General features: G+C 40.4%; 4 protein-coding genes across 4 annotated transcripts in view; all 4 read right to left on the reverse strand.

The window, feature by feature from the left end:
• Positions 1 to 27,550: 27,550 nt before the first annotated feature.
• LOC139469692 (acrosin-like) lies at positions 27,551 to 61,552 on the reverse strand. Its single transcript, XM_071251936.1, has 4 exons — positions 60,919 to 61,552; positions 53,059 to 53,650; positions 35,658 to 35,782; positions 27,551 to 29,569 (listed from the first exon to the last, which is right to left on the reverse strand). Exons 1-4 carry the CDS (start codon positions 60,988 to 60,990, stop codon positions 28,892 to 28,894), a joined length of 1,467 nt encoding a protein of 488 aa, XP_071108037.1. The 5' UTR covers positions 60,991 to 61,552; the 3' UTR covers positions 27,551 to 28,891.
• Positions 61,553 to 63,125: 1,573 nt separating this feature from the next.
• Positions 63,126 to 64,591, reverse strand: LOC139469590 (acidic phosphoprotein-like). Its single transcript, XM_071251797.1, has 3 exons — positions 64,442 to 64,591; positions 63,554 to 63,670; positions 63,126 to 63,248 (listed from the first exon to the last, which is right to left on the reverse strand). Exons 1-3 carry the CDS (start codon positions 64,589 to 64,591, stop codon positions 63,126 to 63,128), a joined length of 390 nt encoding a protein of 129 aa, XP_071107898.1.
• LOC139469592 (pinopsin-like) lies at positions 64,588 to 114,911 on the reverse strand. The gene is made up of 4 exons (XM_071251801.1): positions 114,315 to 114,911; positions 101,728 to 101,833; positions 100,063 to 100,509; positions 64,588 to 64,796 (listed from the first exon to the last, which is right to left on the reverse strand). Exons 1-4 carry the CDS (start codon positions 114,909 to 114,911, stop codon positions 64,588 to 64,590), a joined length of 1,359 nt encoding a protein of 452 aa, XP_071107902.1.
• A 26,696-nt stretch (positions 114,912 to 141,607) lies between these two features.
• The window catches only part of LOC139469017 (visual pigment-like receptor peropsin), a 9,710-nt gene continuing 7,138 nt past the window's right edge, over positions 141,608 to 144,179 (reverse strand). Inside the window, exons 3-4 of the mRNA XM_071251154.1 lie at positions 143,706 to 144,001; positions 141,608 to 141,766 (exon numbers count right to left, since the gene is read on the reverse strand). Of these exons, the coding sequence (XP_071107255.1) occupies positions 141,608 to 141,766; positions 143,706 to 144,001 (455 nt within the window). The remainder of the gene's footprint in view (positions 141,767 to 143,705; positions 144,002 to 144,179) is intronic.

Here is a 144,179-nt window from a genome sequence, read left to right on the forward strand (position 1 = left end):
TTCAAGGGCCGTAGCCTTGTGGTTGATGCGTTACACTAGACTGGGTTCCGAATAGGGTAAAATAAGCGCAAAGCCCACGTCTACCAGTGTCCCCATTCACGATATTACTGGTTTATTGCAAAAAACGGCACATGAATCGTATGAATCATACTCACTCACTTAATGTAAAATGAATGATGTAAAAGGAATATCGACATGACAAGTTTTACATGCTTGCCGCGTCGTTCAAACCCACTACATGTAAGAGCAATATAAAACGCCAATGTCAGAGAATAATTTATCTCGTTCATCTGTCCAAACAGATTGCTGTAGGCGTAAAAAGCAAAATAGTGACGAAAATCATATGAATGGATCGCTGAAAATCAGTGATGACACCAGGTGAAACCAATTCTTATCAACAGGACGAATCTTGGAATTGAACCAATGACTAGCGGATCCTCACATGCAAGTGAATACATCATTCCAATACTACATATGTTATTCTCCGCATAAGACCGTAGTACAATCAGCGATCAAAACTTGATTCAACACGGCAGTATCAAACTGTGTATGAGTTTAACTGAACGTGAAAATTGAAAATTCTGAACCACGTTACCATCATAAATGGGATCGTAACCTTGACAACAAGGAGAATCTAATCTAAATTTAAGTTATTATCCTTGGCAAGTCAACCACGTGGTACGACCATTTAAATTTTCTTAATTCAACGGAAGAAGGACGAAACACCTCTTATCTCAAGAAGCCATTAAATATCTTCCGTTAGGTTGCTCAGTTCACTTAGTGCTTTCAAATATCTGCACAATTATTTCTTTATTGTTTGCCCATTTTGTCGGGCGGGTGTTATTCCCGAAATGGTCACCGCCGACCCGCCCGCCGTGACTGCTGGACTATGGCCAAAGAAGCCTTATGTCCAACTGACACACTCACAACTTCATGACAACTATGTGGGAATGTAGCCAGGTATCTCTTGGTCCCGAGTCCCGATTGCTGAAATAAATGACACACAAACAATTTCCTTTAATATCCCAACGTATGTTCACGGTGTGGCTGAATGTAATGCTCTTTTCGCCCTGTTTTAGTGAGGTCTGATATAATTTAAATAATATGTGGTTCAATGTTGGTTTGTTTGGTTGGTTGGTTGTTTAACGCCTCACTCAGCAGTATTCCAGCTATATGACGGCGGTCTGTAAATAATCGAGTCTGGACCAGACAATCCAGGGATTAATATCATGAACATCGATCCACCCAATTGGGATCGATGACCTGCATCAACCAAGTCAGCGAGCCTAACCACCCGATCCCGATAGTCGCCTTTTACGACAAGCTAAGTCGCATTTTTCGGCAAGCATGGGTTGCTGAAGACCACGGATATCTTCACGGGACTGGTTCGATGTACGCGTATGTAAGTCAATAGGCACAGCTAAGTAGTGAAAGGTTTGTCTGTCGAAGTCTATCTACATAAAGCATACTATGTTTTTTTGTTTGTTGTTCAACGCCACTCTCAGCAATGTTCCATCTGTATGACGGCTGACTGTAAATTATCGAGTCTGGACCAGACAATTGACATCATGAGCATCGATCCACGCAATTGGGATACGGTGACATGCATCAACCAAGTCAGTGAGCCTGACCATCCGATCCCGTTAGTCGCTTCTTACCACAAGCATAGTCGCCTTTTACGGCGAGCATAGGTTGCTGAAGACTTATTCTACCCCGGATCTCCACGGGTCGCACACTATGTAAATATATATGTAAGACTGTGTATTTCTGTGTAAGACTGAGTATGTACCTGTAAGAAGATACATCCCTTTGTAATCCCACGCTAACATGCATACATTATGTCTTTGTAAGTCTAATAGTATGTAATATAAAACGTCGACGCTAAAGAATAACCATCGAAACATATTCCATCAGCAAAACAGCGGTGAAAACCCCATGCATGAATCACAGAAAATAAGTGATGCCACCAGGTGTCTGTGGATAGGGCAAGGTATGTGAAAGTGTATGTAAATGCATGTTGGCCTAACTAAATCCACGTGTCCCTTCGACAGCCTCCGTGGTCTAGTGGTAGTGCGTCCACCCGAAGAGCGGAAGGTCCGGGGTTCGTAGAAAATGCGAAAAATGTGACAAGCACGTGTCGCTCAGGCAGCCCTAACCTCCACGTGCAATAAGGGTATATAAACGATACGGACGGCATGTCAGACACTGATAAAAAGTCACCACGCAAATGCCACGACTGACACATGAACAACGCGAGCGGGACCTGGGTATGATACAGATGGGAGCCACCCATGCCCACATTGCTAGGACTTTTGTTGGCCCCGTGTTGGTGGAACTAACCTGATGCAACGTTACAGACATACCGGGCAGACTCAGGGTCTAAAATAGACAGACGGTTTATTCAGTATTTTAGGCATCAAGGCCCATAGCACAATGCAGATTGGCTATTAACATTTGTCACGTGATGTACATGATTAGATTTTAAATCTAGTTACACATTCCCCATTTTATAGACATTTTTTTAAGAATACAGAAACAGCATGGATCATATCAGGATTTTCAGAGTTTAGCAGATTTATTTATTAACTGCCGGTCTTTAAAAATACCTTGCAAAATGGGGAGAAATTTATACCTTAAATGGGAATACCTTTCACATATAAGTAAGACATGGTATTCATCTTCTACTTCTCCGGATGAACAGTTTGTACAAATAGAGCTCACAATATCACTGGGTCTAAAACTACACCCAGTAAAGACAGGTACTTGCGTACTTTGCATCTCCGGAATCATTTCCCATGATGACATTCGCGACGAATACCTTAGGGCATATGGTTAGTCATCAGACAGTGGAAGGCGACTCAAGGCTCAAGGGATTAGGGGTTACAGACCTTACAGAGGGCAGTTATTGACAGCGCAACATCGTCGTCAGAGATTGAAATACACCCCGACCGTACGTCGTTGGCAGCGATGTGACTGGCAGAAGATCGTCTTCACTGATGAAAGCCGGTTCTGTCTGTTCAGAGTGGCGGCATGTTGAGGAGGTCTTGCCGTCTGGTGGAGGGGGAGGGCGTCTTAAGGTTGAGGAATTGGTGGGCAGGAGAATACCATTGGTCATCGTTGAAGGAAATTTGACAGCTCAGGGTTACCTAGATGACACTCTTTGTCCGATTGTCCTACCATTTCTACAACAGCTGCCACGAGGTGTCCTTTTTCAGCATGACAACTCCAGACCCCTTACAGCCCGAATCGTACAGAACTTCCTTGCAGCCAACAACGTCAACGTGTTGCCGTGGCCTGCACGCTCCCTAGACGTGTCCCCCATAGAACACCTCTGGAATGTCATGTATCGTCGTGTTCGACAACGACCACATCCTCCAACCAGCCGACAAGAACTGATCCAGGCCCTCCAAGAAGAATGGTGACGTATCCCACGTGACGTCATCAAACGACTGACTTTCTGCGTGTTTTTTTAGCAGGGGGTGGTCATGCACGCTATTAATGTGACGTGTTATTGAACTTCTGCGATTTTAGATGTGTGTGCCCTTTGTCCAATACGTTGTAAGTTTGTTTTTGCTACCCAACCTAAATTCGAGCAACTGTCATACCAATATCGGATGCTGTATGACCGTCATGTTAAATTTTGATTTAGTTGAGACTTTGATCTTTTTTAAGCATATTACTCTTCATCTTTTGTGGGTTTTAAACTAGAGTGATTTAAAACTATGGTAAAGTTCCTTTTGGCCGTCACTTCATGTGCACATCACAATGAAATCTAGCAAATGTAAGTCTTCAGAACGTATATAAGAGATTCTATGTGAGTCTGCATAAGAATATCTGGGGTTAATTATACCCGTAAATGACATTGAAATACGAATCTGTCCTTTTGAAGGAACAATGTCCATTGAGTAAAGGGATGGAAGATTACGTTTTAAAACGCAGTGTTCCTGTTCCTAGGAGGGGACCGAACCCGTGTCTTCAGCGTGGCGAACACATAACTATCCCACCCTGTCTCACTACACACTGTACACAAATGTGTATAGAATATCTCACCCATGTCTTAAGCGTGGCGATCGAAACAAACTGTCCCACCCTGTCACACTACAAACTGCACACATATGTGTTTGAAAATTTCTCACCCGCGTCTTCAGCGCGGCGATCGAAACACAAATTGTCCCACCCTGTCACACTACAAACTGTACACAAATGTGTATAGACTATCTCATCCGTGTCTTCAGCGTGGCGATCGAAACACATAACTGTCACACCCTATCTCACTACACACTGTACACAAATGTGTATAGAATATCTCACCCATGTCTTCAGCGTGGCGATCGAAACACATAACTGTCCCACCCTATCTCACTACAAACTGTACACATATGTGTATAGAATATCTCACCCATGTCTTCAGCGTGGTGATCGAAACACATAACTGTCCCACCCCATCTCATTTCAAACTACACAAATGTGTTTAGAATATCTCACCCATGTCTTCAGCGTGGCGATCGAAACACATAACTGTCCCATCCCGTCTCATTTCAAACTACACAAATGTGTTTAGACTATCTCACCCGTGTCTTCAGCGTGGCGATCGAAACATATAACTGTCCCACCCTGTCTCACTACACACTGTACACAAATGTGTATAAAATATCTCACCCGTGTCTTCAGCATGGCGATCGAAACACATAACTGTCACACCCTGTCTCACTACACACTGTACACATATGTGTATAAAATATCTCACCCGTGTCTTCAGCATGGCGATCGAAACACATAACTGTCACACCCTGTCTCACTACGCACCGTACACAAATGTGTATAAAATATCTCACCCGTGTCTTCAGCATGGCGATCGAAACATATAACTGTCACACCCTGTCTCACTACACACTGTACACAAATGTGTATAGACTATCTCACCCGTGTCTTCAGCGTGGCGATCGAAACACATAACTGTCACACCCTGTCTCACTACACACTGTACACAAATGTGTTTAGAATCTCATCCTAAACACCACGCACACACAGCATCCCTATATATAAGCTGTGTTTAGAATTTTAAATGTATAAATCGTAAACATGTTCCGAATTGACATTTAGTACGACAACAGTCTCCGAAGCACAGGTGGTAGAGTGAAGGGAAGCTGACAATGAAAGTACATGTATATCTGATTACTGCGATAGACCCTGAACGTTTTAAAATAACCACCTTCCACACACAAGCACCTCTGTTTCCCCATTAAACGCTAAAAAAACCCACAGAAAGCGCACGTTTTGTAAATTAGCTACAATGAATTCAAGGTGGGTATGCGGGTCTTTTCCACATTTAGACCCTAAAAACGTTTGGCTGTTAAACACAACCTTAAACAAGTCAAAAGTATGAAGCAAGGAACGTGTTTGTTTGTGTCAGTAACCAACCCATTTTCTACAGTATATGGTGGGACCTTCACAAACACATACTTATTTTTTACGTTTGATTTTTATTAACCGTTATACCAGTAAATTCATACAAACTATGAAATAACAATCACACATTACTGACAACTAAACAGCAGTCAAAGCATACTGCTGGCACATAAGGATCTTTTTATATACATCGAACGGTAAATATCAGCTTGAAGCGTGCTCCTTTAAAGGAAACGAATTTTATTTGAGTTAATGAGTTCAGCAGACTAAGAACCGCACACCAGGAAGCAGCCATTTAAACATCTTAGCCTGTGGTCAAATCGTCTTCAGATTAGATATATCTGAAAGGCCCCAGTTTCCTATCGACATCTTGTTCTGCCGACCGCATGTTGCAACGCCGGGTCTCACTCAACAGAAAATATTGCAGCGTAAAGTGACACCTGGGCTTAAATAATAGCAGGAAGGGAAACCTCCCCTCGGGGCCTAGTCTAGACTGTTCCAGATGGGGTTCGAATCCAGAATCACGGAAGCTGAAACGTGAATTGGGGATGGAGGGGAGGGGAAGGGAGGGGTGGAGAGGAGGGGAGGGGAGAGGAGGGGAGGAGGGGGGGGGGGGGGGGTGTTAGCGATCTGGGAGGCTATTCAGGAGCTGACGACTGATGGTGGGATTGGATTTGTCGAGGGATTTGGAGTGGAAGTCGCAACGGCATTGAGTTTAGCTTGGCAGAAACATGAGCTATGCCTTTGCATACTATATGACATGTCCAAGAAGCAATCTGTCATCGTGTGGGCCTTCCATTTCAAAGCTGACTTCAGGGGAACAGTATCATAGTCCTCATTTTAGATTTTATGTGTTCTAATCATTCGTGCATCTTCCCGAGGCAAGGGAGTTAACTGTCTTTAAAAGTCCAGTTTCTTCAAACAAATGGTAGTGCCCAGTAAGGACGATCTCATCGATAATCAAGATCTATATTGTAATAAAACGGGTCTACCTTCGCAAAGTGCATCATCAAATCACGCGAGCACCTTGATTAAAAACACGAACGGATTTGGAAAATATCTGCTGACGCCAAGTTGGCGGTACACATGTTTTGCAAATCCTGCAATCGACCGAAATCTGCACAGTTTTTTGCGAACCGGATGTCGATTTCGTTACGCTATTTTGATGGGACTGAGCGTAGTCTTGTTAGTCCAGCCAAAATATAACTCCATAATTCCAGCCTAGTTCGGAGATGGTGGAAAACGGACTTTTACTGTCAGCCCCGGGAAGATGTAGCGCGTTACACTTTTAATCTTTGAGCTGAAAAAGTAACAATATTTCAAGAAGGGTCTGTCTACATTTGGAAGTAAGCGCAAATAGACGTTTGATGAACCCGGGTCTGGTGCGGCAAAATATGGGATTCAAACCCGCGATCTGCGGATACTGACACAACTAATGGAGGCAACTCTCGAATTATTCAATTAGAAACAAATACATGAACAGTTACTTCAGTGGATTCCAACTGTCCTTGGAAAATTTCGCGCTTTAATAAACCATTGTAAGAGGCTGTTTAGACTATCAAATGTGTGCATTTAGTTGTCATCCACAGCATACATGGAGGTCACAAGTCGAAAATCACGACCCTGAATGCCGAAATGAAATGTGCATAATCACCACGTGACTCCTAAAATGCAAATGTACGTTTGCTGGCGTTGAATTATGTTCACTCACTCACTCTGCACTGTCTGACCTGTCTGATCACGAGATAAGCTGATGTTAAAGAGGTGTTTCTGAAATGCAATATTTTGGATGAAAACTAAGATAGATTTGTTAAGGTCACACTCTGAAAGACTGAGTGATCCTTGATAAAAAATTCCTGTGTTCAAAGCCACGAACTGTTAAAAACATTGACGCTTTTGTTCAATTTTCTATTCTTATTGAATACAGGCGAATATAGAAAACTTGAAAGACACCTTTTAGCTTTAAAAACTGATTGTAAAAAGAGTTTAATGCATCATTTATGAATTTTAGAACATAGTTTATAAACTTTTTCTTTGGCTAGATGCCTTCTTTAGATACATGTTTTTGTCCTTTTATCGAGCAACTTGTTGCCGAAGGCTGGTAATGTTGTGTCGTTCTTTGCGTCTATATTTGGTCATTTTCAAGAGCATTGAAGAGATGTTATCTGTCCTGAAGTGTTTGATCGATTGTATCTGCATAGATGACATAGACGGAGATGTCCGTCGGAGGTACTGCATCCTGTCAGTGGTTCTTCATCTTTGTCACTTCCACGCGCGCTCTTGGTGTTGTGTTTGTGCGATTCGCTCGTAATTTCCAGGAGTTGGTTTAAATAACATCAATATGTATGTAGATTGGTGAGGTGAAATGGGGTTTAGCGTCGCGTCCAAGAGATACTGAGATACCATGCCGCAGTTTAACATGAATACCCCACTCAGACACAGTATGCTGACTCCGAGCCGACCAGTCCTTGTTTTATTCCCTTAATGCCAAGTACGATCTCTTCACATCTTTTGGCATGACAAGGCCGGCGATCGAACCCACGACCGTCCGCTCTCCGGGCGGACGCTCTACCAACTACACCACGGAGGCGGTCGACACCAATATGAATGATTGAGGTGTCTCATACATTGGATATAACATGTACAAGGTTGTTTGATATGCTAAGGTTATTAGTAGATTATATATATAATTGCAGTTTAATGTGAAGTTTTTTTCTATATACATGGTACTTTCGTGACGTTTGAGGTTTCAATTAAACAACAAATGCATAACACACTTTATCATATAATGGGTAGGTTTCTCGGCAGGATAGGGCCAACGGATAAAAACGATATCCGTTGGGGTCACATGCGGATAGAGATGCAAATATCAAAGGTCAAGTAGGGACTACTTCCACTGTTTATAAACAAACATGGCGTCGCCCTCGTCATTCGGCGATCGAGTCAGAATTAACCCTCGGGAATCTGGAGAAACTACAGGGATAATGCCATCATCATCAAAAGAACAGTATAATATACTGAAAATCATAGTCTAAATGTGACGTAGCTAAGGCATTTTATAAGTTTTGGCAACTTTGGCAATATAAAGCGGTATTAGTAGCCATATCTGTGCTTGTAGACCTATGCGGCTTGAAACCTTCTCCACAAATTAAAATAGTTGGATTTGGCCGAAATATGTTTGAATTGTTACCTTGTTCGTTTTGTCGCTGTGTGTACATCTGACTACACTTCTTAACGTTAGGACAGGACAGACCGACTATCAACAACGTCTGACCGTGGCCGTGACGTCTCATAGACTAGGGTTAGAGTAGCTTCCCCTTGACAAAGGGCAGTTACTCTAGCGGGCAGACCGATGGATTGCCGCGAAAGGCAATCAATAACAATTGTTGTTTTGCGTATATGTTGCTTCGACACTGTATAAGAAACAAAACATATTTCAGTTGGAACTATATTGGCTACTGTCACTGTCCGACTGACACCTCACTCACCCCGTGACGTAATAAATATTAATGCGCGCATTCCAGGAAAACTCGCAATGTTTCGGTAATGTTTGTTAGAGAGGGAAAGCGATTTTGAAGCACAGAATTAAAGAATGACATTATATGATAAAGAGGTAATCACGCTTGTGTGTTTGGGGATGGTAAATATCCTTTATTAGGAATAAACACTAATAAAAGTATGTATTTAGCTCGCCAAGGCTCGCTAAATACAATGTTTATTCCTAATGCAGGATATTTACCATCCCCAAACACACTCGCGTGATAACCTCTATTTCTTGATACATTCGAAGTTATATTTTTTTTCTCCAAAATATGCATGATGCATTTCCATGACCAACGAAGTACAAATACAGTGAAGCTTCGTGTTCTCAAAATACGATGTTTAAAATGATGACTGTATAGTCCAGGAGAATTCTTTTGTTAATATACTCTTAAAAAAAGAAACGCAAAGCCAGATTTGTGTGAGGTAGGAAATACATTTATACAAGGAATCGTACAAGTATTGAGCGAAAAAGTTGTGGAGAGAGCACTTGGTGATTATGTTCATCTCAGTTATCGGGACATAGGTAATGTCCAAGGTGAAGGTCAGCTACCATCAATAACGCTTATGTCCCCCGTTGTAATCGATAGCGGCCTGACATCTCCTGCCCATGGTAGAGACGAGGATGCGAATCACATCTTGAGGAAATTGTAGCCGCTTCGGCCTGCAAAAGCCAACTGCTGCAACGTCGGGGTTGTGGCTGACGTCGGCGTAGCCGTCTATCCAGTTCATCCCAAGGGTGCTCTATCGGGTTCAAATCCGGGGATCTGGGGGGGGGGGGGGGGGGGGGGGGGCAGGGGAGAACAGCAACATTGTTGTTGTGTCGACAGGCTCTTGTGATCCGTGCTGTATGCGGAAGAGCGTTGTCCTGTTGGAATACATCGTTGCCGTTGGCTGCAATTGGGAGGGAGCGTGGAGGGAAAATTTCGTTGATGGATCTTTGAGCCGTAAAATTGCCCTGCATATGGACCAAACCTGTGTTATGACAGATAGCCACCCACATCATAACGCTAACCGCACCAAACCTGTCCACTTCCTGTACGCATCTGTCGGCGTAACGTTCTCCCGGACGTCTGTAGACCCGTGCTCTTCCATCCCCTCGACGGAAGTTGAAGCCATACACTGTGTTGACGACATCAATGCAGTCGTTGTTTACGATGTTGTCGACTCAATATGACGCGTCGTACAGGACGTCTTGCTCGTATACCTGCTGCGTACGGTTTCGTACGGTCTGGTCGGTGATTCTGCGTAGTCCGGGTATTTGGGATGCGGTTGAGGTGGCTGTGGTCGACCTTTCACGTTGGTGGCGCAGTCGGATGTAGCGATCTTGGGCGGGGGTGGTTACTCTAGGTTGTCCGATCTTGGCCGATCACGTGTTGAGCCATGCTGTTGAAACCGATCCCATAACCCTGTGATGGTGCTTGGCGCTACATTGAAAACCCTGGCTACAGCAGATCGGGATTCCCCTGCCCGTAAGCGGGCTATGACATTATTTCTTTGACATGTTGTTGAACTGTCACTGTTCGATTGACGCAGATGCCAATCAAAACGTTGCACTTTAATACCGTTCATAGTGCTGCTGCGCGTGCAGTACATGCAGCTCCATGGCCCTTTTGTTAATGCATTGGGTGTGTTTATCTGAATCGTACGTGTTTCCCGACTAATGGTTTGCATGTCCTTGTTGGGATCATTTTGATCCGGGAAATTTGTCACTGACACTATAACACATTAAACCTCTCTATTTTGCACCTCTTGATCCGTTAATTTATCGTAAAAAATATCCGTATTACGTTTCTTTTTTTGAAGAGTATAACATGACGTACTATAACAGTTCCACTTGTCTCAAACCATGATTATCTGGTTATATTTTCGATGCTCACCATGATCCACAAAAAACATGGAAAATATATTTATTTTTGAATTTTGGTTACGGTCTTCAATTTTGACAAACAAATACTATAATCTAAGTTAACTCATGTTATTTTGTATTTCAAGTCCATAAACTTTCATATGTGTACGCTCGTTATTTAGTCTTTGCAGATGGTCGAAAATATCCGCCCACAGCTGAGTAATGGAATACGGATCTGACAGAAAGATTCCAGCAGGCTGTTAAACATTTGCCAATGTGCCACAGAGAGGAAACGCAAACAATGGATTTGGATCGCCGAAACGCAGCCAATCAGTTGATCAGTTCCAGCGTTCAGTATATAACTCGCCGCTCTCGTCAGACAAATATTGATATCCTTATAATGGAAAACGTATCCATCAAGAGATGTAAACGTCTACAAATATCTTTTATAGAAATATCGATTAGTTGTTAGCGTGGGAGTGTTTGCTCTATGGGTTTTAATGGAGATCAACAATGTAGAAAGAAATTTGCTGACATTAACTTGCTCTTTCATCATTACCCGATTAGTGAAGCTTTTAGAGCTGCGCTGATTCTTAGAGAGTTGATCTAACTTCGTTGGGGACGTTTATGCTCGGTATAAAATAAAGTTGTAAAGGAAACCACTGACATAAACCTACAGATGCACATGATGCATAGGATCGTTTACACAAGAATCTAAGACGTAGTTATAGAAGGGACTAGCCCTTGAAGAATAAAAACGTGTTGAAAGAAGTATTGTCTGATTAAAGTATTTTTATATCCGCAGTTAACCACAAGTATTAGTGGTTTAATGAGTTTATAGACATTCAGTGGTGATATTCAAACTTATTTTGGCGCCTTGTTTATATGTTGTTTAACGCCGCAATATTATGACCGCGGTCTGTAAATATTTGAGTCAGGACTAGACAATTCAGTGGCTGACATCATGAGTATCGATCTACACAATAGGGATACAATAATTAGTGAGTGAGTGAGTTGGGTTCTCACGCTGCTTTTAACAGTATTCCAGTTACATCATGTTGTGTCACCTTCATGTGGGAGGAAAGCCCGAAGTGATGCAAGTCGCGGACGTTTATCACTTTGGTGAAACCTATGAGCACGGTACGGACACAACTAGAAACATAATTGAGTGTCATGGGTTTCTGGCGCGCTTAAGGGACGCAACTCAACACAACGAATTGCAGTGCCTCAGACGAGGTGACACCCCCCCCAACACACACACTCTTACACCTCCACACCTATACCTTACCCTCACTAACGCACTCACGCAGACAAAATGGTACATACATTTAGAACTGAGACTTAATGGAAGCGTCTCCCCAGATATGTAACCATCCGAAACGACTGTCAAATATACCCGTATCTATGATTATCATGAAAAATATTCTTTTTATGTATAAACAAAATAACCTCAGGTGTGAAGAAACATAGTCAATGATGTTGTGAAGGAACATAGTCAATGATGTTGTGAAGGGACATAGTCAATGATGTTGTGAAGGGACATAGTCAATGATGTTGTGAAGGAACATAGTCAATGATGTTGTGAAGGAACATAGTCAATGATGTTGGGAAGGAACATAGACAATGATGTTGTGAAGGAACATAGTCAATGATGTTGTGAAGGAACATAGTCAATGATGCTGTGAAGGAACATAGTCAATGATGTTGTGAAGGGACATATACCCGTATCTATGATTATCATGAAAAATATTCTTTTTATGTATAAACAAAATAACCTCAGTTGTGAAGAAACATAGTCAATGATGTTGTGAAGGAACATAGTCAATGATGCTGTGAAGGAACATAGTCAATGATGCTGTGAAGGAACATAGTCAATGATGCTGTGAAGGAACATAGTCAATGATGTTGTGAAGGGACATATACCCGTATCTATGATTATCATGAAAAATATTCTTTTTATGTATAAACAAAATAACCTCAGTTGTGAAGAAACATAGTCAATGATGTTGTGAACGAACATAGTCAATGATGTTGTGAAGGGACATAGTCAATGATGTTGTGAAGGAACATAGTCAATGATGCTGTGAAGGAACACAGTCAATGATGCTGTGAAGGGACATAGTCAATGATGTTGTGAGGGAACATAGTCAATGATGTTGTGAAGGGACATATACCCGTATCTATGATTATCATGAAAAATATTCTTTTTATGTATAAACAAAATAACCTCAGTTGTGAAGAAACATAGTCAATGATGTTGTGAAGGAACATAGTCAATGATGTTGGGAAGGGACATAGTCAATGATGTTGTGAAGGAACATAGTCAATGATGCTGTGAAGGAACATAGTCAATGATGCTGTGAAGGAACATAGTCAATGATGCTGTGAAGGGACATAGTCAATGATGTTGTGAGGGAACATAGTCAATGATGTTGTGAGGGAACATAGACAATGATGTTGTGAAGGAACATAGTCAATGATGCTGTGAAGGAACATAGTCAATGATGTTGTGAAGGAACATAGTCAATGATGTTGTGAAGGAACATAGTCAATGATGTTGTGAAGGAACATAGTCAATGATGTTGTGAAGGAACATAGTCAATGATGTTGTGAAGGAACATAGTCAATGATGCTGTGAAGGAACATAGTCAATGATGTTGTGAAGGAACATAGTCAATGATGTTGGGAAGGGACATAGTCAATGATGCTGTGAAGGGACATAGTCAATGATGTTGTGAAGGAACATAGTCAATGATGTTGTGAAGGAACATAGTCAATGATGTTGTGAAGGAACATAGTCAATGATGTTGTGAAGGAACATAGTCAATGCTGTAACGGGCATCACATGAAGGAGCGTTTTAGCGTTGGCGGATATTGAGGAGCAGATGAATTCAACGAGGTCACTGACATAAAGGTTTTGCACAATAAACTTTGTTGTCTTTTAACACATGCTGATGCATTTCTTACACACCTGATACGTTTCTCGTGCTTCAGGCGATTTCACGTACAGCTGTGCGAAACACTATAGCGTTAGAGTGTTTAATAAATGTTCTTTGATCTTATCTAGTTTGCATTATCGCATTGAAAATCCACACACACGGCTTAATTGTTTTTGCGCAGGGTCACACTAGGTATCAGAAGGAAGCAGTAAGCCGGATGACGTCGCTCACAGCCGTTGTATTAATGCGCCAATGCGATCAAGACAATAGACAAACTATGCAACGATTCGATGCTAAGGGTTCAATGTTTTTTTCCCTCGTTCCTGTTATATACTGTATCGTTTTACAAATCATTGATTCAAAATCTAGCAACTCGCTTTGGTTCGTTCGATAGGTTTCGCAATGTATTCGAGCGCGGTGCTGCTATTGTTAGACTGGTATAAACTATTCAGGAACATGTATCCCCCGATGTGAACTCGAAAACGAACCAGCTCAAAGTTGCAATATACATCATTTCACATGCAGTACACAATATATCACATGCAGCTCACATTAAAGTCCATGCAGTATACAGTATATCTCATGCAGTATTCAGTATATCCCATGCAGTATACAGTATAGTTCAGGCAGTATACAGTACAGTCCAGTCGGTATTAAGTATAGTCCAGGCAGTATACAGTATAGTCCATACAGTACACAGTATAGTCCATGCAGTATACAGTATAGTCCATGCAGTATAGAGTATACTAGTATTTCATGCAGTATACAGTATAGCCCATGCAGTATACAGTATAGTCCAGGCAGTCTACAGTATAGTCCATGCAGTATACAGTATAGCTCATGCAGTATACAATATAGCCCATGCAGTAAACAGTATACGCCATGCACTATACAATACAGCTCATGCAGGGTACATTATAGCTCATGCAGTATGCAGTATAGTCCATGCAGTATACAGTATATCCCATGCAGTATACAGTATGGTCTCTGCAGCATACAGTATAGCCCATGCAGTATACAATATAGCCCATGCAGTAAACAGTATAGTCCAGGCAGTATACATTATAGTACAGGCAGTATACAGTATATCCCATGCAGTATACAATATAGCCAAAGCAGCATACAGCATAGTCCATGCAGTATACAATATAGCCCATGCAGTGTACAGCATAGCCCATGCAGTATACAGTGTAGTCCAGGCAGTATCCAGTATAGTCTAGGCAGTATACAGTACAATTCAGGCTGTACACAGTATAGCCCATACAGTATTCAGAATATCCCATGCAGTATACAGTATAGTTCAGGCAGTATACAGTATATCCCATGCAGTATACAGTATAGTCCATGCAGTATACAGTATAGACCATGCAGTATACAATATAGCCCATGCAGTATACAGTATAATCCAGGCAGTATACGGTTTAGTCCAGGCAGTATACAGTACAGTTCATGCAGTATACAGTGTAGTCCAGGCAGTATCCAGTATAGTCCAGGCAGTACACAGTGCAGTTCAGGCAGTACACAGTATAGCCCATGCAGTATTTAGAATAACCCATGCAGTATACAGTATAGTTCAGGCAGTATACAGTATATCCCATTCAGTATACAGTATAGTCCAGGCAGTCAACAGGATAGTCAATGCAGTATCCAGTATAGTCCATGTTTTATACAGTACAGTCCAAGCAGTATACAGTACAGTCCAGGCAGTATACAGTGTAGTCCAGGCAGTATACAGTGTAGTCCAGGCAGTATACAGTGTAGTCCAGGCAGTATCCAGTATAGTCCATGCTATATACAGTACAGTCCAGGCAGTATACAGTGTAGTCCAGGCAGCATACAGTATATCCCATGCAGTATACAGTGTAGTCCAAGCAGTATACAGTGTAGTCCAGGCATTATACAGTACAGTCCAAGCAGTATACAGTGTAGTCCAGGCATTATACAGTATACCCCATGCAGTATACATTATAATCGAGGCAGTATACAGTATAGTCCAGGCAGTATCCAGTATAGTCCATGTTATATACAGTACAGTCCAGGCAGTATACAGTATACCCCATGCAGTATGCATTATAATCCAGGCAGTATACAGTATAGTCCAGGCAGTATACAGTATAGTCCAGGCAGTATACAGTATATCCCGTGCAGTATGCAGTATAGTCCAGGCAGTATACAGTGTAGTCCAGACAGTATCCAGTATAGTCCATGCTATATACAGTACAGTCCAGGCAGTATACAGTGTAGTCCAGGCAGTATCCAGTATAGTCCATGCTATATACAGTACAGTCCAGGCAGTATACAGTGTAGTCAAGGCATTATACAGTATACCCCATGCAGTATACATTATAATCGAGGCAGTATACAGTATAGTCCAGGCAGTATCCAGTATAGTCCATGTTATATACAGTACAGTCCAGGCAGTATACAGTATACCCCATGCAGTATGCATTATAATCCAGGCAGTATACAGTATAGTCCAGGCAGTATACAGTATATCCCGTGCAGTATGCAGTATAGTCCAGGCAGTATACAGTGTAGTCCAGACAGTATCCAGTATAGTCCATGCTATATACAGTACAGTCCAGGCAGTATACAGTACAGTCCAGGCAGTATACAGTGTAGTCCAGGCAGTATACAGTATACCCCATGCAGTATGCATTATAATCCAGGCAGTATACAGTATAGTCCAGGCATTATACAGTATAGTCCAGGCAGTTGCCAGTATAGTCCAGGCAGTATACAGTGTAGTCCAGGCATTATACAGTGTAGTCCAGGCATTATACAGTATATCCCGTGCAGTATGCAGTATAGTCCAGGCAGTATACAGTGTAGTCCAGACAGTATCCAGTATAGTCCATGCTATATACAGTACAGTCCATGCAGTATACAGTGTAGTCCAGGCAGTATACAGTGTAGTCCATGCAGTATACAGTGTAGTCCATGCTGTAGACAGTACAGTCCAGGCAGTATACAGTGTAATCCAGGCAGTATCCAGTATAGTCCAAGCTATATACAGTACAGTCCAGACAGTATACAGTGTAGTCCAGGCAGTATACAGTATATATCATGCAGTATAGTCCAGACAGTATACAGTGTAGTCCAGGCAGTATACAGTATATATCATGCAGTATATAGTCCAGGCAGTATACAGTGTAGTCCAGGCAGTATACAGTATATCCCATGCAGTATGCAGTACAGTTCAGGCAGTATACAGTATAGTCCATGCAGTATAGAGTATAGTCCAGGCAGTATACAGTATAGTCCAGACAGTAGCCAGTATAGTCCAGACTGTATACAGTATAGCCCAGGCAGTAGCCAGTATAGTCCAGGATGTATACAGTGTAGTCCAGGCAGTATCCAGTATAGTCCATGCAGTATCCAGTATAGCCCATGCAGTATACAGTGTAGTCCATGCAGTATACAGTGTAGCCCATGCAGTATAAAGTGTAGTCCATGCAGTATACAGTGTAGTCCAGGCAGTATAAAGTGTAGTCCATGCAGTATACAGTGTAGCCCATGCAGTATAAAGTGTAGTCCATGCAGTATACAGTGTAGTCCAGGCAGTATAAAGTGTAGTCCATGCAGTATACAGTGTAGCCCATGCAGTATACAGTGTAGTCCATGCAGTATACAGTGTAGCCCATGCAGTATAAAGTGTAGTCCAGGCAGTATCCAGTACAGTCCAAGCAGTATACAGTGTAGTCCATGCAGTATACAATGTAGTCCATGCAGTATAAAGTGTAGTCCAAGCAGTATAAAGTGTAGTCCAAGCAGTATACAGTGTAGTCCATGCAGTATAAAGTGTAGTCCATGCAGTATAAAGTGTAGTCCAGGCAGTATACAGTATAGTCCATGCTATATACAGTATAACATGAACACCCCATGCAATGTACAGTGCATCCCGTGCGTTATTAAATGAAATGCTTGTTTTTTAAAAAATGTTTGTGCAACAAGTATGTTTGTGACAATTCAATACTAACAGGCTAGTCACGGAACTAACATTAGAGGTAATTTTACACTTTCCATCGTCGATAAGAAACCATGGTGTCCGGAATATACAACGTCAGACAGTCCAGTAGACACAGGAGTGCTGAATCAAATCACCACAATTACATGGTAGATTTGAGGACAAGATCCATTTACCACACCGACAACGTTACAGTTAATAACAGAAATACGCATGGTTATTAAATCATTATGCTTGCTATTGCAATATGCAGGTCACAACAACCCTTTGCCCATCGTGAAATGTATCGCGATTTTCCATCTCTTTAGCTCTCCTTCATCAATAACTCCTCCCTTCGTTGTGATAAAACCAGAGCCTGAAGCATATTTACACGTGAACGTGTGGTTTGTAAATCAAATACTCATATCTCTATTTTAAGAAGGAAACAATAAAACCGTTACCCCGTTTCAAAGTCGTAGCAAGGCGTTTATTATCTTGCTCAAATACATTTGATGTAAACGCATGTTTTAAGTACATGTGCACCTCATACTGCATTTCTTTGCACGAGCTCAGATGACTGATAAATGCTCATCTCTATCTTTATATTTAAAACAAACGCCCAAATTACGCAAACGACTAAGTGCTTAAATGTCGGTCTTTCTAAAAATTGAATTGTTTAAGCCGGTAAGATACTTGATTCATTGGTTGTTTACAGTTGTTAAACAGAGATATGTCTAGCGAGCTGTTGTCAGCTGTTATTATCTTTCAACCCGCACTAAACGCGTCAATAGATAGAGTCCACTGTCTCGTCAATCATCACTGGTCTGCACCGTTTTGACAGCCGTCTTGACAGGTTTTCTGAAGCAAATTTAGATATGATCTCAATGAGACATTTCGAGCTATGTTTTTGAGGAAGCAGTCAGCCCGTCCATGAACGTCTCTGAAACAGAGATGTGGTTACACTGCATTTGTTGACAAGAAGGGATTTGATGTTTTACATTTGGTTGGGAAGGGTCCGTTCTATCACTCAGTGTTTAGAGTTGGGTGGGGGTTGGGTTGCTGTTGGTGCTGATGATGGGAGGTGAGTGAGTGCAGCTGCAATTTGGAGTGAAATCGTAAAGGGACTTAGAGGAGAGATCGTTGGGTGTGTTAGATGTGGGAGTATGGGGATCGCTGGTTGTTAACGGTGGGGTTAGATGGGTGAATGCAGGTCACAGGTCACAGGTCATAATTAAAGTGTAGGCTGATGGGTGATCGTGCTCCACCCCCCCGTGTGTCCTCTATCCCATATCAAGCCTAGTTTCCACTATGCCATTATTAGCCTACTGTACGGTACTAAAATATGAAAGGACTATTATCCAATAAGAGAACGCTTTACAAAATCAACATCCGGGTTCAGAAAAAGAGGACGCTGCTTTAGCCATAGATACGTCGAACTTTCGATAAATTTATTTCAAAATTAAGCGAAGACACCTAATTTTGAAGTAGTTCAGATTTTCTAATCATCTTGCCCAAGTACTTTCATATACTCAACCCCTAAAGAAACGCAAGTCAAGTTTTTTGTTTGTGAAATTCACAAAATGGTAATTTGTTAAAAGAAATGTACACAAACGTAAAGAGACGCATTGCAGAAACACTATTCACTATTTACATCATTCATTTTGAGCACATCGTAGGAACGAAGTTGTTTCGTCTCGGACGTTTGTTGTACGTGCAGCGCAAATCACAAACAAAAATGCATGCAAACACACCAAACATTTCACAGTCGACTTTGAAAAAGGACAGGAAACATGGTTCGATGAACTGAACTCCAGAGAGGCTTTGTCTTTGGGAGGCTACAGGCCGGATGAACGTCAACTGCAGTAGCGAGGCACTTTGGATGTCATGTGTCTACCATCACCAGATTGGTCGCAAGGAATCAACAGACGGGAAGGGTCCAAGACCGGCCTCGTTCTGGACGGCCGAGGGTCACTACTCCTGCGCACGACCGTTACATCCGGGTGAGACATCGGCGTGACCGACAGCGACGAGTAACACAGTTCGTCGTCGTCTAACAGCGGCGGGAATCAGATGTCGTCGTCCTTACGTCGGGCCCACAGTGACTCCACGTCACCGCCAACAACGTTTGCAGTGGCTCAACAGCACCTGCGTTGGCCACGTCAGCAGTGACAACAAGTTGTCTTCTCAGGCGAATCAAGGTCCAACCGATGGCCGCATCAGAGTGTGGAGATGACGTTACACTAACTGCTGGGTCTTAGAGGCCGACCGGTGGGAGGAGGAAGCATAATGATATGGAGACGACGTAATGAGCGTTACACTAACTGCTGTGTCTTACAGGCCGACCGGTGGGAGAAGGAAGCATCATGATATGGAGACGACGTAATGAGCGTTACACTAACTGCTGTGTCTTACAGGCCGACCGGTGGGAGGAGAAAGCATCATGAAATGGAGACGACGTAATGAGCGTTACGCTAACTGCTGGGTCTGACAGGCCGACCGGTGGGAGAAGGAAGTATCATGATATGGAGACGACGTAATGAGCGTTACGCTAACTCTTGTGTCTTACAGGCCGACCGGTGGGAGGAGAAAGCATCATGAAATGGAGACGACGTAATGAGCGTTACACTAACTGCTGTGTCTTACAGGCCGACCGGTGGGAGGAGAAAGCATCATGAAATGGAGACGACGTAATGAGCGTTACGCTAACTGCTGGGTCTTACAGGCCGACCGGTGGGAGGAGAAAGCATCATGAAATGGAGACGACGTAATGAGCGTTACACTAACTGCTGTGTCTTACAAGCCGACCGGTGGGAGGAGAAAGCATCATGATATGGAGACGACGTAATGAGCGTTACGCTAACTGCTGGGTCTGACAGGCCGACCGGTGGGAGAAGGAAGTATCATGATATGGAGACGACGTAATGAGCGTTACGCTAACTCTTGTGTCTTACAGGCCGACCGGTGGGAGGAGAAAGCATCATGAAATGGAGACGACGTAATGAGCGTTACACTAACTGCTGTGTCTTACAGGCCGACCGGTGGGAGGAGAAAGCATCATGAAATGGAGACGACGTAATGAGCGTTACGCTAACTGCTGGGTCTTACAGGCCGACCGGTGGGAGGAGAAAGCATCATGAAATGGAGACGACGTAATGAGCGTTACACTAACTGCTGTGTCTTACAAGCCGACCGGTGGGAGGAGAAAGCATCATGATATGGAGACGACGTAATGAGCGTTACGCTAACTGCTGGGTCTTACAGGCCGACCCATGGGAGGAGAAAGCATCATGAAATGGAGACGACGTAATGAGCGTTACACTAACTGCTGTGTCTTACAGGACAACCGGTGGGAGTGAGTGAGTGAGTTTGGTTTTACGCCGCTTTTAGCAATATTCCAGCAATATCACGGCGGGGGACACCAGAAATGGGCTTCACACATTGTACCCATGTCGGGAATCGAACCCGGGTCTTCGGCGTGACGAGCAAACGCTTTAACCACTAGGCTACCCGACCGCCCCTCACAACCGGTGGGAGAAGGAAGCATCATGATATGGAGACGTCGTAATGAGCGTTACACTAACTGCTGTGTCTTACAGGCCGACCGGTGGAAGGAGAAAGCATCATGAAATGGAGACGACGTAATGAGCGTTACGCTAACTGCTGGGTCTGACAGGCCGACCGGTGGGAGAAGGAAGTATCATGATATGGAGACGACGTAATGAGCGTTACGCTAACTGTTGTGTCTCACAGGCCGACCGGTGGGAGGAGAAAGCATCATGAAATGGAGACGACGTAATGAGCGTTACGCTAACTGTTGTGTCTTACAGGCCGACCGGTGGGAGGAGGAAGCATCAGGGTGTGGGGAGGCTCCAGTTATCGTCACAGGACCCCTCGACACGTGTTCCGTCAGCGTGTGACTGCTGTCGTGTACAGGGATCATGTTCTTCGTAATCCCATCAGATCTCTCTTCACTGGATTGTCTGGTCCAGACTGTTATTTACAGACCGCCGTCATATAGCTGGAATATTGCTGAGTGTGGCGTTAAACAACAACAAACAAACAGTTCTTCCTGGGTGAACCTCAACTCCTGGTCTTTCGGCCGGACAACGTTCGTCCCCATGCAGCACGTGTCTCTATGGACCTCCTCAGAGTGAATAACACTCCTCTGATGCCCAGGCTGTCTTTGTCACCGGACGTGGCGCCAGTTGAGCATGTCTGGGACGAGATTGGGAGACGTCTTCAGGCTGCAAGGCAACCACATACACTTCAGGAACTCGAAGCCTTTTTGGTGCGGGAATGGAACCGGATTTCTCAAGGACTTGTCGACTCAATGAGACGGTGATGTGCGGCTTGCTTCGCAGCTAACGGGATCCACACACGCTACTGATAGACACGACTGACACTTTTCTATTTAGGGGTACCCTGTTTTCGGGGGATTTTTAAATAAACATGGATTGTTGTCATCAAACAACCAACGCCCATTTGTTATCAAATGTGTTCTTTGTTATAATTTCTTAATATCATCTACATGTATTTCATGGTCTTAACGTTATCCGCATTTTATGTACATCTTGCGTTTCTCTTGCGGTTGAGTATATTTGAGTGCAAACGTAATTGTTATACTACGGAACGCTTATGGCAGTGACTATTTTTAGACAACACCTGCTGAGCGTTTCTTGTTAGTGTTGTTATGTTGTCTGTATTCCTCTACGGTCGGGTAGCCTATTGGTTAAAGTGTTCGTTCGTCAGGCCGAAGACCCGGGTTCGATTCCCGACATGAGTACAATGTGTGAAGCCCATTGGGGGTGTCCCCCGCCGTGATATTGCTGGAATATTGTTAAAAGCGTCATAAAACCATACTCACTCAATCACTCTATTATTGTAAGAGCGAAATGTGGCAGTAATAATCATCTTTAAGGTGTTATTCTATTATTTTGTTTGTCTGATAGGTGTGAAATATCGAACATTTTCGTCATCTGCTTGCCGTCTTTGTGAATCAATTCGAAATAAGAACAGAATCCTGATTGGGTTTTCGCGTTTTCATCACAAGGGACACAACTCGTGTTCTATACGGGATGGCGCCACGATCGGGCCCAGAAAAGTAGGCTTGAAAAGGCAGGGGTGAAAATGGACTTTCATTTTGGCTATACAATCTTGCCTCGGGAAGATAGTGCTCGACAAGCTGCTCAGACTCTATGGCTTTGGCCCTGTCCCACTGAGTTACGAGTGTGAAATCGGCTTCACCGGAAGCACTCGTTTAATCCCCATGATCACCATGGTCATCATGATCATCATGATCATCATGATCATCATCATCATCATCATCATCATCATCATCATCATCGGTGTCAATCACTGGATTGTCTGGTCCCGAGTTGATTATTTACAGATCGCCGTCATATAGCTGGAATATTGCTGAGCGCGGCGTTAAACAATAAACAAACCATCATAAACCCACAGTGAGTGAGTGAGTTGGGTATAACGCCGTTACGAACAGCATGGATATGGTGCTGACAAGCCTAGAAACATAATCAAAGCGAACCGGTATTGAAGCCGCGACCACAGGTTTATGGTTTGCTCAAGGGTCGCAAATTGCGGCACCTTAGACGACTGGACCACCCTTGAACTACCAACAGAGAAACAAAGGAAATAAACCATCTTTGTTCGAGATTTGCCTCTGTTCAGCTGTGAATAAATAATTAAATTGAAATGTGACATTAAACTTAGCGTCTTACAGTTAGCTCGGGTTGTACACTCACCTGTGACCTGAGAATCGATTTTGAATAAGAATTTATTCTAGACAAGGACAATATAGGTGGTATCTTTGACCAGAGGGAAACGGTTGGTGACTTCAGCGCTGGGCATTTGCATTAAGGAAGAGCGGGCGATGTAGCGGGTGTTGACGTTTAGGTTACACGAAGAAGTTTGCCACGAGTACATGCGTTGCGTACGAGTGTTCTTGTAAGGTAGCTGACAATCAACTGTACATGATGATAAGGGGGGTTTAAGTGGCCTGTAAAAGTTAAATGGGATCAAGCTGACTTTCAAGTACATTTACACACTCAACACGGGTCCTCTTCCCCGGGACAGCAGTAAGGTCTCACAACCGTTACCTATTCACTCCCTTTGTCTTGTTTCCCCTTCCTAAGGGCAGGATGCTCGGTGTAGGGTGTGCATACAGGATGGTGCGTAAATGGTATTGAACTGAGTATGTTTAATTAATCAGATAAAGCGACGAAACCCTTTCCATATTCATAAGAAGCCTGTGCAAAATTCGGTTTATGAATCCGACTATATCATGATCATGTGTTTCAGCTTAGATTAATTATTCATAAAGATGATTATTAATAACGCACACAGCAGCTGAACCTCGTTAGTACGTACCCCGTGGAAGCAATAACCGCACCTTCCGGCCGATTACTGCTCCGAATGCTTACACCGATATGCACCGATATATAATTATGTTTAGTGGTCTGCAAGACTCATTTACCATGTTTGTTTGTTTGTTTGTTATCTAACGCCACACTCAGGAATATTCAATCTATATATCGGTGGTCTGTAAATAAACGAGTCAGGACCAAACAACCAAGTGTATGACATCATGAGCATCGATCTACGCAAGAGGGATACGATGGCATGCATAAACCACGTCCCGTTGGTCGACAAACATAGTCGCCTTTTAAGGCAAGTATAGGTTGCTGAGGGCCTATTCTACGAGGTGATCAGACTTTATATAAGCAACAATTAGTGTATATTGAATCTTATGTAGGAGTGATCAGACTTTATATGGTGCAGCAATGTGTGTATATTGCATCTTGTGTAGAAGTGATCGGACTTTATATGGTGCAGCAATGTGTATATTGTATCTTGTGTAGAAGTGATCAGACTTTATATGGTGCAGCAATGTGAATAGTGCATCTTGTGTAGAAGTGATCAGACTTTAAATGCTGTAGCAATGTGTATATTGCATCTTGTGTAGAAGTGATCAGACTTTATATGCTGCAGCAATGTGAATAGTGCATCTTGTGTAGAAGTGATCAGACTTTATATGCTGCAGCAATGTGTATATTGAATCTTGTGTAGAAGTGATCAGACTTTATATGGTGCAGCAATGTGTGTATATTGCATCTTGTGTAGAGGTGATCAGACTTCATATGCTGCAGCAATGTGTATATTGCATGTTGTGTAGAAGTGATCAGACTTTATATGGTGCAGCAATGTGTATATTGCATCTTGTGTAGAGGTGATCAGACTTCATATGCTGCAGCAATGTGTGTATATTGCATCTTGTGTAGAAGTGATCGGACTTTATATGCTGCAACAATGTGTATATTGCATCTTGTGTAGAAGTGATCAGACTTTATATAAACAACAATTAGTATATATTGAATCTTATGTAGGAGTGATCAGACTTTATATGGTGCAGCAATGTGTGTATATTGCATCTTGTGTAGAAGTGATCGGACTTTATATGCTGCAACAATGTGTATATTGCATCTTGTGTAGAAGTGATCAGACTTTATATGGTGCAGCAATGTGTATATTGCATCTTGTGTAGAGGTGATCAGACTTCATATGCTGCAGCAATGTGTGTATATTGCATCTTGTGTAGAAGTGATCGGACTTTATATGCTGCAACAATGTGTATATTGCATCTTGTGTAGAAGTGATCAGACTTTATATGGTGCAGCAATGTGTATATTGCATCTTGTGTAGGAGTGATCAGACTTTATATGGTGCAGCAATGTGTATATTGCATCTTGTGTAGAAGTGATCAGACTTTATATGGTGCAACAATGTGTATATTGCATCTTGTGTAGGAGTGATCAGACTTGATATGCTGCAGCAATGTGTATATTGCATCTTATGTAGAAGTGATCAGACTTTATATGGTGCAGCAATGTGAATAGTGCATCACGTGTAGAAGTGATCAGACTTTATATGGTGCAGCAATGTGTATATTGAATCTTGTGTAGAAGTGATCAGACTTTATATACTGCAGCAATGTGTATATTGAATCTTGTGTAGAAGTGATCAGACTTTATATGATGCAGCAATGTGTATATTGCATCTTGTGTAGAAGTGATCAGACTTTATATGGTGCAGCAATGTGAATAGTGCATCTTGTGTAGAGGTGATCAGACTTTATATGGTGCAGCAATGTGTATATTGAATCTTGTGTAGAAGTGATCAGACTTTATATGCTGCAGCAATGTGTATATTGAATCTTGTGTAGAAGTGATCAGACTTTATATGGTGCAGCAATGTGTATATTGAATCTTGTGTAGAGGTGATCAGACTTTATATGGTGCAGCAATGTGAATAGTGCATCACGTGTAGAAGTGATCAGACTTTATATGGTGCAGCAATGTGTATATTGAATCTTGTGTAGAAGTGATCAGACTTTATATGCTGCATCAATGTGTATATTGAATCTTGTGTAGAAGTGATCAGACTTTATATGGTGCAGCAATGTGAATAGTGCATCTTGTGTAGAAGTGATCAGACTTCACTTGTTGCCATTGCACAAAATAATAATTAATAGTATGCAAACAACAAGACATAATAGTAGTGCAGATCTGGTGCGGCTGTGGTTTGTGTATCAGCGCTCGGGCGTATTGGAGCGCAACTAGATATGAATTATATGATTCACGTTGCACATATCATACTACGCCGCTTTGAACAATATTTCAGTTATATCAGATGATGTGATACAGGTCTCAGACGTTTACCAAAAAAATTGTCAGGACGAACCGTGACTCGAACCAACGATTATTGGTTTCCGCGACATAGACTATATAAAGCCAGAGAATATAATGCGATAAATATAACTGAGGGAATATGGTTTTACACCGCTTGTAGCAATATTGCACACCAGAAATGTTTGAGCATGGGTGAGTGGGTGAGTGTGTTTGGTTTTACGCCGCTTTTAGCAATATTCCAGGAATATCACGGCGGGGGACACCAGAAATGGGCTTCACACAAAGTACCATGTTGGGAAAAGAACCTCAGGCTTCGGCGTGAATCACGCTTTAACCACCAGGCTACCCCACCGCCTGAACATATTATTACGGTTGTAATATATCATATAACATTATACTATCTCGCTTTAGATTGGGTTATTTGTATCGTTTCATGATACATTAATAAGAGTCAATCCCATATGTTACTGTATTTTTAAACAGACGGACATATCTGATTATCTCTCTCAAAAGTTGAGTAGTATACATAACGGTGTATCTATCAGACACACGGTTACCAAGAAATCTAGACTACATATTAAACCGCTCAGAGTATTTATATCAGATATAAAAACGGTACCCCAGGTGTATGTCCTTGTTGAGCAAACAGTGGTTATAACCACACCCCAGGTTTGATAAGGTAATAGGACCGCCTCCGTGGTCTAGTGGTAGAGCGTCCGCCCGGAGAGCGGAAGGTCCGGGTATCGATCCCCGACCGCGTCATACCAAAAGACGTTAAAAGAAGGTACTTGTTGTTACCCTGTCTGGCGCTCGGCATTAAGGGGCTAAAACAAGGACTGGTCGACTCGGAGTCAGTATACTGTGTCTGAGTGGGGTATTCATGTTAAAACTGCGGCATGGTATCTCAGTGTGCTAGCACTATAAATGGGCATCAGTCCGGACTAGTACAGGCAGCCACACACGCACACACGTGCATGCACGTTGCTATATAAGTGCAATAATCTTGGACGCGACGTTAAACCCCATTTCACCTCACCTCAGCTGATAAGGTAATACCTCAGAATGACGTTCGAAACAACACAGCCTGATTGTATATCGCATCTACATACACTGCATGAAATAACGCAGGCTGAATAATCGTTCAACAAAATAACAGTACATCATGTAGATTGGTATCATTTATTTCATTTTAAGCACTGGACCCGCCTTAAGTCTCTGCCAAATCATACACAGAGTAAATGCCACGGGCCATAAATATCACATAAAACACATGATAAACATGGTATGATGTACGTTTAAACACAAAATATGAACATAAATTAAACTTAACATATCGTCTTTAATCGCACAGTTGCGAACTTAAACCCTAGGCATTGGTCGCACAAAGAATTTCTCCAATTAGCTGGGAAATTGTGAAGAGAAATTGGTACAACAAATGTGTGAATGAATAGGCTAGTATTTCATTGAGACGTTTAGACTTTTGATCAACTGAGGTGTGCGGAAATAGTGATGAAATACAATGTATAATAATCAAAGCAAATCTTGAATTCGCAACCACGATCAGAGGACCCTCTCGGTGTAATAAGTATGATATTTAAATTAGAGTAAACTGATCATTAAACACAATGATTTAGCGAATAGACACAATCTCTCTCATTCAATTGAAGAAAACCCGTAGAATTAAATGCAGACAAAAATCAATGTTATCTTGATTTTAAGCTAGACATAACAATTAGAGCATTTCCCTCATATATTTGAGTCTCTCAAATAACCATGTACAACTATGGGACGTTCAGTATGTTTAGGGAAAATTGTATACAAATAATATGACATAATAGTGGATAACTGATGGATGTTATATGAGAAATAAATAACACAACTTCAACCAAACGTTAATTTGTAATCGTAAAAAAAATGAAATGTAAAAATGTCAGAGAATTCAATGGTATTCTGTTAAATTAAGAATCCACGCCAAAGTCGCTTGATCGCCATGTTGACGTGACGTCGCAGAAATGAACTTTCAGAATTGACTGCCCGTGTTATGGCCGAGATCCTGACTATACACAGCGCAAATGGCATGGATGGTCCAACGTTATCATATATTTGACGTCACGTTGGAAACATCGTCGTTAATGGTCCTGACTATACACAGCGCTAATGGCATGGAGGGTCTAACGTTATCAAATATTTGTCGTCACGTTGGAAATATCGTCGTTTGTGGAAATGATATCGAGGCCTTTTTCACATTTTCGTGAACAGTCATCCAGAGACGCATCCGGTTCTGGCCTATTGACCACGTCATGATGTCATGATTAGGGCGCTGTACGCGGGCGAGTATTTTTCAGCTTCGATATAGAAGCCATGTCGCCATCTCACTCACATATCCGATGTCTCTGTCATTCATAGAACGTCATTCATCGTCAACCCTGAGCATACATCTGCAACCAAGGGCCTTGAGACCCCGCCTGTTTCATGGTAAAGATTAATCCATACGAATTATCAACGTTTAATGTGAGTTCACGACTCGTTTAATCCAGTCCACAAAACTAGGAACTTTTGTATAAATACCAAATTTCCCTTTGCGTCCGCACCCCTCGCCATAGCTAGTTATCCCATACACAAACCAGCGGGAGGTATTGTTGACCTCATGTGCGCACAAGAGAGGTCCACCACTATCCCCTGCGCACGAGTCCACGCCGCCGCGTGAATACCCTGCGCAAACCTGTGTGTCTGTGATCTCATAGTCAAAGACGCTTTGGCACCTGTTGGCGTCCACTACAGGCACTTTAGCCTCCTGTAAAGCAATTGCCCCAAACAGATGGGTATTTTTCCTTTTCCCCCATCCCACAGTATAACAAAGGGTTTTGGGAGGAATCACTTCGTCTTTCTCGGGAAGACAAGCAAATCCCAGTCCAGCTATTCTGTGTACTGGCTTTTTCAGTTTTATGAGGCCAATGTCGTTTGATATTGTTGAGTAGTCAAATTTTGGATGGGGGAAGTCTTTGTTCGGTTTCTGCGTCACTTCTGTTCCTTCGTATAATTGGAAGTCGTGTTCACCCATACGCACAAGGACTCTTCGCTTTCTGCCTTTCTTCCGGATACAGTGCGCGGCTGTCAGGACCCAAGATGGCGCTATAAGGGTTCCGCCACAATACGGTTCTTCGTATCTTGTCATGATGGCAACCTGGAACGAGAAATGTCCTCTTTAGTAATCATGTAACCAACAGCTCATAATCATTAATAGATATTCTCAGTCTCGTATTTGAGTGACTATAAACATAAATGCTGGTCAGTAGGCCCGGACCCTCTGCCAGTCACGTCTCTGCCGACGACATACATTCCGGGCCCATCTCAAACTCTGACGACGATGCTGCGCTGTCAATAACTGTCCTCTGTAAGGTCTGTAAGCCCTAATTCCTTTGCCTTGGACACTTTCTAATGATTAATCATATGCCTACAAGCATTCGTCGCTGATGGCGTCACTGTCAGGGATTAATTCCGGAGATGCAAAGTACACAAGTATCGGTCTTCATTGGGCGAAGTTACCCTGGGTCTGCCTGTTCTTGGCCAGTCTGATGCCTGCCAGGTCTGTCTTTAACGTTTCATAGGATAGTTACAGCAACAGGGCAGCTACCAAAAGTTCTAACAATGTGGACATGGGTGGCTCCCATCAGCATCATGAGCAGGGCCCGCTCGGGTTGACAAGCTAACGCTTTAACCACTAGGCTACCCTATTGCCCCTTTTTGAGCATGAACAATTTCCACTAATGTGCTATAGAGAGTTAGCTTCACACTTGGTAAATGATGACTCAAAAAGCATGGTAAATGTAGCCTGCTAATTTCACCACTTGTTAACATTGTTGTACACCTGTATCATGACAAATTTGTTGTCTGACGGATAGGTATCTAAACTGCACCTGATAAGTATATTACATGTCATGATACTTTATGTGAAAATAAGTACCATCATATACTGATATGAACCCAAAATATTGAACAGAAAAAAATAAAAATATTAAATATCCCACACAACGGAACATATATTTTGCCCCTACTTACTCGTTACACATGTGCCATATTTAATTAAATTTTTAACATAAATTTCCCTTTAATGGCTATAAATATATTTGCCAAAAATGGATACATTGGCGAGCATATTGTAAGCTGGATTCGAACCTCTTCAACAAATCAGGATGTCATCATGTGGGGAACAAGTGTGATAAGACTCAGGGTCATTGATTCAGTGGTTTCCAAGCAGAAGATGTTATCAAGGACGACGGATAATGCAGGATTTATGACGGACGCCTGACAAACAGGCCACGACATAACCTTACATTGATTTCAGTTAAGTGGGGGCAATAACACAACTAATGAAATTATGTTAATTAATTGACGTCAAAATTCTCGAGGGAGTTTTAATACGTATACTTATGCACTTCACCTTGTTTGTATCCGGGCGCAATCGAGACTTGGGACGTATGTTTTGAAAGGTAGTGAAGAGTTATCTTAAACATGATGTTGCACGTGGAGACTCTGTGAGCTATTTTCGTTCTGTTTTATGCCTCAACTCATCTGGGGGACTTTTATGCTTAAATCTGGACATCTGGTGTCTGTTTCAACTATAGACACGATTTCTTTGATGAAAAACATGACTTGTTTATAACTTTCAAGGTTTACACTGACGTAGTATCATTAAATATATACTGGACGGGGTTGTGTGAAAAGGGTTATGCAACCGACATCAACAACACGCCTGAGAGTACTGCCTGTATGATGCAACTAACATATATGAATCCGGTATGCACCATGTGACTAAAACAAGGAATCTCCGGTTAATGTGTTTGTTGTGATACTAAAGAGACACTGAAACGTCAAATAAATAGTTGTTGCACCACTGCTATAAACCGTTGTCATGGGATCAGATGTTAGTTATGTTACGTGTAAATATCAGGCCTGAAAGCGTTCAATATCGCAAATGAGTTTGTCCAAGCCAATTCTAAACTTCAGCAGTGGTAATTCAGATAATTTCATCGAAATTGCTAAGTTTTATAACGTTTAAACTATAGCCACCTCTCAATTAAACACGAGTGACTAATCAGAGTGAGTGAGTGAGTTGGGTTTAACGCCGCTTTTAACAGTGTGAAAGCTCGAACTGATGCAGGTATTTTCCACTTGGTGAAACCCACGAGCACGGGTATGATGCTGACAATAAGCTTTGAAAAGAAAGCATTATTCGTTTCATTTTACAAAGCCTACTTTTTGCGTAACGAAAGCTATAAGAATACGTGTTATTATTTGGATTCGTAAAAAGAAAAGTGTATTTTGTTCCTAGCTCAACGAAACAATTTTTTTGTCTTTCCGAGGGAGAGTGCGTTTCAGTGATAGAAAAAAGTATACAGTAAAACAACCAAGGTTGTCTGACACTTCTATTGTTTAAATAGATGTTTCAGACAACCTTGTTTTTAAGGATTAAAATTTGAGAACAAGATGGATTACGTCTGTAATCATTATGTTCAGGTAATCGGAAATTTGAACTTTATCTGTCTGCGCTCTTCGGGCTTGAAAATTCGCCTCTTCACGTGTTAATGACAGTTTAATACGGGGTTAATACACCGCGAAGCACTGATGAGAGGCGTCACAATCATATAGCTGCCATGTTGTAAGCCACGAATCTTTTCAAGTCTCGCGACTACTTCCCTAACATCCTCGCCAGGAAATAACTGCGTTAGCAGGCCTTCAAATGATCAACGGCCCGCGACGTTTGATACAGCTACCCCTAGGCTTTACGAAACCATCTAGCATGCTTTAACATAGCTCATTATACACGCCGATCAGGGGTGGTGGTTACTAGCGGTTTGCACTGGCTGTTTTCATTTGTTGTACTTATTCACATTATTTAAATATCTTCTTATAATACGTAGGGCACATTCATGCGAAACACGTGTCTGGGTTGCATTGTCAAAGTGTTGCTTTTCTTCTCTCGGAGAATTATAATTGGCTATTTTTAAAGTGTCTGTTATGTTTCCGTAGGGAATTAGTATTTAACGATGGAGTCATTATTGTATCCCCGCGACTGATTTTGCCCATAAATTGTAAAAAAATGATTTTATTCAGGCCCCACACATTCGTTTGTTCTATTATGGGCGATAGAATATCGCAAGTTATGTGCACTGTAAACGGTTATTTGGTCACTCGTTGTGTCGTGAATGTGGGAAATGTATGATAAAACCTGGAAAAGACTCGCCCTTTCCTTGCGATTAGAGCCACCAGTAAAGACCCACGACCCTGTGTGATATATAGAGCAACATTAACTTCTATCATTTAGATTCGGTGTCTGCAAATAGGAAAGGGAGGATTTCTTTGTATACAGTGTAAAGACGCAGGGTGAACGAGTGTACTTGTGTTTTGTTGAGTGGTGTGTTGTAGGATGAAGAACGTTTTACATTGTGACTGTGCTGCACATTAATATGTTCTGTTTTACGGTGCAAATGTTGTGTTGTCTGTTGTCTTACGTTGTTAATTGTTGACGGTAGTCTGCAGTGCCGTGTTCAAGTTGTGTAATACTAGTGAGTGTTATCGGTTGCTTTATAGTGTTCTGTTTGACGTTGTATGTTATGTAATGCAATGTTCCAAGTGCAGTACGTTGTGATATGTGTTGTGTTCAATGCTATATAATATGAACAAGTGCTGAATGTTATATTACGTGTTGTGTTGAATGCTATATGATATGTTCCATGTACTGTACCTTGTGTTACGTGTTGTGTTCAATGTTATATAATATGATCATGTGCTGAATGATGTGTTACGTGTTGTGTTGAATGCTATATAATATGTCTCATGTACTGTACCTTGTGTTACGTGTTGTGTTCAATGTTATATAATATGATCATGTGCTGAATGTTGTGTTATGTGTTGTGTTGAATGCTATATAATATGTTCCATGTACTGTACCTTGTGTTACGTTTTGTGTTGAATGTTATATAATATGATCATGTGCTGAATGTTGTGTTACGTGTTGTGTTGAATGCTATATAATATGTTCCATGTACTGTACCTTGTGTTACGTGTTGTGTTCAATGTTATATAATATGATCATGTGCTGAATGTTGTGTTACGTGTTGTGTTGAATGCTATATAATATGTTCCATATACTGTACCTTGTGTTACGTTTTGTGTTGAATGCTATATAATATGATCATGTGTTGAATGTTGTGTTACGTGTTGTGTTGAATGCTATATAATATGTTCCATGTACTGTACCTTGTGTTACGTGTTGTGTTCAATGTTATATAATATGATTATGTGCTGAATGTTGTGTTACGTGTTGTGTTGAATGCTATATAATATGTTCCATGTACTGTACCTTGTGTTACGTGTTGTGTTCAATGTTATATAATATGATTATGTGCTGAATGTTGTGTAACGTGTTGACTTGATTGCTGTATGGTATGTCATATTTATGTTGCTTAAGTGTTGTGTTTGTGGTTGAATGTTATATATGTTCCACGTACTGTACCTTGTGTATGTGTTGTGTTCAATGTTATATATGTTCCACGTGGTATACGTTGTGTTACATGTTGCTGAAGCTATATGATATGATACATGCGATGTATGTTATGTTACGTGTTGAAGCTACATAATATGTTTTATGTGATGTATGTTGTGTTACCAGTTGTGTTGAATGCTATATAATATGTTCCACGTACTCTACGTTTTGTTACGTGAGGCGTTGAATGTTATTTGATATGTTCCACGTGGTTTAGTTATATATTGTGGTAGATGTGATCTATCTATCTATCTATCTATCTATCTATCTATCTATCATCTATCTATCTATCTATCCATCTAACTATCCATCCATCTAGCTATCTATCTATCTATCTATCTATCCCATTGAATGGAATCGGGTTACGAATATCCACGAAAAACTGAACACTTTGCATTCTCTAACTGTCTTCACACAATGTTGATGTGTGCTTCTTTAGATCGTGTGAAATGTCAGCAGTTGTTATTCGTCCGCCTTTTTGCGCTAAAGCAAGGCCTGGTCCCCGTGACCTCGCAGTGGTTAATGACCCCGCTCCATTGCTATTTACACAAACCAGGATAAGGTACACATGTTACTCGAACCAGGGACCATATACCCTTGAATGTTCACTGTATACAGGGCTGATCCACACGTGTTTCAATGTGCGTCCTTGGCCAGAATCCCCACAGCCCACAAATGGCGTCGGAACCTTATATAGAGATTGATTTAGGTCTATATATCTAAGATGATCAGTTAACGCACACAAAGCTTGAGAACGTAATTTGTTATACATTTATTGTGAGATGTGCGTCTATTTTATAAAAAGAACAGCGTGACCTCCTTACCCGTTTGGTTAGGTATCGTAGTGAATATAAAGTACTTCCCAGTTGTGTGGTATCCAGGGTATGTAGTGACATAACAAGGCCAGTCGAGGAGCTCTAAAGGGCGGTTATATCGAATTCTTAACTGCGGATATTACGAACTTCAAAGTGCACACTGGTTCGTCATATCCGAAATTTATTATTGCATGGATAAAAACATTTCCCACTAATCCTACAGCTTAAATATATTAGAAAGGTCGTCTGCATGAAGGTATAGTACGGTGTTTGCATGCAGAAAGTACGAATTTTCTAATATTCCTGATATATAAAACGCTTCGTGAAATTAAATTATCTGTCATAAATTGTCATGAATTAAAAGACGGGTATAAGAGGTTACTTTAACGGGTCCGAATTGTCAACACAGAATGTTGCAGTTGGCACAACTTCCCTGAAGAATGACTGAATGAGTTGGGTTTTACGCCGCTTTTAACAGTATTCCAGTTATATCACGGAGTGTCAGCTTAATGTGGGAGGAAAGCCCGAAGTAATGCAGGTCTCAGACGTTTACCACTTCGCTGAAACCCACGAGCACGGGTATGGTGCTGGCAAACCTAGAAACATAATCGGGGCGAACCGGGATTCGAACCCACAATCATAGGTTTCTGGCGTGCACAGCAAATCGCGGCGCCTTAGACGACTGGGCCACCCGTGGCCCCCCTGAAGAATGAATCCACTTGACTTAACAACGTCCTCCTCCTAACTATATGTTGATCGAAACATAAACTTGAGACGTGCATGAGGTGTGTTTCTTCATACCTAGTTTCTAAGTATCTCCGCACGTTACAACGCCGCGCCGTGATGTGACCGGAATATTGTTAAAAGCGGCGTGAAACCTTCACTCACTCACTCACTCAGTCGTGACTCACTTGCCAAGGCCAGCTGAGTCTGTGTGCTTCTCTCCCTCCCACCACTCTGTAGCCACGGGTCAAATTGGACGGGCGGATGCCGCATGTCTTTTGTATTTCCTTCAGACTGGGGGCCGGGTACCTCTCTGTAACACACGGTATACATGTATTGTACATTCTCGCAATATGAGGCTGTGGAAAGGTATGAACTTGTAAATAACAGCGACAAAACAGTTTTCATATTCATGAAATAATGTGTGCTAAAAGCATAGTCGATTGTACGATTCCAACTATATCATATGTTTTTGAATCAATGATACCATAGACATAAATATTTTTCCGAGATAGGTCTATGGGGGCCACCCATACCCCCCCCCCCTCCATAATTATACAGAGGAACTGCCTCAAACTCATTTTAACATATATACAAGTGAGTGAGTTCAGTTTAACGCCGCTTTTAACAGTATTCCAGTTATATCACGGCGTGTCAGCTTAATGTAGGAGGATAGCCGGAAGTGATGCAGTTCTTAGGCGTTTATCACTTCGGTGAAACCCACAAGCACGGGTATGGTGCTATCGAACCCAGGGACGCAACTCTGCACAGCGAATCCCGGCGCCTTAGACGACTGGGCCACCCATATCCCCCCCCCCCCCCCCCCCCCCTCCATAATTATTCAGAGGAAACGTCATATGTGCCAATATAGGACTGGAGATTTCGCCGTTACGTTTGTTTGTTTGTTTGTTGTTTAACACCGCACTCACAGCAATATTCCAGCTATTTAACGGCGGTCTGTAAATAATCGAGTCTGGACAGACAACCCAGTGATTGACATCATGAGCATCGATCAACGCAAATAAGATAGGTTGACATGTATCAACCAAGTCAGCGAGTCTGACCACCCGATGCCTAACGACCAGCATGGGTTGCTGAAGACCAGTTCTAACCCGGAACCTACACGGGAGTCCTTACGTGTACTTGATCCCTATAAGACTACCAATGGTAATACACAGTTTTCGGGCTGCACTGCATTGTTGAGATGTTCCGATATAGGTCTATGGACATAAGAAACCCCTGAAACATTCCAGCTGCTACAACAGCATGTTAAATCACTTTGAACAATTACAAGATAAGAAGTGAGTCCACACACAAGCAATTATCCCCGTGGGAAGAAACACCTAAGGCTTTTTCAAATACATTGTTATTAACGAGATTGGGTTGTTTACACGACGTTGCCTCATAATCCCCACCCATTTGAAACTTTCAAGATAATGCACATATGTGCATATCAACATAATGTACATATGTGCATGTTATATCAAACGTGACAGTAAAATGCACTTATAAAAAAAGAAGGATATAAAGACATCATATACCGTCGCATGTCCCTCCCATAAAGCAATCTTACCCCAGAATCGTTAGACTATAGCATTGGCGCTAAGATCGCTTTGATGAACGAAAGGCCCGCTATATAATGGGAGAATCAAGCCAGTTGACCCTCAAAAACCACTTTGTCTTCTAATTAATATTAATCATACACACATGTATCAAACTGTTAGATAATAATGATCCCAATTAACCATGGTGTCTCATTTGCACTCATGGTAATAATTATTGGTTTGGTTTAACTCCGCATATTAAATATATTAAAGTTATATAATTTCTTATGAATATAGAAATGTTTTGTTTCTGCTATTTATTTACATCACGTGTCAGCTTCATTTGGGAGGAAAGTGATGAAGGTATTAGATGTTCAACGCTGCATGGTTATTAATAACTGCCCATCCCTCCTCTCGGCCCTCTTGCCATCACATTCAAAGACTATGTGACACGGAGGTGATGATTATGGAAATAAACGTTTTACAGACTTTAACGTAAACACGATGCTTTGCAATAATTCCTGCAAATAAGGAGACCGAAAACTTGGAAAAGACTAACGTGTCACGGGAAAGCCAGCCGCCCTTCTGCACGCATGTGAACCAATTGGTTTATGCATTATTTACAGCGTAACAGACTGCACTGGGATCCTCTGGCTGTGGCAAAGGGCTAATACTTTATTCCTTCATTATAAAACCATCACTATTACAGTTTAATAGTTCCGATGAAATGTTTATGTTACGCTCCACTGTGCGTTACCATGCTTTAGTGATCTTGAAATATTAATAGGTATAGTATGTGATATTTAACCTCATGTCTGTGTTTTATACGTTGAAAACGTTTCAAAGTCCAATATGTTTTCATTTATAACCTCTCAATTAAAAAGAACTATGTGTTTGGATAAGTGTCAACATCTTTTATTATTCGTTTTAAAAAGGTTTAAGTTCCTCAACAGATCCCAATTAACCGACTTTGGGGGTCTTGCTTCCCAAATATATTCCCATCTTAAATAAAACCTCCCTGGAGAGAAATCCTGTCTCAGACAGCAGATGTTTTACGGCTTTTAGATCAGAGATCAAAATGTGTTAAAAGTTAAAACCATTCAACCGAATCCAAAGCTACATGCTCTTTTCGTGGTCATAAGAAATCTCTGCTAAAACCTCTATTCTACTAAAACCTAAAATCTCTAACAGTTATAGTTCCCGATGCGATTTAAAAAAAATTGATATTTTGAGACAAGTTGCTATAAATTGAAATTTGAACATACGGCGCAGCTGTGTTCGTTATGCATGAAGATATGTTTCCCTAAATATCAGTTCCCCTGAACGTCCCATAATTTGTGAAATTTCAGGAACGACCCACAGTTTCATTTCCCTGAGTGAGTGAGTGAGTGAGTGGGGTTTAACGCCGCTTTTAACAGTATTCAAGGGCGTCTCAGCTTAATGTATGAGGAAAGCCCGACGAGATACAGGTTTCAGACGTTTATCGCTTTGGTGAAACACTTGAGCACGGGTGCTGACAAGCCTAAAATCATTTCAGGTTGAACCGGGATTCGAACCCACAGTCACTGGTTCCTGGCGTTCTCAAGGGGACGTAAGGAGGAATGGAGTGTAAAATGATTCACCGTTGTCATAGCAAACGTACATAACCAACAAACTCTACATTAACGTACATAAAATTAGAGCAAATAATGATTTTACATGATTTAAACGTGCACCAACTTGAATTTAATACCCCAACTTAATAAGTATACGACCATTGCATGACGTCTTCGGAACGAACTCCTAAGGAAACTAAAGTAATTCGGTCTGCTTCACCGTCACCCGTAAATGTGCAAACGATAATGCCCTTGGTTTATATCATGTAATATACTGTGATCCATGGCTTAATTACAACAACAGATTGCTTCTAAACTGGTACCACTATTATATTAATATGAAACAAATGCCCACTTTGCTTTACCCGAAATAACCTTATCAGGAACGGCTACCTGACGTTATCTCGCAGCGACCAAATCACAAAGCCAGGTGTATCAAAATGGCTCTTAAATTAACTCCGTATCTCTAAGTTTATTGCTCTATCATTTATGTAAAGTAAACGTTTAAATTATGACGTACAAAGTGTGCTGTTTGTTAAATTCTGGCCTAGAGCCAAGTACCAGAAAGTTGATTAATGTTTGTTTGAAGTACATGTTCCCACTTGCGTGGCTGGTTGTGGGTGATCCGTATCAAGTGTAGTAATTTAAGGTTGTATGTATTACGTAATGGGGTATTCTTGGCGCGGCAGTGTACAGTTAGACGATATCTTACTATGGTAATAGTTCATACTTGCAATATGAGTGAGCGAGCTGTGTTTAACGCCGTTTTTAACAATATTCCAGTTAGATCACCTCGTATCAGGTTATTGTGGAAAGAAAGTCCGAAGAGATGCATGTCTCAGACGTTTACCACTTTGGTGAAACCAACGAGCTCACAAAATCTAGAAACATTATCGGGGCGAAGGGGATTCGAACCCACACTCATAGGTTTCTGGCGTGCCCAAGTGACGCAACTCACAGCGAATTGCAGCGCCCCTTGACGACTGGCCTCCCCCAGTTGCAATATGAATATGCAACGATACATGTATATACCATGAATATGTCTGAATGTCTCTATTCATCAATTTGTCTGAACTAACATCTACACGTTCATACCCGAACCATCAACATCTACAAGAGCATATCTGAACCAACATATATAGGTACATATATCAATCAACAGCCTATATATGTGGATTCAAAAAACAACAACCTATTTGTGTACATAACTATACCAACACCATATACAAGAGCATATCTGAACCAACAACATATACAAGAGCATATCTGAACCAACAACATATACAATAGCATATCTGAACCAACAACATATACAAGAGCATATCTGAACCAACAACATATACAAGAGCATATCTGAACCAACAACATATACAAGAGCATATACTAAAGAGCATATCTGAACCAACAACATATACAAGAGCATATCTGAACCAACAACATATACAAGAGCATATACTAAAGAGCATATCTGAACCAACAACATATAAAAGAGCATATCTGAACAAACAACATATACAAGAGCATATCTGAACCAACAACATATACAAGAGCATATCTGAACCAACAACATATAAAAGAGCATATCTGAACCAACAACATATACAAGAGCATATCTGAACCAACAACATATACAAGAGCATATCTGAACCAACAACATATACAAGAGCATATCTGAACCAACAACATATACAAGAGCATATCTGAACCAGCAACATATAAAAGAGCATATCTGAACCAACAACATATACAAGAGCATATCTGAACCAACAACATATAAAAGAGCATATCTGAACCAACAACATATACAAGAGCACATCTGAACCAACAACATATACAAGAGGATATCTGAACCAACAACATATGATATGAATATACTAATATACTAATGCGGTGATTTGTTTTTATTGACTTTGATAGCACATCAGCTGAAGTCATTATCCACAGCAAGGCAATTCGGGGACATAGTGTCAAAGACGTTTCCAGATTACACGGAGCCGGTAACTCCATCGCGTGATTGTCAGGGCAGAATGTGACGTCATCAAACGTGACAAACATGGCAAAGATAAGAAACATTTGCAGCAAAACACATTTAACATTGTTATCTATGTAGTAGCATCATTAAGTAATCAATGAAAAATATCACAAAAAAATATCACTAAACTGCTCAACTGCGTCAGCGATTATTTGACACAGATCCCAGCACGGGACAGTTTGTCGTGATTTCCCGAGGTAATGAGCTGTCGCTGGTTTTTTTAATCATTTTGCCACTGTGACACCCGTCGCCACGATATACTGAGTGGTCTTCGATAAATGTCACGGTAGTTGCCCCTACATATTTTTTGTCGCCACAAACCGACTGTACATCTCGATTAGTACGTGGTCTCCTGGCCTCGACTCCTGTCTACCAACATACTCTATCGAACAAGGTCAAATACATTGGATTTGTAACTGTCTAGATACATTGAAAGTCAGTTTTTTGTAGAACTTTCTTTGACGGTGATCACAGTATTTGGCATAATGTCGAGGCACGACATGTTAAGCATTATCTATTAACGCCATGCATACTCTTGTAGTAGTATTAACATGTAGGGGGTGTGGGCGTATAACATTATGCATACTTGTGTAGTAGTATTAACATGTAGGGTGTGTGGGCGTATAACATCATGCATACTCTTCTAAAAGTATTAACATGTAGGGTGTGTTGACGTATAACATCCTGCATACTCTTGTAGTAGTATTAACATGTAGGGGGTGTGGGCGTATAACATTATGCATACTTGTGTAGTAGTATTAACATGTAGGGTGTGTGGGCGTATAACATCATGCATACTCTTCTAAAAGTACTAACATGTAGGGTGTGTTGACGTATAACATCCTGCATACTCTTGTAGTAGTATTAACATGTAGGGTGTGTGGGCATATAGCATCATACATAATCTTGTAGTAGTATTAACATGTAGGGTGTTTTGACGTATAACATCATGCATACTCTTGTAGTAGTATTAACATGTAGGGTGTGTGAGCGTATAACATCCTGCATACTCTTGTATTAGTATTAACATGTAGGGTGTGTGGGCGTATAACATCATCCATACTCTTCTATAAGTATTAACATGTAGGGTGTGTTGACGTATAACACCATGCATACTCTTGTAATAAGTACTAACATGTAAATATTTTTGTATGTATACTCGTGTAGATAGTATTAATATGTAAAACGTGTTGACGTATGACTTCATACATAGTCTAGTGGGCAGTATTAACATGTAAACTGTGTTGTAGTATAACCACATGTATAATTTTGTATGTAGTATGAACATGTAAACTGCGTACAGTGAGGTTATCTGGTACGTCTCCATATTGTGAGGTCGGTGCCTGTACAGTGATATATAGTGACCAGTGCCGCTATCAATGTATATGGTACGACCCTATACTGAGATATAGTGCTCCGTGCCTACTATGAATATAGTGGTCAGCGCCTGTAGTGAGATATAGTGGTCGGTGCCTACAGTGGGATATAGTGGTCTGTGCCTACAGTGAGATATAGTGGTCGGTGCCTACAGTGAGATATAGTGGTCGGTGCCTACAGTGAGATATAGTGGTCGGTGCCTACAGTGAGATATAGTGACCAGTGCCGCTATCAGTAGACATGGTACGATCCCATACTGAGATACGGTGGTCGGTGCTTAATATGAGATACGGTTGTCGATGCCTACTATGAGACACGGTGGTCGGTGCCTGTAGTGATATACGGTAGTCGGTGCCTGTAGTTATATACGGTGGTCGGTGCCTGTAGTGATATACGGTAGTCGGTGCCTGTAGTGATATACGGTAGTCGGTGCCTGTAGTTATATACGGTGGTCGGTGCCTACTATGAGATACGGTGGTCGGTGCCTACTATGAGATACGGTAGTCGGTGCCTGTAGTGATATACGGTAGTCGGTGCCTGTAGTTATATACGGTGGTCGGTGCCTACTATGAGATACGGTGGTCGGTGCCTACTATGAGATACGGTGGTCGGTGCCTGTAGTGATATATGGTGGTCGGTGCCTACTATGGGATACGGTGGTCGGCGCCTACTATGAGATACTGTAGTCGGTGCCTACTATGAGATACGGTGGTCGGTGTCTACTAGGAGATACTGTGGTCGGCGCCTGTAGTGATATACGGTAGTCGGCGCCTGTAGTGAGATACGGTGGTCGGCGCCTGTAGTGAGATACGGTAGTCGGCGCCTGTAGTGAGATACGGTGGTCGGCGCCTGTAGTGAGATACGGTGGTCAGTGCCTACTATGAGATACGGTAGTCGGTGCCTACTATGAGATACGGTGGTCGGTGCCTACTATGAGATACGGTGGTCGGCGCCAGGCATAAGTATTCACTGTGCCGGCTTCCAAGATACACCCGTAGATGTAATATTGCCGAGTATGGCTTAAATCCCTGATTAAAAAGACAGAAGAAATACCTAAAGACAGTGTTTTCCTGCACGCGAGTTTTAAGCTGGTGTGATAGTTTCCTAATATCCGCCAATTTGAAGAGTTCATTTTCAGCTGCCTTTTTCTTCAAAAGCAAATCGAAGATAAATGCCAACTTCATACGTAGTACAACACAAAGACTTCCGTCTTCACATGTTTAAGCTACGTGAATAGGTGCACGCGGGAAGAAAATCTGCCATCTTGTCTCAATGTGATTCTCATTGAAGACAAAAATAACCACAAGTTGAAATTGCCGTCGAACTTCAAAGCTACTGCTGTTTAGAGCTCATAACAACGCCTGAGGCTCCGGTCTGGTCTCAATCCGCCCCCGCCGCTATAATGTTCCTATAACACGCGGTGTGTGGAGCTTACAGGAGATTACCCGACCATTATTTACACTCTACCAATGGGTCTCGCGGCTTTGCTGGAATAATGTCGCGTAACCTGTTAACACGATGTTGTCGGAATCCTATCATATAAAGATCGGGTCAAATATAACTTGTCTTGCCCGTGACATTTACTGGGACGTTGTCGCGACGGAATCGCCGAAGGCTGCGGCTTATTTTGGACAAAATCTTTCCTGATCATGAGATAATTTCCACGCAAGGGTGTGCCAGTGAATACTAAAAGAAGAAAAATGTAAAAGCCATGTGTTTCGAGAATATCGTTCATCGATCATGTTTTTTTTATTCTTGACAATATGCATTTTCGTCAAGTATCAAGATAACGATTTCTTTATTTTTCTCTGGTTTATTCAAAACATGGCTATTATTGTGAGCTAATCACTTAAGCACGTCTAGTTAAATGTCAAAGGAACACAATATTATGACTGAACGTACGTCTGTAGCCGTCGCATTACAAATCATAATCACGTCGTCAAGCTGTTCTAATGCAACCAGGCGCTCTTTAAATTTCAGGAAAACAATTAAATCCAAGTGTAACCGATCTGCATCATACATAGCAGTTTGATAAAAACAAAACCCAAGATAAAACACAGGCGTCTGTACACGACAAAACATTGTAAAAATAGCTGCTAAAATCGATCGTCTACGACATGACATGGAGCGTTTAAGGGCTTTAGACGACCCACTAAATAGGGATCATACAGGTAAGATAGCGTCTACTATATATCACTAAGTGAAGGCATGATTCATATAGGCGCAGCATCTACGACACGACAATCTACAGATGCGCTATTGGCAAGCGTCTATGAGATGACACAACATAGAGACGTTACAGACGATCTACAAGAGGACAATACACACTGGCTATATAGGAGGCCTGTAGTGACATATAGCGGTCGGAACATGTAGTGAGATATAGCGGTCGGAACATGTAGTGAGATATAGCGGTCAGTGCCTACATTGAGATATAGTGGTCGGCACCTGCAGTGACATATATAGTGGTCAGCACCTGTAGTGAGATACAGTGGTCAGTGCCCATATTGAGATATAGTGGTCGGTGCCTACAGTGAGATATAGTGGTAAGAGCCTGTAGTGACATACAGTGGTCAGCGCCTACAGTGAGATATAGTGGTCGGCGCCTACAGTGAGATATAGTGGTCGGCGGCTGTAGTGAGATATAGTGGTCGGCGGCTGTATTGAGATATAATGTTCGGCGTATATAGTGAGATATAGCGGTCAGTGCCCATATTGAGATATAGTGGTCGACGCCTACAGTGAGATATAGTGGTCAGCGCCTGTAGTGAGATATAGTGGTCAGCGCCTGTAGTGAGATATAGTGGTCAGCGCCTGTAGTGAGATATAGTGGTCAGCGCCTGTAGTGAGATATAGCGGTCAGTGCCCATATTGAGATATAGTGGTCGACGCCTACAGTGAGATATAGTGGTCAGCGCCTGTAGTGAGATATAGTGGTCGGCGCCTGTAGTGAGATATAGTGGTCGGCGCCTGTAGTGAGATATAGTGGTCGGCGCCTGTAGTGAGATATAGTGGTCGGCGCCTGTAGTGAGATATAGTGGTCAGCGCCTGTAGTGAGATATAGTGGTCAGCGCCTGTAGTGAGACATATTGGTCGGCGGCTGTAGTGAGATATACTGGTCGGCGGCTGTAGTGAGATATACTGGTCGGCGGCTGTAGTGAGATATACTGGTCGGCGTTCATAACACGAAACTATACAAACGTGCACTCAATGGGCGTACATGACACAAAATTACACAGATGCGCAGTGGACGGGCGTCCATGACACGAAACTACACAGATGCACAGTTGACGGGCGTCCATGACACGAAACTACACAGATGAACAGTTGACGGGAGTTCATGACACGACACTAATAAACGAAACCACACAGACGGGCCATAGACGACCGTCATCGACCCGACGCTACACACAGGCACAATAGTCTACTAAAATGCCACTACTATTGAGTAAGCGAATTTGGTTTAACGCCGCTTAATTAGAATAATATTGCGGTTATATCATAGCATGACGCACGTCTGAGACGTTTACGACCACGGGGAATGATGCTAGAAACCTAGAAATATAATCCAAACGAATCTTGGCTCACCTTTTCGAGAACACCTGGTATCATCACTACATGATAGTTGATATTTGAGATTCATAAACATAAGCTTATGTTATAGTCGGAATCGTACAATGGACGTTTCTTAATGGATTTTGTTGCTTTTTGTTACCCAGATGGATAATGTGCATATATATATATATATTACGCCGCAACTCACAGATGTTAATATAAGCTGTGTAGCTGTACTTAAGGTTGATCACATCCCCCAATGAGATGGTGGCAATCGCCATCAGCATTTCAGAGACCGTATCGCATGTCGTTCAAGATAACACAAGCAAAAACTACCATCAAACATGAACTCTCGATACGACGTGTCAGAATCACAGCTAGTGAGCCTTCTCATGTTACAACGAAGTGACCCTGCGATCTTTATATTTCCCGCATATGCATTGAAGATAGATCGTATCATGAGGGGTGAAGATTTGCGTTACTTTATATAGTTGTCATGGTCGACATGTCCAGAAACCATGGCGGTGATAGAGGACCACCCTGTGGAAACCCCGCCAGGAAACACGTTGTAAGTGATGACTCTTCGAGATAGCTGCCTGTCTAGAGGCTGATAAACCGTTTATTCTCATTGGTGCAGATTAAAAATAAAACACTGAAACTAGATAGAGGACGCACAGGTTTGCCACTTTGTAGCTGTTACAGTTTTTTAACGGCCGTGTGTTTTTACCGACAGCGTTTTTTGACTACGATTAGATTATCGTGCAAATGCATCGCTGGGGGTCACTCTCTTTACACATCTTGATCTACATCTCAACCCATAGTAGTTGATGTACGTGAGGGCTGAGAGAACGCCTGAAGTACCTTCCTCTAAAGCTTCCCTTCATTACGCTTTAAATTATTTGGAATTTCACTATTCCCCTTCTCTCCTTTTGATCATGAATGTAATTATTATTATAAATAATTATTTCACAATCTCCCTTCTGCCCTTTACATTTGATCATGAATGTAATAATTATTTCACAATCTTCCTTCTGCCCTTTACATTTGATCATGAATGTAATAATTATTTCACAATCTTCCTTCTGCCCTTTACATTTGATCATGAATGTAATAATTATTTCACAATCTTCCTTCTGCCCTTTACATTTGATCATGAATGTAATAATTATTTCACAATCTTCCTTCTGCCCTTTACATTTGATCATGAATGTAATAATTATTTCACAATCTTCCTTCTGCCCTTTACATTTGATCATGAATGTAATAATTATTTCACAATCTTCCTTCTGCCCTTTACATTTGATCATGAATGTAATAATTATTTCACAATCTCCCTTCTGCCCTTTACATTTGATCATGAATGTAATAATTATTTCACAATCTTCCTTCTGCCCTTTACATTTGATCATGAATGTAATAATTATTTCACAATCTCCCTTCTGCCCTTTACATTTGATCATGAATGTAATAATTATTTCACAATCTTCCTTCTGCCCTTTACATTTGATCATGAATGTAATAATTATTTCACAATCTTCCTTCTGCCCTTTACATTTGATCATGAATGTAATAATTATTTCACAATCTTCCTTCTGCCCTTTACATTTGATCATGAATGTAATAATTATTTCACAATCTCCCTTCTGCTCTTTACATTTGATCATGAATGTAATAATTATTTCACAATCTTCCTTCTGCCCTTTACATTTGATCCTGAATGTAATAATTATTTCACAATCTTCCTTCTGCCCTTTACATTTGATCATGAATGTAATAATTATTTCACAATCTTACTTCTGCCCTTTACATTTGATCATGAATGTAATAATTATTTCACAATCTTCCTTCTGCCCTTTACATTTGATCATGAATGTAATAATTATTTCACAATCTCCCATCTGCCCTTTACATGTGATCATGAGTTTAATAATTATTTCAAATTCGTATTTCACAATTTCCTTTCCCCCCTTTACGTTTAATTTCAGTTGTAATTTTTGTTTCATGCTCAATTAGGAGGTAGGTAAAGTATCATTAGGTCTGGCACACAGTATCTGTCAGGTTGTAGGTTGGAGTAAGGGGACTGTTTACTGGGCATCTATGCAGTTTCATTACCCGTCTTTGATTATACTGTGTCAAGGAATAGCTGCTATATGAGTTCTTTCGTTCAAACAGATAAATATACCCGTTTCCGAGGAATGTTTGATAAACATTGACATCTGTGATGTTACATATTCAATGTTATCATAAAATCAGATCATCACGATCCGTGAATATCTGCGGTAGAAAAGGTCTTCAGAACCCCAAGCTTGCCTTAAAGGGCGACTATGCTTGTCGTAAGAGGCGACTAACGGGATCGGGTGGCCAGGCTCGCTGACTTGGTTGATGCATGTCATCATATCCCAATTGGATGGATCGATGCTCATGATGAGAATCACTGGATTGTCTGGTCCAGGCTCCAGACCACCGTCATACAGCTGTAATATTGCTGAGTACGGCGTTAAACAACAAACAAACATCACACGTGGGGCAGTGTAAGAGTGACACAATAACCATATATATTTCATTTTTGTCTCGTCCCATTGCACCCAGTTAATATGTGTGTAGATGACATGCAAGTATGAACAAGTGAACCACAGATAGAATTTCGTAGTTCCTAAAGCCGATATGATGGGTAGCAGACATCAAGATGTCGCTGTGTGGGTGACGGATGTACAGTACATGTTATCACTCTGGTTGAAATAAATATATTTCTCATATGATGGGCAAGTTTCTCGGCAGGATAAGGCCAACGGATAAAAACCCCGATATCCGTTGGGATCATATGCGGAAAAAGATGCAAATAACAAAGTTCAAGTAGGGACTATTTTCAGTGTTTACAAACAAACATGGCGTCGCCGTTGTCATTCGGTGAATGAGTCAGAATTAACCATCGGGAAAAACAACTGGGATAATTGCTATAATAACAAAATAATAGTCTAATATACTGAAAATTAGTGTCTAACTGTTACGGTAGCTAAGGCATTTTACCTGTTTGGCAACTTTGGATATATAAATTGCGAAACAATTTAGCGAGGAAACTAGCCTTGGCGGAACGCGTTTCCATGTCTGTACTTGTTGACCTTGGAACCTTTTCTCCAAATTAAAACAGATAGATTTGACAGAAGTATGTCCGAATTGCTACCTTGTTTCGTTATGTCTTGTGTGTACATCCAACTGCACTTCGGAACGTTATGATAGGACAGACTCAAAACAAACTTGACGTCATTTTATAAAGGGCAGTTACTCTAGCGGACAGACCGATGTATTGCCGCGAAAGGCAAGTTGAAACAATATCTGTAGGCAATATGTGGTGGATATATGTAGTTACGCCACCGTATAACAAACAGGTTCAACTGGAACTATATTGACTGTTGTCACTGTCCAACTGACACATCACTTACGCCCTTACGTCATATATATTAATGCGGACATTCCAGGAAAACTTGCAATGTTTAGGTAATGTTTCTGAGAGATGGAAAGAGATTTTTCGAGGACAGTATTGAAGAGTGACGTCATATGATGAAGCTTGTGTGTTTAGGGATTTCCCGTATTAGGAATAAGCACAATGTTAACTTCCTTTTTATGTCAGTTTCACATTGATAAGGCAAACTTATTTCAGATGGCCATGTATGGAATTAATATCGCTTCTCGCTGTTTGATGTGCTGTTGACAATGTTTCGTTTTTAAACTGTAAATGTCTCACTTATCTCATCAATCGAGACTGTTCGTTTCGCAAAGCGCTATTTTTGTTACTTGACCTGTGTAAATTCTTTCGTTTCCAACAGCGGTCTCGTAAATTTCAAGATTATTTTTAGTTGAAGTTGATTTTGTATATAATCATATCTCAATGTATGTGACCCTAAATAACTTTTGTTACTTTTGTTTTAAGATTTTGCAAACACGGAACTACTTTTTCAGTCGCAAATACAAAGGGTGGTGAAACGTCCCTGTGTGTTAGGTAGGGCGATTTAACACAACAACACAAAAAGTATATAATGAATAGAATATTCCATGTGTCTCCTGAAATATCATGAGAGAAATATGATATTAAGACACAAGAAACATCCTCTATATATTATTTGGATAAGAGTAATATGAATGTAGTGATAATTGTATAAAAGGCAAAATGTAAAAGAAGAAATAAGGTTTCTCAAAACCGAAATATTGCGTTAAACTGTTATGTATAATACGTCACCGCCAGGGTATAATCATATTTCATTGGGCGTAAAAGTCAAAATAGTGGTGGAAATTATAAGAATGGATCACGGACAATAAAGGAAATCCCGCTTACAACACAATTCGGCGGTGTCCATTGTACCAGTTGGTACTGGGAATAGCAAGAACAACAGCACCAGAATGTTGTCCACTTAAGTAAAAAACAGCACTATTACGCCTTAAGTATTGGAACAATCATGGGCCAAGATCATGAGAACGTGAACATTTGACCTCCTAATTGCCGTCGCTACCACCACATTAATCAATTTTAATTGTCAGAAAAAACGTTTTCGAGATTTCACCTTACATCAGATAAGCTCGCACTAGTCTAAATAATGTTGCAGGGGAAACAAGAAAAATGAAAGGTATTTTTGAAAGATGTTATATATTTATACTTAGGATTCCAGTATCATGTGTATTTAAGAGTTTTTGCGAGGGCCGTAGTTGAAATAAAGTGAAAAAGGGAAGTTTCAACTTTCTCCTATTACGCTGCCAAACGTTTTCATAACATTTTGCATGTGTAATGTTCTTATCGTTAACGTTTGGTAAGTAGAACTTGAAAGCCGTCGAAGGCAAGATATGAACCATGTGTGACATTAGATCTAGAAGCAGAACAGTTTGTTTTGATTTCGAACATAAAATCGTTTAAGGAATAGGATGACATCTAACGGTGAGGTTTTACAAGTGTTATTCTTGAAATTGAGACAACAAAAAGTAATTAAGAAAAATGACGTTAATATTTTTAATATGTTGAGATTAAAGACTTGGTATCTTCAGCTGGAGCGACTAATTTATATGTCGTTAAAGTTAACGATTTCTGACTTTCGCTTGATAAAACTTCAAAGAGATGCTTTACTTTCAAAATGGTTGAAGAGTTGAAATCTGTATACCTCGATATTTAATAGTCAGGTCAGAAAATACCTAAAGTGACAACGTTTTGTCTTATATTAACACCTATGTTCCCAATCCAGTCTATATTCACAGACTACTAAAGTTCTTGATTGATTCAATTCCGAAAATGAGAAGACATTATTTGGAAATGAAAACGAGTAACATTGAACTTTTAGGCCTTATCGTTACCAGTTCTATGCTTGGGTAGAACATCAAACATTGTAATTTTCTCCTTAGTATAATTAAGCGTGACGGCATTGCTCCAGGAACCGAATGTGTATATATGGAGGGGCGTCGCGGTTGAGGAGGTAACCATTAGCCCAGTGGAATGTTCATTGAAGGTACCAGTGGATTTAAGATATTTTTCTTACTTTAAGCCATTGGGTTATGTAACTAAAGAGGGGTTTGACACGCTAAGAGTACACATTACTTGAGATTCCCAAGGATATAGTGCATGTTTTAATCAGTAACTAGTTTTGATGTTGGCCTAAGATCACACGTTCCGTGATCATTTGAAGAAAGAAATGTCAGGTTGTTATTTTTTTTTCTGTTTCATACACACCAAATAACATTTGGATATCGCTTGAAAGAATAGGGAGAGTGTGTGTTTGTATATCATCATGTAGAAATGACGTTTCATGTTATAGGTGAGGTGAAATTGGGTTAAACGTTGCGTCCAAGATTATTGCACTTATATAGCGACGTGCATGCACGTGTGTGTGCGTGTGTGTGTGTGTGTGTGTGTGTGTGTGTGTGTGTGTGTGTGTGTGTGTGTGTGTGTGTGTGTGTGTGTGTGTGTGTGTGTGTGTGTGTGTGGCTGCTTGTACTAGTCCGGACTGAATACCCCACTCAGACACAGTATACTGACTCCGGGCCGACCAGTCCTTCTTTTAGCCCCTTAATGCCGAGCGCAAGACAGGGTAACAACAAGTACCATCTTTTAACGTCTTTTGGTATGACGCGGCCGGGGATCGAACCCCGGACCTTCCGCTCTCCGGGTGGACGCTCTACCACTATACCACGGAGGCGGTCTTTAATGTTATATGTACGGTATATCGATTTTCTTGTATGGATCCATTATGGTCAAATAGCAAATTCCCTTTTACTGATATACACACCTGAACTAGAATTATAGCTTTCACTTTATGTCGAGTAATATTGCAGCTAGTCCAGCCTTTGGTGACTAAATTTCAGAGCTTTTGAGATACAATCGAACATGCTCTTTCTACGAGGATTTCAAAGAGTGTCTTACGACTCTTTTGTTTGATCAGGGTTACAACATTCGAGGCCCCAGTAAAGCTTTAAAAATGTTAACGGTAAACATGTGGAGGTCATTTCAAAATTTGACACAGTGACAAAAATGATGTCCTATGCAATCCCCTATTCTGACTTGTTCCATGTCTCCCCGTGATTGTTTTGGTGAACAGCTGACTTGCCTTTGCATGTGTTTGTGACGGGTGCCACCGTTGGGGCAAGATACGCTCACCTTTTCGCGAACACTTTTCTGTATCTTCACTATTTGATAGTAATTCATAAACACATGGTCATGATATAGTAAGAATCGTACAACGGACTTTGGTTTCGGCGGAAACTTCATAGGATTTGAGGAAGGGTTTTGTCGTTTTTATTAAAATTGTCAAGTTTGTTCCAGGTTAACTAGTGAGTGATTATTTGATTGGCATATCAGATACTATGACGTCATCACAGTCACTGTTAATGTAGCATGTATTGTCAGTGAAACAAGTGGATTGAGCAAATGCCTGACAATATCCAGTCCGAAAGGACCGACTGTTTGATATTTTTGAGGGTGGTTGGAATATTTTTTGAAAGTCTTTGAATGAGTGAGTGAGTTGGATTTTACGCCGTTTCGAACATTATTGCACATATATCACGGCGTGTCAGCTTTATGTGGGAGGAAAGCCCGAAGTGATTCAGGTCTCACTACTTTGGTGAAACACACGAACACAGGTGTGGTGCTGACAAACCTAGAAGCATAATCGGAGCGAACCGGGATTTAAACCCGCGATCATAGGTTTCTGGCGTGCCCAAGGGACGCAACTCTGCACTGCGAATTGCGGCACTTTAGGCGATCGGGCAAACTCGTGCCCCAAGAAAATATTTGAAAATTAAATTGCCTCAGGTTTACAAAAAGAAAAGTTGGACATGCTGGATGTCAGAGAAAAAGCGCTCAGCAAGTATCGGCATTGTTCTGTCACCAAGAAAAACTTAAAAGTATTGATTTAATCGGGGCAACACGTTACGCCAGTCTTTGAAGGCGTGTTATTTGGGACGTTGCATTTCGTTTGACGTTTTCCAATATAATGAAACATATTGCACTTACTTTTCTTCTTTTTCTTCAATGAAGGTCGAGACACTTTAGATTTAGCTTTTGAAACAGGCGCAACTGTCGTTGTATTATCACTGGCGGCGTCAGCTACTGTCGACTTAATAAAGTAACGTCTTTCACAACGGCTGCCCGCCGCACTGCAACGTCTTTCTTCTTGGATATAACTCTTACTGCACACGCTGTGGACGGAACATTTGCGCGTGCGCCTTTGCTTGCACGTGCGTGAGCATGCGCCCCACTCGGTCCAAGAGTCGTAGAGCAGATCGTAGAGGAGTTGTTCAATGTAGCGATTCCGACGTCGGAAACCATAGACTTGATAAGACAACACGGAACAGCCTCCGCGACGTCGTTTACATATTCTTTTCTCCTTCAACCACGTCTTACCGCACTGTTGCTGCCGTCGGCATCGTCGCACCCGGGTTTGTTCACATTTTCTGTTGCATGTTGACCATCTGGACCAGGGGCTGTAATATTCGCACAGAATATTGTCTATACCCCCTACGCCCTTGTGAACGTATTTTGTGCTATTTAACGCCGGCGTGGGAGTTGTGTTGTTTGGTTCAACGCCTTCTTCACTCACTGACACCTGTAATTATAGGAAAGATGTAAGCAATATTGTCTCTAAAGTTTATTTTCTTTGTCAGACCCTCCATTCTGTAAATAGAAAATATCTTAAATGCATCGCGGTGTCAAAATAGCGGATAATTGGCATGTTTCACAGATGATTGTTACGTGCGGTACCAACTTTCATACCAGTTCGTCTTGGTTTTGTTTTTCAGTTTCCGTATTTATAAATTCCTGCACGTCAGAGTTATATATGAAACGAATAAACCGGTATTGTTCACACGTTTTTGCCATTTTGAAATAAACAGTTTAGAATATCCAATTGATAAAGCATGAAAGTCGCACGTAGACCGTCCTGTATTTTAACAGTGCACTTCCGTTTCTTCTACAACATCCGTGTGCGAACCCAAAGCTTCTAGCAGGGAACCCACACCTTAGGTATCAACATTAATCATCTCTAGACCCACAAAAGTGCAATGTCGAGAGTTCACGAAGGACACATTTGCGGTATATCTATAATAATGTAGCAATACAGGTATAAAGTCAAATGGCAGCCTTTCTGCTGGCATAGTGCACTTCGTGACCTCTGGGATCAGGCGGTGTTCACCCAGGGCTTAGTTCGAACTGAAATGGGGGTTGTATCTTCTCGCATCCCTAAAACAAACATACCCATCTGCTGCCACGAAAATAAGCTAACGATGCACAAACATATTTTGAATCAATTCATTTGTTTAAAATGTAAATCATAATGGCGTAACATTTTATGGTAATATTGTTTGAAGCAGATTCGCTCTGCTTCATGCCAATTTCATTTCCATTCATGTGAACTTTTTTCGGTCTTGTGAGTGGCGGGTGCTACCATTTGGGCAGGCCATGCAGAGAGTAAGCTCCCCTGCTCTGGTTTGGGAGAGAAAATGCTGTAAGGGAAAGACAAAACGTACCCAATAATTATCTCAGTTGGCACGTAGGTTTTAACTTAAATCCAAAAAATATTAGCTGGAACAGATTTCAAAAAGGCAAAAAAGTGATGAATATTATACGAAAGTGCTGTTCGCTTTATCGGTGGTGAGGTGAGGTGAAATGAGGTTTAACGTCGTGTCCAAGGTTATTGCACTTATATAGAGACATGCATGCACCTGTGTGTGTGTGTGTGTGTGTGTGTGTGTGTGTGTGTGTAGTGTGTGTGTAGTGTGTGTGTAGTGTGTGTGTGTGTGTGTGTGTGTGTGTGTGTGTGTGTGTGTGTGTGTGTGTGTGTGTGTGTGTGTGTGTGTGTGTGTGTGTGTGTGTGTGTGTGTGAGTGTGTGTCTGCTTGTACTAGTCCGGATGCCGAATTATAGTGCTAGCCCACTGATATACCATGCTGCAGTTTAACATGAATACCCCACTCAGACACAGTACACTGTGAATGTTTAAATAGAGCGTCAGGGTATCCTGTCTCCGTCAGAGTGGAGAAGCTGGTGATGTGACTTCACAGATTGATGCAGGGCGGCGGTTGGCCAAGAAGTTAAAGCATCGTCCCATCACGCCGATGATCAAGGATCGACTCCCAACATGGGTACAATGTGTTCTGCCAAAGCTGGTGTCTTCCATCGCGATAAGGCTGGACTATTGGTTACATCGACGTACATCCCTCCCTCACTTACTCGGAGAGTGATACCTCTATGAAGAGTATAACCTATGTTTAAAAACCGACGATCATTCATTCAATGGTAAAGTAGCACTAATAACATCCTTTGAAATGCTCAAGGTAGCCTCCGCGGACGTTATTGAGACAGGGCCCGACACCAAGTTGTGTCAGCAAGCCGGTGTTTTTACAGATCAAGTTCTTTAACGTCAGTTTATAGTTCCACATCATTTAAACCTAATATGCCTGCGACCTGTCGACCTGTCGGCCTGTTAACCTATTGGACCGGATATTTAGTTTTGGTTGTGTCAGGTGTACGTGAATGATGGGGGTGGTCTTATGGGATTGTCACAATGACCCTATGATTTGAGGTTAGAGAGTATCATCAGCCTACAACAGATGTATTCAGAAAGGCTTGCAATTAAACCAAGTCTTCGAAATTTAAAGCGGTTATCTAAGGTTAATTTTCGGTGGATAACATGAACATTAAATACCGAGTAGAAAGCGATAAATCACACATGTCCTTTGCCTACGTATAAGTGGAACTTTGCTACTGTTGTGACGATGTTACACGATATTTGGGTGGCTCCGGTATGGAGCCTTTGGACAAAAGGACGTTCTCGTGATTTCGGCTCTGTTACTGAGGGGTCTGGCAGGGGTGAAGAGGGGTTAGGTCGGGTCATTTACCAGAGGGGTTAGTTGTAGGGGTTAATGTGTCATATATAATCATCACACGTTACAAGAAGCGTACACAATGGAAACAGTTGATTATAAGGTTAAGGGTTAAATCAGAGATTCGTTGTCAAACACAAACTGTCTTCACTTACTACGGTGCTGACACGGAATGGCGAGGGTTAATCCCCAGGGCTATAGAATCATGTGGTGTACACGAGAACAACCGCTTTGGTGCGTCTTACTGTCTCAGAGGAAGAATTAACATATCCATTCATGCCGGTTTCATATCCTTTTAATGCATGATGGAATGACATACTACTACTACTACTACTACTACTACTACTACTACTACTACTACTACTACTACCACTTCTACTACTATTGGGGCGGTCGGGTAGCCTAGTGGTTAAAGCATTCGCTCGTCACGCCGAAGACACGGGTTCGATTCCCGACATGGGTACAATGTGTGAAGCCCATTTCTGGTGTCCCCCGCCGTGATATTGCTGGAATATTGCTAAAAGCGGCGTAAAACCACACTCACTCACTCACTCTACTACTACTACTACTACTACTACTACTACTACTACTACAACCACCACCACCACTACCAGTACTACTACTACTACTACTACCACTACCACTTCTGCTACTACTACTACTCCTTCGACTACTTTGACGACTACTACCACCACAACCATGCTACTTCTCCTACCACTATACTACTTCATCACGATATGGTTGACATATTTGCCGATGTGACGTTAAACCTTAACTCACTCACTATACTCCTACTACTCCAACTCCTCCTCCTCCTCCTCCTCCTCCTACTACTACTACTACTACTACTACTACTTCTACTACTACTACTACTACTACTACTACTACTACTACTACTACTGCCACTACTACTACCACCACTACTGCTACTGGAGTATTTAAGATTCAAGATTAATAAGGATTCTTCATATTTAAATCACAAATAACGTAGGCGACGGTAACGGCTGACACTTCACGGACTTGGGCGTTACAACATAAGACGCTGCCCACTCGTCACTTATCCCGACATGGACACGTTGGCCAAGTCAAGTGTATACAATCAATATTAGGAGTGATTCATTCATGAGTGAAACCCTGAGACACCGTCAAGTTAATAAACAGAGAAGCCATGTAGACCCTAGCCTTTATAGGCACTGTTCTGAGCAATGCTTTAGATTGAGTCCAGATTTATTTCGACAATAACACTTCCTGATTGTATAGGACTGGGGAAGAAGGCATTCCTTCAACTGAATGAAAGACGTCAGTCATCGAGGAAGGAACTCATGCATTTACAGCCTCTGCGAAAAGCGCTATTATATGACTCGTTTTCTTTCAATTGCCACATCTTATTTGTCATGAGTCACGGGGTATGATATTATACACAAAAAGGAGTGTCAGTCGAAAGGTGAAAGAATGTTGAGAAAATATACACAACATTCAAGCTGTTAATACAACCTACTAGAGCATGCGTGACGTTATACGTCTAAACAGTTTAGATGTTAATACTGACAACTAGAGTATGCATGACGTTATGCGTCTAAACAGTTTACATATTAATACTGCCTTCAAGAGTAGCCATGACGTTATACGTCTAAACAGTTTACATGTTAATATAGCCTACTAGAGTATGCATGACGTTATACGTCTAAACAGTTTACATGCTTAATACTGCCAACTAGAGTATGCATGACGTTATACGTCTAAACAGTTTACATGTTAATACTGCCTTCAAGAGTAGCCATGACGTTATGCGTCAACACAGTTGAGATGTTAATACTGCCAACTAGAGTATGCATGACGTTATACGTCGACGTATTTACCATAGCACCAAACGTAAGCATGGAATTGTATCATTACAACCTGCGAGAGTGTGAAGCAACATATATCAAACAATATTGTCATGCTATAAAAGCCCATGTTAATATTCCTGATTTCGTGCCACAACATATCCCACATACGTGTGCCTGTTGCCATGTCGTGACATAGCATATAATCTTGTTTCATCATTCAGTTTCGTATCTGTGACATATAATGAAATCAGAACAACACCCTGGGGGATATATAGGCAGCATAGGCCCCAATCACCCCACGCTACTTGTAAGAATCAACTCCACATTGGGTAGTATTAATGTGCGACCTGATGCGTGTGTCATCGTACGCCGAAGGCTCGGATTGTGTCTTGTGCCGTCAACCACGACTTTGTCTGGTATATTTATAGAACGGACTGAACTGTTTCCGCCTGCGGCGTAAAACAACACCTACTCCCTTCTCAATTGTGACAAATACATTGACATGCCTGCTGTGGTGTAATGAAACCCAAACATGTGCTGTTGGGCTGAGAAATGCCACACATTCGTGCACTTACTGGTGTGATAGATCACTCCTATCGACAGACAAGAATTCACACTCAAGAGTGCCTGTACCTGTCAAAGAACAGTGTGCAAACAGTCACGTATTTATTACCTAACAAATCACAGTCATGCTGTGACATATCACAGATACATTCACGCTGCATGTACGGGACAGGGACTACGCCAGTCAACCAGTATACTAATTGTAGCATCTATGACACAATCTCGGAACAGCGAAAGGCGATATACAGCAAAACCCAAAGGAACGTAAATATATATCATGTTCACGCTCTCCTTGACATATGCATCAACGAAGGGTGTCCCTTTCCTCGCTATCTACATCTGCCTCCGACATCAGTATCAAAGATCACATACATTGCAGCTACTGCGACAGGTTTTGCAATACCATATGCAGTGGTAAACCGGCGCATGAATGAAATCACAAAATATGCACGGATAGGACAAGCCTGATTTGGATAGGCGAAAACAAATGCTCAATGCATGAAACTACACTCAACACAATCCCAATTTACTTTCCCAACCCATACCTAACCCAAGCTTACCAACATTGCTCTGCTATGTACATAACAATTGCAGTTATGACAGCGCTCCATGGAATTCTCCCCTGTCTACAAGTGTTGATGCAATGCGACAAAATAAACAGAGTAACAGAACGATATCATGTTCAGATGGCCTCAAAAACCAAGCTTACGTCATTGACGGTCGACTCTAATCAGGGGAACGGACATAATGTCATGTGTAGTATATGAATTAGACATACCAGCTTCTATTTTACTTTATGATAAATGAGTGTGTTAGGCCCTCTGACACCTCTAGGAGGGAAGGTAATACTTGCGCAGACCAAAATAGTTTCGTGATAAAACAAAGGTAAAGAAACGGCCGCCTTGATGTACACCTTTCTGAAATGTACTACAAGTACCAAACAGTCTGCATATAGAACGTGTTTTGACATTTACACACTACGTCCCTGTTGAAATGTGATTGATCACTTTGGACATCAATAAAAACATATTGATAAAAAAGTCGAACAAAAAGATTTTAAGAAATTCCGTTTTTTTAACAAAACACTTTTGTAATTGAATTACACCGCTTTGAAAAATATCACGAGTCACAATATGGAACAACATTGTTTCTTTCTATGTTTCAGACATAACACAAATGAGTCTATGTGGCATGTGGTATCTACATCACAAGTTTATAACCTATTTATGCGTCTTACAGAACTCTTCACGCACCCAACTTAGTGAGGCAGTTAGCAACATGTGTGTTAAGTGTTAGGCAGTGGGATTCTTCTACCTCACTCCGTTACATTCAAGCTTCACTTTGTACACGAACAATAAGGATAATTGCTGGTGGATATTATGCCTCCAGATTAGTCCCAATAGATATACCATTCATGGGGCGATGTTTAAAAACCGGTTGACAATGTTATACTGCACACGACGATGTGTCGTTCTACATGTTTCTTTAACGGATTTCGATTATGTTAAAAAGCCCGTAGCCTCCACAGACGAGTGTCTCAGACGCACAGTAAAGTTAACTGGGTCAGTGGCACAACAAGTAGAGGTAGATGTGGGAATAACGTATGATATAACTTTAACATTCAACGCTGAGATAGCGTGACCACATAACGTGATATGATAAATGAAAACTTGTCAACAAGTCATATGATCTGCCATAGGTACGAGGACGTACAGGGACACGCCGATAAGAAACATGCATTATTCATATCAATTTCAAATCTGTCTACAATCTAAAATCATTCTATCAAGGAGTCAATGAGCTTGAAAACGAATGTATTAAATCGGATGGAAGGCATTTTTATATATACTTTAATTAGTAAACAACTATCAAGTTGTTTTTTTATTATATGAATTATATGTATTATGTCTGTAATAAACTTTTACCCTTCTTACCGTATGCAAGAAGACAGTCCGACGTTTCTTTGAAAATATGTACTGTGCCTTTAAGGGACGTAACAGTATTTACGGCATAATTACTGTTGCTACTGCTAGCAAACGGCTTGCGGCTAGCTGGGACACTTTACTCATTGTATGTGTCTTTTACAACTGTCCCCATGGGTAATTCGTACACTAGGAAGCGGACAAGCTTTTGTAGGTCATGTTTATCTGTCTAACCACAAGTTAAGTTGAGAAAATGTTTTGTTGAGAGTGTGTATATGTCTGTGAGTGTGTGTGGCTCTGCTTCTCACTACTTCTACACACAGTGAGAATTTACAACTTCTCTGAGGTATAGTACAAATTCTTTTTCACCTGTTTCTGCTGCTGCAACTCCATCAACCTGGCTTAGGGCAATTTCTCTAAGACAAACGTTGACGCTTCACGCGTTAATTTCATAACTGATAATTGTTTGAAGAAGGGTTGTGGAAAAGAAATACCACAATCGCATTACAAAATCATAGTGACAGGTAAGAGACGTCAGTGACGTAATTCTTACTAGTATTACACATTTCAGACACCCACTTGGCAAACATACGAAATGCACATCAATACTACGTGTGGTAAATATTAATTGCCCCCAAATCGGTTTTGCATTTTAGAGTAAAAATGTTAAACTACTCACAGTTGAAGGTCCGTCCGATGCGACAATAATCGCCATGCTTAGTATTACCGCAAGATCAAGTAAATAGCACATAGTGTAGAACTGTTGACCAGTCGCCAGTGGATGTATATGTGTCTGGGGTTAGGGACTACAGCTTGGATGTAGAGCCCTGAGGTTTGCCTACAACACGTTCTGAAGAAGAGTCTAAGCACAGTGTGCTTTCATCACTGTGCTTCACTGGGCTCACCCTCCTCTTATAAGAGTGACAGTGACACAAGCAGCACATCGGGTCAGGGCAATAATTGACGCCCCACCGTTGAGAGGAGAGCGTTACGCCGGTTGCAATAACTTGTTGTCGGACGGCCAAACAGGTTCATTCACAACCTACAGTGCATCTAAGTGCGGCGGCTCGTAGAGGGTGTGAGGGGGCCGTGCTTATGCTGATATGAATGTAATAGTTGTACGCGAAGGCGGAAACAATTGTGACGTTTCGACGGAGGCTGAGTGTGTCACACGACGACTCATCAATACATTTGTCGGGTCACGTGGGATTAAGATGACATCGATAAAAAGGAGTGGGCACCTTCTGCGCTGTTTGACGTTATGGAGGTGGGTCTTGGTAGAACAGTCTACCGCTGACTCCGCCCTATTGTCACTGTGGCTGTGGACATTCCTTGCCGTCAACTCATGTTTGTTTCACCGCGCAGAGTGTAGAAACTGTTTCTCTCGGGGTAGTCATTGATCGGAAGAATTTCGCTTCGATCATGGCTCAGCAATAGAACCAGTCTCGCAGTTTCGTCCACACAGGAACACATCACATGCTTCTCTCTGTATGGATAGTCCTTTTCTTTTAATAAATTAATATCTCTTTATCAGCGACATATGTATTTAATTAGACTCATTCTTTGGAAGTTCAAATAATTAAAGAGAGACTTATATACGAGAACGCAAACATACTGTTTTGAAGATAACATGCTTAAATATGTTTGGGGGAACATGAAGGACTTACGTTCAGAAATTATATTTCTTGAAGGTAAATTATTCTTGTATTCATCTTCCATGTTTATGGTATTGCGGTCATTGACTGCACCACGTCATCAGAATATAAATAGCTCAAATCTTGTGAAATTAACATTTTTTATTTGTAGATTCACATATCCACACATATTAGACATTTAAAAATAAAAACAATATTACGTTTCATTTTCTGCACATAAAAGAAAGTCTTATTCTCGAGAGGAGAAATCAGCTCTCCGCTTTTATGGTTTTGTGCATTCATTATTTCATATCATCTCAACCCACTGGGTTTAAATGTAAATGTCGTAAACATTTCGACGCCCAGGGCCCCTATCTCTATTTTATCGCATAAACATTTCATCTGACCGGATTAGCAAATGATAAATATTATCAAATGTTTACTTTACTTTGTTGCACCGTTGTTATTTCAATAAAGAGTGAAAAACCTCAATCTAACCTTCTCCCAACTAGCATCAACAAAATGTTAAATGACGTCACCATGGCGTGACGAAACACTATGAAAAGGACAGTTCATCTCTGTGGAAGAAATTAATAATTAAAGTAAATATCAAATCACTTTTATAACCGTGCAATGTCTCATTAACCGTGGAATAACACGGACAATACGTATGCCTGTCCATGTGAGAATATATATGTATCAGTCTTGCGCGGAACGAGGTAGGGTACCAATGAGTTATTGGATGGGCGTGGGTGTGTTTGTGGCATGGGTGTTGATGGGATGGGGCGGAGGGGTGTGAGTGGAGCGTTGAGAATTTGCTTCATATAGCTAGACACATCATGCTGAATCAGTTATGCATGGTACTTATTAATATCGAATTCCTTTCTCTTTTGACGAGAAAAATACTGCACAAAATAACATTTCTTATAAATAACCTCCAAATCTTACTGCAGGAGTCAGAAAATAATACAATGTTGGTATTTGCACATGGATTTACAACAATTATGTACTGCATCTGTGTCATACTGCATCTGTGTCATACTGCATCTGTGTCATATTGCATATGTGTCATACTGTATCTGTGTCATACTGCTGTACTTTATCTGTGTCATACTGCATCTGTGTCATATTGCATCTGTGTCATACTGTATCTGTGTCATAATGCTGTACTGCATCTGTGTCATACTGCTGTACTGCATCTGTGTCATACTGCTGTACTCTATCTGTGTCATACTGCTGTACTGCATCTGTGTCATACTGTATCTGTGTCATACTGCTGTACTGCATCTGTGTCATACTGCTGTACTGCATCTGTGTCATACTGCTGTACTCTATCTGTGTCATACTGCTGTACTTTATCTGTGTCATACTGCATCTGTGTCATATTGCATCTGTGTCATACTGTATCTGTATCATACTGCTGTACTGTATCTGTGTCATACTGTATCTGTGTCATACTGCTGTACTGCATCTGTGTCATACTGCTGTACTCTATCTGTGTCATACTGCTGTACTCATACTGATGTACTGTATCTGTGTCATACTCTACCTGTGTCATACTGTATCTGTGTCATACTGCATCTGTGTCATACTGCTGTACTCTATCTGTGTCATACTGCTGTACTGCATCTGTGTCATACTGCTGTACTGTATCTGTGTCGTACTGTATCTGTGTCATACTGTATCTGTGTCATACTGCTGTACTTCATCTGTGTCATACTGCTGTACTGCATCTGTGTCACACTGCTGTACTCTATCTGTGTCATACTGCTGTACTTTATCTGTGTCATACTGCATCTGTGTCATATTGCATCTGTGTCATACTGTATCTGTGTCATACTGCTGTACTGCATCTGTGTCATACTGCTGTACTCTATCTGTGTCATACTGCTGTACTTTATCTGTGTCATACTGCATCTGTGTCATATTGCATCTGTGTCATACTGTATCTGTATCATACTGCTGTACTGTATCTGTGTCATACTCTACCTGTGTCATACTGCTGTACTTTATCTGTGTCATACTGCATCTGTGTCATACTGCTGTACTCTATCTGTGTCATACTGCTGTACTGCATCTGTGTCATACTGCTGTACAGTATCTGTGTCATACTGCTGTACTGTATCTGTGTCATACTGTATCTGTGTCATACTGTATCTGTGTCATACTGCTGTACTTCATCTGTGTCATACTGCTGTACTGCATCTGTGTCATACTGCTGTACTCTATCTGTGTCATACTGCTGTACTGCATCTGTGTCATACTGTATCTGTGTCATACTGTATCTGTGTCATACTGCTGTACTTCATCTGTGTCATACTGCTGTACTGCATCTGTGTCACACTGCTGTACTGCATCTGTGTCATACTGCATCTGTGTCATACTGCTGTACTGTATCTGTGTCATACTGTATCTGTGTCATACTGTATCTGTGTCATACTGCTGTACTTCATCTGTGTCATACTGCTGTACTGTATCTGTGTCATACTGCATCTGTGTCATACTGTATCTGTATCATACTGCTGTACTGCATCTGTGTCACACTGCTGTACTGCATCTGTGTCATACTGCATCTGTGTCATACTGCTGTACTGTATCTGTGTCATACTGCTGTACTGCATCTGTGTCATACTGCTGTGCTGCATCTGTGTCATACTGCTGTACTGTATCTGTGTCATACTTCTGTACTGCAGATGTGTCATACTGTATCTGTGTCATACTGCATCTGTGTCATACTGCTGTACTGTATCATACTGCTGTACTGTATCTGTGTCATACTGCTGTACTGTATCTGTGTCATACTGCTGTACTTTATCATACTGCTGTACTGTATCTGTGTCATACTGCTGTACAGTATCTGTGTCATACTGCTGTACTGCATCTGTGTCATACTGCTGTACTGTATCTGTGTCATACTTCTGTACTGCAGATGTGTCATACTGTATCTGTGTCATACTGCATCTGTCTCATACTGCTGTACTGTATCATACTGCTGTACTGTATCTGTGTCATACTGCTGTACAGTATCTGTGTCATACTGCTGTACTGCATCTGTGTCATACTGCTGTACTGCAGATGTGTCATACTGCTGTACTGCATCTGTGTCATATTTAGCTTGTGAATTGAATGATTGTTTCACTTCAAAAATAACAGTTAAAGGGATCATGTCACACCTCATCACTAAATCTAACAAAGCAGTCGTTCCCGTGAAATCACGGTCCCGAAAAATGCACCGTGAAGAGCTAGCAGTTGGAAGATCACACCATCTGAGGTTCGAAGCAAACATGTGCCCGATTTGTGATGCTTGGTTTGTAGGCAAAATGTCTGTGTGGCTTATTGACGAAAGTTGTTCAGGACTGTTCCCAGATAATGTCCAAAGACCTGATAAAACTAGAATACACTACACAGCACTCATACCACAGAACCCTGTGATTCCTGGTTGGAATGTGTCTTCAGCAACCCATGCTTGTTGTAAAAGTCGACTGTGCTTGCCGTAAGTGGCAACTAACGGGATTGGGTGGTCACATTCGCTGACTTGGTTGATGCATGTTATCGTATCCCAATTGCGTAGATCGATGCTCATGAGGCGAGTCACTGGATTGCCTGATCCAGACTTGATCATGTACATACCGCCGCCATGCTGCTGGGATACGGGGGAGTGCGGCGCGAAAAACAAACAAACATACCATGAAACCTCTGTTGTTTGGCCTTGACTCTAGCGTTATTATCTCAGTGGGGTTATAATCAGCGTGAAATCACGTCCACTCACTCACAACTACAAAACTAGTGCAGCCTATCACAGTGAACACTGGAAAACCAGAGCTATCAGTCGCAGGGGTCATCTACCGTAACATTCCTGATAGGCAGTAGGGACAACGCCAAAGTAGGAAAACCTTCCATACATGGTGAGAGGGTAGGACTGTACCTTGTTTTGACCTGCCCTACACTGTATATTGGTGGGACTGTAGCATACCTGACCTAGGTACAAGGCACACAAAGTCATGACATGACATGAACGCCCCACGTTCGTATACAACAGTAAACATCACCAGGACTGATAACGCGACCTACTTTTCTAATGACATAACAACTTGCTGATAACTTTTTCATAAAAAAGGAACGCCTCTCCGGACATAAAAGATAACTCGGTAGCGGCTTGTGGTTTACTCCAAAACAACCCTTTGTTAAATGAACATGTATGGGCCCAGACTCAATTCAAAACGGAAACGGTTCCAAATCATAAACTTCAATTTTATTTCAATTTTATTTAGCCGTGTCTCGGATTTGAATGCAAAGTAGAATCAATGTCATTTTGCAACAAAACGTAAAGCTTCGTTTACTCTACATCACGCCTTTCACTCTCTGGTATGTCACGCCAACTGTTGGGTGGGTTTTGATGGGTATGAGGGCGTGAGATCTCAGAGTGACGTCTGTTCGTCTGCACTGTGCTCTGTATGTTCTGAAATCTAAGCTGTAACAGGAAATCATTGACTAAACAGAATGATATGAATAATGTCACCATCATTGCGAAGTATCCTTATACAGTTAAACGCCATTTGTCCGGATACTCCGCCTTTCTGAGAGTTACTACACATATAGGGACATTTCCCCCTAACATTTCATTTGGAACGAGGGCAGTCGGGTAGCCTAGTGGTTAAAAAAGATCACGCTGAAGACCCGGGTTCGATTCCCAACATTGGTACAATGTGTGAAGCCCATTTCTGGTGCCCCCCGCCGTGATATTGCTGGAATATTGCTAAAAGCGGCGTAAAACCATACTCATTCATTTCACTGTGAACGGCCAGTTTCATTAAAATGATATGAAGTTTAAGAAATGTTGAACTATGTGTCAGTTATTATTAACGTAATATCGGAATGAGGTTTTGTAGCCTAAAACCTTTGTGAGGTGAAGGTGAGGTGAAATTGGGTTTAACGTCGCGTCCACGATTATTGCACTTATATTGCAACGTGCTTGCACGTGTTTGTGTGGCTGCTTGTACTAGTCCGGACTGATGCCGATTTATAATGTTTGCACACTGAGATACCATGCCGCATTTTAACATGACTACCCCACTCAGACACAGTAAACTGACTCAGAGCCGACCAGTCCTTGTTTTAGCTCTTAAATGCCGAGCGCCAGACAGGGTAACAACAAGTACCATCTTTTAACGTCTTTTGGTATGACGCGGCGGGGGATCGAACCCCGGACCTTCCGCTCTCCGGGCGGACGCTCTACCACTAGACCCCGGAGGCGGTCCTAAACCTTTGTGAACCTGTGAAGCCAGACGCGGATAAGGCACAAGCCGGGACGACCTAGAACTAAAGTATACATATGATTTACAATTAAGATTGTTACAGAAACACCATTGAGAGGTACTATATTTGACATTGTAAACAAGTCTGTATTTAAAATGCGCCAAATCCGCTCACTGAATATATCCTCTGTGCTACATGATTTTTATTACTGCACCGGCGAATTCAATCCTATCTGCCGCATGTTTACGGCGTTTGTTGCTTAACGCCGTTCACAGCAATATTCCAGCTTTATTAACCAGTCTTGATCAGATAATCCAGTGATTGATGCAGCAAGCAACCACCCACGGCGTCGGGGAAGGATGACTCGCTACGAGCGTGGGCCCTGTTCCTCAAAGCGATCTTAGCGCTACAATGATCGTAAGCCTATGTTAAAGTATGGGACTTACGATCACCTTAGCGCTAAGATCGCTTTGAGGAACGGGACCCTGATCACCAAGCATGACCACCCATTCCCCATGATCGCCTCTTAAAACTAGCACAGGATGCTAAAGACCTATTGTAGCCTGGAATCCCAACGGGGAAAGAATCTGCCTTATTACACGCTGAAGGTTTTCTTACTATCAAAATACCATCTTTTTCTACCGGGTACCCATTCACTGCTGGGTGACCTACAATATGTCTCCTTGCACACGTCAGTTGATTAATAGACGCGAATCAACAAAGATCATATCGTGTAATCAAATGAAACTCAAAATAGGCGCAGTGTAAGATTTTAAGCATCTAGATCCTTGCATACAATGTCTAACAATGTTCGAGACTATCGTGCCCATGTGCTCTGGATGACATTCACTCGTGTGATACATAATTGTGTGTAAACAAAATGTTTTCCCGCGTTGACCCGCAAACTTCCAACTCGAGGCAGATTAGGGTGAGGGCATGTTGGGGGTCATTGTGTTGTGATCTCCGAGGTCGGATTCATGTTATCATAATCAGCTACATACTAAAGTCTGCGATTTAATATAATCCTGTAACCTATTTGTCCAAGATAGGTTGTATGTGATACAGTGTTGTCATCTATTGATATACAGTAAACTACGGTTATTACGAACACGCTTATAACGAACTGACGGATATAACGAACTTCATTTTTGGTCCCGACTATTTGCTGTAGTTATGCTGTATATATGCTTATAACGAACTACGGTTAAAACGAACTAAAATTAGTAGTCCCTTTGAGTTCGTTATAACCGTACTTTACTGTACATACACTTTGTAGTATGGTTTGTTCTATCATATTCTTAACTGAATAATAGCGACAAGCCCGTTGTTTATTCATAGTTGGAAATCTATTCTAAAAGCAGAGTCGTTTGTAAACATATCTCAAATTTACTGTTTCCGAAAGATCCAAACTGAACTAAATTAATACACATAAAACCCATCTGAACAGCCCGTCACTTTATCGTTTACGTCGTCTAAAAAATCCTACATGTTCGCTTATGCTGATTCATTAGTCTGCATTGGCACCTAATCACTCATGACAGTGCCGCTCCCTGTGGAATCGCCCAGATTTCCTTAATAACGAATCATGCGTACAGCGACAAGATGGCTCAACCATCTCGTCAGTAAGGCAGGGTTTCCGGATAACACAGGATCTCGACTGACGCATCTTCCTGACGCAACGGAGTTAACTGACTGTGGATGTCCAGTTTCCACCCTTAGGAACTAGGCTGGAATTATGGAGTTAAAGCTTGGCTAGACTAACGACTCTATGCATAGTCAATCAAAATCGCACAACAATATCGAAATTCGGTTCAGAAACAACATGGTGACTGCCGTGCAGATTTCGGTCAAATGCAGGATTCGCACAGTAGTTGGGTATCGACAGATATTTTGCATATCTTTTCGTGTTTTTAAACAAGGTACTCAATTCATTTGATGCACTTCGCAAGATAAGACCCGTTTTATTACAATACAGTTCTTGATTACCGATCAGATCGTCTGGACTGGGTGCCGTCATTTTGTTTGAGGCAAATGCAAGTCAGGTGCAACCTGATCGGCCAATAGGATGAACAAAGAAGGGACATAACTCGTAATAGCCACTGGTGGCGCTACAATCGACCCACGATATTCCAGCCTTGCTCAGCAAGGGAGGAAACGGGACTTTCATAGTCAGTTAACTCCCTTGCTTCGGGAAGATGCGATTGACGATACATCACTATAATTGTTTCATGGAAAAGGCACCACCCTCGCTGTGTGTGTATAAGGCAGTGTAAGACTGTACAATACACAGTTGCAACTAAAACTATGAGGTAGTATGTAATGTAAGTTACTGGTGATTGTTAGTAGCAGCTAATTGAAGCGCTCGTAAAATAAAAAGTGTTGTTTCCAGGTTGTTTTAATGATCGTCTGCGCCAACAAGTATCCCCCTTTGTGAATTAGTTACTTCCCTGAGTTGTTGTGAGAGAGTTCACTGTTTGAAAAGTTTCTAGAAGGATCGGTGTACCAATGTAAGAGCGAGACGAGGGCGATATCGTGACTTGCTACTTACCTCCTTGCCCAATACGGACACTAAGTCAGACAGGGTACCTGTCGGAAAACAACGATGTTTCTTGCATGCATTTATAATTGTTACCTTGATTAAAAAACGGACCACGCGACTCATTCAAAACGTTAGCTATCCAACAAATTCTGGACATTCGTTAGTGCACTGACTGTAAAAGGGCTTAGTATCCATTCAGCAACATATCTGACCCACCGTATTGAATTTTTGGGATTGTAATCCTAATCCCGCGTGTTTCAATATATTTTGTTAATTATTCGATGATCTTGTGAGGATATTTACCGAATTTTGGGTTAACCCTTGAGTTTTCACTTGGAAATCAACATGTTTCAATATAATCAGCTTAAACTAGTCCAAAATATTTGGGATCAAATTCTCGTTACATGTTGCTTAATGTAACAAATTGATCAAGGTTGGCCTGGCTACTTCGTTGTGTAAATCCCAATTCCTATCTCTACTCTGGTGACGTAATGTTACCTTCAACAATAATAGTGTGAGTGAGCAGGGGATTTATACCAGCGCTGAATTTAACATACGGTCGTTATGCATTGTACGATTACCTCTACTCTGGTGACGTAATGTTACCCTCAACAATAAGAGTGTGAGTAAGTAGGGGATTTATACCAGCGCTGAATTTAACATACGATCGTTATGTATTCTACGATTACCAAAACAATCTTTTTCGATTGTCGACTCGACTCAAGGTTGTCAGGGTAGACAACTCGGTGAACTTCCACTTATGTTGAGAGTGGTACCAGAAGTACAGGTGCAATGAGAAGTACTTCAAACGAAGAACTTTGTTGCATTTCCTGGCGCCAAGATATAAGGACAACAACCTATGCATTTCACGAGGAAAATGTTATTGTTTGTTTTAAAGAGTTTGTAAAACGGTTCAAGAGCAAGTCAGATAACTGGAGGTAAAGGAAGGCATGCCATGCCAGACCTGATTATATATTTACGGCTTAGACTGTAGACCTACCCCTCAACGCATAGTAAACATACGTAAGCCCCACTCTTCAGATTATATTTACCATAGAGAGGCCGGATTGCGGTAAGTGATTACCTCAAGGGTTTTCATAAAGTCTCTGGACCAGATATCATACCAAGATAGTTGGTCTTGATAAATGAGCACGAAATATGTTTAGGTCTAATAGAGGGTATTATAAACAATATCAGAATTGAATGATCAAGAATTAATACTGTAGAAATTGCAGTGAGTAGGTTATAGAAATAGTGCAAGCCTCCATGATATATACACTGATAAGACGATTTATTCTGTTTGAGTGAATATATCTTTTTATGTGCTCATGTGAATGAACTTAGGCATCCGTCTTAAAGACCCATTCCGTCTGTGAAAATTGAACTGAAGATTTAGGATTTGATTACGCCCATTAACCATTCCATGTTATACTATTACAAACAGTTCATTCTACGTGTGCGGCTTGTTGGTGAGCTAGACGTTGACCATGTTTACGGTTATAGCAAGAATACCGATGTCGTGTCATCGTTGTCAGGCCTACATATTCACATCCGTCCTATCAGCAACGCTTCTTGTTAAAGGAGGACTATCTACAGACCAACTGGCGGTCCTAGCAAGATTTATTATAATCATAATGCTTCAAAACCCTCACCATGTTACAATCATAGCAGATAATGCTTTGTACATGATGTCTTATGTGTATACAAGTTATTATCTACAATGTTTGAAGCCCATTTCATGTGTATACAAGTTATTATCTACAATGTGTGAAGCCCATTTCATGTGTATACAAGTCATTATCTACAATGTGTGAAGCCCATTTCATGTGTATACAAGTTATTATCTACAATGTGTGAAGCCCATTTCATGTGTATACAAATTATTATCTACAATGTGTGAAGTCCATTTCATGTGTATACAAGTTATTATCTACAATGTGTGAAGCCCATGTCTGGTGTCACCAGCCATGATATTGCTAGAATTTTGCTAAAAGCGGCGTAAAACCATAGTCGTCCGATACCTTCACACAACGAATCTATTGAGCAGAATCAAAATATTGTTTTGTTTTGCATCTCGAGAAGAGATGACTCAGCACATTTTTATCTGGACTGTGTTATTGTTTGTTGCTTAATGAGTGTAGTGTTGTTTGAATGAAAATGATGACATGAAACTGCAAACAAGGTTCCATACGTCATCCTAGTGACTATCGAATTATAGCAATGAGCACATCACATAAAGGAATAGTTTGAAAGTGTTAAACAAATGTGTATGATATATACAATAAATAAACTATAACAATTAATTCGATTTCCTTGAGAACTTTGAAGGGGCGGTTAAAGAATCACGTGTAAAACTACTGTCCAGCATTGTTAAAAACAAGCACACGTTTCTGTCAGCACGTTAAATTATAAAATATAGAACCAGGGCCTTTAAATATACGGAGTCGAGGTATCTCTCGGTACTCATTATCTGCTGAGGAAGTAGATATTCTTTCATCTTGCAGCTTGAGGAATATTTGCATGGGCAAAAGTTATCATTAATGTTCTCACGGAGGATGGGGCGTATTGAAAATAGCTTGCAATCTTTTGTATTTAGGAGAACTATGATATCATACACAAAGCAGATATGACCGAGCAATTTGCTGTTGTTCAGTTAATTAAGGGAGTGTTCTTAGTGCCGGGTTCCTTATGATCTATGTAACAGAAATCCACATGTTCATTTATATATATATTGGGGTCACGGGTGGCCCAGTCGTCTAAGGCGCCGCAATTCTCTGAACAGCGTTGGTGTCCATAGGGCAAGCCACAATCATATGATCGTGGGTTCGAATCTTGGCTCGCCCCGAACATGTTTCTATGTTTGTTAGCACCATACCCCGCTAGTGGGTTTCACAAAAGTGGTAACCGTCTATGATCTGCATCACTTCGGGCTTTCCTCCCACATTAAGCAGACATGTCGTGATATACTAGGAACTGGAATACTGTTCAAGGCGGCGTTGGAGGGGTGTGTACTGACTTTAAAAAATAAATAATGATAAAATTCATACCAAAGACAACAAAAGTCATTTATAACAATTTGGAGGGTGACAGATTCACGATTGTTCTCATGTGGTTGGGTTGTGAATGACATAGCTACTGGTCTCAACATCAAGTTCATAGGATGTACGTGTGTGTTGGATTTATTAGCAAAATGAAAAAGGACAAAATTTAACCAAAATGTTAGGTTCATACTGATATTATTTTATTGAATCTTGTTTAAAATACTATCATGTTATCTGTTTTAGTTTGTACTAGTTTTACAATCACATAGTCTCTTAAATAAAGCGACAAAATCCTTTCCATTTCCAGGAGAAATATCTATAAAAAGCAGAGTCGATTGTACGATTCCGACCATTCCGACTATGTGGTTATGAATCACTATCAAATAGTAATGATACGAAAATGTGAGCGTATCCTGCCCCACTGGTGGCAACCGTCACAAACACATGCAAAGGTAAGTCAATGATCACCTGAACAAACACGAGAACATATGATACAAGTCAAAATAGGGAAGTGCATCGGCCATCATTTTCGTCACTGATGCGTCAAATTTGGAAATTTCCTCCACATGTCTACCATAAAACTTTCTAAAGCTTTTTTAACTGATGAAAAATCTGCAACTGCAAATTAAAAAATTGAAATGTAAACGGTTTTTAATTTTTTCAGATGCCCTGACAATTCATGTGTGTGCACAAGTACCAAACGCAAACACGGACTCGCAAACACCAAATGTGGTTGCTAAATACACCTGTGGGTGGAAAATAACAATTCCAAATTAGTTCACATCGTTGGAATGCTCTAAATGTTTCTTCCAGTCAATTACGGCAGTATCAAATGATATTCCCAAACACAAGAACATATATGAAGCCGATTCCTGATCTTTAACCCTGATAAAATTCGCAAAATGTGCAAAGAAGATAAGGTTTTTCACACATATGATGTCAGAATGGAGCAACGATATGTAAACAAAAATCATCCCGAACATAAGAAGACATGATGGTTGGAATGGGTTACTGTTTAATCATGGCCATGCAAATAGATCATCACCTGCCTTTCAACACGTACAGATAACATCAGCAAGCTTGTTTCATATATAATAATAAACACAAGAGGAAAAAACAAAAACTAACCAAACACAAGATATCGCTCAAAGAGTAAAGAGGCACTATGGTTTAAAGAAAGAATCATCTTTAAGCCACGTTCTTCACGTGTGTATTCAGTTCCTCTTGGAAAGCATGTTTACATGAAGTTTCAGTGACTTTGGGTCTTTAGAAGTTTTTATAAAGCTCTCATTACTGCGAGAAGAGGGTAGCGGGATTGATCATGGCTTTGATGCGATAATGTGTTCGAAAATGATTTCAAACGATGCATTTATAAGCAGGTAATGCCATTGGCCTATCCCCATTGATCCTATTTGACAGACATCCTATAAACAGGCAAGTTTAGTGCGCTTTATTCGGTGTATAAACCGCCGTCAGCAGACATTAAGTAAACACTGTTTGATTAAGTTACTCCCAGTGACCTTTTTCTCTCTGGCTTCCGCTGGTTACAGAGAAGGCCAACAACACGCCTTCTGAGCAGCGAGACCATTCGCCCCTTCGTCCTACCGTATCTATTCTAGACGTATGAGCTTGGCACGGATTCGTTTCCGTTGCTCAAAGAACACTTAACTGCACCCTCTTGTCTTTTGACAATGTTTTGTAGGCTTACCGTGAAGGAAAACATCTACCGAACTCAAGGACATCAATGTTTCCACATCCTGTGCTCTGGCATGTGGGGCTGATACCACTTGGATTTCAAGGTCACGATAAACTGGAACAGAATGACACATTTAGATGTATGCGCGAATGGTTCTTGGGAGTAGACTACAAGTCTTATGAAAGGCAGTGATGTTTTGAGAGATAAAAGTTCATGATTTGGTACATGATTAGTTGGAGATCCAAATACTAATTAAGAGTAAAAACTAGAAATAGAGAAAGGGAACATGTATAGTTATTTTATTCACCTGAAACAACCCGAAATATCTATCTTGTACTCTCCAAGGAACAGAAATAACAATTAATCAATTTATCTTTTGATAAACTAATAAAAGACTCAAATGTAAAAATGAAATAAAGAAATGTTCATCTGCGAAAGAAGTTGATGTTCGAATGGCTGTATACCAAGCTGCTCCGCGTCAACCAATAGCAACACACACAATTCACGTCTCATCGAGCCTTGCACTCTTAGCAGCTTCACATACATGCTGTTACAAAACCACGAATGTGTGTAATTGTTCATATAAACCAACATGTGTTTTGTTATGCCCCCAGGGGGGAATGCCAGGTATTGGTAATTGCTTGCTTCAGTTTAGTCTACAACGGAGGGTATGGCTAAATTTAGACGGCAAACAACAAGAACCGGAACAGACAGGAATATTACTAAACACCTGCATAACTATGTTTTCAGCGTTCTGTACATGGTGTTACGCAAACGCATCATATTTACACTTATCTTGAGGCCTAGAAAAAGAACATTCTTCTATTTGCGATAACCGTGTGTAGAACTGTTTTGTGCAAACTCTACTGGGTTTCATAACAGTTAGATGTGCATGCTAACTGGAATCTGTATTTACGTAAGATAGCAAATATCGTACAATATCATCTTACGTTAATTTGACATGTATGACGTCCATATTTTTTGCATAACTTCAAAATATTTATAGTACACGAAATATCATCGTGTTCGTTTTTGTGTTTCCTCTTTGGGACTGTGATATATTTATGAATGCATCATGGATGTGATTTATACCTATGCAGTACCAACCCACATAAAACTTAATTTTGCATCTTCAGTACTGTTATTAGCACAAACAGTGAGTGAGTGAGTTGGGTTTCACGACGATTTTAACAGTATTCCAAACATATCACTGTTGAATTATACAGTTGCAGAGATTTCATCATTTTAAAAAAACTCAGTAATATTGAAACTAGTAACAGACAACAAAACAGTAACAATATTAAAAGTAATATAAGTGGGGAATCTGAGTATGTTCGAAATCGGTATAAAGCGCTATATTTTGTCCTTTTCAATATTTAATAAACGCCCCTTCAAATATGAGCAACAACATTTATCTTTGTTAATCACAACACAAACATATGTGACACTTAAGACAAAATGATTTCTGTCCCTCAGTTTGTCATGATCATCCTTACAGTACATGTATGATTGAGTGAGTGAGTTGGGTTTAATGTCGCTTTGGGCAGGCGTTTCTCGCGTGCAGAAGGGACGCAACTCTGCAAAGAGAATTGCGGCCCCTTCGACGACATGGCCACCCGTGCCCCTTTGGTAGCACAAGCAAAGCAATATGTATTTGATAAAGGTGCTCTTGGTCAACACCTTTTCCTTGGAGTGAGTGAGTGAGTGAGTGAGTGAGTGAGTGAGTGAGTGAGCTTCTTACGCCATATATCATAAATGTCACGACGTGGGACTCTAGAAATGGGTTTTACATAGTATACGCAAGTGGTGAATTGAACTAATAACTAACTAACCCAGTAAAAACAATTGTTTGGATCGGCCTCGGCAATGACAAAAATAACTACTGTACCTACAATGATGGTAGAAGAAGGGTTTTTCTACATCCCTGATTACAACGTACACAATTAAATCGTCAATCCGACTTTAAGTCTTTGCAACATCTTTGAACAAGTAGGGCTATTCAATAAATAAAAGGTCGCAACAAATATTTCCATAATCATAAGACATCTCTTGTAAAAGCAGAGTCGAGCGTTTTGATTCCGACTAAATCATAAGCAAGTGTTTATGAAACACTATCAAACAGCGAGGATACCAGGTGATCGCATAAAGAAATTTCAGAACGAACATGTTTTCATGATGAAGAAAATACATCCGTATATATAGAATGTTAATTGAGAAATTAATTATAAAATTATGGAAACTGGTGTTGATTTTAGCATCAAAGGATTATCGGTTTCTTTTAGTTAAGGAAATTGTACAACACGTTGGGATAATAACATCACAATCAACGTTCCATTCTCCACTTGTGCAATTTAAGTGATATATATATATGCTTGATAAATGAACATTTTGTTAAGTAATTGCAATCGGAAATACCCAGGTGGTGGCTGTATCTCACCTGTTGCGCACCTGTATCGTACAATAATAAACATTACTCTCATACCAGAATGATTTGATCCATATGAGGCAGGCTCGTGTTATGCACTATGGGTGCGTGCCGGAGATACTTGAGCAATTTATGGACTGTTAAGTACAGCTTATGGAGGTATTTATATGATAATTATACACTAAGATGTCCAAAAATAAACCCAGAAAAGGATTCGAACCATTCCGTAAAACGGATTCATGTCAAGGTTACGTTGAAAACCGTACATTCAGATTGTACTTACGCATTTGTATAAAACTATCTTTCTTGTCCACCTTGGGCTGTTAAACAACTGTTGTTCGGAATACAATACAGACGACTCAGCAGAGGAGTGAAGACTTCAGGTGGGGGCGGTCGGGTAGCCTAGTGGTTAAAGCGTTCGCTCGTCACGCCGAAGACCCGGGTTCGATTCCCGACATGGGTACAGTGTGTGAAGCTCATTTCTGGTGTCCCCCGCCGTGATATTGCTGAAATATTGCTAAAAGCGGCGTAAAACCATACTCACTCACTCACTTCAGGCGAATCCGAATCCACAAAACTCTGACTGTAGTAGCTTATGAGAATCGACTGGTTTTATATGAGTATACTTGTCTAAATTGAGGATCGACTAATCCTAAAGGAGGGTCGATAGGTCATACATTAGGATCGATTTGTCTAAAATGAGGATCGATTGGCTTTAAATAAGAATCGATTGGTCTTAAATAAAGACCGACTGATCGTAATGAAGATCGATTGGTCTTAAATTAGAATAGATTTATCATAAATGAGGATCGTTTAGTCTACAATGAGGATCGCCTTATAAATGAGGATGGACTGGTCTTAAGAGGAGATTTACTGTGGTCAATGAGGATCTAATGGCTTTCAGTAAGATCTCACTGGTTAAAAATGGGATTCGAATGATCTAAAATGATGATCTATCAGTCTTAAACGAGGATAGACTTGACTTAAATGAGGATCGATTGGTCTTAAATCAGGATCGAGTGGTTTTCAACAAGTGGTTCTTTTATCTGGTTGTAACCTGATTGTTATCTGGTTGTAACCTGCCTGTTATCTGGTGGTAACCTGTTTGTTATCTGGTTGTAACCTGGTTGTTATCTGGTTGTAACCTGGTTGTTATCTGGTTGTAACCTGGCTGTTGTCTGGTGGTAACCTGTTTGTTATCTGGTTGTAACCTGGTTGTTGTCTGGCTATTATCTGGTTGTAACCTGGTTGTTATCTGGTTGTAACCTGGCTGTTGTCTGGTGGTAACCTGGTTGTTATCTGGTTGTAACCTGGCTGTTGTCTGGTGGTAACCTGTTTGTTATCTGGTTGTAACCTGGTTGTTGTCTGGTGGTAACCTGGTTGTAACCTGTCTGTTATCTGGTTGTAACCTGTTTGTTATCTGGTTGTAACCTGGCTGTTGTCTGGCTGTTATCTGGTTGTCACCTGGTTGTTATCTGTTTGTGACCTGGTTGTTATCTGGTTGTAACTTGTCTGTTATCTGGTGGTAACCTGTTTGTTATCTGGTTGTAACCTGATTGTTATCTGGCGTTAACCTGTTTGTTATTTTGTTGTAACGTGGCTGTTGTCTGACTATTATCTGGCTGTATCCTGGCTGTTATCTGGTTGTAACCTGGTTGTTATCTGGTTGTAACCTGGTTGTTATCTGGTTGTAACCTGGTTGTTGTCTGGTTGTAACCTGGCTGTTGTCTGGTGGTATCCTGGTTGTTATCTGGTTATCACCTGGTTGTTATCTGGTTGTCACCTAGTTGTTATCTGGTTGTTGTCTGGCTGTTATTCGGTTGTAATATGTTTGTTATCTGGTTGTAACCTGGATGTTATCTGGTTGTTACAAGGTTGTAACCTGGTTGTGACCTGGTTGTTATCTAGTTGTCACCTGGTTGTTATCTGACTGTAACCTGGTTGTTATCTGGTTGTAACAAGGTTGTTAACGGGTTGTAACCTGGATGTTTTCTGGTTGTAACCTGGATGTTATCTGATTGTAACAAGGATGTTATCTGGTTGTAACCTGGTTGTTAGGTGGTTGTCACCTGGATATTAACTGGTTGTAACTTGGTTATTATCTGGTTGTGACCTGGCTGTTATCTGGTTGGTACCAGCTTTTTATTTGGTTGGAGCCTGGTCGTTACCTGAAGTCATTCAAGGGCATTTCGAAGTTGGAAGAACTTGACACTGGTTACCACATGTGTCTCTCACAGCGATGATACTTGACTGTAACCTGTTTCTTATCTGACTGTTTTATTCCTGACAGATACGTGATTGTTATCAAATACCTTGTTCTCAACTGGTGGTTATGGTGTTATTGTCCGTCCGTCCGTCTGTCTGTCTGTCTGTCTGTCTTCTCTTTGTCTCACCGTTTTCAGTTGTAATGCTGTCATATATCGTCCGCCTGTTCTCTCTCAGCTGGATACACTTAAGCAAGGTGAACACACCGATCTGTCTATGTTCACCATATACGCGCAGATCCTATTAATCTTAAGAAATGATTTCTTTTGGTGTCTTTAAGAATTTAACACTACGCGGTTAAGCAGCATAACTTCAGCTGAAATTAATCAACTATGAATATCAAATACCGCTCTTGAGACATCACGCAGCCACACCTTCATTTTGAATAGCTGAGCCGGGTTTTTCTGCTGGTGTTCATTTACCCCATAAATCTTAGCATCCATATAAAATGAAACGTGATAGGTTTATTACACAGGTGTCTTTCAGATGTCTTGCCCCAAGAACTCTCCGTGTCATATAAAAAAACCAGCCACACGTATGTTTTACTGGCTCAAGAAGTGGATTCTGCATCGTGGCTGAATTCTGGGGCTCATTCAGATGTCGCGCCATATGCATTACGTCCCTTATAACATAAATATTTGCATATACTTTTCAACGCTCATGAAACCCGAACAAAGTCCTGTCGTAAAGAACAATAAGCGAGGATATAATCTTTTCACTGATGCACAGTTTCACCTGGTTTAACTGAACATAAATATCGAGGTATCAGTGTTATTAAAGATCGCAGTTCTAAGCAGAACGCTTAGTTTGTCCGAGCAACACGTCTGTCTCTGTAGCGTACGTCCCAACAACTCAATGCCCAGCTCGTGTTCGTCAAATAATCGTGTCAGAATTGCTGATAGTGGATTCAAACACCACGAACTTGTTCTGTCAACGCGTTTACCTGTGGTCGAGTGTTTCACCCAAAATGGTCACGTCTAAGACCTGCGCGATTGGCCTTTCAGTGCAACTTATCTGAAAAAAGGTTTCAGTCAACTTCCAACACATTTCACTCACTCACACGACAACAGCCCCACATCCCCAACTCTGGCTCCGATTCAACAGCTTTCGCTGGAAAGGGTGGTCCGATATTGATGACGGATCAAAGTTCTCTAACGCTGACTCTTCAATTACATGCGCTCACCAAGTCATTGCCATATTGAAAACATCTATTTCCAAGTTTCACCAAAATGTACCTGGCACCTCTGTAAACCAGGAGGAGGGGAGCTGTTTTTCATTAGAACGGATACAAACACGCTCGGCCTTGGCGATTGAAGTGGCAACGCTTCACGGACGCCCTTGACATGACGGCCCACCAAGCGCTACGTTACGTCAGGTTACGACTCGACCACACGCACGGGTTAGGATATAGCCTCAGCAAGCGAACTTTTTTAGTATGTGTACAAACGGTTAACGTTTTCGTATAAAATTGCCATTAAGTAAAATTCTTTCTTAAATAATGCCCTGGAGGTCTCTAAGAAACACATTATTTCAAGATTTCTATTTTTTCAGACTTAAATCGAGGCTCTTTATATGTTCTTGTAAGTGGTGAATGAGTGTTTAACTTGACTGTTGGAAGGACAGGCTGTTGTGGTGGCAACCTTGTATTTAAAATGCTCACATGGTGTTGGGGGTTGGGAGGGTGGGGTGGGGGTGGTATTCCACATTTGGGTACGTAGTTCATGAGGCCAGGAGTCACACCTCACAGTTACAACATCTGCACCGTCAGGGTCCAATGGTGTGCATGTGTACTGTATGCAACACTGCAGTCATGCATGCAGAGAAAGCCTAACTCGCATTGCTGGAAATGGTCACTTGGTTAATTTCAGGGCAGTGAGGCAATGTAGGGTCACAAAGTGTAGGGTAATTAAAATGAAGAAGATGATGGTTTGGTGATAATTGTGTCAACGTTGTTAGGACATAATTACTCTGTGGGTGGGTAGGGGGGACATATCGGTCTTCGGATTCGTATGATAATTTTGATGGCCATGATTAAAACCATGATTGGTGGTGATTTCGTCGAACTCAACAATATTCCAGCTATATGCCCGTAAATGAGCAATCTGGTCCAGGCAATACAGTGATTGATTGAAATTCTGATTGATATTATGAGCACCGATCCCCGCCGTCGGGGCATTGACAGGGGTATCTACCAAGTCACTGAGCCTGACCACCCGATTCAATAAGTCGCCTCCTATTACCAGAATAGATTGCTGCAAGACCAAGCCTAACGTTTCATCGCTACGGTTGTTCCCAAAGTAATCGGTTCTTACGAGTGAGTGAGTGAGTTGGGTTTAACGCCGCTTTTAACAGTATTCAAGTTATGTCACGGCGTGTCAGCTTAATGTGGGAGGAAAGCTCGAAGTCATGCAGGTCTCACCACTTCGGGGAAACCCCCGAGCACGGGTATGGTGCTGACAAACCTAGCAACATAATCGGGGCGAACTGGGATTCGAACCCACAACCATAGGCTTCTGGCGTGGCCAAGGGACGAAACTCTGCACAGCGAATCGCGGCTCCTTAGACGACTGGGCCATCCATGCCCCCTGGTTCTTACGACTGACAATGGAATGTTGTTGACACACCCTACGCCGCATCGCCAAGATCTATTGATGCGTATAATGATGACGATGGTGATGATGACCATGAAGATGATAAAACTGATGATATGATATAACGACGAAGGCAATTTGGAGTCCTTAAAATATCTCAGCCGAAAACATACAATGTCTGTTGTGCTGACAGAAAAACAAAAATAAATGAAATAAAATGAAGCAGTTTTAAGTTTGGTACTTAGTAACAAACCTACAAATACGATTCGCATAAAGGGTCAGCATAGTCGATAAATAACAGACGCAGGCACAACACAACCCGATTTCCGACAATCAGGTAGCGCAGCTGAACACGGCGACATTGACGTTGAAAGGAGAAGATTACCGAGGCGGTAAAGTAATGTCATGCGGTAGAAATCACCTTTGCACGTTGAAAATAAGAGCACTTGTACATTCTATGACAAAGTGCATTAAAGATTTGCCACTGTCTGGTCGGCTGCCGCCAAGGGCGGTCGTGAGGGAAGGCCAGACACAAGCAGGTCGACTCATAAGCACCGGTACACAATCAGCAAGGCCTCCATAGCCACAGGGGGCACGGGTGGCCCAGTCGTCTAAGGCGCCGCGATTCGCTGTGCAGACTTGCGTCCTTGGACACGCCAGAAACCTATGATTGTGGGTTCGAATCCCGGTTTGCCCCGATTATGTTTCTAGGTTTGTCAGCACCATACCCGTGCTCGTGGGTTTCACCAAAGTAGTAAACGTCCGAGACCTGCATGACTTCGAGCTTTCCTCCCACATTAAGCTGACACGCCGTGATATAACTGGAATACTGTTAAAAGCGGTGTTAAACCCAACTCACTCACTCTATAGCCACACTTAACAATAATCACTTGTAGATTGTTCATAATTATTATCATACAGATAAAAAAAAATGTAGCTAAGAAGGTTTGGGTGATCCTGGCACAGTCAGGCTGATTAGTCTCATCATCAGCTCAGGGACTTTGCCCCATCTACACGCAGGCCAGACAGCCAATAGAACTTCTCCCAGGAAGAGCTGCCTAGTCGAACCCATCCAGAACCTTTCGGAGCATGTGAAGACTCCTCAATGCAGCCTTCTGCATTACTCCAGATTGTCAGAAGGGCTGTATTCCGGGTAGCAAACCCGGGTACTCTCCCAATGTCAGTCAACAGATTGGGAGGTACCAAACCTAAGGCATCGAGAACAATGGGGAGTCGGATAATTTGGTACCTGGGATGTAAGCGTGACATTTCGAAAGTGAGGTTCGCATATTTGCCATGTGTGTGTGTGTGTGTGTGTGTGTGTGTGTGTGTGTGGTAGCCTAGTGGTTAAAGCGTTCGCTCGTCACGTCGAAGACCCGGATTCGATTCCTCTCCTGGGTACAATGTGTGAAACTGATGTTTGGTGTCCCCCGTCGTGATATTGTTGTAATATTGCTAAATGCGGCGTAAAACCATACTCACTCAATAGTGTTCGAACACTCATGCAGAAAACTGTTGTCTAGTGTTTAATGAAACATACGGCATGTTATTGACCTCAGTTTTATTGATGGTATTAATTAATTAATTAACATTAATTAACATTTGGAGACAGAGTTGTAAGACAATTCATTTCTTCTTTTTTTCAGGATCTGCCTCTTTCCCTCAACTTGATATATTGTCACAGCCAATAAACTGATATATCATCATATATGGCTAAAATGGATAGAATTATCATTAAACCGCCCTCATATTATCAAAAAGCGGGCCACTGTAACTTGATAATGCTCTCATATTGCTTGACGACGGGCAATTATCACGCCCGTTGGTAGGTGACGTCATTGGATAGGGAGAGGTGACGTCACGTTCAATAGTGACGTCATCTGGATTGTTCGATGACGTTTCCATATTCGTAAAAGTGGGTCAGTAACATTCGTGTTGATTGCAGTAAATGTTTCAAAACCGATATTGTTGTTTCTTTTTATTTGATAACAAATTCCATCCTTTTCGTTGGGCAGTTGATGGAAGACCTCGGGCTTCTGCAAATGATAATGCCCCGAAAAATAGCGTTACCCTGATAATATATACCATCTCTTAACTGGTTTTTACACTACGAAAGCGTGCAGAAACGGAGTTTTAACTTTTAGCAAAGAAACAAAACACTCCGAATTATATCAGTGAACTAAACTAAACATCACTGACAATAGCCATTGGCCTACATGAAGGACGGGCACATACTACCGGGTAAGGGTTTACCTTGGTCGTAGACAAAATAGCTGTAAGTTGGGATCACGTGACCACGCTGACACTAACGTGACTTCAAGTTCAATGTTGCGCGGTTCAATCAGCCCCAGACGACAGCACCCTTCATGAACGCACCAATCCTTTTACCACTTTTTATCCACAATGAAATGTGACATGTTCGAATAAAGACTTGGGGTTCGTTGATAAGAGCCCTGAGTGTTTACATAAGTTCATTTTGAAGAGTTGCTCTCCATGGCCTTGTTATATATGTCATCATTCGTCACCACTCTCCCCTTTCCGTAACCTTTCCGAAGATCTTGTCCCGGAATAAAACGAGTTGGTCACGAATGATATGTCATTAGTAAAAAAATCAGATTGTCATCAACACCATTTAGTATGTAGAATCACCATTGCGTTTTCCTTTAGAGATATAGGCCACATGACATAGATACTTTGGTGCACACAGCCAGACAGCCAGACGGACACACATACGCGCACACATGTAGGCACACAGAAACATGTTTTGTTTGTTTGTTGTTAAACGCCACACTCAGCAATATTCCAGCTATATGACGGCGGCCTGTAAATAATCGAGTCTGGACCAGACAATTGATTGACATTATGAGCATCGATCCACGTAATTGGGATTGATGACATACATCAACCAAGTAAGCGAGCCTGACCACCCGATCCCGTTAGTCGCCTTTTACGACAAGCATAGTCGCCTTTTACGGCAAGCATGGGTTGCTGAAGACCTACTCTACCACGCACATACACATGCACATATTTATACACATACTGTCGGGCAAAAGAAACTGTACACACAATTGTACAATCCCTGCTGGCCAATGTTGTAGTCTGGTGGTCAGAGTGTTCGCTCGTCACGTCGAAGACCCGGGTTCGATTCCCCAACTTGGTACAGTATGTGAAACCCATGTGTAGGGTTTGGCGGGCTGTGGTGGGGATCGGGATGGTGTGGTGTGGTGTGGTGTGGTGTAGGGGTGCTGGTGGGTGATTAGATTAAAGGAGTGTCATGAAAACACAAGACAGTTCTATTTTATTTATTTAAATAAAACAGACACAGTCTCATGCTTAATGACAGTAATTCCTACCTAAATAAAGTTTTATAATTCATGATCGGAACATTATTTATGTTATTTGGAGGAACGCCTCCGTGGTATAGTGGTAGAGCGTCCGCCCGGAGATGGGAAGGTTCGGGGTTCGATCCCCGGCCGCGTCATATCAAAAGACGTTAAAAGATGGTACTTGTTGTTACCTGTCTGGCGCTGGGCATTAAGGGGCTAAAACAAGGACTGGTCGGCTCGGAGCCAGTATACTGTGTCTGAGTGGGGTATTCATGTTAAACTGCGGCATGGTATCTCAGTGAGCTTGCACTATAAATCGGCAGCAGTCCAGACTAAGACAAGCAGCAACTAACACACACACATTTAAAGTGTTTAGAGTGCGTGATACAAGCTGTTTAACGGTTTAACGCTGCTTTAGGCAGTATTTCAGTTACATTTACGGCGTGGAAAGCCTGAAGTCTTGAGTGTCGTACACGTTCATCACCAGCTAAGGTGCTGGCAAAGCGAGAAACATAACCAGATGGGATTCGAATCCACGATCATAGGGTTCTGGCACGTCTAAGGGACGCAACTCTGCTCGGTGAAACGCAGTGCCGTAGAGAGCTCTACCGTTTCACCAGTTGGATGAAGGCGCCGAGTGATAACAGAAGGAGGCAAGAGATGCCTTGATTCGCCAGCTGTTACAGTTACCCTGGCTCCAGAAGACAACGTCCCTGTGTGTTGTTTCATGGTTCGTAGGTTTGACGATCCTGTGATCCTGTGCCTCTCAGCATCGTATCCATACTCAGTTTAATGTCGCTACTAGTGTCCTCCTGTGGAATCTGAGAAGGATATGTCTTCATTGTTTTCTAAGAGATGGCTTAAGTCAAGAAATCGAGTGGGTATAACCTGTGTGAATATGTACCATCGTGGTCTGATACACACAATCACTGACTTAATAAAACAGCTGGACAGACAGTAACTGCTGTTTAAAGGAAATCGGCCACTACATCGCCCTCTGTATGCGCTATTAGAAACAGGAGATGATCAAGTCTGACAAAGAATTATAACATATGCAATAGCATATCTGTAAACAATGTGTTTAGATCCTTTAGTTTCTTACACTAGCCTGTAGTCTTAGAAGTGCAGCCCCAAATTGTGTGGTTTATGGAGAACTAGGTGGAATACCTTTATCGATTAATGCAGCTGAATGGGTATTTTCTGGCATATTCCGAAATTATTACAACGTACTTATAAGTTTGTTCATTTTTATCTAATGAACAAAATGTCGGGATAAGAAATTTGAGGCAAATAGTGTGGTCTGTCCTATGTATTTTATGACCCTCAAACAGTGGCTAACTGCTCAAATATAAAAGATCAGTTCTATCAAAATTGGAGATCTGATGTCGAGAGAGTGAGTGAGTGAGTATGGTTTTATGTCGCTTTTAGCAATATTCCAGCACTATCACGGCGAGAGACACCCGAAAATTGGGCTTCACGAGACGGGCGAAGGCTTTAACCACAAGGCTACCCGACCGCCCCTTACGTCGAACCTTGCAAAATGTCTATGTTTAAGAGATAAGTACAATCGCCAAAGATTTGTATAGTATAATCTATCTATCTATCTATCTATCTATCCATCCATCCATCCATCCATCCATTCATCCATCCATCCATGACAGGCATAGATACCCCGCATAATCATGATCGTATTAACACAAAATTATTCACGATTAAATTAAATAAAAAAATAGAAAAGAACACATAGAGGAAAAATTGCCATGTAGTCAGCTGCTCGGAGAGATGGGGGGTATCATTTTATATTGGGGCCAGTGAACAAGTACATGTAGCTATCCAAATCACGTCGGAATGTTGAGTATGGCTCTTCCAAACTTGATACTCCTATGATATACCTGAGAATGCCTGTGAATGAGAGGTGGGCGATTCAAATACTAACGCATGCAGGGTTCAGCTTTGATGACGTTAAAAGGGATAGGCTATTCTGGACAAGGTGAACAACCCCCAAGAGTTAGATCTTGGCCTAGACGGATTATAGACGATAAGTAGCCGTTTCTAATCCTGGTGATAAGCCAGATAGTTTGGTTAGCATTTTCGGCCTTTTGTACTCAGACTCAAGATGGTGTCGTTTTTTTCGGAGTTGGCCGTAATACCTACCGCTGAGACATAAGAATACCCTATATTTTCTCTGTGAGTGAATGTCCCGCGTTTTTTCCACATGCCAGGGTAGTGGAGTGCGCGGATTGATCACGCGTAGGAGGAGAATGGGGAGATGAAAGATTTGAAGGATGGAGGTCACGACGTACAAATCTGGGGTGACGGACATGGGTTTAAAGTACGTTTTCCGTACCGCACTCTCTGTTGACGCAATTACTTCTATTGGTATAGCGTAGATCCGTACACTCTATGTTGGGGAAGAATTGTTCAGTTTGAGGTGACGTCGCTTTCATGACTAAGATGCGATCTCGTATGTTACTCCCACTTGTTCCCTAATCCATATAGTGCTTGTGTGAATACAAATAATAGAAGGAAAACATGAAGTTGGATTGTCAAAGTTTGTGTTAAATTATACAAAGTTCGTGGTTAATTTTGTTTTCATTTCAACAATAAAGATATAACTTCTTAACAGTGTTACAACAAAACTACCCCTAGTTTTTTTCAAAATATTATTTTATAGATTTTCTTAACGAGGTTGAGTCTCCAAAGAAGTAATACTAATTAATTGCTTCAACTGACTTGCATTTTCACGAATGCCGCCAGTGGGGAATTGACGAAGTATACGCTTAACTTTTCGCGAACACTTGGTATCATCAGTATTTGAAAGTGATTCATGAAGACATGGTAATATAGTCGGAATTGAACAATCGACTCTGTTATCTGTCAGCAATGTCTTATGATTATTGAAGTGATTTTGTCGCTTTTATCATTTTTTTGCAACTTGTGTTTTGAATGACTTTGTTGTATTAAATAACATAAAGAACATATGTCTGAAGCTGGTATAAAAATGTATAATAATGAATACCTTGTGGTAGATGATATGTAGAAGTGTTCTAGATCTTGACCCGCGAGTGTACCTACACAGTGTTGGTATCATTAACATGTCATGTGATCTCTCTCAGCCAACCAGGACACAGATTGGGTGGGTTAAAATAACAAACATGGCATCTATCTATCTATCTATCTATCTATCTATCTATCTATCCATCAATCCATCATCCATCCATCCATCCATCCACCCATCCATGACAAGCATAGATACCACGCATAATCATGATTGTATTAACACAAAATCATTCACGATTAAATGCTCAGACCCAACAAATAACAAAACATGGCATCTATCTATCTATCTATCTATCTATCTATCTATCTATCTATCTATCTATCTATCTATCTATCTATCTATCTATCTATCCATCATCCATCCATCCATCCACCCATCCATGACAAGCATAGACACCACACATAACCATGATTGTATTAACACAAAATCATTCACGATTAAATGCTCAGACCCAACAAATAACAAAACATGGCATCTATCTATCTATCTATCTATCTATCTATCTATCTATCTATCTATCTATCTATCTATCTATCTATCTATCTATCTATCTATCTATCTATCTATCCATCATCCATCCATCCATCCACCCATCCATGACAAGCATAGATACCACGCATAACCATGATTGTATTAACACAAAATCATTCACGATTAAATGCTCAGACCCAACAAATAACAAAACATGGCATCTATCTATCTATCTATCTATCTATCTATCTATCTATCTATCTATCTATCCATCATCCATCCATCCATCCACCCATCCATGACAAGCATAGATACCACGCATAACCATGATTGTATTAACACAAAATCATTCACGATTAAATGCTCAGACCAAACAATAGGAGGGCAGTTTGAGAGCTGTTAAACGTAAGAAATCACTAAAATGTCGTCGTTGATTCAGCAGAGCCTTCCAAATTGTATTCTGCCTTAAACTTAGATTCAAATCCGTTTGTAATGAGCCTCAAATTACAAACCTATCTAATAATCACAAAATATGGCGGTGTTTCGCACAAGCGCAGACGGAAAAAACAATGCGCAATTGCCAAATTGACAAAAAAGGGGCAATTATACCCTCAATCGATGCACTCCATGTTGTCCCATATGTCCTGTAATAATTCGGACAGGAACAAGATTGACTAAAATCTTGGCAACTACCAAGAGAGAAACGGACGAACACATTGCCTCGAATATTGTCGGCAAGGAATGTCAAAACAAAAAACGACTGTAATATAGATCAGAGTGAGTGAGTGAGTGAGTTGGGTTTAACGCCGCTTTTAACAATATTCAAGTTATATCGCGGCGTGTCAGCCTTATGTGGGAGGAAAGCCCGAAGTGATGCAGGTCTCAGACGTTTAACACTTCGGTGAAAGCCACAAGCACGGGTATGGTGCTGACAAACCTGGAAACATAATCGTGGCGAACCGGGATTCGAACCCACAATCAGAGGTTTCTGGTGTGCCCAAGGGACACAACTCTGCACAGCGAATCACGGCGCCTTAGACGACTGGGCCACCTGTGCCCCCCATATTGTTCAGAAACAAACGCAGAAACTCTTATAGGGACTCATACATTACCCTGACATTATCGTACTAAGAATTGTTTTATTGTGCCTGAATAATGCATTCTAGTATTGATTGCAGAAACTAATTGATAGGAATAGTCGGAATTAAAAAATGGACTTTTGGCTTCAGCAGATATTTCTTATTATTAAAGAAATGGTTTTGTCTTTTTTATTTGGTTCGAAAGGCGGACATTCAAGCTATTAACGTTCACTATGTCTCACGTAAACATAATTTACAGGTCAGTGTTATCTTACAAATGTCAAACAGATCAAATTAGTCATTCACTGCAATCAAGTTTATTATCACTCACATCCAAAGGCAAATATACTTCAAAGCACTCGAGAGAAAGAAACTTATCAGAATATCTTTAATAACGTGTGTATTAGGTCATTATTTATCAGAACTTCTAAAACACTATTACCGTTACTTGTACATTTACTGGTTATATATAGAACTTCTAAAACACTATTACCGTTACTTGTACATTTACTGGTTATATACAGAACTTCTAAAACAATATCACCGTCACTTATCACTCACATCCAAAGGCAAATATACTTCAAAGCACTCGAGAGAAAGAAACTTATCAGAATATCTTTAATAACGTGTGTATTAGGTCATTATTTATCAGAACTTCTAAAACACTATTACCGTTACTTGTACATTTACTGGTTATATACAGAACTTCTAAAACAATATCCCCGTTACTTGTACATTTACTGGTTATATACAGAACCTCTTAAACAATGTTACCGTTACTTGTACATTTACTGGTTATATACAGAACTTATAAAACAATATCACCGTTACTTGTACATTTAATTGTTATACACAGAACCTCTAAAACAATATCGGCGTTACTTGTACATTTACTGATTATATAGGGAACTTCTCTGACTATATTACCATCACCTGTACATTTACTGGTTATATACTAAACGTCTATAACAATACTACCGCTACTTGTAAATTTACTGCTCATCTACATTGTTTAACATTTTCAGTCGGTGGAAAGAACTTGTGTAAACAAGGTTAAGATACGAGACGACCTGATATGTGAAATTGCTATTCTTGAGGGCAAAACAAATAAAGATGAGAACTGAAAGTCATTGTGGTGAATCTACCAATATTCTTGACGTTTTAGGACTCTATATTGTATTTCCCTTGTTTTAATTCCTAAAACAGGACTGGGTGAGTTTCGTTTAACACAGTTTATAAAGTAGTTTAGTTATATCAGGGTGTGTCAGGCATTCGAAGCAACGATAATCGGATCCTGGCATGGGCATGGGACGCAACTTTTCTAACAACAGAATACTGTTCGATACAGCGTTACAACTCACACAATACATTATTTTACAAAGTCCCCGCAATACATGACAGTAGCTTGAAGCGCTAATATTATACATGATTATGAAATCGGTGGACTGTGGTAGTGGTAGTGGTAGTGGTAGTTGTGAGTGAGTGAGTGAGTGAGTTAGGTTTAACGCCGTTTTGAACAGCATCCCCGGTATATCACCACGTGTCAGCTTAATGTGGGATGCAGGTCTAGAACAGTTAGGTCTCAGACGTTTACCATTTTGGTGAAACCCACGAGCACACTCATTGTGCTGACAAACCTGGAAACATAATCGGGGCGAACCGGAATTCCAACCCACAAGATTTCCAACTTGCATCGGCTCTAGCCCTATAAGAAATCTAAACATGGCTCGATTCCCCAAAGAAACATACCATTATCATATAATATTATATAATTACACTTACGTGGAAACCTGTGAAGATTCCAGGGTAGAATAGGTCTTCAGCAACCCATGTTTGCCGTAAAAGGTGACTATGCTTGTCGTAAAAAGGCGACTAACTGGATCGGGTGGTCAGGCTCGCTGACTTGGTTGATGCATGTCATCGATCCCAATTGCGTGGATCGATGCTGATGATATTAATCACTGGATTGTCTGGTCCAGACTCGATTATTAACAGACCGCCGTCATATAGCTGGAATATTGCTGAGTGCGGCGTTTAACAACAAACCAACCAACCAACCAACTTACGTGGAACCTAATTACGGACATCTGTTAAACCATCGTGTCAAATCTCGATAGTCATCAACACAGGGTATGGAACAAGCCCTAGCTATGACGGTAACTTATTCAAACTTTGTTCGCAAACGATGCTTACGGTATTTATCAAGAAAACATATTGATGCGCACACTCGCTTCGATGACCGTAACCATTGTAAAAGCAAATAAATAAACTATCAGTTGGACCCTGATTGAGACCAATTCAAACCGAACAACGTGTGAAACGTGGCCTGGTATTGGAATCTGACAACACCCTTGATTTATTGAGTTGATGTCCACTGATGACTTCTTCTGGCCAGGTCATGCATAAACTATCAGTTGGACCCTGTCGTACCGGCGACTTCACAGTCACTATTCAGGGACGTGATGTCCACTGATGACTTCTTCTGGCCAGGTCATGCAGTATATGACCTAATAAATTTGAAAGGTGAAAAGGGGAATCGTCATCTTAAATTTTATGTTCTTTCTCACACTTGAAAGTGTATATTAATGCCACTATATGAACGTTGCCAGAGCACGGTAGCCCGTATTGAAACAGTATACAATTGTCTTGCGCATTAAACCTATTGTGCGATCTGAGACAGAACAGGACTGGAGTTCCTTTGGGTGTCTGGTTGTGTAAAATGGGTATCAGATGGTCAGAATGGCCGCGGCTCGTAGATTGGATGGGTGGCTATCTGGTACAGCCTAATACGAATAGGGGGCACGTTTGGCACAGCCATGCTGTGCGGCATTGCGTCCCCTAGGCGTACCAGGAGCCTGTGATCAAGGTTTCGATTCCCTGTTCGCCCTGATGACGTGTCTAGGTTTGTCAGCACTTTGCACGTGGGTTTCATTTCTGGCTTTCCTCCAACAAGAAGCTGTCAAGCCGGGGATCGAACCCTCGACCTTCCGCTCTCCGGCTTGGTTTTCCTTTCTCGTTAGACCGCTTCCGTGGTTTAGTGGTAGAGCGTCCGCCTGGAGAGCGGAAGGTCGAGGGTTCATACTAAACGACGACCCAGTCTGGCGCTCGGCATTAAGGGGCTAAAACAAGGACTGGTCGGCTCGGAGTCAGTTTACTGTGTCTGAGTGGGGTATTCATGTTAAACTGCGCATGGTATCTTAGTGGGCTAGCACTATAAATCGGCATTAGTCCGAACTAGTACAAGCAGACACACAGACAAGATAGACACACTTTTTATGGATAACAACTTCTTTAACTTCTTTAATACTGTAAAAAAACGACGTTTCGGTATATATCCTTATACCGTTGTCAAGCGACTTCTAAGTAATGCCTATCAAACAAGTCAGACACACAGACACAGACACACAGACACACACTTTAATATAAAAACTGTAAATTTTTTAATTTTATAAGTTTTAACAAGGATTTTAAGTCACACACACACACACACACACACACACACACACACACACACACACACACACACACACACACACACACACACCTTTATTATCACTCGGTCAGCAGCTTCTTGTTCCAAATACCTAGGTTTTGTTAACAATTAAAAAAGCATATCTCATGGAAAACATGGTTAGTCGTGAGAGGAATATGTGCTGCAGAGAGGCACACATATTGCCCTACGTTAAAGTTCGTTACAGAAATGTGATAATCACTCGTCTGGCCAACCGTGATGTAACTGAATTACTGTTCAAAACAGCTCGATCTTTCGGCAGCTCCATCGCTGATCGATATTCGTACTAATAATTACTGATTTGCCCGAGTAAGATGACATATTGCTGCAGATTATGCATAATTTCAAAATGGAACCATATCACCCGAAAATGCGTAAATGTGTTTTCTGGTGTGGCATTGCATCCTGACGCCGGAATCTGGAATAGGGTTGTCCCCAGGTTGTCACCACCCCTCTCTCACTAAGCGGGGCGGTTAGGTAGCCTAGTGGTTAAAGCGTTCGCTCGTCACGCCGAAGACCCGGGTTCGAATCCCGACATGGGCACAATGTGTGAAGCCCATTTCTGGCGTCCCCCAGCCGTAATATTGCTGGATATTGCTAAAAGCGGCGTAAAACAATACTCACTCTGTCTAGGCATCCGGTATGTCTTGGCATCCAATTTGAAGAAGTTATTTCAGTGTACACAAAGTTTTCACATAGAATACATTCACGAGCTGCTAATAAGCCGAGAGTGAACTATTTGATTGAACTCTCTCTGTTTGTAAGAAAAAGACGGAACATTAATTCCAACATTGAAATATTGGCATCTGAATGACAGATAAACTTTCATGGTATCCATTCATTCATGCAGTGGGTCATCTAGATATAGGCCTCGGCATCTGGCATACCAATATGGGGTTGGCACCCTCATGCATGTCGCAAAAGCGGACTGTTGCGGACCGTGTGGTGACAAAGTACGCGTGACCTGGATAGTGCGTGACCCAGACGGCGATCGTTGCTCATGCTGTCAACCGGTGGTTTGCCTCACCCAGTCTCGATTGTTTGCACCTCGCCGTGATGTAGCTGACATAGTGCTGACTGTGGCGTAACAAACAACATTCATTCATACATTCACTGTAATCATGGTGTCTCCACAATGCACTGTATGGGTTGTGAAAGTGTAGGGGAACAAACTCTATCATACCTAATGTTGTGAAGCGCGTATAAAAGAACAACGTTACCACTCCCGCCAAGTGCGTTGACACAGATTCTAGGTGAGTTGGGTTAATCGAGGGAATTAAAATTTCTAATCGAATAGTGAGTGAGTTTGGTTAAAAGCCGCTTTGAACAGTATTCCAGTTTTATCACGGCTAGTCAGCTTAATGTGGGAGGAAAGCCGGAAGTAATACGAGTGATATTGGTATCATCTTGCCGACATGTTTCAATCTGCCATTGTCATGGAATTAAAGCAATTTGAAAATTGACAGAAAACAGTTGTTTGATTGGACTGAAGTCAACGCGTGCTGTGTCACGTGACTTTCATTGACTCGTAAGTAATAGCGACAAAACCCAAAAGCAGAGTCGATTGTACAATTCCGACCATATCATGAACACGTGTTTATGAATCACCACCAAATAGTGATGATACGAGGTGTTTGCGAAAAGGTGAGCGGTTCCTGCCCCAACGGTGGCACCCGTCACAAACACATACAAAGGCAAGTCAATTGTTCGCCTACAAAACACGGGAACATTATGGTACAAGTACAAATAGGGACTTGCATCAGGCATAATTCTTTCGTAGATTTGGAAATGTCCTCCACATGTCTACCATAATTTTTTTGAATGTTTTACTAATGCCTTGAATGTTGTAACCGTGATCAAACAACTTCTGAGCAAGAGTTGTATGACGCTCTTTGCAATCTTCCCAGAAAGAGCATGCTCGATTGAACCTCAATTTTTGTGAAATGTAGACCCCAAAGGAGTGTGAATGAGTGAGCTGGGTTTTAATCCCGCTTTTAACAGTATTCCAGTTATATCACGGAAAGCCCGAAGTGATGCAGGTCTCAGACGTTTACCATTTCGGTGAAAGCCACGAGCACGGGTATGGTGCTGACAAACCTAGAAACATAATCGGGGCGAACTGGGATTCAATCAGAGGTTTCTGGCGTGCCCAAAGGACGCAACTCTGCACAGCGAATCGCGGCGCCTTTGAAGACTGGGCCACCCGTGCCCCAGGACACCAAAGGAGGGAGCTGTTGCAATATTGCTCGACTAAGAGGGGAAGCAGATTATTAGAGTGAGTAAGTGAGTATGGTTTTACGCCCCTTTTGACAATATTCCAGCAATAGCACGGCGAATACACCACAAATGGGCTTCACACATTGTACCCATGTCAGGAATCGAACCCGGGACTTCGGCGTGACGAGCGAACGCTTTAACCACTAGACTACCCGACCGCCCCCAAGAATTTTGGAAAGTTGAAGTCTTCCCTCGTGTCATACAGTCTTGTGGAAAATGTTTTGTCAGTCTGAATCTGTATGTATAGATCTAAATATGAAACATATAAGGCGATAGAACTAGTGTCCTTTATTTCTGGTTCAGGTGGGTAAAATAGTGGGTGGGCATTGGCTATTTGATAGTTATTGAACGATGTTAAATGGTCGATATACCTAATGCTTAAGTTAAACTTTTCGGTCATATTTTGGGCTTTGCCAATCCAAGAAGAAATTCCGATTCATGTACATGAAGAAAGAGATCAGCAGGAAGGGGAGGTCAACTGATGACTATGAGGATACCTACTTCTTACCTAAATGTCTTAGCCCCAAATTGTACAAAGATGTTATCAAAGTCTAGCAGTTCACACAATTGTTTTCTCAGTAAACTTCAGATTGTATTTGATTTCATTTTTAACACATTTTCCTTAACCTCTGAAGATATATGGCCATTGCGTTCAATCACAAATGGCCCGGCCCATGGATAAAGGAATGACGTTTTCTGTTATTTGGGCTCGTGGTGTACAAAGTTGAACATATTGAATATTTTGACAGAATTGAACTGAGATTGCAAAATTGCAAGCAAATCCTTTGAATTTTTGAGAATCGACGTTGTATTAATTCAACTTGTCTCAAATACTTATAGTGAATATAAACAACGTGCATCCTCTTGCTTCGAGTTGCAAGACATTTTTGGCTCTGCTCAAAATTTGTATACCGATATATCCTTCTAAAAAGAAGTAAAAGAACACACGATTCTTTACATAGGATGGCAGATTAAGTATAGCAATATCGGGTGTTCTTTTGAGCGGTATATTGCACTATTGCATATTGCACCTTGCATATTTAAGGTAAATGTATATGTCTATGTGCCTCTGGCGTCGCGAAAGCACCCATAAAATCACAATCAGACGCAAAGTAATTTGAAACTGAAAGCAGTTTTGTTCGGTAATATATCCAAAATGAATAGTTTCTTGGCAGTGGTGAAATAAATGAATAATTTGTTTTGTTGAAAATACCCAAACGTCATTCGTTTCTGTTAATAGTGAAAATGAATAGATTGTATGAGGGTGCTCAGTAAACAAAATAGTTTGTCGGATAGAGCTGGTAAAAATTGATTATTTCTGTTATATCACGTTCGTGGCTGCGTTGTGTGAAAGTCTTGAGGACGGCGCACATATGTCTCCACTGGTGCGCGAGTTGGGTCTAACGCTGCATTGAACAATATTTCAGTTATATCACGGCGTAGCACCATCATGTGAGAGCAAATCCTGGTGTACAGATCTTAGAAGTACCGCTGTGTCGAACCCATGAGAACGTTTCTTGAACTGACAAACTAAGAATCATAATGATTGCGATTTTGAGATTCGAACCCAAGGTAACTGAGTCCTTATACGCCTAGGTGAGGCAACTCTGCACAACTCGAACCATCATTAAAGCACATTTATTGACTTCCACAGACATTGAATACAGAAAACCTCGACTTACCAATTATGCTTCATATACATGTATGAGCAGGTAAAAAGTATGGACATCATCTGATTTGCTTCAAATAATAATGTATATTCAACAGTTATTTGTATCATGTCAGTATACATGAAAGCCGTCTGCACACATGGCATACATATTACAATGAGTTGTTTTCTTTCAGATTGGTTTGTACGTTTCAGTTACAAAAAATTCTTAGTGTGTTTTAGGCAGAACAATTCGGCATTTTTCTGAATATTTAGTGAACGTTACTGTTTTAGAGATCTATTTCTAAAAGGCCAGGAAAACGTCATATGACAAGTAGTTTCGGGTTTGTTCGAGGAAAGATATTGTCAATAAATATAAGAATTTCTATGTATTAGTAAACCTTTCCTTTTTGCCATTTGGGGTTATTGTAGAAGTTGAAAATGTATTGGTATTTTGAATGTAAAATATCTCATTATTTCGGAAAGGTAAGGTTATGGGTTATTGAAAGATATTTTTGAAGGTTACTTGTTGGTGAATGAAATTCAAGACATAAATAGTCAGCGTAATACTGCGTCAGCTGAAATGTATTTTACTTTGTGTATTACACAGTTTGAAAATATCATAGAGGAGAATAATCTAAAAAAGTAAAGTAAGTATATATATATATATATATATATATATATATATATATATATATATATATATATATATATATACATTTTATTACAAGCTTCATCAACAACAGCAACAGCATTGCTGAGAAATCTGTATCTGACATCAATGACCAATACACGACGGTCTGTTTAACGCCCCACCCAGCAATATTCAAGCTACATGATGGCGGTCTGTAAATAATTGAGTCTGGACCAGAGAATCCAGTTATTGACATCATAAGTATCGATCCACACAACTGCGATTCAAATGACATGTATCAACCAAGTCAGCAAGCCTGACCACCCGATCCCTCTTACGACAAGCATAGTCGCCGTTTGTCGTCGTTTTACTATTTGTTGACAACAACAATCTTTAGCATTTAGATGTATCACACTTTAATTTGAAATAAGGCTTCACAACAGTGCATCATAGAGTCGGCTTGTTTCCAGTTAATGAATCAAACATGCGAAATGCTCAAAGCAACACTAGTGATGCTATTTACAATGATCTCAAGGTTAAAGGTAGCCTGTAGAAAGAAACAAGTAGGAAGGACACTTACACACACGTTTCTGAAAAACCAGTGACAAGATTCTTCACTAGGTGTCAAACAATCAGTTGCATACCTTGGAACCTTAGGGTTATTCGTATTAACATTTCTGTCACAAAAGGAACACAGTTCACACAAAATGGAATTAATTATTAATTCAAATTCACTTATCACTATTATTAATAATATGCGTGACAATAGGTTATGGCTGAAAACACAATGACGCATTTGAGCAGATACTAGTACCTCTTTACCTGCGGTATATAAATGAATAATATGATAAAATGATTATAATAAAATAAACCTAATTTAACACTTCCCTTTATTCGAACTGTAATGTCATATCACAGTCCATGCATTACCTTGCACATGTGTCCCGTCTTTGGACGGTGGTACCACACAATCGTGTCAGGTTAAATCAAAATTCTCAAGAAGAATCGACATAATACTTGATAACAATGTAGTTTAATACCCCTTCTGTATGCGATAAGTGAAAAATATGTAGTTTTAACAGCAATCATTATGCAAAACGAAGGTTATTTGTAGTATTGTACTCTCTGTCGGGGCGGTTTGGTAGCCTTCTGCTTAAAGCGTTTGTTGGTACGATTCTCCACATGGGTAAAATGTTTAGAGCCCTGGTGCTTCCAGTCGTGATATGTCTGGAATATTGCCACACAGCGGCGGAAATACCCGAACTTATACACTCACTCAATTACTCACCTACAATACAATATAGGGATATGTTACCTGTCGCCTTGACCGAGCTTTTTAAAAATTTTTTGGACCTCATTAGGCTCCTCTGATTCCATTTAAATTTATGAATGACCAAAAATCAATATTATCCTCTACTCTGACAGCCGCTATTAACGTCCCCGTTGATGGAATTTTTTTCACGTCTTCATCTTCTGGAATGTACGGAAGCCTTTCAGGGCCATTAATTTTTTAATTTCTTTTCTTAAAAGTTCAAAATACTAACTTGAAATTTCCAGATTCTATGTCGAAATTACAAGTTATTAAGTTGAAATTTCAACTTAGTATCCTGAAATTTGAAGCTTAATATATTGAAATTTCAACTTTTTGCATCTTGAAATTTCAACTTACGCATCTTGACATTTCAACAAAACAAATGGCCTAAAAGGCTTTCGTAGTAACGCTTGTTTCTATTTTTATTGCATTTGATGGACGTGGAATAGTCGTTGACACCTAGTTAGGAACATTTTGTGTCAAATCCATTTCTCAAGTGTGTATCATTTATTTTAATGCTAACCAATGATATTCCAACTCACTAACAAGCTGTGTTAACGCGACCGCCTCCGTGGTCTAATGGTAGAGCGCCCGCCCCGAGAGCGGAAGGTCCGGGGTTCGATCCCCGGTCGCGTCATACTGAAATACGTTAAAAGATGGTACTTGTTGTTACCCTGTCTGGCGCTCGGCATTAAGGGGTTAAAGCAAGGACTGGTCGGCTCGGAGTCAGTATACTGTGTCTGAGTGGGGTATTCATGTTAAACTGCGGCATGGTATCTCAGTGGGCTAGCAGTATAAATCGGCATCAGTCCGGTCTAGTACAAGCAGCCACACACACACACACACACACACGTTCATGCACGTCGCTATATAAGTGCAATAATCTTGGACGCGACGTTAAACCCAATTTCACCTCACCTCACCTCACCTCATGATCTGATGTATTCAGTGTTATGTTTCTAACCATATATTCGAAGATCTTTTTCGAAGTTGTGATTTTGAACACTGATCACCACTCCATGATTATACGGTTCGATGGGTGTACCGCACGGCTTACTTGTCGTTGCAACCATACCACTCCTTTCTGATGGCGAACCCTGTTTGGTAGATCCGATGTCACCAATTTCTTGTGTGACGCTCTTCTCCCCGACAACAACCAGCTTTAGGTTGACCCTACAAGAAGACGGCACCACTGAAGTAGGTTTTGTGTTCTTTGAGCGGGGATATGTTGTGTTACCAATCGATTCAATCACGGTACCTGCATGGATGCCGGGAGTGTCGTCTTTTAGCAACCGCTTTCTAATTCGACGGCACGGCAACAACTTGTAAAAAGCTACACGGAATTGCTTGTTGGTAGCCATGTAGATAATGGGATTCCAAAGGCCAGACAGTTTAGCTGCAATGGCTGGAATGGTACCCATGAGAGGTGAGATGAGATGGGGGAATCCAAACGCTGCTATCAGTGACGTTATGGAATATGGTACCCATGACAGAAGGAAGACAGCTGGAAGGGAGGAAGAACAATAATTAATCTATATTCATTATTATTCTGTGAAGTTCAAGTAAATTTAAATGGGAAATTGAACCATTTGTTCGGAACCGAATATTAAACAGAGCAAATATAAATATTCTTCTGTACATGAACATATGAATCTATATATCAGCGTCTTTCAATGGCAATAAAGCAAGGACCATATTATCCCTTAATTTAGAACTGTTGACACTGATATACCAACCCGCGAGGGAAACTCAATTTTATTTTATTTGATTGAACTTGAGTACATTCTAGCACTTGTAGATGAATAAAAGGGACAAAACCATTTCCATATTTATAAGAAATCCCTGCCAACAGAGAATTGTCCGGTTCCGACTATATCGTGAGCATGTGTTTATGAATCACTATCAAATAGTAACGATACCAGGTGTTCGCGAAAAGGTGAGCATATCCTGCCCCAAAGATGGCAACCGCCTCAAACACACGCTAAGGCAAGCCAATTGTTCACCTGAAGAAAACACACGGGAACATGCGGAATGAATAGGAATTTGCAAATTGGCTATTTAAAGGTTATTGAACGATATCAGATCATCGATCGCTGTCTCAATTACACCCCTATCATGTTGTTTGGACTTCCTCCATATCTACTGCGGAAATGCAGTGTCACTATGAGAGGAATGTTAATTCCCCACTTTACTGACGTTTACAAGTTACGATGTTGCATTGTCCACTGTCGTTTGTTTTGGCAACGGTTGCCATCTGATGCAAGGCGGTTCCTATCTCCAATATGTTTCTATGAATGATCAGTGACAACACCTTTTGATGATAATGTGAACCGAAAAGACGCTAAAAGATGGTACTTGTTGTTACACTGTCTGGCGCTCGGCATTAAGGGGCTAAAACAAGGACTGGTCGGCTCGGAGTCAGTATACTGTGTCTGAGTAGGGTATTCATGTTAACCTGCTGCATGGTATTTCAGTGTGCTAGCACTATAAATGGGCATCAGTTCTGACTAGTACAAGCAGCCACACACATACACACGTACATGCACGTCGCTATATAAGTGCAATAATCTTGGACGCGACGTTAAACCCCATTTCACCTCACCTCATTGCAAACTATTATATTGAGTGTACGCCGGCTGTAATGGTCTGCGTTGGACATTAGTCGACACACATGTACGTTCACATAATATATTCCCTTGATCTTCAGTCTGTTTCTACTTACAAACCATAACGATACATGTCTTCAGCATTCTTTTCTCCAGCAGGAAGTTCCTCTGTGCCACTGCGCTGCCCATGTCCAAGGAGCTGTTTTTGCGGAGGTAACGGATCTTTAAGAAAAATAGGAATATAGTTTCTCTTATTTCTTAATTTATAATTGCATAAATTATCCAAGAACCTGAGGCTAGTTTTTCGAAACGATCTCAGCCCTGATATTATCGTAAATTAATCGTAATATTAAAGTAAAGTTATCGTTAAGAAATCGTAGATTGTCGTAGCCTATTCTCGAAGCAAGTGTAACCCTAAGATAGCGTAAGAATGCGGTAAATCTATCATAGCTTCATACCAGTCGAAAGTTTATTTTATCTTCATCCAAGATGGTGGCTTACTTTGCCATATATATTTTTCAAACAAATAATCGGCCTCACGTTCAAACATTGACATTTTATTTTGTTAACTGTGTGATTCAAATTGACGCTTCGAAAACACGAAGAACGCATAAATGATTTCACATCAGAAGTATCAAGTCGATATCTTTCAATATCTTTCTATCCGAGTTTATGCTGACAGAAGTGTGAAACAACATGCCTCTTCGATAATTTGGGAAGGGTGAAAACGGAAGGTGTCGGCAGGCTCTATAGTAATGACCGTGACCTTACTGAAAACTCAGGGGCAGATAATCTTTAAATTTGTTCATACTCTTGTTGAGAGTGGTTTCTAATAGCCTGGCGAGGCGTTGGTCATGGAGTTTATATAAGGTGTCGAGTTCCGCCATTACATATTCTGGATCGCATTTGTGTCAATGCTTTAGTCGTTACTTTCGCATTTTATTGAAATAAATCAATCTATATATTTGACGAAGCGCAAAACAATAAGCGTTTAACATCAGTTTTTACATCTAATATCGTGTGGGATCAGCGGTTTTAACAACTTTAACTATACAGTGTTGTAATGATTGATTTAACAAGGAAATAATTATAATTATTTGTATGGTATATTTGTATGAAGTACATTTTTGATATTTTCCTAGCAAATGTATTTGTATTTTGTTTCGTTTAAAAAAAAGAAACAACATCTAGATTATCAAAATTATTGAAAGACTAATATTTGATAACAAGTGATTAAATATTGTTTGTTGAACAATTACTTTATTTAAAAAACCCAGGTGATTAACCGTGTTGGTTTGTTATATGAAACAACATGACTTGACAGTTCCTAAATTATCTCCCTTTGTGAGAAAAACGTTCCCCTCTGCACGCAATGTCGTTGAATAAGCCCACCAATGTTGGGAGCTTTCACTATTTGTAAGGGAAACTTGTTCCAGCGGTACATTAGCGCGCGCTTTGGTATTACACAATGTGTAATACAGCTGTATGTTTATGAAACAGGTGATCTCTTCACGGGCGAGCAATACTACACTTATGGATGATAATATTTATAGGGCTAGAAAAATGTGTTTGCATGGCGCACGAATACTATTTATGTTCGGATAGCCATCTTTTAACATAAGAACAAGACGTGTATATGTAGGACATATGTTAGATTGTGCGGAAAGTTACTCAAATAGATGCGTGTTAAACAATGTGACATGACAATTTAATGTGACTTCTTAACGAAGTTATTGTCAGCGGCTGGGAAATCCCAGTGACGCCATTGGGAAATACTCCGCTTTTCACTCCCATACACAAAAAATTTCTCTGTCACAGTTACGATATGAATCGTAAATAATACTTTCTACGACATATATGAGGTATTTTCGAAAATCATATCATATCTTACACTTAAACTATCTTATCTTTGAGTAAGTGAAAACACAATGATTAAGGGATATCAATAGGCAAAATTGGAGCATTTGAGTGAGTGAGTGAGTTTGGTTTTACGCCGCTTTTAGCAATATTCCAGCAATATCACGGCGGGGGACACCCGAAATGGGTTTCACACATTGTACCCATGTTATCTTTGAACATAAGTTGTTAAGATTTATTGTGGCTAAGACCGTTTCGAAAATCTACGCCCAGTACTGATGTGTAAAATGACGGCAAGGGACATATATTACTGGACTCTTAGCATATTCTGCATTAATAACATCATTTATCCTACTTGGCACAATTATTGTCGGGGGTACGGTTGGCTCAGTCGCACCTGTTCAGAGTTGCGTCCGACCCGTGACGATCCGGGGTAGAATAGGTCTTCAGCAACCCATGCTTGCCATAAAAGGCAACAATGTTTGTCGTAGGAGGCGACAAACGACTTGGTTGATGCATGTCATCGATCCAAATTGGGTGGATCGATGCTCATGATATCAATCACTGGATTGTCTAGTTCAGACTCGATTATTTACAGATCGCCGTCATATAGTTGGAAGATTGATGAGTGCGGCGCTAAACAAACAAACAAACCAGAGTTGCGTCCCTTGGGCACGCCTAAATTCTGTGATCGTTGGTTTGAATGCCCGTTCTCCCTGATTATGTTTCCTGGCGTGTTCCACCATACCCATGCTCGTGGGTTTCACCAAAGTGGTAAACGTCTTAAACCTGCAATATTTCGGACCTTCTTCCACGAATGCAACCGACGCCCCCATTCGAATGACCAGCTGATACCAGAAATACTCCCGTCGTGTTATATCCTCAACTGTACAGTAAAATACGGTTATAACGAACTCAAAGGGACCACTTATTGTAGTTCGTTATAACCGTAGTTCGTTATAAGTATATATACAGCATATATACAACAAATGGCCGGGACTAAAATGTAAGTTCGTTATATCAGTCAGTTCGTAAGAAGCGTATTCGTTATAACCGTAGTTTACTGTATTTGTCCGTGTACACCAACATGTATATAGTTTATGTGGAACATATTCTATTTTTCTTCGTTGACGAGAAAGGTTGATGCGACTCACTTTTGAAATTGGAAATCGTAAGAGATATTACTTGTACGTGGAATGTAGCTGGATGGACTAGGGATACTCAATCGTGATATTCTTAACGATATCATCACAAGAATTGAAACTTCTAAGGAAGAACAGTATGATATAGACTTGGCCTTTAAATATTCAGAAATACTTTGTTAAATGAAATGAATCATAGCGTGCCCACGAGGCGTGTTGTTTTTACTTCAGGTTATAAAGGAACTGAAAAGAGAAAATTAAGAAGGCATGGTGGACTGATGCTCTTACAGATCTGTGCGATGGTATTAAGTGACTAAGAAGGATAAATGTCTTGTACTTTTTAAAATGATTTTAATATCTGTTTTCGAACCCTGTTGGATAGTCTAAAGGAAATATTAATCTGATACCAGAGCTCCTCTTATAAACTTTACTGTGGGATTATAAATAACAGACCAACTGAGCATGTGGTGATTAATCAGCTTTTATGTGACAAACAGAACAGCTTTAGTAAAAGGAGATCGACCACTGATCACGTATCGGCTGTGACGTCAACCAGGGAGAGTATTGAGAAATATGCATTCGTGGATTTTAAGAAGGCCTATGACTGTATTAACAAGTGAATAAGTATGTTTTTAGGCCGCCTTTGGCAAGATAAAAGAAATGAAGGTATTTTATGGGATAGGTTGAGAGATATTGGAATACAGAACTGTCCAGTCCTGTGTCCGGATTAACTGGTTCATGATTGAACCTAAGTGGCGGATTACGTCAGGGATGCCTACTTTCACCTCTTTTATTTAACGTGTATGTTACGATTTACTCTCTCAGTTGAATCCCCTAGAGATCGGTGTGCATATTGACAGCAGGTGTGTCAGTGTTCTGGTCAACGCCGATGATATCATTCTGCTAACTGAAAGTGAATAGGACTTAAATAGCACTCCTTGATGAACTGAGCCTTTAGTGCACGTCGAACAAATCCCACAAAATCAAAAATTGAACATTTCAGATCTGTCAGACGAAGCAATCTTATATTTCAATGTGGAGACATGAATCTTTAAATGGTGGAAAGCTGCAAATACCTGAGCCTTCCGTTAACTGAGCATCTGGACTAAAATCGTTTAGAAAAGGCTGAAAGTAGAACCCGGGGACTTCTTATGTCAAAGAGTGAAGTTTCAGGAGGGATACAGTATGGGAATCTCACAAAGCTGTATGATTCTATGGTGAAGGCAACTGTCGACTAGAAGCTGCACTATAGGGAACATATCATTTAACAGCAGTAAATATTCTACACAATCGAGCTGTAATATGATATACATGTATGGGGTGAAAACGTTTACACCGAACACTAAAGCAGCAGGCGATATGTGATAGGAGACGCCAGTCATTCAATTGTTTCAGCGAGTTTCAAGAATTAGAATAGATTGGTGTTAAAAACCGTTAAGTGGTCGAATACACAGGCCATATAAAACAAGCGCTTCTGGAACCAACGAGTACATATGAAGTTAAGAAGTTTAGGATTGGAACATTTCATCCTTACTGGTAATACTTCTGATTGGTTAGACCAAAATGGTGCCGAATTATATACATGAATGGCATGTCCCACTGGATCAACAACACAGTAAACGCGGAAACGGATGAAGCAAAGCAGACTCTGGTGAGGGTGTGTCCTATGGGTTAGAGTCGTACATAGTTCCCTCACCTGGTCCCACCGACGAGCTCTGTCTCAATTCCGATGTGGAGTCGCCTCTCTTCGAGGTGAGACAGGTTTCTTTGTTAATTTACCATTGAGTGAAAGAGTCTGTATTAACTGCCCTGAATATGGTGAGGATGAATGTTTTAGTCATTTTCCGCTTTATGGCGATGTTACAAATACTCAACAAAACGTATTGAAGTATGTGATAGTTTGATTAGCATTAAGTGATAATGATAAAGTTTCTGTCATTATGTCAAGTTCTGCAATGTTATATTTATCGGTCAAAACCTTTTATTAGAAAAGAAGGAAACATATTTTACATCATGGTGCGTAAGGCTGTGTATATATATACCATAAGCTGTTTTTATCATGTTATTTTATACTGATAATTTTATTGTTGTATATATAGCCTCTCATAATCCAAAATGAGTTGCTCGTCAATATTTATGTGGATATAAACATTGCTTTTTTGTACGAAGTGAGAAATAAAATATATGTCTGTCTATCTATAAGTTAGAAATGAAGTTAATTTCCGTTGACAAGGCAACGGGGAGAGCATGTTGTTATAATATCGAATCATGGCATCATTTGGAGACGGCTTGCGAACCCCGTCCTTGCCTGGATTATTGCTGAAGGACCGTGCGTCTAATTACTCAGGTAAATGTACCTTCGGGTACATGGGTGGTGCGAATATAATTAGCGTGAATGTGGTGATTAGTCAATTTGTGAGGAACTGTGACATCCCGAGTTATATCTCCCGAGGGACATATTCTGAATGTGTAATCATTGGGTGGTGATGACATAGACAAATTCAATAGATGTCGTGTTCAACGGTATCTCTATATTTATATTTATATATAACAGTAGATGTTTTTACGAATGTATACGACAGCATTAGGACATAAATCTTCAACGGGGCGTCTATATTACTATCAATTCATAAATCATAAATCATAACATGTGCTACAAAACCAATATTTAAAGGGAGCTCCTTAAGACCCAAACACATACAGAATCATTACTACCCTAAGCTGTTTTTGAAGAATTACAAGAATTCTTGAGACACGCCTAACAATTAAAAGTTCCCAAGTATCTAAATACCAGAATAAAAAGACATTAGTTCAGTCAACTTACAATTAATCAGATTTTTCCATGTAATTCTGGTGTCAAGCAACGGGCCAAGTTCATTTCTATTTTCTATTGTCATAAATGACCTTATATAACTTAAAGGCGTGTGAAGTGGTAAATATCAAATATCTGAAAGAAAACGATATTCTACCAGTATTCAGTTATTACCAGTTATGGTTCATTTTTACGCAGATTTCATCATTCTTTTCGATGAGACTTCATGTGGATCAAACATTATATCAGATATACTGTGTAGCGACCATGACATTTCCGAGTACCATGGTTGGATTTTAACCATGGACCTTTAACGATCGGACGCCTTGTCCACATGACAAAGAGGTTAACCCCGTCAGCAAGCTGACAAGGTGTATGTAAGGATGCCATCGGTGGGATGACTTCACGTCCTGCACCAAATAGAGGATGAGTGGAAATATTAAAAACCTGCAAAGACCTCAAAGCAAGATTGCTATATTGGAGGAAAGCTATTGGAAATAGTTATTATGAATATGTGGGTTTTTATCTTAATAGAAAGGGACGACTGGTATATCACTTGGCTATCTTTTATCATTATTATGAGGACAGGGTTTTGACCACCATGAACTATGAATTAACTCAGAAATGTTCATTCAAACATAACATGAATATGTCTCCAAATGAAAAATCTACACAATGTCTGGAAAAGCTGATACCAATTCTGCTGTTGCCACAATCATCTAGCTGTTATGTTATTACATCACATTTACAGAACAGGGATGAAGTCATTAGGGTTATTTTGAACTTCACCAACTGTTAACATTTCATGAGTACTTGAACAGTAAATAATCCTGTAAAAGCAATGCATGTTTTCACCAACTCGGAGACATCAATCGATGAATTCAGACTATTGAACCACTGAAACTGGTTCTCAAGAAAGAAAATTTAACTTTGTTATAAGGTGAAGACATCTGTCACGTATTGGCATCACCTTATGCAAGGACCATTGCGTTGGCAAACGCATAGTTCCATGTGTTCAACAGTGCAAATATGTAATGGTCTCTTCACTTGATATCATATTGATCTATTTGTAACAGGGGCACTAACAGAACAACTAATGTCGGTTGCATTATTCCTTTACATCTGTCGGTGTTCTCCGAAAATGCTTTCAATCAATGGGAGATTATATACAGACCGCCGTTATACAGTCGGACTATTACAGCTGCGTAAATATTTACCCACTTACGAAATACTGTTAAACCTTAGATCACTCTCTGTTTCTGTGTGTGTCTGTGTGTGTTTCTGTCTGTCTGCCTGTCCCTCTCTGTCTGTCTGTCTGTCTGTCTGTCTGTCTGTCTCTCTCTCTCGTTGCAATGTACATATCATAAATAAGGGAGATAAACCTGTCTTAACTCGGCAAATTGTCTGCACACAAAGAAAACATAATATTCATCTTAAGTTTCAAAGAGAGCACAAAACAGACACACATACGTTGGAAGGGGGCACATGTGGCCCAGTCGTCTAAGGCACCGCGATTCGCTGTGCAGAGTTGCGTCCCTTGGGCACGCCAGAAACCTATGATTGTGGGTTCGAATTCCGGTTCGCCCGGATTATGTTTCTAGGTTTGTCAGCACCATACCCGTGCTCGTGGGTTTCACCGAAGTGGTAAAAGTCTGAGACCTGCATCACTTCGAGCTTTCCTCCCACATTAAGCTGACACGCTGCGATATAACTGGAATACTGTTAAAAGCAGTGTTAAACCCAACTCACTCACTCACATACGTTGAACTTTCTTTTTCATCATCGGTAGCACATTTGCGAAACGAGTTTACCATTAAATCATGAAGTGATATCCTAAATTTACTATGGCATCTTATTAATGACTTATCGTAGATATTTGTTATATAAAGTTCTGGTTAATGCAATAATCCATGACGTCCATGGATACTGTGAATACAGTGAGGAATTATTAATAAAATCTACGGTAATTGGACTACTGAGACTGATACACACACTAATAATATATGATCGTCACCAGGAGGATGTCATTGTGTAGCCATTCGCTTCGTTTATCGTCAAGTGCACATATAACTAAGTGCCCCTGTCCGTGCTTGCTACATTAAGGGTGAGTGAACATCATGGTCGATAGACAGCATATAGCAGTGGTCCAGATATTGCAAGAGCAGGTAATTAGCGCAACTAATGTAGGACACGTCTACAGGGGAAATAAATGAAATATATATCAGGTATTATCCTAAAATGTTTCTCATTTGGTCCTGAAACAGGCAAGCCTCCACACTACAATGAGCAAACTAATTACCGTGGAGATCCGTAATCAAACGACGGAGATATTACTTAATTTCCGGCTGAACATGTTGACGGGTGTAATAGTCTAGACTATAAATGGACAGAAACACACCGCAAAGAAAAGTTATATATGAACAATACACAGCGCATGCATCTGGAGGAATGTGAAGCATTATGTCAACTTAGAAGTGAATACGTATCATGACCTTTTTTACAATGTAGTCATGTCTACTGATGTGTGCATGTTTGCATGTTTGTGATATTTTTAAATGGTCTAAATATATCATGCACAAAAATAGGAACGTACACCAATGTCTGGCAATGAAAATAAGTGATCTATGTGGCAACAACATTTCCGAATAAATCAAGCTCTCAAACACAACACTGTGACAGTTATGAAGTACTTGATCTCGGACAGCAGGTGCAAGGGTTTGTGTGCCAGATTTACCATATGCATTGTCACTCCAACTCGGTTGTGAGCAGACGCATGTTGTTTTCTTGGAACCAAGCGCTAGACGACACTTTGTTGAACACATATATTCACTTAGGAAGCAGCATTATTAATCATGCGACGTTTGCCACGTGCATAACGTTTACGTGCCATAGGCATGTTGCAGGTGGGCACACGTCAGAATACTGTTGCCCAAACTCTGCATGTTTCTCAATCTGTCATCAGCAGATTGTGGCCCCGATACCAACAAACAAATAACTCCGATGATCGTCGCCGCTCTGGGCGCCCAAGAGCGACATCTCCAGCCCAGGTGATTAGTCAGAACTGTGGCATCACGAAATTGGTTGCAAACTACCACTCAGATAAGGGACCGGTTGCAACAGGCAACTGGTGTAAGAGTACATGCACAGACGGTACGAAATCGTCTGCACATATGGCATTTGCGTGCACGACGTCCACGTGCCATCCTACAACTTACTGCACGTCATTTGAATCAGAGCCGTCACTGGTGTAGGGAACGTCAGCACTGGGATAATCGACGACGGGTTGATGTCATGTGTTCTGACGAATCGAGGGTCACTCTCGACTTCCACGACCGAAGGTATCGAGTTTGGAGACGTCCTAATGAGCGTTTTATGGACGTTAACGTCCGCCAGCATGGTCGTTTTTGGGGCGGGTCCATGATAGTATAGGGTGGTATCACAATGACTAGCCGAACACTACGCTCAATATTGTCCATGGCAGAGTCACAGGTCGATACTGTCGGAACACTGCACGTGTATGGCAACGTTTCATCTTTCAAGATGATAATACACGTGTTCATCGTGCCCGGATGTTGACCCAATTCCCCAAACAGCAAAATATCCTTGTCATGCCAAGCCCAGCACTCAGTCCTGACCTTTCCCTCATAGTCTCATAGCCTCATGTCTGGGACGTCATTGGCATACGTCAATGTCAAAATCCACCCACAGCTCTCAATGAAATCGGCGTTGCTCTCACTGACGAGTGCAACAGCATGAGTCAAGCTGACATTGGTCGACTCATCAGAAGCATGCCTCGAATAATTATTCGTCCATGTCTGACCAACAGAGGTTTTTGGCCGATATTAGTGACGTTCGCTGCAAATTCAAATTTCAATTTTACCCCCGACTTGTTAACGACCAAGCGCCACCGTCTCATCACACCAACCATAAGACACCATTTGATCTGATCGCCTACTCCCCAGCAGATATGATCATATCATTTCCATTTGTCAATATCACATAGATCAGAAGATATATCTGGATGATTCCTAATATCCCTTACTTTTTCGTATATAACTTGCTAACAATAAGATATACTATGTTAGTTTTTTTTCTTGCGCTTTCCCTTTACAGTAAGCCACCTTTAATGAGGTAATTAAGGGTGTAGCAAATTATTTCAACAACCAGCGTGACCCATTGATGAATAAAACTTACTCCCATCGTTGTTACTTTGCTGGATCCACACTCTTGAAAAAAGGTAAATATCAACAAAACACCCTAGGTACCCAATTATACGAGATACATATAATTTATCATGTTAATGGCAAAGGTCCAGAAAGGAAGAAGTACCATTTTCGGCTTACAATATGTGAATAATTTACTACAAAATGACCAAAACATTGAGAAAAGGTTCAGTTATTAGATGTGAATTCGGCTCCGTCCATCTTCTAAACTGTTACATGCTTATAATAAAAGCAATTGTTGAGGTGAAATGTGTTAAAAATGGCTGATTTTCATGAGCATTTTTTAACAGTCGGACACGTGAATACCACAAGGAAATACCACTCTACACGTTCACTTTCAAATATATCATCTCTCATTGTGACATTGGACCCGTGAAGATTCCGAGGGTAGAATAGGTCTTCAGCAAACCATGCTTGCCGTAAAGGGTGACTATGATTGTCGTACAAGTCGACTAACGGGATCGGGTGGTCAGGCTCGTTGACTTGGTTGATACATGTCACCGATCCCAATTGCCTGGATCGACGCTCATGATATTAATCACTGGATTGTCTGATCCAGACTCGATTATTTACAGACCGCCGTCATATAGCTGTAATATTGCTGAGTGCGACGTTAAACAACAAACCAACCAACAAACATTGTGACATTGTGTATTCATCATCTCTCAAGTTCTAATTTACTTACTACAGTCAAACACTGTTGTGTCGAACTTTGACTTTTATGGTTGTCTGGAAGTAAAAGCTTGGTCGCTGCGTGTTCCTTATTTATTTATCATGTTCGGTTGTGTCGAACCTCGGATAACTCGAAATATTTACGTAGGTCCCTTCAACTTCGACACAATGTTGTTTGACTGTACATCTACTGTTACATAACACTACTTATACCATAATGCCTTTTATCTCTCATTTTTTATATTTTCTTAGTCATTTTTACGTAATTTTATTTTAGTATTTTTGTGCAAAACAGGTACTGGGACATAGAAAAAGACATACGTGTCAATCAATGAAATGGTACATTGGCCAACATGTTACACACTCTATTGTGTATTTGTTGACTACCAGAATGCGTTTGATTCTGTTTTTAGAAATGGTGTTTGGCTAAAGTTTAGGACTGTGTGGTAAATGTCTTAGTTTATAGCTATGATCGAAAATCGGACAACTACACGATAGATCAAGATACAAAAAAGTAATAAAAAAATAAAAATGAAATATTAATAATTTATTGTTATATGTTACATTGTTAGCGGAATATGTTTTCTAATCATGCAACCTCTAAAGCTCAACACAAAACAACTGTATGACTGTATGTCACGGCCTGTGTACTCGCGGGCAGGTGACCATGGAGTACGCTGATCACTGTGTCGGATTAACGAGACTGGCTAGTGCGTGATTTCGGTAATTCGTTGCAAATTAGGTGTGTCTGAGTCGGAGTCGAGACTGTCGGATTAACGGGTCTAAATAACAGTGATTTAATCGGTTCCCATCATTAGTGTCGGATAAAGCCGATCCTCGGATTAACGATACTTGACTGTATGTATAACGAATTTAAATCCTGTGTAAAGTATCAATTTAGTCCTGCATACACTTGGATACCCTGGATTAAGAAAGGGTGAAATATTATCCCCTCTACTTGTTTTATTTCTTATTGAAGATTTGGATGTTGTCTTATATAGTGATGACAATAGAGGAGTTAGTGTGGGGGATTTAATGCTCTACTGACTAATATTTGCTGATGACATAGTAATGGTGACTAAATCACCAGGTGACATTCAAGATTGTTGAGATACTCAACATACATATTGTCAACATGAGGTTTAATTGTTAACCTGCTAATCAACACTTTAGTCTCTATAACACGCCATTACAAAGTGTTGGTAACTTTAACTATATGGGGTTACACTTTCTTCAAATGAGAAACACAACATAACTGTACAGGTTTGGGCTGATAAAGTTATTAATGTGTTGTTATTTGAAATACGAAAATAGAAATTAGATATAAAGTCATCTTTGGAAATGTTTGATACTTTTGATGAGCCATTGCTTAACTATGGTTTACGAATTTGGGGTTGGTCACTAGCTGAATGTATTGAAAAGTGCATAGAAAAGTTCTTAAGCAGTTGTTGGTAGTGAAAAGCACAAGTAATGTCCATGAGTATGAGAAGACAGGTAGATTCCCACTGATAATCAAACGGCAACAACAAATCGTAAAATATTTGTTTAGTAACTAAGAAAATTACATTTTACAATATGGCATCGCAAACTTCTTTACTTCTTTACAGTGGTTTTGTGAAATGAAAAAGAATTTTTCAGTTTTAGAAATTATTTCCCTGTGTGTCTCCCTGAACCCACATGCGACATCCTGCGGCGACGACTCCTTTTTCAACAGAGGTTTACTATGTTCATGCTCGTTTTCATAATATATATAGCTTATACTATTATAGTTAATCAACATTAAGCATTAAGGTTTTATTAATGAAGATAATAATGAAAATACATCATCTGCTGTCATTATATTATTAGGTATTCAGGGTCAATATTTTGAGCTGCTCACGAAATTAGTAAAAAAATCTTTCCTCCCATGTTAAGTTGTCCTGCTGTGATATTTTTGTTCATGTTCTAAATTAAACGAAATTAATCCTCTGACTCACTACACCATTATTGGAACTTACCGTCATATACACGTGGACGTACGAATAGCCCATGACAGCGAGAGGGATGAGGAGACAGGCGATGAAGATAACAATGATGTAGGAAGTGTCGGCGGTATCGTCACTCTGCCATACGACGCTGCAGGATACCCCCGCGCCTTCTGTTGTGTAGTGGTTCCACCCCATGATGGGCAAACTTGACCACAACAATCCCAGTCCCCAGCAACACGCATTTGCCATCAGTGCAACCCGATGTGTTATCGTGGACTTATGGAAAGGTTTTGCGATGATGATGTACCTAATAAGTGATATAGCAGCCAGAAGGTACATAGACGTCAGACCAAGAAAAAATACAATGAATCCTTCGAAAACACAAACATCATGTAGAAAGATGAAGCCATGGTAGAAACAATTAGCAGCTGGGATGAATGCTACCATCGCCATGAATATGTCGCATATACATAACGACATGATGAACACATTCGTTGGAGATCTTAGGCTTTTAGTTTTCAGGAAAACCAGGAAGCCACAACTGTTGAAGGCCAAACTAAACGCGGAAGCAAGAGTCATTATGACACCGAGTGTGTCTAAGGCGGCGACCGACACAGTTGGTGACATGGTTAGTGTCACAGGTATTTAATACATCGCTTTTGACAGGTGGGTAAAGACCAGTTCGTATTCCAAAGACAGGTTCTGGATAATTTTACACACGCATATCACTCCAAACAGGAAAACGTTGCTGTTTCGTATATTAGCATTGTACGAAAAAACGATGGCTTTTGGACGCTTTCTAACCGTCGTTTTACTGCGGCGAAGTTTGACATCGGAATTTACTGCGAGAGAAAGATGTGATCAAGCTCGTATCTGTTCTTGATTGACACTGTCGATCGATCAGCAGAGTCTCGCGGTATTTCTGTTTCTCAGCCTTTATTGGTCAAACCGGTGCTCGTAACTCCTAGCGGAAGTGCTGAATTCGATCGTTCTACGCATGCGGATTGTTTAAAGCCTTGTTCACATTTGCCGTTCTGTGCATGCGAGGTTTCACGGATTGTTCATAGCACGTACTCTATCTGACACATAGCAACAGTTGGAAGGAGTCTCACGCATTTCTCATTAAATAACAGAGCGATAACGGTAAGAATTTTTGTCTAACTCATAAGAAAAGGGTAAGGCATAGGAAGGGCGTGACGTATAGAAAATGGATAGTACAAATATAACCAACAATCTACGCAATTTGGATTGAGTGAATGAGCCACAGGAACTCGACGATAGCGTGTTTAGCATTAGACATTCGTATAAAAAATCACGCACAGACAACGAGTGACACCTGCCATCTTGGTCCTTATTCAAGATTTCGCACTCGGTTCGAATCACAGCTCGATATCGCATGAAATATCAATGTCACTTATTTCAACCTATCTGCAACAAATTTCAACAAATCATGGCTAGACAATCCTGTTCATCTGTGGTCACCTACGTATTTATTTGAAATAAACATCAGGTCTAAACACTAAGCTTCGCCGCCGAGGTAAGCAACACCATGTTGTAGAAAACATCGTCAAATTCGTGATAGATCTTGTGATCAGGTGAACGATTCTCATAACAGTTTAGAAGAACGGAAGAAATGAACGTGAATTAAATTGGAAAGTGAGAGAAGAAACCAGTAGTCTCCGTTTAATAGACAACAGTTTTTTTAGTACTTGTCAAGGGTAAGACCATCTCCAATACCTTCTCTTATTCTGTTATAGTATAAAATGTAAAAATACGCTTACGCATAGGATGAGAAACACCTATTATTCGTCAGTCACCAACTCAAATATGTCGAACGTGTTTGTAGTGTCGGTGCAATGTCATATTCTTCGACACCGCATGTGCACAGGAAGCTGTTAAATACAATCGGTTTCCATTAAACGATCATTCGTTTTTTCACCATTACCTTCTATACAATTATATATATACTATTAGGTAATTTCTCATGTCAGCGATATTGATTTTAAACCGCATGTTTTGGTGTCCCAACTCTATGTACAATAAAACACTGTAATGTTTCGCCCTCATGATCTAACGTTATAACATTTCTGGGCATCTGAACACTATCATCAAATACACAACAGCTGGGTATACCATATTTCGGTTCCATTGCCTATTATGTCTTTTAATTGATATTAATAGTCTTTAGCAAATAATAGGACTGTCAATAAGTAAAGATAAGATATATGGAACAACTTCTTTATCACAATTAGGAGCGACGTTTCGGTGTAGGTGCAAACACCGTTATCAACCGTGATGAACAGAGTGTGGTTGACAAGCATGTATACAGGTAAGAGGCAGTGTTTATACAGTTGAGTAGAGAGGATGTTGTTGCGATGGAGTGGGGAAGCCTGCGCTGTACACAGAAGGGGTGATATCAGGTCAACATCTTAACAGGTGAAGCCAGTAATAGGAACAAGGGATTCTGACTGATTGGGGTTTTTGATGAGTTGATGGTACGGAGGGGGTATGTAATAGCCTTGATAACGGTTCATTGATGGTTAAAGTCTTTTGACGGTGACAATCGTGTCAACTCATGGGATCTCGTAGCAACGAACGCGTATCTAAATTTCCCTACTATTCTTCTGTCGGCTAGTCCCAATGTCAAGACCCCAGTGAAATAGTTCATGCATGTTAGCCGATGGTTATGGTCTGGTGAACACAGGTCAATTGTCGCTCATTAAGGCAAGATTCACATTGTTATCGTTTAGACCACTATTCATTTGAATGTATTTGTCAAATTCAACTGAAACCCGGTCCCGTTGCACACGCGTGTGTCACACATTGAACACATGCTGTACACCCAATTCATTGTTACAGATAATCGGCAGTTGTTGACAGATGTGGACATACTGGTACAGGTAGACAATTACAGTGGGAGATTATATAAGATATTATCAATTTAAAAATCATTTCTAAGACAACAGGTTTTATACAAATATTTTCCTGGTTTACATAACTGTTTGGCATTTTATTATACTTAAAAGCTGTGTAAGTTTCCATACTGATGGACAATTCCAATAATATAGCCTAATATACTTTAATCAAAGATTGGCATAATATGGACATTTTATTATGAAATGGAATTCGACGTATGTTATAACGGGTGTCAACCCACGTCCAACCCACTGAGCATCCGTGTCACATCTGTCTTCCACGCATTCTCAACGCGTGTAAGGGAATGAACTTCCAGGCAGATGTGTTTTGTTTGTTTGTTGTTTAACGCCGCACTCAGCAATATTCCAGCTATATGACGGCTTTGTCGCCTTTTAAGGTAAACATGGGTTGCTGAGGACCTATTCTACCCCGAATCTTCACGGGTTTCTAGGCAGTTGTGTAAATACTAGATATACCAGATATATATACACACACAGTTAACTAGATAATACGGACCATGCAAGGCCAGTTGTGACACAGGAGACACTTCTACAAAGGATAATACATGTATAAGAATTTAACTATGACGTGCCATCACAAGCATGAAAGCAAGGTTTGTACATGTGTGTGTGACCCGTGAAGATACTTGGCCCGGATTATGTACACGCTGCCGACGATAAAATGTTGCCAATTCAAGTAGTTTATCATGACGATCACGTCAATATACATCATCAGTATTGTACTGTAAAAACTGTCCATTCTTTCATGAGTCTCCAATAAAAATGATACCTCCATGCAAGTCTCTCCCTGAACCTGCAGGCATCATATTCTGCGGTGCCTCCCCCTAGCGGTTTACTACAGGCATGCCAGTGGTCATAATATACAAAGCTTAAACCATTTTAATTTATATCTCCTTGCCCACGTTCCAACATCATACTATTTTCAAACAACATTTGTACAGTGACCGGTAGCATTAAGGGTTATGTTAAGGAAGATAATAATGAGTGAGTGAGTGAGTGAGTGAGTGAGTGAGTGAGTGAGTGAGTGAGTGAGTATGTTTTACGCCGCTTTTAGCAATATTCCAGCAATATCAGAAGTGGGCTTCACACATTGTACCCATGTCGGGAATCGAACCCGAGTCTTCGGCGTGACGAGCGAACGCTTTAACCACTAGGCTACCCGACCGCCCCGAAGATAATAATGAACAGTGTTATATGCATTGATGTGTGAGTTAAGCAATAATCGTGGGGGTACCGGTGCTTCATTGGTCTGCGATTTGCATCCCTGTGGGCTTCTGGTACCAACCATGATATAACCGAAATACTGTTCAAAGCAGGGTTAAATAAAGCGACAAAACATTTTCCATATCCAGTAGAAATCTCCGCATGAAGCAGAGCCGATTGTATGATTCCGACTGTATCATGAGCATGTGTTTATGAATCACCATCAAATAATAATATCAGGTGTTAAACCCATCAAGCGTCCCTGGGTAAATGGCTGTCCTCCCTGGAAGAACCCACTGAATCATAAGCTAATTGTACCAGTGCACCCCTCCGTGTGAGAATAATACTGTTATTGTTTCTGCTATGATATAATCAGGTAGCCAGAGACCATATTTTGACCTTTGATCTGTCTCGCTCTCCTAAATGTTGACGTGCTGTGATATTTTAGAGAGAGAGATATACTCACTACACCATTATTGGAACTTACCGTCATATACACGTGGACGTACGAATAGCCCATGACAGCGACAGGGATGAGGAGACAGGCGATGAAGATAACAATGATGTAGGAAGTGTCGGCGATGTCGTCACTCTGCCATGCGACGCTGCAGGATACCCCCGCGCCTTCTGTTGTGTAGTGGTTCCACCCCATGATGGGCAAACTTGACCACAACAATCCCAGTCCCCAGCAACACGCATTTGCTATCAGTGCAACCCGAGGTGTTATCCTGGACTTATGGTAAGGTTTTGTGATGATGATGTACCTAATAAGTGATATAGCAGCCAGAAGGTACATAGACGCCAGACCAAGAAAAAATACAATGAATCCTTCGAAAACACAAACATCATGTAGAAAGATGAAGCCATTGTAGAAACAACTAGCAGCTGGGATGAATGCTACAATCGCCATGAATATGTTGCATATACATAAGGACATGATGAACACATTCGTTGGAGATCTTAGGCTTTTAGTTTTCAGGAAAACCAGAAAACCACAACTGTTGAAGACCAAACTAAACACGGAAGCAAGAGTCATTGTGACACCGAGTGTGTCTAAGGCGGCGACGGACATGGTTAGTGTCACAGGTATTTAATACATGGCTGTAGACAGGTAGGTAAAGACCAGTTCGTATTCCAGAGAGTCCTGGGAAATTTTACAAACGTATGCTCATCGACATGTGATGTTGAAAAAATGCTGTTCACTAATATGTGTAAATGAAAATAAAATAATTTTGACAACTTTCTTAGCCAAATGCCAAATTTCACAGAGATGCGTCTCACAGTGTGATCATCCTTGTAATCCGAATCCTTAAGATGCAATCACAATGCTTAATAATACATTATTTACTGATTGTATATGTGTGGTCTCTATTCCGACGGCGCGTTGTTTACTAACACACACGTCCGAGGCACTTGTTGAATGCAGTATACACAAAGAGTCCACAAAACCATCACTTTCCCTGTTACAGGAAAAGTTTGAAAAGGACCTCATTCAAGGCAACACAGGTTGTGGTGAATTGTCCCGATCTATAGTCCTCCAAGTCCCTACTGGCGCCACGGCCGCTTATGCTATGGTCGTGATTATACAGTCACCAAGGTGGATGCAGTGTTATATACATCTAGATAAAAAGTATAGGTGTGATCAACATGAACAGATACATTTATAATGTCATGGTAACGGGGCGTTTTCTGTGTTGGTGCGACGTATAGCTAGACACTGATGTCGTTTTAGAAATATACCCGATCGACTAAATAAACGTAATGATGTCTTTTCTTGGGCGGAAAGGCTTGCAGTTTATCACAAGAATTGTAACTCAAGTTTTTCGTCACAATTGGACGACCTAAACATACAGCATATATTCAACATCACTACTGGTTTAAATATGAAAGCTATTAAATTTTCCAGCAAACTACAAGATGTCATTATGGAAAAATATCTGATAAGCTGGCAGAAAATTTTATGGAAAGATAATGTTTATACTGGTACAAGCAAACTCCGTACGTAAAGTATTTTTAAGTTATTGCTGTGAAAACTATGTCAAGAGCATTATGCCACGGAGTTACAGATATGCCTTTACAAAATTAAGATGTGGTATTGCATCTTTAAGGATCGAAACAGGCAGATATATCAATTTAAAGGTTGAAGACAGGCTGTGCTTTAATTGTAATGATGATCTTGAAGATAAAAAAAATGTTTTATTCGAATGTCCACTACACGATGACCTAAGACCTACATTATTTACGGGTATAACGGCTAAAATGTCGAACTTTTTAAACCTATCAAACAATGAGAAAATGTGTGTCCTTTTAAAACATGAGGTATGTGTCGTTGCCAAAACTTGCTTTTTAATATTACAACGCAGAAAGCTATTGTCTGCCAGCCTGCCTGCCTGTCTGTCTGTGACGATCCAAAGTACAGAGCGCTCGTGGCGGGATTAGTCATCGAAACTTGAAATTTTGATTCTAGATCTAAAATCAGCGGAGCGAAGCTTCAAGGAAACGTATTTACCTGGACTTTATCCTAAAGCTTCTAAAAGCATCTCAGGTTTTCTGACAATATCGAAGAAGATTTAGCGCTGAGGGAATGTTTTTGTCCTGATATGTCAATGGTGGTAACATCTTTATTAGTGTATAATTCAATTAAAGAAAAGGTAATACAATTTAATTCCAAACACTTGTGATTGTTGCTATCACGTTGACACTGTTAGCCAAAATATGTGATTTTCAATAACTACCGAAGACACTACTACACCTTTAGATCTTTGAAAGGCATTTAGACGTGATACACATAAGGAAGTTGACATCCATAAATTCATAATGAAGAAGTTGCATCTATAAATTCTCTTCCTTCACCATAAGAGCCAATCATAATGTACCGATGATAAAGAAGTAATAACTTTCTTACCATAAATTGTTTGATAGGCATTCTAAGAAGCCGACGGATTACAAAGCATACAAAACTCCCGGATAACAACTTCTCAATCTTCTAAATCTTTATTATACTGTCAAAGGTTCTTATACCGCTGTCAAGCAAGACTAAATAATAAACATGAAATAATAAACGTCTCGAGTTACCGCCCTTGGACAGTGAAGACGTGGCCGGATGAGCTCCCGCAATTTGAAAACAAAATCCAAGTTTTACTGAACCATCCGATGCCGAAGATATAATTAATTGTGCTAAAGAGCCTTTATAAACGCAAATATACAACATTCTGTGAAAATTATGTGTAAAAGGTTTCATATTTGCCCCTTTTGCTTAACTTTTGAACTCTAACAATGTCGGAACCATTTATGGATTCTCAAGACTATGTTGAAGCGGTTTTTACACAAGCAAATGTCATTACTTGAATGTTGAAGCGGGTGTACCATCTGCAGCTCAAAAAGTAAAGCGGAAAAATTGTGATGCAAATGATGTTGTAAACTCTGATGAACTTCCATATATTTTGAATCATGAAATTTTGGCAGCAATAAACAACCTGTAAAGTACATTCAGTGATCAGTTAACTGACATCGAAACGCGGGTAACGAAACAGTTTACAGAGATTCTGAAGGAAGAAACTGTGAAATTACGTCGAGACTTTGAGTCAGAGATCACGAAATTAAGTGACAGGATAAAGAATGTCGAAAAAGGTCAAACAGGCGAGATAAAGAATGTCCAGAAGAATTTTGAGACTCTAAAATCGAAGTTGCGACTATGGAATCGACTTTTTCTGACGCAGTAAAGGATGGTAAAACTGACAACATTATCTGCGAATGTGTTCTCAGAAATCTCCCAGTTGACGCACGTGAAGCTAATGACCCCAATGTGACACGTCAACTTGTAAACAGTGTGATTCGAGTTGGCCTAAAACTCGGATGTTCGGGCTGTACATGCGACAAGAAAAAAGCGTGCTGACGGTAAACCCGGCGTTGTGTTGTTTACCCTGGAAACCCCCGATCAGAAAAAGAAACTCTTGCAGAAGAAAAAGCACTTGAACCAGTGTAAGGACTATTCTCGCGTTTATGTGGATTCAGCGCTTTCAGAAGATGCAAACCATCATTAAGGAATTGGGGAAAGACACTGTGTTTCGTTTCCATGGCAAACGGCTTGTCAGCTCCAAGAAAGACTACGATATATTGCGGTTAGGCTTCTGGAACGTGGGTGGCTGGTCGCAGCGGGAATCAAGTAACAAACTATTTAGGGAAAATATAGTATTAGATTTACAATATGATGTGTTAGGTTTGTGTGAAACTTTTCTTCAAAACGAGGACTCTTTAACAGTGGAAGGTTACACGTGGTACGGAAATAACCGCTCTCAACTCCATAAACGACCAAAGAGAGGTTCGGGTGGGGTAGGTGCTATATTTAAGAACTCTTTATTGAAAGATTTTAGTGTTGAGATTTTAGACGATGATTTTAACGACATGATTTGGTTTAAACTTACGTCTCATTTTGATGTTGATTTTAAGATTGTTTTGTGCGTGTGCTACGTACCCCCTTCATGTTCATCACGTGTTAACGATGGAGAAGAATTTTTTAACACTCTGTTGGAAAAACTTGATCTCTTTCAAAATGATGGTATTTTATGTATATGCGGCGATTTTAACGCACGAGTTGGTAATGAAAGTGACTTTATCGAGGGTGTAGACAGCGTACCTGCAAGGGAGGTAACTGACTACTCTAAGAACACTTATGGGGGTTTGTTTATTGACTTTCTGACTGAAAGTAACCTATGTATGATCAACGGTCGACTAGGAGCACAGGACTTCATTTATGTGAAGCATGGGGCGTCCGTTGTGGACTATGTGGCTACAGCACATGATCACCCGAGTAGCTATAAGAACTTGAATGTTGTTAAAATGTCTTCGATTATCACTGGAAGTAATGTCCCTGATAAAATTCCCGATCACTCGATACTTTCATGGGACTTGGAGGTACCAACTAATTTGTCTGATTCTTTTACCACAATAGGCCAAATAGGTAAATGTAAAATGTACGTTAAAAGTAAAATTAATAGTTCTTTTTTGTCTGAGGTATCTGCCGCTCAGGTAAATGAAGTTGTACATAAAATAGAAAGAAATTTGTCTGTTCACGACGATGTTAATGCAGCCTATAATGAGTTTGTTTCTTTTTTGCATTCTGAATTAGATAAGTGTGCTTTACCATCACAGTCTAATGTTATTGTCAATGAAAGATGTAAAAAAAATTATAAGCCTTCTTGGTGCAATGAATTACAATCTCAATGGGATAAAGCATGCCTTGCAGAAACATATTGTTTGAAATGCAAGTCTCGGGTCAGGAGAAAACGTTTCAAGCATAGCTATGTTCAGGAGAGGAAATGTTTTGATAGGCTATTACGTAAGTATAAAAGGGCACATCAGCTCAGTGAGCAACGTCTATTAGATAAGTACTGTGACAGTGACTGGCGCAGCTTTTGGAAAGCAATAGGCAAGATTTGTATCAGTAATGACCGAGGGTATGATGTCCCCTGGGAGGTGAAACATGATAGTGGCATATCTACAGATAGAGGTGTAGTCTTGAATACATGAAAAGATGAATACAGTTCTCTATTCCTGGAGAGTACATCTCCTAGTTTTGATGATGGTCACTTCCATAAGAATTGTGATGAGTTGGCAAATAATCAGGTGAGAGTGGACTGTCAGTTTGATACCCGTGACCTAGATTCACCGATTACGGTGTCGGAAGTTGTTCGTGCAGTTGCCAACATTGTCGTCTTTCCCGCTACATGACCGGCGATGATAACTGAAATCCACCATCCATAAAAAAATATGCATATAGTTTATAGCAAAGGTAACTTGCGGCCTTACTTTCTGGGCCAATGGTCATGAATGTTCAGGCACGCTAAACGTCTTGTGGACAACAGGGATTGGCCCTGGCGACCGTACCAGTACGGCAGTTAAAATAAAAAAACAACTACAAATGTTGTCAAATAGCACTTGTTCTTTTGTGCTCTTGAGAACGTTTTAGAGAATACGGTTTCAGCGAAAGTGATAATCTGCCAGGTATAAGACATTGTTTTCTGCTGAAACAAATTATATCCGTTGTTTGCAATTCCATCGTAAGAAGCTTATGCGTGTCATAATCATGATCGTGGGTTCCACACCAAGATGGGTCCTTTTAATGTTTCTAGTTTTTTTCTGCTCCATTCCCGTTACCGAGGTGATAACCATCTGAGACCTGCATCACTCCGAGCTTGCCTCCCAACACCAAGGTGACACGCCGTGATATAACCGAAATACAAGGCAGCTAAAACAAAACTGACAAACTCGCCACTCGTTAGACCATAAAATTCTATAAATGTCATGTCATAGCCTTTATTGTGTTAATACTATTAGATATGTGTCGCGGGTGGCCCAGTTGCCTGAGGCAATTCGCTGTGCAGAGTTGCGTCCCTTGGGCATACCAGAAACGAATGATCGTGGGTTCGAATCCCGGTTCGCCCCGATTATGTTCCTAGGTTTGTCAGCACCGTACCCGTGCTCATCGATTTAATCAAAGTGGTAAATGTCTGCGACATGCATCACTTCAGACTTTCCTCCCACATTAAGCTGACATGCTGTGATACAACGGGAATACTGATCAAAGCAGCGTCAACCCAACCCACTCACTAACTATGGACACTATTCCTGACAGTGTTACATTAAGGTTGGAATGGGTTTCGGTTATTTTACGTTGTCTCAGCTAAATGAAGAAGGAACAACATAAAATGATCCAGACTGTGGACGTTTAACACTTCGGCGAAACCCACGAGCACGGGTAAGGTGCTGACATGAGGCTTTTTTCTATTTAACGATTAGGTGCCTCATTGTGGCAGTGTGGGTTCAAATCCCGAGAAATCAAATGTACGAGAATCTGTACTTTACTAAGAAAGTGTTATCCCAAATATAACATTTGACATTTTATACATTTGACCACTTTCTAAATGGCATTGGAAGTTGACAGATGACAATGTAGGCACAATTTATGGATTTCATCTTCTTTAATACTGTAAATGCGACGTTTCAGTATAGATCCTTATACCCTTGTCAAGCAAGACTGAATGTGGAACATTGTACCGAATATACTAGTATATAGTAGGTGGAGGATTAACAGTAACAACAATTGCATATATGAGTGGGAAAACATGAGTAGGTAATGACAACAGAAGGATGGTATTAGTATGACAGTATTATCCTTCTGTTGTCATGACACGTGATAAGTGCATTCAGACAGTAAAGGTGAACACGATTGTATAAATGTATCTACCCACTGAGTGTGACCATGTTGAGGTTGAGGACTGAATTGCAGTTGGCTCGGTGTAAGTATTTGTATTCTGAAAGTGCGTCGGCCAATATAAAGTTGGCTTTTAGGTACGTAATTGTGGACAATAATAAAACTTAGCCGATATTCAAGGATAATAAAAAACGAGATGTATGTCGTCCAGAAAATACTTTTATCCATTAATTAGTGAATTATTGACTGACTGTTTGTTATTTAACGCATCTCTGAAATATAACATCCCAGCTGATATGTTGATAATCGAGTCTGGGCTAGACAATCCAGTTATTAACATAAGGACAGAGACCATATACCGGATTTTGATCTCTGTTCAGGAATATCGATCCACGCAATCAACCAAGTCAGCGAACCTGAGCAACGATCCTCTTACATAACCATAGCTTTCTTGGGACCTCCTCTCTTACCTCGCATCCGGTTTTAAATCTAAAGTGGGACAATGAGAGCCAAGATGCTACATATTGCAGTTCAGTAACAGAGTATGTTTACTTAATAACTCTTCTTATCTAATCATGAAATACCTCAACGCCGTTGATATTTTTGTGACGAAGTGTAAAAAAGACCATCAACTAAATGGAGCTAGTTCGTACGTACCCAAATGAACTATTTCCTCAAAGCACTGTATTTAAAATTCGTTTAATAGTGCATGGTCGTGACAGTCGACATAAAGCGTTGAACAACAAACATCCACGCACACAAATAAACAAATGATATCTATTTATGTTATCTGCACAGATTTTCAAGAACCAAGCATTTGATATAATATATAGACGAGTTATTATTTTACAGTATGAAGTGTCAGTTATCTACTGGTCTTCCGACATGAAAGTCGCTTTCATGGCATCATCAATTACATTGTGAAGATTATTCTATGCTTTAGATATTTCTTATTGCAGCTAAGATAGTCTTGTTAGTTCACCGGGACCATACATGTTATGAATGGAACGATAAATGTGTACCAAAAAATCAGGATTGATTGACACAATCTATAACAATCCTCTTCCCAGAAACTTCCAGTCACAGGAATGTTGAGTTCATTTCCAATTTTTATCCGAATATTCATTTTAAACCAGTAATTAATATGTTTAGGAACAAATATATCCAGTATTTAAGGGGATGTACGTTTGTCAACTACATAATTATCTAATGTAGGTGTACTATATGTATGTACTGGTATGTAATAGTATGTAATAGTATGTAATAGTATGTAATACTGGGGGGTTATTGTAATCAGCTTGTCTGGGCCCCCGTACGTCTGTAGGTTCGTCTGTAGGTCCGTCTGAAATAATGTTCCGTCCCGATCATATCTCCAGAACTAATAGGTCATCTTTTATGAAACTTTGCACACACAAAGACAAGGTTAGCAACTGGTGCCTGTTGCTTTTTAGGACTTTTTAGAATGTTTTATGTTTTCCGTTTCCATTGCAACAAGTTTGACTTTGACTCTGTTCATAGTGTTGTGTTTGTCAGGACTACATCTCTAAAACTAATAGGTATTCTTTCATGAAACCTTGCACACACAAAAACCAGTTTGTCTTGTTGTTGTCTTTTGCTGTTTAAGGATTTTTAGAATAATTATCTTCCCGTTTCCATGGCAACAACTTTGACTTTGCCTCTTGTCACACCACAACATTGTCTGGATAGTTAGTCACCACTGAAGGTAACCGAGATATCAGAAGGGAAATGTTAAGTGTAAACATTTACATCTATATTTCGATTAAGGTGCAACATATAAGATTTCATAAGTGTTAATGTGAAAGGTGAGCTTCAGTAACTATTGATAACTACGGTTGGAAAGGCAACAGATTGAAGCATAAGCCATGTACAAAATGTGTTATATCTACTAACTCACATCTTTGCCATAAAATGACAAATACAAAGTTCCGAATCCCAATTCCATTGTATTATTTTGATCGCTCAATAGCTTCTCATGTATACAGACAGACAGATTAGATAGGAATACACATATCACGTTGGGCAGTTCACTCTAGTAGGACTTGCTGTATCGATCAGATGATTTGTTCCTACGTATTTGTGGGTGCCGGGGGACTTCTCATATTCTGATGAATCTTGCCCTTTTTAAGATAGGAAAGGATTATGGCGAAATCCCACAGGGTAATTGCACATATAACAGGTTATAACACATTGAGTCTGATGTATGGTTGAAGTAAAACTTAGTCCAAGGCTTAATCATACTCGTATTTTACTTCGATGATAATAAAATACAGGAGGAGGCACACAGATGGAAAAATGCATTCACGAATAATTGTAAAATTTGAATGACGCCAAGCGTTGGCGAAACGGATAAGCGTGCCCTCTCGTACGCATGTGTAAAAGCGTGATATTCGTCGAACATCTAGGTCTACTGACGCAAGTTATTATCACAATGTTGAATCATTAAGGCTTTCAACGTGAATTGTTAATAGTATCTCACAGACTCTCAAATTACATATCACGCTCAGGTGACATAGGCGAACATGGATTCATGTAATGTGTGTTAACTCTGGTTGTTGATCCTCAGGTACTTAGTTTTCATAGATTGTGCAGGTCATCTAATGATTCAGCAGTGGAATTCACAGACAGAATGAGGCACGTTTATTGATTGTACTTTGGCTTGTGTTTCTGTGGAGAAGGAAGATGTATGAGCTGTATTACAAAATGTGACACCATTTATTAGTTGAGTTGAAAACGATTTTTCCGAAAATTTCAGATTTGCGGTTGTTATAGAGTATTTGATGCCCGGAAATTGTCTTTGAAACCGACGCTGGTTAGCAAATCTGTCAGCACAAAATAGTTGTCGACATTGTAAGATACAAAAGAACTCTCACATATGTGAGACTCAAATACAATGACGTCATCCTGGAATGTAATTACCTGTAATGCAGTGAATGTCGTCATATCCTTCCGTGTTAACTGAATCGGCCTGGTTGGTAGAATGTGAAAAAATCTAAATGGAAGTTGTTCTGATACATATTGATAAACAAATGGAAGAGAACAAAATGCTTAAGAACTTCAATATTACTACGTTGTGAAAAGTCACAAATTGTAGTCCGTCGGCAATTATTACATATTGAGGACAAATATACTCGTAGTCGTAGAGCCGAAATGAAAGACATTTTGAAGTGACTGCACGAATACCTTTACTTGTTAATTATGAGACTGCTTTATGTCAAGACGACCAGTCCTTATGGGAGTTCTAAGTAAGAATAACATGGATAAAGAGGACGCAGGGCGAGTTTTGCCTTCCAAAGTGTATAACAAGAGGAGAATCATAGTGTTTTTTGGACAGATATCTTATGGCAGTCAAATAATTGCTGGAGTTGTTACATATTCTGTTTAAATAGTGTTTCGGGATATATACATGTCCCTTTATTCATTGAAATATTTACATTTGAAAATATAGTGCAATACATCTCCATCATACAACTTGTATAAACGTTCATTCAATAGAGTTTTTTCCCCATTTTTTAAGGATAAGTGGGAATAATGTTTCTTAAATATGTTTCAAGTTATTGACGATTTAAAAAATACGATATGTGGAGTATTTATTAGAATAAGAAATGTCCGCTTTCCAAGATTGCTAATATGTATCGGAGAGAGTTTTGGAGACATATGATTTTAACCAGGAGGAGGATATAAAACTCTGTGATATCCAGACACAGGAACTACCTGATTCATCCAAAATATTTTTAATAAAAGACAACCATTGATAAGAGCGTGGATTTACAATTGAAGACTGAATACAATACAAACGATAGTTTGTTACATTTTCCTGACACAAGCTTCGACCAGAAATTTATTTATCCTTCGTATCTTTGCATCTTGACAAAGTGGGGTTCTATCAAGTTCTCCGTAGAGCCTTGTTAAGTATGTGCTTTTCTTTACCGGTAATAATTTTCTGAGAAACATTACATGAACCTTTTCGATTAGTTAACAATGTTCATAACCCCATATTTCACAACCATACAGTAGTATTGGTTTTACCATTGACAACAGGACCGGCTTGGCATTTGTGTTGGGTTGTCGTGACGCGTTGTTATTTCATGGTATCCTTCCATAATAACTGCAGCTTAAAGCTGCACCCGTCACTGTTTGGAGCACAACTATATATCCTTTGTCTGTAAACTAAGCTTCATTTACGTACTGGTCTTGCTCTCGTGTGTAACTAAGTCACTTTCAACTACCAAGAACATTGTCGGAATTTGTTCAGATTTTTCTATACTCACATTACAGCTTAGGCATTCTTATTTTATTTAGCTCACTATTGCTCGGACAATACATACACAAAAAGTTAGCTTATGCTAAGGTTGTAGGTCGTGCATCCGTCCGTATGTGTTTTATTTGACCAGGAAATAGGAGGACAGGAGGTTCTGTCTTGGTTTGGGTTATGTTTGATTTTGTTAAAACTGTCTGTAAATACAAGAGGATATGCAGAGAAGACTCGACAATGAGAAGAATGGAACAAGCCGACGTTATTGCATCATTAGCTTAACTTTATAAATGATGAGTGTGAATAATGATTTTATATGCTGTATTATATTTATTATATTTTTAAAATGTATTTTGTGTTAAGGTGATATTTTCCATGTACTGTTAGTAGTATATCCTCATTGTAACAAATCATGTTTTTTTATTGTTATATTGGTGTTAGACAAGGCTGTGTGATGAGCCCCTTCCTGTTTCAGCTCTTCATACATGAATTAGTTCTTGAGATGGAAAAGGAGTGTCCAGTTGGTGTACAGTTACATCCAGATGTAATTCACATCCTACATGTACTTCCATGTATCTTCTTTGATGGTGATTTGATACTGTTTGGAAGTACTGTTTTCAATCTCCAAAGAAGATAAATATTCTTCAAAATTTCTGTGAAACTTGGAAAATGTCGGTCAATATGTCTAAAACTAGAATTGTAGTTTTCAAAAATGGCGGTTGATTGTCTCGTTTTGAGAAATGATTTTATAAAGGCAATGTAGTTGAAGTTGTTCCTTGTTACACCTATCTGGGTTTATGTATTAACAATAGGCTTAATTAGTCTGAAACGGTTGACAATATGCATGTAGCCCTGCGGGCGAAGATGTTGTAGATATAGAGAATCTCACCCGAGTGTCTTTTGATATCAAATACATCAACACGAGTTGATAAAAGTGGGAAAACTCCGAGGCTTGCCGAGGATTTTTGCCACTTTTATCAACGAGTGTTGATATATTTGATATCAAAAGACACGAGGGTGAGATTTTATTTATCATCCAACATCATTCTTTCAACTTTTTCAATTTGTAGACAGTAATTAGCAGTGTCTTCAGTGTAAAAAGTACTGAAAACAGCTTCAGTAGCAGAGCCATTAGTGATGTCATTTGATTGTGACGTCATGGTAACCAGTGACGTCACAATGGTCTGCAAACCATTGTGATGTAATTTCATTGCAGCGATATCTACAGTGTAGATATCGCTTGATCTCATCCAAGCGATATCTCCCGTGGGAGCCAGTTTTGGATGATAAATACATGTATACTAGTATTTTGAGAAGTCTACACTCGTTACAACCATTTTCACCAGATTTCTTCGGCAAAATCTTTCAAGCAACGATAATGCCAGTACTCTTGTATGGTGTAGAGGTTTGAGGGTTCGAAAATATCCAAAAGCTGGATAAGGAACAAGTGAACATGTAAACTGTTTTTGAATCTAAAACTGTCCGCCTCGAACACCACAGTGTTAAGTGGGTGTGGTAGATACCCCATCCATGTATATGCTATGACAAGATTTGTAAATTATTGGTTAAATATTTTGGCAATGCCCCAGTGTCGTTTACCAAGGAAAGGTTTTGATATGATGTTGTTGTATGGTGAGTAAGGTCCGAGTAAATTGGGTTACAAAGTAATGAAATTATCGGAATAGATTAGGATTTGGAGATACTCGTATATGGTTATTTCAGATGTATGGTAACAAAAATGAATTTCTCAATATGTTTCGAAAACGTTTAAAGGACAACTTCCGACAAATTGGCACAGTGATTACTTTCAAATTAAAAAAATGTACTATTATTCATAACACAAAGCAAATTCAAAATGGCTCTTTCTCGTTTTCGTATAAATTGTCATGACCTGGAAATTAAGGGTGGGCGTCACTTCAATATATCTAGATATTTATGAAAATGTAAACTTTGTAAGTTAAACTGCATTGAAATTGAATTCCATTTTCTTTCAGTGTGTCCAGCATAGGTACAGTTAACACTAAGTTTTATCTTCATCTTAACATCCAAACATTATACATTTCATGTCATCCCCAAACTCTTAAATCATTACAAATCTGGGAATTTGTTCTATGCTCATATGGAAGGAATTGTACAGTTAACTGCAATTCCGTCTGTGTCATAACGTTTGCACACAAAGGGAAGCAAACAGATGATATTCTACCCCGATGACCTCTCAGCGCCAACCATCTGTTGGCTTCCCTTGTAGGTTTTCTACACTTTGTTATTTTCCACCTTTTGTTATCTTATTAATTTGTGTTGTCCTTACATGTACATATATATGCTCTTTGCCTCATAGCATTCATTACCTGATGAAGGAGTACATTTAAGCATATTCTCGGAAACGTTGTGTTCCTCATAATAAAGAAGTTGACATCCATATATTCTCTTCCTTATGTGTATCACTTCTAAATGCCTTTCAAAGACCTAACAACACCATGAGTGAAACTTATATTATATCTTATATATATATTTATATTATATATTTATGTATATTAGTGTTGTTCGTGTTGTGATTTTACTAAACACAGTGTGTGTGATATAAGAACCTAGTCTTACTGATCACTGTACGACGTTATCATAGTAGATTAGATTAATTTTATTTGGAGATCAGTACCATAGAGTAGAGAGAGGAGGCTAACGATAATGATGTTTAGCAGTACATGATTGAACTTATGTAAACAATTTGTGCACCATACAATTCAAGTTGACAATGTTCGAATAAAAAGTCATTTCAGTTTTTCCCTCATAAATCACATCATGCGATACATAGGGGTTTTACCAGTCCAGGAAAGCAAGGCATACACTAACGATGCATAACGCAGTCATACTACTGGCGTCACTACATTTTATGTGTTCGACAATGGACACCACCAACTTGAATCAACGCCTGTTGTTAGATGATATGGGCTTTGATTCCCTCAAGTGGTAACAGGTTTTGGTTTGTTGTTCAACGCCGCACTCAGCAATATTCCAGCTATATGACGGCGGTCTGAAAACAATCGAGTCTGACCAAACAATCCAGTGGTTGACATCCTGCGCATCGATCCACGCAACTGGGATACGATAACACGCAGCAACCAAGTCAGCGAGCCTTACCACCCGATCCCGTTAGTCGCCTCTTTCGACAAGCATAGTCTCCTTTTACGGTAAGCATGGGTTTCGGAAGACCTATTCTAAACCCCGGATATTCACGGGTCCGGTAATAGGTGATCTGGCTAAGTGATTAAGGTGATGTGGGTGGGAAGCGGTGATGGGTAGTCCTGGATCTAGGTCTAAATCTCCCGAAGGAAGTAATTACCACCATAGTGAATAATTAAGGCTGTCGACGTGAGCGACACGGGTTAGCGTGCCCTCTCGTACGTATAAACTATCGAGGTGTAAGTACGTGATATTTTCCCAGCATTTCGATCTAATGACGCAAATTATTATCACGATGTTGAATAACTGAGACCGTCAACGAGAACTGTTAATAGTCTTTCACGCGCCACACTCTCAAATTTCATACCACGTTCAGGCATTGCGGTGACACAGGCAAACATAGACTCACGTAATGTGTGAAAAAATCTGGTTGCTGATTCTCAGGTAATTAGTTTTTGTCATTTTGTAAATGACATTACCTAGATTCAGCAAAGGAATTCACAGAATGGGGCACTTTCATAATTGTACATCGGGTTGTTATCGTTTTCGCAGAGGACGATTATTAGGAGAAAAACACTACATGTATGTGTGTTCAAATTTACGAATGTTATCGAGTATTCGATGTCCTGAAATTTAGCTTCCATGCTAACTGAACCCTACTGATTGTCAGTATGTGAAGCATTATATTTATTAAATTAATGTGGTAATTATCCACCAAGACGAACAATTGTTTGAGAAAATTGAGAGAAAAAATGATATATATATATTCATTATAAAGATTAAGTACTCATGCTCAGTGGAAAATCGGAAAATTCCCAATCCCTTTTTTCAACAATCATAATGCAGCTCACACTCCCATTCATTTTACAATGGGTCGATTGGTGACTATATCATGAGCATGTCCTTATGGGTCACTTTTAAACAGTGATGATACCAAGTGTTCGCCAAAAGGTGAGCGTATCCTGCCCCACCGGTATCACCTGTCACATACACATGCAAAGGCATATCAATTGTTCACCTGAAAAAAAACATGGGAAGATATTGTGCAAGTCAAAATAGGGAATTGCATCGGAGGTCTCATTCTTTGATAATGTTTTGGGTATTTTTTCAAAGCCCCACACCATAATCCACTGCCGAGCGCATTAGTGGAATTAACTGATTTGAGGAAGAGCTTGTGTATTAATTCAAACAATATTTATGGTTATAAATGATAATTTAGGATGAGTGTTTGCATTTATGAATAGGAATATCAAAACGTATAGCAAATTGCTTGATCCTAAACTGTACGGGCAATTTATCTCCTCAGCTGTAAAAGGAAATCCAGATCAAACACGCTTTGTTTTCAACATAGTCGAAAGCCTGACGAGGAAAACCCATTTGTCCTATCTTTATTGGCCTCCAACACAACAATTGTATCCATCAATCCATCAAAATAATTTCACCGAGGCACCATAAGGAGATGTGCGCAATGACAGAGGTTCTATTGCCAAATATATAACGTTACAAATAACAGGCTAAGTCTTGTATATATTGTTTTTATATTGATAAATGTTTATTGCGTTTCCAGGTCCACATAATTGATATAACATTATGTACACTAAGCATGTTTGAAACTGATAATGGAAGTAAATAACGAAATATCAGTACTGGTTTGGTGGCCAATGTCATTCAGTATGAAATCAATAATTCTGGTGGGTATTGAATGATCACTCCTTTCAACCAATCTAGGTGCAGCTATACTGTTTGGTGATCAATGCAATTCAAGATGAAATAAATATTTTTACGTATTTAATATTCTTTAATTTCGGCCAATCTAGGTGCAGTTATATTAAACATTTGTCAGTACCATTTTCAGTCGTGAAAAGAGATTAAAAAACCCCGTTCATTTCAAAGACACGAAGTGATTGTCCGGGCTCAAAAAGACAACAAAAAGATTTCAAAATATCTACATTCAGAGATCAAGTGTCGACCTAAAGGAAACATGCATTTGTATTATTCAAAGAAACGTGTCACTTTGCTTTTAGACGTGTATGTGAGGTGGAACTTATACTGGGTCGGAATAAACATTACTACAGTGTTGGAAACACAGGCTCGACGTCATAAATACAAGTACATGGGGAATTGAGGTCGAGTCTAAGCTTTTCTAAACAAAGTATTCATTTTGTCATTAATTTTCAATCTTCTGTTAAATCTGATTTTTTTCTTAAAAAAGTGCTGATTTGTCAACAGTTTTCTATTCACTTTAATCCAATGGTTTAAGTTATTAACCTGAAGTTATTATGTTTGATATTCGTAGTAATTTTAGTTCTGTTTCAATTGCTTTTATTATGGCACTGCATGTATGACAATATATATATCGGATGTGTTTGGTGAACACAGATCGCTGTTCCGAGTCGCCCTTTAACGTGACCAAGTATTTCACGACCCATGTGCTCATGGTTGTCGCAAGAGACGACAAAATGCAAAATCAGAATCTGCAATGATCTACGTTCATGCTATCAACCACTGGTTTGTCAAGTAGACTCGATTATTTTAAGGCCGATATTTCATTATTCCATGGAAGCTGAATTATTGTCGATTGCTCGGTAACATTTATTTATTCTATAGGGCCCGACCATAAGTTTTTATCACATAAATCCAGACCGAGTAAATCTGCAAACAATGACAGTGCTTTGTTGCACTGTGTTGCAAAACGAACATTTTTCTGATACGTATGTTTCTCTCTTCAATTGTACAATTGTGCTATTTGATAACTTTACAGCCGATTTCACTTTTAAATACATATCTTTAATGACATAAAATAACTTTCCATGTATACCCTTATTTAACATGACATACCACAACAATTTTCTATTTACACAATCAAAGGCTTTTCTAAAATCAACAAATAAACATTTAAATCTGCTATTAGCTTTACATAAGTATTTCTGTATTAGACTTTGCAACTCAAATATATCATCAATGGTGCTGTATCCAGCCCTAAAACCTGCCTGAGACTCTGATATCTTATCGTAAATGTCACAAAAAATAGTAAGCCGTTAATTAAGAATAAAAGTAAATATTTTACCCAATACATCACTAAGTGTAATACCCCTATAATTGTTAACATCAAATTTGCTGCCTTTCTTATGAAGGGGAGTAAGTAAACCTCGAGCCCAATCCTCAGGAAAATAAAAATTTTTTTTGGGGGGAAATGACTTTAGATATGGTGGGTAGTTATCGTAATCTAATAACAGAACATCTAGATTATACCAGGATGGAGAAGGCAGTAGCAAACTCGGTCAGCAGAGCACTGGGACTACTTATAATTATCTCTAACTTCAGTCCTATGGCAGCATGAGGTATATCACCTACACCAATTCAAGCTGTATGATTCTCTCGTGTGGTCAGCTATCGAAGATGGATCAGCGACTTGGGGGAGCAGAAACGTAGCGCTAGTAAGCACAGTACAAAATCGAGCCATGAAGGTTTTTTTATGGGTGTGAAGAAACACGCTACAAATGCAGCTGTACACGGGGACTTGTGCTGGACACCCCCGGAAGTGACATTGTGGGGAAGCTGGATGCTTTTCTATACAAGATGTAAGAGTCGGAACACACAGATGCTGACATATAAACTGTTCCAGTGGTCCAGAGGATAATAAGAAAAATTGAAATTGCTAAACTTGTTAGAACTGTTTATATAAATAACGAATTCAAAGCCAAGTATGTTGTTGTACCACTAAAGCGCTATAATCAAGAATTTCACTGGTGATTGAAAGCAGAAGCTTGAATGTCCCAAGAACAGATGAGGCAAGGGAAGTAATAAACTTCGACATTATCGGACCTTCAAATCTGACTTTGTAGCTGAATCATACTTAACATGTGACATACCAAGGAGCCACAGGCGAGCTCTCTCCCTGATCCTGATTTTATTACAGCCCCTGACGAAGAAAAAATAAAATATTTATGTCTTGCCCAAATATATTATGAAAGTGTGTGCCCAAACCTGCAAGTATGTTTGAGATTTTAGAAGAACGTTTGTGCGTAGATAATGTGGATGATTACATTATGGATTATATTTCATACTAAATGTTTTATAATTGCGACTCAAGGGATGGCTCAGTTTTGTATTTTTGCATATGCTGTTTTTATCTGCATCTGGGGTGAGAAGAAAATACAATATTCTGTCTGTATGTCCCTCTGCCCCATCCATTTAGCCGACTCTTACGACAGAGCCATGTGAAGGTATGATAGGTAGCATTATAATTATGTTTGTATCTTTGGATTTGTACTTGTATGACATAAATCACAAACGTCAGAATTAACCGAATGTCAAAGTAATGTGTTATCAATTTGATCTGTAGCAAATGACCTTATATATTAAATTGTTTCCGTTAACAAGATTAAGGTTTCATTTGATACGTATATATCTATTGCGTTAGTTTTAAGAAATCAATCGTTTCGCTACTGAAATTGATTGGGTGTTTATATTCTGTTCTCGATGAGATATGGGGCACGGGTGGCCCAGTCGTCTGAGGCGCCGCGATTCGCTGTGCAGAGTTGCGTCCCTTGGGCATGCCAGAAACCTATGATTGTTCGGTTCGCCCCGATTATGTTTCTAGGTTTGTCAGCACCATACCCGTGCTCGTGGGTTTCACTGAAGTGGTAAACGTCTGAGACCTGCACCACTTCGGGCTTTCCTCCCACATTAAGCTGACACGCCGATATAACTGGAATACTGTTAGAAGCGGCGTTAAACACAACTCACTCACTCAATCGATGAGATATTGATTCACACACTTTCAAAACAGCGATGGATATTGAAAAGTCTTAAGTTTCCAGTCAAGAAAACAACATTTCTTATTTCTACTGGATATAGAAAGGGTTTGTCGCTTTATTTACCACGTTTGACTGTTATTAATCTATTCAAATTTCTTTGATATAGAATCTCTTTATTTATTTTTGTACAGGAAGTTTGAACATAAGTTTCGAATTTTTGTGGACGTCTCTTACGTTCACTGTATCTTCACGTTCATTCAAGGCATCACGATCGGCATTCGCCTTCGGTCGTTGTAGATGACAAGACTTGATCTCATTTCAAAAGTATGTAAAACTCAGCATGGGTGTTCCATGTGCGGGTTGTTCATTTGGGAGTCTGTGAGTAAGGGTGTACTTACATGGTGTTGTTGCCATATACCAGAAGGGGACACGAAACACTGACCAAGACATTACGTGATGGGCAAAACAACTACCCTTGGGTTTATGAATCCAAAATTTTACAATCTCACATTTAATGCCCGAATTTAAACATTCTGTATTTTTTTGAAGCAACAACTGATTTATAGACATTGATGCTGACTATTGCTGGCAATGTTCTGCGTTTACTGATAATTTCAGCTGTTGACTGTATTAGCAGGTGATCTACGGTACAGGGGGAACTGTTTTCGCAACGACAGTATGCATTTGAATATGCCATATACTTCATGTGTAAGACTAACTGCCTTATGGAATATATCATACGAGTAATAAGTTAGTCTTAACTTTGTCCAGTGACATAACATCCTAAGTCTTAAGACTATAACACCGTTATTTCGTTGCTAATAAATCATCCAATAGCTTTCAATTATCATGTCATATAATACATAAAAAAAGACGAAAAACAACAATCACGGTTGATCTGTTTTTTAATTCTACTTATGTGCAAGTAGTATAACATATGCAGCTTATGGTAATCAAATAATCTCACTGGCCAAGTAAACCTGAGTCTTCACAAATCATAGTAGTAGACACGTACAAATAACAGATGTCAGCTTCAATACTCAACCCCATGACCAGTTACACAACCGCATATGATATATATATATCCGAATGTTTCATGTATGAATTGTGAATATATACTGGACCGCAAAAGAAACGTCACCCAAGTAACATTGCCTTGTCATTTAAATATCTGGGTAATTTTTGACAGTTTCTAAAAATTAACATTACCTTGTCCGGAAAAATGAAATTTAATATTTAAAAAACAAAGCAGATGACAATAAAACCGATCGCCCAAACGCATCATGGCAACGATCATGGTAACCCAATGCACGTTAGTTCCGTGCCAATTGAAATGCACATGCGTTACCCAATTTCTGTCCTATAAAAATCAACCCAAAGCCGATAACATTCATTCGTTATTGAATTGCTACCACATGCCAAGAAATCAGCGACACCAAGCCCACGATTGCAAGTAGCAATGCATTTCAAGTCCACGTAAGGACCATATTCAGGCTCCAGCAACGGTACCAGACCACCAACACTACAGATGACCAACCACGTATCGGAAGACCAAGGGTCACTACCCGACGTCAGATTGTGCGACAGCATCTTTAAGATCGCTTTGTTACTGCTGCGGAAAATGCTCGACAGACCATGGGGACACACCAGCGACCACATTAGTGCGGACACCGTGCATCAACGATTGACCAGCGGACACCTCGGAGTCTGGCGACGCCGTGGGGATGCATGTGTTGTGGAGAGAGACTCGTGGGGTGGTCCAAGCATCAGGGTTTGGGGTGGAATTGGTCTTGCACAGAGGGTCAGCACTGTGGTCTTCTAGAACATCGGTCCAGGGAGAGGCAATGGTGCCACATTGAGCAAGTCTTGAGACCACACGCTATACCTCATTTGGCACGTCGCCGCAACCACGAGTTTCAGCCTGATAACGCCCGTGCCCACACTGCGAGAGCAGCAAGAGACTTCCTCCAGCAGAGTGGCATCAGAACCATGCAGTGGCCTGCCCTCAGTGCCGATTTAAATCCCATTGAGCACCTGTGGGATGAGATTCAAAGACGGCTGAATGACGTCCGGCCAACAACAGCTGAACTGCGGCAGGCGTTCCTCAGATTGTGGGCTCAAGTGCCCATGGACTTCATCAACCGCCTCATCCATTCCATGTATCGAAATTGCACGGCAGTCATCAATGCACATGGCGGACACACGAGATGCTTGTGGCTTGTGATACCATTTTCTTAGAGACAAGTGTTGTGTTTCACTTTAAGAACATTTGACACACCTTTATGATCAGTTTTGCCAAGTTTCATCTTTTTAATATGTCTCAAAGTATGTTTACAGTATTTGGACAAATAAGGTCTATCCATGGTGACGTTTTTTTTGCGGTTCAGTATATGCAAAATATCCCAGTTGTAGGAAAATCACAGTAACTAAAGAAAAAAGTCGATATTGAAAATAGCCATGAGAGTGAAGCCGTTCGTGTCAACCGTTGTATATACATTATTCCCGCAATCTTGCCGTTTTAGATGTAATCTACATGTCTCTTGGTGGTTCAAGAACTTAAAAAAATATGGATTTTAGGAAGGAATTCGACAGCACTATAACTGTCGAATATATAAATCAGTGTAGCGCCCAAGTTAAAACGTGTGAGTGCTTATCATGTCTTTTAGACAGTCGTTCTTTTGTACCATAGATAATAATATAGTTTAATGATGGTGGTATTGTTACTGCTTGTACCGAGTACAATTGTCTGGTAATTTTGACTTTTGGTGTTACTGGTATATAAGACATTCATACAATGCACGACATTGCAAAGGCTATATTCGGGGATACAAGAAAGGGGCCTCAAAATAGTTCGCTTCAACATTTACTTCCATCAATAGTTTGACAGTGCATATAGTGCAACACTTGTATTCCTTATTACCAGTGGATATGACAAAATGTCTTTAGTAAAACTTTTATAAAGTTTTAGGGTAGACATGTGGAGGACGTTTGCAGTTTTATCAGTGCACTTATGACGTCTGGTGCAATTCCCTATTTTGACTTCTGTTTGTTCCCGTGTTTTGTAACGGGTGACGGCGGTGGGGCAGGATTCGCACGTCCGGTATCATCAGTGTTTGATGTTGGTTGGCTTGTTGTTTAACGCCGCATTCAGCAATATTCCAGCTATATGACGGCGGGCTGTAAATAATCGAGTCTGGACCAGACAATCCAGTGATTGATATCATGAGCATCGATCCACGCAATTGGGATCGATGACATGCACTACCCAAGTCAGCGAGCCTGACCACCCGATCCCGTGTTTGATAGTGATTAATATACACTTGCTCATGATATGGTCGGAATCGTTCACTGCAATCGAAAGGCTTTTGTGACATTTATTTGGTAAATGTAGGCTATAACATTTCCGCTGCCAGTGTCTGCACCTCGGGTATTCAGCAACGTTTTGATAATAGAGGATAAATTGTGTCTTTATAGACGCAATGAAATACGGTATGATGTTAGCGACTTGAATCAGACTTACTAGGTTCGCACATGTGTCAGAATCAAGTCGTCCAATAAAACAGCACGATGCCCGTTTCCAGAATAAGTTGCAAATTGTGAGATATTAATACATGGTCTCTGTGTAATAAGGGAAACATTAATTGGTCAATTTGTCCGAGCCTTGGTCTCCTTTAACGAGTAAATTGCGCTAAATTGATAAAAGCCGACGTACAATTTGAACTCGGTCACTTAGGAGTAAATACATGTCCGTTGTTGATCTATTTCTTCTTGATGTCCTTGAGTTCCACGTCCGCCTCCTCCATCTGTGAAACATCTTCCATTACCGTGGGCTCATTGCCAGACTCCTCCTCAGGAGCTGGAGCCACAGCGTTGCCTTTAGGTCGCCCAGATGTTCCGGCCTTTTCTTCCTTCTTATCCTGCAAAAAAACAGTCGGGAAACATAACAGAAAAGCGTTAATTCCTGCAAATGTGCGGACAAATATTAAAAAGAAATGTCGTCACTAGACTGGAAATGTGCACTGTTGAACATAGTCTCTTTTTCAAATATGCCTCAGTTAGTCTAGACATGTTTTCATTCCACTGTTTGGCTGTCGTTCATTTTACAACATGAATGCCCTAACGGTAGTTACAGGTGAGAGCTGTCTGCATTTACAGTGGTATTACTGGTAATTGAACATTGATCTTTGGCTAGGTAATAAGTCAGATCTCATTTATTTTTAACTCGGGTGTAATTTCACTTTATGACTTTGTTGTGGTTCACTTTAGTATTTAAGATCAGTTAGATATCCCAGGCCTAGTCTCACTTTCAAATGTCAAATAGTGATATGATATGATGAAACTGTAGTATATACCTTTGGAGGAAATTAATGAACAAGGGTTTGTATATATTATTGGAATAATTATTCTGAGGTTTGAATACACCAAAACAATTGCAACAATGACCAGGCTAAGTACAAATAATTTCCCTAAATCTGATGTTCTACATGGACGTATCGACAAGGGTGACAACAAGTGCATATGCTGATCAAAACTGCAGGTGCATAATTTGTACTTTTATTCGTAAAAGATATGCCCAGAAAGGCACTCGAGATTAAATGCATTTCGTAAATCTCGATGCTCAGATGTTAATTTAAAGCTAAGTGAGTTTGACAGTTAAATTAAAGTGGAATACCACGCATTTAATACCATGTACACGAGCATTACATTGCTGGTCCCTCGTTGCGAGTTCAAATAAAGTTTAACCCCTGACTTAAAAGCAGACTATTGTCGGATAACGAGGAAGGCTTGATTTGAATAATCCATTCACGTTATATCCAGCTTCAGTGCCCACACATGTCGAAATGGCGTACAGGCACGTGTATAGAGATTACTATGCGAGGGTCTAGGCGATATGACAGTCACGAGTGCAGTTAGCTGTTTCTTAACCATCCTATAATCACACCATTTAAACATTGAATCGATGCGTAATTGGCGTAATCCGGCTTACTACTCAGACCTTGTGTCACCCTCCATAAACACGTTCCCGTGGGTTATCAAGGCGATGATGATAACGCAATCGAGCTAAGATAAAAGAACATTTATTTACACTCTGAAACCAAAATGTTTCAACACAGACGGAAGTGAATAAGACAGAAACACGAGTAACAGTACTTATCGATTAATTACAATTTGGAAAGGAAAGTAGTCCGTCATAATCAGACCCTTGGTCATCACCATGGAGTAGCCTATCGCAGACCTGGAATTCGAGCTCACACATATGATTGACACCAGTTATCCCAAAGATGTTTAAGAAATGATAGGTCGAATGTGCCTACACAATCGAGCTTATGAAAATATGACTTGCTATGAAATACTACTAATGATGGCCGTCATTGCACAAGCAACCGAATTATATATTTGGAATGTTACAGATTAACTAATGCAAGTGGGTTATGAAGAGTAATAACAAAAGTTAAGTATTGAAATATTAACATTGAACCCTTTTTGCAAGCGAACACAAGGAATTAATCTTCTACAAAGCAGGGGTAAATAATTTAAAAGAATTTGAAAAATATTCTGTCCTACGTTTTCTAGCATCATTTACATGAAAATTATGTAAAGAAATTCTAAATGAACGAAAGACTCTCATTTACGCTTCATCATTCTAGGTACTTTAACATTGCTATAAAGAGCTAACAGCTGGTTAGTTATCAAATTATGCCAGAATTGAGCATAAATATAATTGTTTGTCTAACTACTCATACAAATGTTTTATTATCACTGACATTCTGAGAGATTCAAACATAAGAGAAATGTGGTTATTAATATCGCAGTGATCATGGCAATAATTGATGGGTGAGAAAACATTCGTGTTACCTTTTTAGTATTCTTCTTGTCGTCTTCTTCATCCAAATCCGATTCTTGTGAGGACTCTGGTTGTTTCTCTTCCTTCTTCACCAATGAATCTTTGACCCCTTTGCAAGGAATGATTGCGTAGAAGCCATAGCGGAATTGCTTGTTGGTTGCCACATAGATGAGAGGGTTCCACAGGCCAGCCGACTTAGCTACCAGGGCGGGTATTGTCGCCATCAGCGGGGAAATCAAGGCTGGGTCACCGAAGGCCGCGACAAAGGACACAACGGTGTAGGGCGTCCAGGACAAGAGAAATATGGCTGCAATTTGAAATAAATCTTTAATACATGTTTGTGTAACTGTTTCACATGACAAACGGGCAAGAGTCATCATTGTACATACTTGACAATCATAAACACTTTAACATTCTCATTATAATTTAAGGGGCACGGGTGGCCCAGTCGTCTAAGGCGCCGCGATTAGCTGTGAGAGTTGCGT

Source organism: Haliotis cracherodii, unplaced genomic scaffold (genome assembly GCF_022045235.1).
Source record: "Haliotis cracherodii isolate W230 unplaced genomic scaffold, xgHalCrac1.p SCAF_2, whole genome shotgun sequence".
In the NCBI taxonomy this organism is placed as follows: domain Eukaryota; kingdom Metazoa; phylum Mollusca; class Gastropoda; order Lepetellida; family Haliotidae; genus Haliotis; species Haliotis cracherodii.

Coding starts and splice junctions, on each gene's coding strand:
- LOC139469692 (XM_071251936.1), bottom strand. CDS start 60,990: ATGTGCTATTTACTTGATCTTGCGGTAATACTAAGCATGGCGATTATT. Junction 35,783..53,058: donor ATTGAAGAAAAAGAAGAAAA/GTAAGTGCAATA, acceptor CGTGTGTTACAG/AGAGGTACCCGGCCCCCAGT. Junction 29,570..35,657: donor GACTCAGCTGGCCTTGGCAA/GTGAGTCACGAC, acceptor TTCTCGTTCCAG/GTTGCCATCATGACAAGATA.
- LOC139469590 (XM_071251797.1), bottom strand. CDS start 64,591: ATGACACAGATACAGTATGACACATCTGCAGTACAGAAGTATGACACA. Junction 63,671..64,441: donor AGCAGTATGACACAGATGCA/GTATGACACAGA, acceptor AATATGACACAG/ATGCAGTATGACACAGATAA. Junction 63,249..63,553: donor AGCAGTATGACACAGATACA/GTATGACACAGA, acceptor AATATGACACAG/ATGCAGTATGACACAGATAA.
- LOC139469592 (XM_071251801.1), bottom strand. CDS start 114,911: ATGTCACCAACTGTGTCGGTCGCCGCCTTAGACACACTCGGTGTCATA. Junction 100,510..101,727: donor GACATGTATCGTTATGGTTT/GTAAGTAGAAAC, acceptor CCTCCCTTCCAG/CTGTCTTCCTTCTGTCATGG. Junction 64,797..100,062: donor TGGTATGGTTGCAACGACAA/GTAAGCCGTGCG, acceptor ACACATCTGCAG/TACAGAAGTATGACACAGAT.